The 144,179-nt window shown below is 32.2% G+C and overlaps 10 protein-coding genes and 1 pseudogene across 16 annotated transcripts; 4 read left to right on the forward strand and 7 right to left on the reverse strand.

The window, feature by feature from the left end:
* Window positions 1–8,283: 8,283 nt before the first annotated feature.
* On the forward strand, window positions 8,284–13,114 carry LOC134272341 (heat shock 70 kDa protein 12B-like). Its single transcript, XM_062754584.1, has 4 exons — window positions 8,284–8,658; window positions 9,827–10,048; window positions 10,721–10,856; window positions 11,580–13,114. The coding sequence occupies exons 1-4, from the start codon at window positions 8,362–8,364 to the stop codon at window positions 12,647–12,649; spliced, it is 1,725 nt and encodes a 574-aa protein (XP_062610568.1). The 5' UTR covers window positions 8,284–8,361; the 3' UTR covers window positions 12,650–13,114.
* A 488-nt stretch (window positions 13,115–13,602) lies between these two features.
* LOC134272346 (interferon-induced protein 44-like) lies at window positions 13,603–21,026 on the reverse strand. 4 transcript variants are annotated; one of them, XM_062754590.1, is made up of 7 exons: window positions 20,954–21,026; window positions 18,206–18,906; window positions 16,417–16,496; window positions 15,838–16,035; window positions 15,415–15,561; window positions 15,146–15,317; window positions 13,603–14,973 (listed from the first exon to the last, which is right to left on the reverse strand). In XM_062754590.1, the coding sequence occupies exons 2-7, from the start codon at window positions 18,879–18,881 to the stop codon at window positions 14,690–14,692; spliced, it is 1,557 nt and encodes a 518-aa protein (XP_062610574.1). In that variant the 5' UTR covers window positions 18,882–18,906; window positions 20,954–21,026; the 3' UTR covers window positions 13,603–14,689. The 4 variants fall into 4 exon arrangements, 3 of the variants coding, with proteins under 3 accessions (XP_062610574.1, XP_062610573.1, XP_062610576.1); XR_009993171.1 differs by lacking the exon at window positions 20,954–21,026 and having other exon boundaries at window positions 13,606–13,855; window positions 14,117–14,973; window positions 18,206–19,072; XM_062754589.1 differs by lacking the exon at window positions 20,954–21,026 and having other exon boundaries at window positions 18,206–19,072.
* Window positions 21,027–26,692: 5,666 nt separating this feature from the next.
* On the reverse strand, window positions 26,693–33,746 carry LOC134272350 (uncharacterized). Its single transcript, XM_062754595.1, has 7 exons — window positions 33,514–33,746; window positions 31,341–32,017; window positions 31,154–31,215; window positions 30,823–31,020; window positions 29,074–29,220; window positions 28,794–28,965; window positions 26,693–28,581 (listed from the first exon to the last, which is right to left on the reverse strand). Exons 1-7 carry the CDS (start codon window positions 33,519–33,521, stop codon window positions 28,274–28,276), a joined length of 1,572 nt encoding a protein of 523 aa, XP_062610579.1. The 5' UTR covers window positions 33,522–33,746; the 3' UTR covers window positions 26,693–28,273.
* Window positions 33,747–33,925: 179 nt separating this feature from the next.
* Window positions 33,926–38,063, reverse strand: LOC134272349 (interferon-induced protein 44-like; annotated as a pseudogene).
* LOC134272356 (uncharacterized protein DDB_G0280315-like) lies at window positions 38,026–41,840 on the reverse strand. The gene is given in 5 exon segments (XM_062754607.1): window positions 38,026–38,037; window positions 38,156–38,221; window positions 38,589–38,650; window positions 38,733–39,290; window positions 41,568–41,840. Coding segments are annotated over 4 exon segments (675 nt in total). The 5' UTR covers window positions 39,268–39,290; window positions 41,568–41,840.
* A 637-nt stretch (window positions 41,841–42,477) lies between these two features.
* Window positions 42,478–47,767, reverse strand: LOC134272348 (interferon-induced protein 44-like). Its single transcript, XM_062754594.1, has 6 exons — window positions 47,432–47,767; window positions 46,382–46,443; window positions 44,168–44,365; window positions 43,784–43,930; window positions 43,209–43,380; window positions 42,478–42,933 (listed from the first exon to the last, which is right to left on the reverse strand). Exons 1-6 carry the CDS (start codon window positions 47,436–47,438, stop codon window positions 42,605–42,607), a joined length of 915 nt encoding a protein of 304 aa, XP_062610578.1. The 5' UTR covers window positions 47,439–47,767; the 3' UTR covers window positions 42,478–42,604.
* Window positions 47,768–48,107: 340 nt separating this feature from the next.
* On the reverse strand, window positions 48,108–52,572 carry LOC134272347 (interferon-induced protein 44-like). Its single transcript, XM_062754593.1, has 7 exons — window positions 52,479–52,572; window positions 50,686–51,229; window positions 50,487–50,548; window positions 49,982–50,179; window positions 49,645–49,791; window positions 49,274–49,445; window positions 48,108–48,590 (listed from the first exon to the last, which is right to left on the reverse strand). Exons 2-7 carry the CDS (start codon window positions 51,215–51,217, stop codon window positions 48,283–48,285), a joined length of 1,419 nt encoding a protein of 472 aa, XP_062610577.1. The 5' UTR covers window positions 51,218–51,229; window positions 52,479–52,572; the 3' UTR covers window positions 48,108–48,282.
* A 4,312-nt stretch (window positions 52,573–56,884) lies between these two features.
* LOC134272351 (uncharacterized) lies at window positions 56,885–63,050 on the forward strand. Its single transcript, XM_062754596.1, has 6 exons — window positions 56,885–57,872; window positions 58,331–58,481; window positions 58,758–58,940; window positions 59,666–59,932; window positions 60,187–60,230; window positions 60,573–63,050. Exons 1-6 carry the CDS (start codon window positions 57,015–57,017, stop codon window positions 60,771–60,773), a joined length of 1,704 nt encoding a protein of 567 aa, XP_062610580.1. The 5' UTR covers window positions 56,885–57,014; the 3' UTR covers window positions 60,774–63,050.
* Window positions 63,051–71,435: 8,385 nt separating this feature from the next.
* On the forward strand, window positions 71,436–77,718 carry LOC134272342 (uncharacterized). Of its 2 annotated transcripts, XM_062754585.1 has the most exons (8): window positions 71,436–71,493; window positions 74,610–74,685; window positions 75,082–75,176; window positions 75,431–75,535; window positions 75,792–75,863; window positions 76,128–76,269; window positions 76,405–76,495; window positions 77,155–77,718. In XM_062754585.1, the coding sequence occupies exons 1-8, from the start codon at window positions 71,478–71,480 to the stop codon at window positions 77,224–77,226; spliced, it is 669 nt and encodes a 222-aa protein (XP_062610569.1). In that variant the 5' UTR covers window positions 71,436–71,477; the 3' UTR covers window positions 77,227–77,718. The 2 variants fall into 2 exon arrangements, with proteins under 2 accessions (XP_062610569.1, XP_062610570.1); XM_062754586.1 differs by lacking the exon at window positions 71,436–71,493 and having other exon boundaries at window positions 75,062–75,176.
* A 4,109-nt stretch (window positions 77,719–81,827) lies between these two features.
* Window positions 81,828–84,005, forward strand: LOC134272343 (uncharacterized). Its single transcript, XM_062754587.1, has one exon. It carries the CDS (start codon window positions 82,950–82,952, stop codon window positions 83,868–83,870), a length of 921 nt encoding a protein of 306 aa, XP_062610571.1. The 5' UTR covers window positions 81,828–82,949; the 3' UTR covers window positions 83,871–84,005.
* A 13,223-nt stretch (window positions 84,006–97,228) lies between these two features.
* On the reverse strand, window positions 97,229–124,009 carry LOC134272352 (protein Wnt-5b-like). 3 transcript variants are annotated; one of them, XM_062754598.1, is made up of 5 exons: window positions 123,686–124,009; window positions 112,730–112,859; window positions 111,568–111,830; window positions 107,509–107,801; window positions 97,229–99,227 (listed from the first exon to the last, which is right to left on the reverse strand). In XM_062754598.1, exons 2-5 carry the CDS (start codon window positions 112,825–112,827, stop codon window positions 98,766–98,768), a joined length of 1,116 nt encoding a protein of 371 aa, XP_062610582.1. In that variant the 5' UTR covers window positions 112,828–112,859; window positions 123,686–124,009; the 3' UTR covers window positions 97,229–98,765. The 3 variants fall into 3 exon arrangements, with proteins under 3 accessions (XP_062610582.1, XP_062610583.1, XP_062610581.1); XM_062754599.1 differs by lacking the exon at window positions 123,686–124,009 and adding an exon at window positions 117,464–117,507; XM_062754597.1 differs by lacking the exon at window positions 123,686–124,009 and adding an exon at window positions 114,014–114,800.
* Between the last annotated feature and the right edge of the window lie 20,170 nt (window positions 124,010–144,179).

Raw genomic sequence — 144,179 nt, forward strand, 5'->3', positions numbered from 1 at the left:
AACCTAGAAACCTTTCATTGTCTCTGTATACAATTAACTGTAAGATCCTATTGAGGGTTCTTCCTCTTTTTCTTCCTTCAACTACAGGACACGGCACTATCAGAGCTGTTAACGTAAAGTACATGTAGTTGAAAATAAGTACCAGACATTAAAAATTTAAAATATTCCTTCAACTTCATACAGGGATCCCTGATCTTTCAATTGCAGATATAACTTCAATTATATGATACATTATGTCGAAGATAAATCCATACGTCGGGCGAAATAAAAAGGACCTTGCCAGAATTGATTATGTATACCACAAATATATTGAAAAAAGTTGATAATAATAAGAAGACAGATCACGATTACTATATTGAAGGCGATAAAGAAATATGGAATATCTTATGAAGAGTGTGTTATGGATCCAGCACACGAAGCTTGTAACAATATCATGTTTTCGTTTTTATTTTATTTTTTAAGAAAAGTTTGGTTTGAATCATTTTTCGAGAAAGTGAGTATTTTAATGCCCTATCCTCCCTACATTTATATATGTTCCCTAATTTTCCTGGAAACTCATAAACAACGATATATCACTTTAATATCCTGAAAATCATTACAAAAAGATATTTTACCTGACCAAGATAATTGGTTTATCATTTTTCTATCGTAACACATAATATAGGGAAGAACATTTGGGCGCACTGTTTTACAGCATATTCTATAAATTGTCTAAAAATAATGTACATTATAAAAACAATGATTTTTTGACATTTGAAAATAACAGGATTTTGACAGGAAAGTAATAATTACGTTTGATTTTTTTCCTACAGTTCTTACAAACTTTTCTATGAAAAATTAATACATGTAACTGGGCTTATCGATATTCAAGACAACTGCTTTTTCAATAAACATTGTAGATAAATAATTTATTATAGTAGCATTTGGCATGCAAACAAGACATTTAATGTTAATTAACAATTGCACTCTGACAGTTGGATCTTTAAGTTATTTTATGCCTGCACGTACAAACAGACAAAAATTTGTAAATTAATTGCTTATGTGGACCGACGGTTTTTAAAGACTGTTATGATTTTTTTTATTTTGTTTTATTATATTGCATACATTTCTAAGCTACATTCACACGCGCATAGGAGCATTGAGAAAATGTTTACTAGGAAAATATTTTCACGTAACTTTTTTTTAATTTAAAATGAATACCGATTTCTTTTTTTTTTGTATATTTACATAATTTAGATATTCTAAACACAAGACTGTGAAATGCAATGGGTGCATTTATAACTGCAGATCAATCGGAAAATAAATTCAAAAAAATAAAAAGGTCTCCCAAGATATTTTTTTGTTGTTGTATGAAAAAGATGGAGACAACATATAGTATTCAAGATTCAAAGTCCATAAAGCAATACAAAACAGGGGCAGAGCAAACACAGACCTCTAAAACATCAGAAGTAGAATCAGTTGCGATGGAGGAGTGAGCATCCTTTGCCGGCCGGTCACACCAGCCGTGTGCACCTTGTCATGATCGGGAAATAACGGAAAAATATGTCGTTAAATCAGTGTGTAAATAATGGACTAACAATAAGTATAAAAAACGTCGGCGAGCATTTGACTCAATGATAAATTGTATGTGATGACAAGGTCATTATAAGGACTATAGAAATGATGACCTTAAACGAGACTACTGATATTCTTTCATACTTGTTTTTCAATAAAATATTATCGCATAAGCTCCTCTGGTCTCTGACCAGTAGAGCTAAAATCTTATTAACTTAGAGTGTTTGTTTTCCTCGGCTAAAATCCCATTGATTTTAGATAGGTATTAGCAAATGCTTGATAGAGATACACATTATTCATTGAAACACGTATACAAGTATAAAAATATTCCATCTTACTGTGGGCATTTCTTCATTTCAAATAAGAGGTCCAAGAACCTTAATGGTCACCTGAGTACAACAATTTAAAAGAGCAATTGAAGATTGAAGATGCTTACGCTGGACCAACGTTGGGCCAACATAGGAATTCCGACATGGTCAAGAAGGTTGATATAGTAACAATGGTCAATTGTTAATGGACAAACGTTGTTATATCCCAACGCCAGTTGAAAACCATACAACCTTTTACCTTTTACCAAAGTTGGCCCAACATAGTAATCTCGGAATTTACCTTGTTCTAGAAATTGTTTTACGCACATGTTGAGCATGCACTTACGTATCGAATTAATTGAGATATTAAACTCCGTCTGCATTTGATGAAGGTATATTGCTGCATAAGTAAGGGACTGGAAGTTGACAATTAAAAAGTTAAAGTGATCACCTTTATCATCGAGCTTAGATTACGATTAATACCTTTTTCAAGTAAAATATCCAAGCATGAAACAGATATGTCAGACTATGTGGTATCTATTATTTTAAGTTCCTCAGAATATTTCCTATCGACATAGGAAAGGAAATTACATTTGTTATTGGACAGTATGTCTGTGATAATCATAGACATACTGTCCAATAACAAATGTAATTTCCTTTCCTATGTCGATAGGAAATATTCTGAGGAACTTAATAGATATATCTAGATGTCGAGTTGAAAACCACAGCAAATGTGTACCTCTTTTCACGCATATGATATTGCACAAATGCTGCCTTATATGAATACAAAGATGGGTCTGCTAAAAAGTACGTAGGTTGTAGATCCTATATTTATTCAAATAACAATACACTTCAACTTTACAAATTTATGAAGGAGTAATAGACATTTATGTCTGTAATAATTATCTATCTTATCAATGTATCAATAAACCTTAAACAGCGAGCTACGACGACAAAGAAATTTGCTTCTGACGCCTATGACTAGAGGGGATAGTATTGAATTACATGTAATATATTCGAATTTAACAGGATCAGTAAAAGAAGAATAAAATATAGATCATATGAAGAAAGAAACAATTCAACTAAAGTTTGCTACATTTTGAGTGAGAAATTCAGAAAGACAGAAAAAATAATTCTTAATTAGCATGAAACATCAGAACACAATATATATATCTACAAAATTAAAACAACAGGGGATGCCTAATCTTCCAAGGTAACTAATTAGACCTGAGGAACTTACACATGAATTTTATTCTGTGTTCCTAGATTTGTACATCCTCACAATGTCAAGGGATTGTGATTTCTCGAACTCCACACAAACTAGATAGAAATCACAAACCCTTGACATTGTAAGGATGAGATTTGTATTGCCGGTAAATACATCAGAGAATTGACCCTGGAAAATTGACAAAATTGGAAATAATGGACATCAATTTTAACAGAAGTAAAAGCACAAAATCCGTGTAGAGGGCATTCCAGAGGTGGGATCGGGTGTACAGCAGGGGTAAGCATCTCCTGTTGACCGGTAACACCTGTATTGATCAGGTGCACAGCTGGAGTTAGCAAGGATATGGAGATAACGAACAGTATTCAATCTCAAATTCCATAACAATACAAAATAAGAGTTTCCTGTCGAGCGATCACACCTGTATTGATCAGGTAAACGAAACATTTCGTTGTTAAATTCAGTATAAATCAAAGGCTTCACATTTGGTATGAAATAAATCAGCAAATACATGTCCCAATTGTTGATATACTGTATTAGTGACGTAGGTTATTATAATGACCATAGAATCCACGAAAAACCGAGTTTAAACGAGTTCATTGAAATCCAAGTAGCATCAAGCTATCTGTCAGTAGCCTGCATTGATTTAAAAAGCTAACGTTATTTCACTTGTCCATTTATATTTTAGATAATATCTCATATTGTCTGGTCAGTAAACTACTAAAGTGGAACAAAATACAGATTTGATCTGTAACTCACATACCAAGAATCAGCTCAATATATACAAGCGTTTAGAAAAACAAGGTACGAAAAACCAGACAGACGGAGAGACAAAGTGACATATAGCCATGCAGTTCGACAGACACACATACAGCTAGACGGACGGACAAATGGGAAGCCTCTAGGCCTCTCCAGTTTCACCCTTGGAAGCTTTTTTCCTAAGCAATATGAATTAGTTATACTTGTCCAGAAAAAAAATTTCGAGGAATTTAATAGGCCCCGGAATATTTTTCATTACGTTTTTAATATTAACAAGTTTTCTCATAACTATCTGTACATAAAGAAGGGGATTTAAATTGCATTCTTAAAATTTTTATGTATTTTCTAGAAATTGTAGCTGGAAGTTCTCTTTGTTGACTATGGAATTTAGTCTTTCAGGAATTCTCTCGAAGGTACGGATTTCACATTTTAGAATCATAAATAAACTTGCATAATACCTTCAAACGGACAAGTTATGAACTATCTTTTTAATTCATACGTACATGTAACTATATATAAATGTTTAACTCTTAAACCCCTTAAAAAACTGAAATTAGTCTGCAAATGTTCCCATTATTTCTAAATTCAAAATAATATCTAATATAACATTATGGAAAAATAACTTTAAAATATATTGAATTTGGATATTTTTCAACAAAGAGTCACAAAAAATGCTCTGATACTGAATTCATTTTTTTTTACATTAAATGGTATTACCAACATTTTTATATGAATTGAAAACTATCCTTTTTATCTTCTTATATTCCTTTCACAAAGCATTATTTTATTTTGTGAAAACACCAGTTAAAAGTATTTGGAGAATTTAAAAAAAAGACAAAAATTATATAGTAAGTGAATTTCACAACGACCTTGCTTTATCAAGATTTAAGGACATTTTATCAAATGCACGAACAACCATCAAATTCACAGGTGTCGTCGATTGTTATAATGTAATTGAAGATGAGTTTTATGTACAAACGAGGATATTATTCGAGGGGTTTGCTGAAAGCTATCATTTTAATGAGATGAATAAAGTTTCTTTTATGAACCTGTCATGAATAGTGTTTTATAGCCAAATTTGAAGCTACTTAAGATTACACCGAGACTTTGATTTGGAGCATTTAACGTACTGGAATCGGGAAAGTATTGGCAAAGTATGCTTTTAAAAGTCTGAAAAACATCAATTTGGAAGTCTAAATTCTCCAAATGAGATAACTTATTTGCCTTCTTCATTTTTATATTAGGATTTTCATTTATTTATAAGGAATATGATTAGAAACTGTTTCCACATATTTCACTGATAAAATTTTTATGAACAAAAATAAGATGTTTGAGTTTGAGCGCTTCCTATTTTCAGTCATTTTATTTTTATTATTAATATAATAGCATTACAATAATGTCATTTAAGTGATGAATTTACGTCATATTTTGAGGCAGTATGTAATTTATGACTGACATTGAGCATAATTAACATTTTCACAATCAAAGTTCATTTTATAATGTTTTCAAAGGGGGTTGCAGATATCGTCACTATCGAAGATTTTTCTGAGACTGTGAATGATTGAATATACGTTAATTCCCTGCATCTTACAGACTAGATCTCCGAATTCGTCAATATCAAACATATTTCTTTGAATCTGCATATCTATAATATTTTGTGGAAACATTGCAACTGAATATTCGTTTCCATTTCCAAGAAGCACTTATATTACCTCTCCTTATATGGAAGCGCCAAAAATCTCAAAGGACAACTCAAGCACGAAAACACTTTACTTTAATCGTTTCGCAATATTTTAGCCGTACAAAAAAATTACAATGTGGCAGTTTTATTTATAACATAATGTAAAAAATTACAGATTTTTTTTCCATGTCGCTCTGATCCTTCAAAAAGTCATATGCAAATGTATAGCGTAATAATTCTTTTGATATATTTCATGTATTTTTTTCATTTTGTCGCTATTTTTTGTCTATTATTTAAATAGAAATAAATCAGTTGTTGTATTCATGTTGATAATAATGTATCATTTTCAATTTTTTTTTTGTGTTATACTTAGAGTTAAAGCACAAGATGTTCGTTCTGCGTTTGTTGTGATATTAACCATTTAAAAAGAAATACAACCAAAAGAGTCCCTTGAAATTTCTTTGTTTTCTTCAAGGCATGTTAAAATCCTCTCCTTAAGATCTAAAAAGTTTGTTCTTGGTACGTTTCTTAATCATTAGTTTGGGATAAGAAAGTCAACAAGGATATCTACTTTAAGGACAATCTCCCTAACTGGTATATGAAATACCCTTACATTTCTGTTATGATCTCTGAAAAAATAAAACCATAATGAATTGCTGTCAAGGAATTTGATGCACTCGATTTTTTTCAGAGATAACATTTTTTTCTGCAACACTCTTGTCATATCAAATTTAATACGTTTTCTATTTTTATAATAACATTCATCATTCCTGTGTGTCGAGTAGAGGGCGGCTTTAAATTGCATTCTCAGAAATCAGAAAGGAAGATAAAAAATGTGTCTTGGCGTTTATTTTGTTCATTTTGAATTTATATCTCGCAGGAATTCTATCAAAGGTACGAATTAAGCTTTTTAAAATAACTTAATAATACTACTTTCACATATATTAGATATGAATAATCTTTATAATATATGTAAGTAATGTTCTGAATGTTTATAACCAAAGTTGAAATTAGTTAATAAATGTTCCCATTATTTCTATATGCAGAATATCTTTAACATGGAAATATATTCAATTTTGTAATTTTTTTTTTACAAAGAGTCACATAAGATATTCTGCCGCTGAATTTTGCATTTCCAAACAAATAATATTGATAATGTATAAAAAGCTTTATCTGAGGTTAAAACTAATACTTTATTTGAGATATTGTACTTTCTTAGAGCATTTCACACCTAATGATATGGATAACATTAATATTTGTATCTGAAGTTAAAACTTTTATATTCAGGGTATTTCTGTGGCGGAGCATTTTGTTTTTTGAAAAGGCCCGTAATAAGAATCTGTCAATGAAAAGTTTTTAAAAGAAATAAAAACTATATATCAACCTTGCTTTATTAAAGATTTAAGGACATTAAATGCACAAACTGGTTTCAAATTCATAATTGTCGTAGATTGGTATAATGTAATAGTTGATACGCTTTATGCAAGAATTTAAAGGACAATAGTATTTGAGGGGCTTGCTGAAAGACATCATTTTAATGGGGTGAATAATACTTAAAATGAATAGTGTTCTATGTCATCATTACAGCGAGTTTAGATTACACCGAATGATTGAAGAGAAAAGTTAGATGACAAAATGACCATAGAGATACTCGATATGTATATGTTATACAAGATGTGTTTGTGAGACACTGATGCCAATGTATGGTAGCTTAATCATAGCAAAAGTTAAAATTTCTCAAACCCAAGTCAAACGCAAAGGTCAAGAGATAGAAACCATGTGCCAAAGAAAAAACTTGTCTAAATAGATATACATTTAAAACATGAAAGCCTAAGCACCAAAGAATCAAAAGTTTATTGCCAAGATTAGAATTAATTAAAAGTAGGGCAAACTCCAAGATCATTTGATCAAAACTATGACACTCAAGTGAAAGTCTTGCTACGAAAATAAACCTTTGAAATATAAACGTCCTAGTACTTATTTTGTACACAAGTTATGACCAAGCAAAAGGTAAAAGTTTTTTGAATGTTGGTCAAGATCAAAAGGTCAAAAGTCTTTTTACCCTTCAAAAAGGTCTAGTCTCAATAAAAACATGTGAAAATTTGAAGTATGAAAGCCCTAGCAATAACTTTTCAGAAGGTACAGTATGGTCAAGGTTAAAGTGTGGGAAAAGTTTGCAAGAGTCGGTCAAACTCGAAGATCAAGATCAAAAGGTCAATAATTTGGTGCTAAAAGAATGGTCTTGTGAAATGGAATACACATGCGAAACTTAAAAGAAATAGTTCCAACTAATCAAAAGTTAAGGGTAATGTTAAAGTTTTTAAAGATAAACAGGCAGACGGACGTAGTTGGACAAAAACTAGATCCCCCCAAATCTTTGATTTTGATCCTCATAACCATACAAATATTTTTTTAATCTTTTAAAATGTGCACAATTTAAAATAATGTAATATATATTTTTTTTAAAATAACAAAGTGCAGTATTTATTTTGCCAAAAAAAAAAGTGAATTTTTTTTTTTTTTTTGACTGTAGATTTTGCTCAGACACTTTTTCAAAATTTTTCAGTGTTGTAATATTTATGTACATTTTATCAAAATATGGAGTTTGATCAGACATGTGTTTTATTGTTATTTTCAAAGAGATTTTTTATTAAGTTATTAAGTTTTTTATTAAGTTATTAAATTGTATAAAGTTTTTATTAAGTTATCTGGCTCGGACTAATGTCTCCATACGTCGCTTTCCGCCCAAAATCCCTAAAACTATTTGCAATCAAACATTAGAAGTGTTTCTTGTTCATTTTCAAAAGAAAAATATGTGAACTTCATTTCAGGAAATGAATAATATCCTGGTTGCAGCAATTGATTTCGGAACAACATATTCAGGATATGCATACTCATTTGTACACGAATTTCAAAACGATCCTCTGAAAATTTATATGAATCAATGGTCCTCCGGTTCTGGTCGTTTACAGACTGAGAAAACGTCGACATGTGTACTCTTCAATCCAAAAGGAGAATTTCATTCCTTTGGATTCGAAGCTGAAGAGAAGTATAGTGAACTAGCCTTAGAAAGCAAGCACGAACCATGGTATTACTTCCGGCGATTCAAAATGGATCTTTATCATGGACAGGTGAAGTAGAAAAATAGCTCTACATCAAAAATTACGAATACACCATAGATTAACATGAATTAGCATTCTTTAATATTAAAAAAAAACTTGAATACAAAATAGCGCATTTGAAGTCAACCTTCAATAACCAATTTTTACAATCATATAATATAATTCTGTTTGTATTCTAGCCTCTGATTTGTTAATATCTAAAAGGGAACAGAAATTATTTCTGTATAACTTGTTTTGGTATGGGGACACAAACCCTGATAACAAGGTGAATCATCTGTTTCCATGCAATCCTCCTATTCTAGTCATCGGAATTCATGGAAAATTCCAGATTTAATAAATGAACCTTTCACTTCAAACAGTAGCTCGATCTTACAACATGCAAACAAACAACATATCTGCTAGGCCTATGTATCAGTTTCTACCTCCCCTCTTTTCTCATCACATCCGTTACTACAGTTGTATTATTGAGCGGCAAATTTGAACTCGTAAAAAGCAACGGAATTTTACACCTACACTATTAGATTTAAATTAAATTATAAGGAATCATAAGGAATATGTTAGACAATCCACGAAGCGGATTATACATGTAAAACAGCGTAAACTGACCCGAAGCAGGTCACCGTATTTATACTCACCTATAAGTCGGTATTTTGGGAGTTAAATTTTATTTCAAAACTCTATGTCCGACTTAGAGGGGAGTCATTAAGATATTTGTATTTTTCTGTAAAGTGAAATGTATCATTCCATATATATTTCAGATAATTAATACAGAAGAACAAAGTATATATATGTTTAATCGTTTATTCATTCAAAGATAATACATATAGTACAAGTATTAATTAATTGTAATGGTTTTATTTTTGCATTTATTATTTGTAAATGATTTAAAACTAAATAAAAATGGCGTTATTTTAAAAAAAATTTATATTAATTAAACAGCTAAAAACATCAGTGAATAGATTTGAAATGTCAGATGATTCTGGCAAAAAGTTATATCAACTTATAGTTGGTTCAATGGCAAATCCCTCCAAATTAATCTAAAAAATACAACGTTACCGACTTACAGGCGGACCGACTTATAGGCGGGTATATACGGTATCCTCGAATAATTTGGCCAAGAACTAGAGTCATTCCTAAAGAAGAAACATGTTCTTGGATCAATTTATTTCTTTTTAAGGCCATTTCGAAATCCATGGAGATTGAGGAAGAAGGCACGAAGAAAAAAATGGATGCACTTAAGGTTTTCAGTGCCTCCATAAAATACTTAAGGGATCATATGGTTTCTTCTTGCAAAAGTAAATTCCCAGAAATTGAAGAAGACGATATTCTTTGGATCCTAACAGTTCCAGCCATTTGGACTGACGCAGCAAAGCAGTTCATGAGAATGGCAGCAGAACAAGTAAGTACTAATTTCTACTGATAGAAAAAAAATAATTGTGCATCATTCATTATCAATACGCCAATTCTGACGGACAGCTAAGCAGACCGAAACCAGTCTCCAAGATGTCCCTCATCGGTCTGAGCAGTTCCAGAAGTGTCAGAGCTGTCATATAACGATGGTAAATCAGTCCAATCCAAGCAGTTCTAACATTCCCAGTGCAGCCCTATAGCAGCCTTACAGCGACGCCACAGGTCCACTTAAGTTGCCCCAGTGGGCAGGTATAACAGTTTCAGTGGGCGAAGCCGAGCTTTAGCCAAAAAAAAACACATTATAATAATAATCCCATTTTATGATAATTTATCTTTTTAAAAGTCAATGATGCACTTCTTCTTTATGAAGAGACTGTTTTTATTAAATAATGATGAACATGTAGCAGAATATCTCTTTTTTTTCTTCCGAAACTATAGGCATTTATAAAATTTCTATGAGAAATCCTCGTTGTTTTTTCTTTATTTAACATCTCGACTGAAAGTAAACAAAACTAAAAAAGAGAACCTGCAAATTCAAAATAATCAAGGGGTGCTATATTTTACGGTAAAGTATATATAGATATTGATAGATGTATATCTGAAACACACTGTAATACAGCAGTTTTGATGAATTTAAAGCTCAAAACCTTTTTTTTATCAGGCAGGGATTTCCACTGAACGGTTGAAAATAGCTCTGGAACCAGAGGCGGCTTCCATCTACTGTAAATATTTGCCAATGGGAAATAGAGGAAACACCTTCGAGCCTGGATCAAAGTACATGGTTATTGATGCAGGGGGTAAGTTTTGTGTTTCTGTCTTCTTTCTTTGAATTTCTTTTCCATTTTTACTTTTGGTGATATAAAATAGTTCCTTTTGATAAATACATGTATATGTGCCTTTATAAGAAAATGAACTTATGCCAAGTTGATAATAATATCATTATCAGTTTAAACTAGTTCTTGTATATTATAAACATGCAAAACTATTGAAAGAATGTTTTGTAAGATTTTCCAAGTCCACGGAAGACGAGGCATTTTTTGAATCGATCACCAATACAAGCGTTTTTACCGTATTTAAAGCAACTATTAATCATATTAACACCAATAATAAATGTGAGCATGGAGTGATGTCCGACTACAGAATTAAAAAGGATTTTATGTGCAAATTTCTTTCACTCTATATCTTGTTTGCTGATAACTTTTAATACCGTATAAGTAGAATTTTTTGCGAGGATTTAACATTGGCATTATTAGCGAGGGTGCCGAGATCGCTAAAATTCAATATCGCTAAAAATTAATTTCGTTATATTTGTAATAGCTTCTTTAATGTGTATTTTAAAATCGCTAATAAAAAAAACATATCGCTAAAAAAAATTACCAGTTTTTAAGGACAAATAGCTAAATTTGCGTCTCGCTAAAATTTCCACTTATACGGTAATTAAAACTTACAAATATCTTAACGTCGTTGATTACACGTATTTTCATCGTTACAAAGTTTGTGTATGTAATGTTTGTTAACAGGTGGGACCATTGATATAACTGTACATGAAGTACAAACGAACAATTCTTTGAAAGAACTCTATAGCGCAAATGGTGGACCTTGGGGTGGTACAAAAGTTGATGATGCCTTGCAGTGTCTATTAACAGATATTTTTGGAGAGGATGTAATGCAGGAGTTTTCGAAATCTCAAAAAATGGATCAATTAGATCTTTTCAGAGATTTTGAAATCAAAAAGAAAACTGTTAAACCAGAATTTAAGAAAGATGAGTTTATAACTTTGAGAGTCCCACATAGCCTGTCCAGTCTTTATTCTGTTTTAAAGGGAAGAGATATTTCTTTAAGCGTTCAGTCAAATGAAAAATATAAAGCAAAATTGAAATGGTTTGGAGAGAAATTGAGAATGGAACCCGGTATAACAAAAGAATTGTTCGACGAAAGTTGCAACCAAATCGTTAAACATGTGCAGTCTATTCTTTGCGAAAATGCGATGAGAGATGTCGGAACAATCTTATTGGTAGGTGGGTATGCAGAGTCTTTAATGTTGCAAAAGGCTATAAAAACAAACTTCAATCAACTTAAAGTCATTTCAACACCAGAAGCAGGTCTTTCTGTTTTGAAAGGATCAGTTATTTTCGGCCACGAACCAGATGCAATTTCATCTAGGGTGAGCAAATACACATATGGCATACGTACAAACGTAGATTTCAATCCAAGTGAACATCCTGAAGAAAAGAAAACATTAGTAAACGGAATTGAAAAATGCAAAGATATTTTCAATATTCATGTACGAGTTGGTGAAACAATGCACGTAGGTGAACCAACAACTTCGCAAACTTATTTCCCACAAATTCCCGATCAAAAAACTATAGGTTTCACAATATTCACGTCACCATGTAAAAATCCAAAATTTACCACTGACCCACGAAGTCGCTTTTTGGGCTATTTGCGATTACATATGCCAGAAACTTCGAAGAACATTAAAAAAGAAGTTGATGTCCAAATGACATTTAGTGGGACAGAAATAGAGGTATCTGCGATCGACAAAATCACCAAAAAAGCTGTCAAGACATCGGTAGATTTTTTGCATTAAGGTTGATACACAAAATTTTTGGTACATGGTTAATTTGTTGGGAAAAAAACATTTAATACTAAATTTCCGTATGAATTTCCGTATGAAGTACTCTAGATCAATTTACTCGGATCACGACAGAAGTGACTGGTCAACAGGTTAATCTTAATCCTCCTAGGACCTAACTTGTATCTCACTTATTGGGTACAAGTGGTCAATTTTTCTCCCAAGTTCACCATTTATTTAGTTTACTAAATCTATAAGATTGAACAAATTTCTATTGCCTTTACATTTCACATGGGTTTCATGAGCACAAAATCTACAAAATTCATTTACATAATTTATGTACGAGTAACCAGGAACAAGATAAATTTACGTTAATATTTAACCTTCATCAATTTTAGAGTAACTGCATGCATTTGAGTAAAGGTTTCATAAGAGTATGCAAAATTTGTTTAGTTTACTGTTACTGTATAATTACTTTATAAAACATAAGCATCTCCTTTAACTTGGCAAATGAATTAAAGTAAATGGTTAACACACTGATGTAAAAAAGGGATATACTCGTATTAAAAGTAAGCGGAATATACGTACGTATATCTTTGAGGCATTCATGTAACACTCCATTATATATCCATTTAAGGTCTTTATGCTGCTTCTTCTATTCAATGCTGATTGTAAAACTGCCTATTTCAGAAAATTTGCGATCATTTGTTTTGCAATAGTTTTTTTTAATGAAGCATACATGTAATATACACATGCATACCATAAATTGAGGCAACACGGGAGGCAAAATAAAAAAAATGAAAGACATACTGTGGTTTCATCAATATTCGTTGAGCACCAATTTTCGTGGATTTCGTTGTTGATGCCAACGAAAATTGATGAAACCACAGTAATCATCTTTCTTTATTGAAAGACACAATAATTACTCTTGGTACAGTGTTCATTACAAATTTAAAAGAAAATATCTGATTGAAACAAAAGTGTCAAAAGACCAAATTTCAGAGAATTTTTTTAACATCTAAAACAAATCAATGTATTAAAGGCTGTACTTTAAATTCTTCAAAAGAACCTCTTAAAAGGATAACATAATATTATATGAATTAAACTTATAATATCATCAAAAATATATATTATACGAGGTGAGTATTAATTATATCAATAGAAATCAGAGAAAAAATTATAATAGTGGAGTTGCAGACCGATTTCTCTTCAACAGAACGTCTGGAAAGGAAAAAGAAAGATTTTTTTTATTCTTAAAAATAGTTGTTCTGCAGAATCAATCGTTGCAATTTGAGAAGACGGAAATGCTTCTGTTAAGAATCATACATTACGATATACATTGCAAATTTGGTATTATCAATTTTTCCTTGATAATTTTTATTTCTATTTTTTTTTTCAAAGAGAAACAGAATTATATACACTTTATTGATGCAGAGATTTGCTTCATGTATTGCATTGAGTATTAAAACGTCTTAAATATACCTTTAGTGATGTTGTTTTCCTTTTCTCGATCTAAAACAAGACTGGGGGATCAAAAAGGGAGAAAGTGAATTTTAGATTGGAATTCAAATTTGAAATGTATTTATTTCTTATACATAGGCAATATATACACGTGGAAAAGGAATATAATTAAAAGGAAGGGATAAGATGCAACAACTTTGCATAAAAAAATTGACACATATTGTACGTAAAACCAATAAATTGCTATGTTAAATATTAAATGCGATCGTTTGATTTTATTTCTTACTTTCCATTTGAAAATGTTTCACTCATGTATAAAGCAACCACAAGGCACTTTAGATGAAGTTCAAAAAATTATATATATACTCAGGACAGCCGAGACAACGACGGATTGAGTCCATTATTATTATGCTTATTCCATTACAAGGAAGCTAATTGCTAAATCGTGTGTGTGTGACACAATCCACTAGTAACTACGTATACAATCACATCATTTAACAATATTGCCTTATATTTGTAAACATTTGATAGGTCTTTAAATATATTATACATTTGATATTTATCCCCCATTTAGCCACTTGGTAATACATGGAATCAGTACACATCACCAATTTCGTACTGATCTTCCAAGTAGTCGTCTGCGAACACAAGAGTTTGTCGGAGAGCTGTGAGAGCCAGGATGTTGATGGTCACGTGTAAACGGGTCTCCTTCTCGTAATTCTTCACGGGGAAAACATGTGACCTGGGTACTCCAATCATCTCAGCAACCTTATCCACGGCCTGTTTACATGTATTACTTAGGAAAAGCTTTGTCACATCTTGATCGACATCTGGACATATTTTATCCAGTTTCGTCATGTAAACTGTTTGTGGAATACCTAGTTGAATAATTTTTTTAAGATATAAGATACTGTAAAAACAAACATGGAGAAAATTTGAACAACAATTTTACAATGTATTTACTTTATAAAGTACCTGTCATAGAATTAAATTCATTTTTGCTAAAGAGTTTGAAGATATATCGTTATATGAATACAAAAAAGCATTTACCTCTCTCGACAATTATGTTTTGAACCTCTTTAATGTGATGAAGTACTGAGTCAGTGATGACGTCAATAGTACTTGCATCTATAACAAAAGTCACACAGTGGATTCTATCTTCAATCTTGGGATTTTTCAGAAAACCTTGTACTTTGGGTGTAGCGTTTGAAGCTGGATTAAACTGCAAACAGATGAAAATGTTATTAAAAAATTGAAATGCAAAACTTATTAGATTGAAACATGTCATATAAAAGTATCAAATGAGCATATTTTGTCACCTGATAATGTTCAGGAATATGTCCATCTAGAATATAGGCAATATCCTGGGTATGAACACCAAAACTCTCCTCCAGTCCCCGAGTGTCACACAGTTTTAAATTTAAATAGCGACCTGTACTTGGATTCCGAATTCTGTATTTTCTAAACTACTTAAATAAGACAAAAATAAAACAATGACTGATTATCTAATGTTCCACTAAATTTATGAGGACAGTTCATCCTCTGGAAGAAATAATATTCAAATTTTCCATTGCTTAAATTATTAGAATAAAGCCAAACATTTCTAATATCATTGGTAAATATATTGAGGATGAAACAACTTTATTATAAGTGAAGAAACTAAATTAAGAAGAACATGAACAATTAAGGGGAATTTAATGGAATAATCTAACAAAGTGTAACTGTTTTTTTAAAACACTCACCGTTTTTGTCAAGCTGTGATCAGAGCTTCCTGTACATGCGCGGGATGTTATTTCCCCTCTGAAAATTGAGTTAATTGTGTTGAAAAAACTAGATTTTCCAGCTCCAACTTGGCCAAGCAGCAGAATATTGACATCTTTCACATTTGAATCTTCAATCGGGTGGTAGCCTGTTACATAATCTTTTAAGGATTGAAAAGACTGAAAAATGAAAGGAAGTAAAATCAAATTGCAAATTTTAGTATTTTTCATCGCCAATCTGTTTAATTAATGTACATGTACACTATAGTGTTTAAATCCACATTTTTAGCGTACTACTAATTTTATATATTATGTTGAAGACAAATAAAGAGGTTTCTGGCTACTTGCATGTAATATGTAACTCAAAACTAGATGAACATATTTATCTTAGTTCTAAAACAAAATAAAAGAATTAGTAAAAATAAAAAAGCTTTTAGCTTTATAAAGGCTCGGGAATTTGTAAGGTCTCGAGAACTTGATTCAACAGGAATTATCATACAGATAAATTAATTTAGGATAATCTTTCATTTGAATCTGTCTTGGAGATCGAATTTAAGGTACCTGGACATTCCAGACTGGCATTTCTCTCCAAGGCTGCGAGCAGAAAGTTTCAACCTTTTTTGCCGCACTTTTTTCATCACCTGAAGCAGAACTCATACATTAAGCATTCTGTCCTCATAGAAATGTACATAATATATCAAGATTACATTTAGACAACAATATCTTTTTTAAAACATTGATACATGTAGTAGTTCATAGCAATGGGTTAAGAATCTCGAAGGCATGGTAAAGTTCAAGATTGAATATGTTATTAACCAGGTCTCGATACCAGAAAAATATGAAATATAAAACAATTCCCCATTGTCATATTTTAAAAAAGATAAGACTTTGATGGGTTTTTTTCTTGCTAGCGAAAGGACGTTTTTCTTTTTAATGAAAGAAAGTTCTTGTAACAAGATAGACACATGTTTAAGTATAAAGATTTTTTTCCAAATAAGGTGAAACTCAAAGGCAAAAACTATTGATATTATTGAAAAGGATTTGTTATAGAGAACACGACGTGTTAAGCATGAAAGCACAAGCATCAACATTTAAGATCGATGTCTTCAATAGTAGGAAAACATGTATCTCAATATCAATTTCAAAAGTTTAAACAAGAGGTTCATGGGCCACATCGCTCACCTGACAAGCTTTAACCATTCCGTTCTTTACCAGATTTCCCCCTTGTAATACATATTGTGACCCCACCCTACCCAACTGATCCTAAATTATACAATTTGAAATTAACACTACCAAAGGATTCTTTGTTTCCCCATTGTAAAACTTTGATTTCCCCTTGTGGCCTCGCCCTACCCAAGGGGATCATGATTAGAAGAATTTAGAATTTACACTACCACAGGACACTTCCACATAAGTTTCAACTTTTCTGGCCAAGGGGTTACTGAGAAGAAGGTTTTTAACGATTTTTCCTATATATTTCTTTGTAAAACTTTGATTCCCCATTGTGGCCCCGCCCGATCCCCGGGGATCATGATTTGTACAATTTAAAATTTACACTATCCCAGGATGCTTCCACATAAGTTTCAGTTTTTCTGGCCCAGTGGTTCTTGGGAAGAAGATTTTAACGATTTTTCCTATATATTTCTTTGTAAAACTTTGATTCCCAACTGTGGCCCTGTCTAACCCCTGGGGGTCATGATTTGAATAATTTAAAATTTATTTAAAATTTTATGATTTGAACAATTTAAAATTTACACTATCCCAGAATGCTTCCACAAAAGTTTCAGTTTTTCTGGCCCAGTGGTTCTTGAGAAGAAGATTTCCAAAGATTTGTCCTACATATTTTTATGTTAAACTTTGATTCCCCATTGTGGCTCCGCCCAACCCCGGGGGAGCATGATTTGAATAATATTTAATTTAATTTAATATCTTCACTACCCCAGAACGCTTCCAAAGAAGTTTCAGCTTTTCTGGCCTTGTGGTTCTTGAGAAGAAGATTTTTCAAGATTTTTCCTATACATGTAAATATCTATGTAAAAATTTGAATCCCCATTGTGGCCCCGCCCTATTTCCGGGGGTCATGATTTTAACAATTTAGAAATTACACTACCCAAAAATGCTTCCACATAAGTTTCAGCTTTTCTGGCCCAGTGGTTCTCTTGAGAAGAAAATTTTTTAATAAACCCCACCCTATCAAAACTGGCCCAGTGGTTCTTGGGAAGAAGTCGAAAATGTGAAAAGTTTACAGACGGACAGACAGCTAGACGGACGACGGACAAAATGTGATCAGAAAAGCTCCCTTGACCCTTCGGCTCAGGTGAGCTAAAAATAGAATTTTATGTAAGCATACCTTTGACAAGGTAAATCTCAAGATCTATAACATTGAAATCCCCCTCGGATAATTGACAAGTGTTGGATCCGAATGTTCCATAACTGTTTCCTAAATTTTCTTGTCCATTGAGGTTAATAAATTGCTGGTTTTTGTTTTGGGCAAATGCCCTTTGTCCACGATTAATACCTCCTTTAAACCCCCATTGAAATCCAACATTACTGTTATTATCAAAGAAAGTTCTTAGATCAAAGTCTTGATCTAAGTCAAACAGCTCTTTTTTAGTAAAATTCCAAGGTTCCTTACAATCTCGAGGATCTTCTGAACTTCCTCCAAAAGTTGGACCCCAGGACTGCACCCCACACGCAGCCGTTTCTGGTGTTTGAACATTTACTCTTTGTGTAGTTGTTACATAACGTCGTTGCAATTGGAAAAGAAAAGCATTGTCGTCCTTAATCATTGAATTGTTCGAGTTCCAACTACTAGAGAGATACCCCCCAAACACATTTCCGATGGAGTTTTGGAGAACAGTTACTGTAGGACCTTTGTTATCACACAATCTGTGAAATGTTTGCGCTGACAATCCATCCCGACTTGCTTTGTATAACAACTGAAATTGACACGGATTTCCTATCCACGATGACAGCTGATCTTCTTCTTTCTTACTAAGAATTAATTTTTGCTGGGACCATGCCATTATAATATAAGCTGAAATGCAAATACTGAAGAGGAAACATTATTTACAAGAAATGCCTGATTTCTTTTTTATGGAAACATAAATAAGATGGAAATACCTCTTTTATTCTGTGAACATTGTTAACTAGGTCATTTTTACTTTTTAGTTACATGTATTTTGCTTTAGTGTGGTATTTGTATAATAATTACATATTAATGTATATATAATTATTTATATTACTTTATTTAGGTTTTCTTATTCATTCTTTCTCTTGTAAAGTATACCACAAGTTATTTTCTTGCAATCTACCATATTAAAGCTGAACACGATTCGTAAAAGTATTGTGTCCGCCATTTTTGTTCTCGAGACTCGCTACTCTGCAGACCCCTATAAATAGGGCAAGAATAAGAGACTGTTCAGTTTAATCAGTCGACACCGGAGAAGACGGGCGTATGCTACACAGGACTTGGTAGCGAGAATAATAACGTTATACTTCGTCTAATGCAGGGAAGTAAGATACCAAATAAATTTACAATTATAGGTACATAAGTCTGTTCAGTATACAAACAACATAGATAAACGTAACTGCAATAAAATATAAACAAAGGTAATGCAAGATAACCAGCACGAACACGGGTCGCCATTCCACGCCGATACTCGTGACAATAAAGCAGTCAGGTGTAACGAATACGACCAGTATACCCTAGTATTGATGTATCGTAGATAATGCTATCAAAAATGGCGTAAGCCTATTTACGAGTCGTGTTCAGCTTTAAGTATCCTTCATTAGAACAAATCAAATAAATACGATCTATGTATGGATCGCGAAATAGGACAAAATTTTGCATGTGTTGTTCGGATTTTAGTAGCCATGTCAAGCACAGTGTGTTGTCGGTACACATCCATTAAAGATTAATTTGTCTACTAAGGAAAAGAAAGACCTCTAAAAAGACAACCACAGATTTAATCAACTTCTATGAAAGTTTTCTTTTCGTTAAATTCTTCACGCCTATAGAAAATAAGTTGCTCACAATTGCATCAGTAGTATATGTATTTAAGTCAGAGTGTTCTCATTTTTATTTTTACCAAAAAAAAAAATTGTACGAATTTGATTTAAATTTGACCTTGATCGTTAGACGCTGATAAACAATATCATTAATTGATGATCATGAACTACATGAACTAGATTTCCGTGAAAATCAATTAAACTTTCACACAAGGATTTATACGTTAAACGGGTCAAGAAATCGAACTAATGAGATAATTTTCGTTGTATATGCTGGTTTTTTTTAAAATAATTCTTAGTATTAGGAATTGAAAAGAATAATGAAGGAGTAAAAGTTTCCTACGAATTTTCAAACAAAACTGTATTTAATATAATTATATTTTTTTATATTATGTATCTATAGAGTAAAAATACTGAGGAGTGATGAGTCTCAAAAAATGAATAAAGTGCGAACGAGTATGCGTTATCAATTTGGTATCCTATATATACATTTAGCAGGCAGAACTTGCTTTAATTCTTATCATGTGGAAAACAGCATTAGAACTTTTTTCATGTGAATGGATTCTCTTCCGTTGAGTATTTAATGTGCTAGTAAAACAATAACGCGTAATGTTGTTAACATTAGATTTTTGGATGGTGTTTACATAATGCTTTGTTGATATTCTAATGCTCTTAACTGAATTTAGTATTGTCAATTATACGGCCCAATTATACAGCCTGTTATACATGTAGGCCTATATGTACTAATCATGCTAATGTCTTGATATCTTTTGATGGCTTCATAATAAATTTAGTCATAAAAACATCCTCTCAAATTTCAACCTTGCGCCACCTCCATTTAAGGTAATCATAAAAAATATTTCCAGATTGGCAGCCCACGATCGATTCATTTAAAATATTTGTATGCCGGGTTATTTGTCATTTAAAATATTTGTATGCCGGGTTATTTGTTTATCAGCCGTACCAGATCACAAGGTAATTCAAATGCAGAATGCTAAATGATGTCTAAAGTTGCCAAAATCAATTGAAATTGCGCCGTGCAAGTGACATAAAATCAAAAATACATTATCAAGCTGATATTGTTTACCTTTGTGAAAAATATTGAGTTTCCTGATATTATTCTTTGAATAACTGAATTTTCACTTTCGTTTTAGAAATACGGAAGCTCATTCAGGCTTGTATGGAGCAATAACGAAGTATGTAGGAATACTTAAGCCGTATAAAATTTACTGCGAAGTGATAAAAACAGTGGCATATATCACTTTCTGAAAATGTGTAGGCTTTTGTGAATTTAGTCACATATTTAACCTGAGGGGCAAAGTATGGGTAGACAAGGAGTTTCCTTTCGATAGGTACGGGAGATGTTCAAATGGGGCATATGGAGAAATGGCGTTCAGTTTATTCATGAGATTGCTCCCACGTGATTTTCAACTCATTAATATTCATGAGATCTTGCAAAAACTAAAAATATACCATTTCATTATTTTTTAACATTTAAACACTCAAATCTTGATTGTTTTTACTTCTGTAAGGCCAGTCATAATTATATTTGTAATTTTTGCGTGATTGACTGTTTAGAATTCGTGATACCGTTCTTTTGAATAATTAGTAGGTCATGCCGGTGCAAAAAATTACCGTTTTTAAATTAAAAAGGCGGTCGTAACTCATCATGAAACAGGTCTGGACGATTTCTAAATATGGAAGTCAAGAACGATAACCGAAAGTTGCTATAAATGTACATCAAGTACACGTAATTATTTTTCTGTCCAATCAGACAACAGCATTTTTACACACCCTAAAACATATTTTAAAAGAACAAAAAGATAACATGTGCTTTTGTTTTTTTCCTTAAAAAGATTTTTTTTAACAAAAAATCTGTAAAAGTAAGATGAAAACTTTTGAAGAATAAGGTATTCCCCACATTTTTACCGTGAACAACCTTGACATTTTATCTCGGTAAAGAAAAAAAATAATGCACAATAGAATGTAAGCGTTTACAGACGTATAGATCGCACCAGCAAGTTTTTATCAAGTTCAATTATAACATTTACCAGAATATATTATATGATGGTAAATATAATTTTGCTTTGCCGACCGATTTTCATCGATAATGCTTAAATTCCATGTGTATAGATCAACTCACACTGTAAGTGTTTATCGTATGGAGTATACACATATAGTTTTGCATTATCACGGGTTTCATGAGCGCCGAATACTTAGCTATGCAGACTTTAAATGGGCATAAGGAAAGGCGTTAAACGTGGAAAAAAGAGAATCCTGTAATTATACATGAATGCGTTTTATCCCAGTATCTTACCTCGCATATCAGACTACTAGTATTCTGTAATAAACATTCAAAAATAATAAAGACTGTTATCTTTTCGATAAGATTTTTTATGTCAGGCTCTAAAAACTGAAAATTTACCGTATTTATATCATTTTTTTAACGTAAGTAAACTTTTGGGATTGCTAACGCCTAGAGACAGATTTTTTTAATCCCACTTAAAACGTATTCCAAGCTTTCAAGTCGTATTTGTTCACGGTAGAATTGTCATAAATATTATATTATTCCCAAATATGCATACAGTTTACAAAAAGTTTGTTCTAAAAAAATCTTTTAAGCAAAAAACTTAAAAACCACGTGTTTTATTTATCCTCTCATGGGTTTGTCTAAATGCTGTTATCTGATTGGTTAGAAGGATTGGTGCCTTGTTTATTCTGTGTATTAATAGCAATTCACGGTTATCGTTCTTGACTTCCTTATTTAGAAATCGTCCAGACCTGTGAAATGTTAAATCATCTGTATTTTGTAAAAATAGACATTCGTTTGCACCTATTAATTTGCGGAAGAACTCTGTCATGTTGCAATAAACACTTACATTTTAACACCAAAAATGATAAAAACACTAATCATGTGCTCTTTCCTTCAATAAAACAATGTACTCTCGCTTCGAATTTTCAAATCAAAATGGCGGTCGCAACTTTCACTTTAGCATCAACATTATTGTTATTTCCGGTCGAAGATATAAAGAAAAAACAAAACATCGGCGGAAGAACTTTATCCGAAATAGTTAGTATATAAAATTCCAATATGGCCGATATGTAAATGAGCAGAATGAACACCATTTCTCCATATGGCATATTTTCAAACTCAGGCATCTACAATTTTAATTTGACCAGTGAAAATAATATTGTACATATATTACAGTTCATATCGTGATGTGAAGACCACATAACAAAACTGAAAACTTATCCTTTTACTCGATATCTGCTTAGAAAATATTGAAACTTCCTTACTGAATAATCGAGATTCGACCAAAATGTTGAATTTCCTACTAACAAATATAAATAAATGCAAGTTATCAATTTTGTTTCCTGCACATATTATGGGATCCTGTTGCTTTTGATTAAATTTTCTGATACAGACTTGATATAAATAACACTTGAACATTGCCTTAAAAATGTCAAGCTATAATAAGGCCAATAGTTTTGTCCTTAAATATAAAGCAAAACTGTAAACATATCGGATAGGCATATAAAAGTGCGAATTGCTAAGATTGTTTTTTTTCATTTCAAACAAAATAAATTAATAATTATATGATTTATTATGAAATCCCCACCCCTTTATTCAACCAATTTTTTTATTCTCGAGAAAATGATGTGTAGGCTACAGCCTTTTTGCCTACGTGGAATATACGCCACTGATAAATATCCGAAAATGTCATAAAATGTAGACTACTGAGTATAAATGTAGATAAATATTTATGACCTTTTTTATCTTTTGTTAAACAAATGTCTTTATTGCAGTAGAAAATGTATGTATACCAGTTCCATCTTGGTCTCGCAGCTTTGTTCATTTTTACATGCCAAATATACATAAGGAGGTTTTTGTCTGATTCCTGACTAGATAAAATACTTAAAATGTATTAACTTGTATGTCATATTATTTACATGTAAGACATTTCAAAGATCATATTTTACTCTCTTCATTACAATCGTACAACTTTAAATAGAAATAATAAACTCAATTTGAAACCTAATAGGGACTTTATTTTTTGCGGATGGCGGAATTTAAAAAGTTCTTTCTTCTTCTCAAAAGTACTATAACAGAAGGAGTTTAGTTATAATTTATACACAACCAATGACTTTAAGATTTTTTTATATAAGTAAAAATAATATGGCATTAAAAAGCAAGAGCCATTTGGACCTTATTGGCCCTGAGAATTTCTGAAAAAACAAAACCGCTCAGTTAATTTAGGTGACAAATGCAGTATTTATCTATTGGAGTGTTGGTGACACGAATCTATTAATCATGACGTAATTTTCCCTCAAATCAATGCGTTATGGGCTCATAAAATGCGTCATTTTCCTCATATCCAGAAAATTTTGGAAATAGCCTAAAGTCGAAGTAAAGAGCACAATCTCTGATACAAAATATGCAAATACATAATAAAAGATCAGTTTCTGGAGATTTAAAAAAAAACTTTTGGGGGGGGATCGTGGGCTGTGCTCATGATTTCATTCTTTGCTGAAGGTAGTCAAATAGGCATGTTTTCTGCAAATTTCAAAAACATTGCAATTTCTCAAAGCCTACTCTCTAATACTGTAAAACGATAAAAATTTGGCGTATACGTATTTTAGCATAAACGCAAGGGGGTGCATTGGCGCAAATAAATTTTAGCGCTTGTACTTGTCATTAAATAGATAGATATGATATTGTTTTTTATACACGCTCGTATTTGACTTTTTGGATAGTCAGACACGGAAACACAATAGTACCCCGTATATATAAGTAAACACTCGTCAACTTTACCGTGGTGTTGAAATCACATGGACGTGGCTCATGGCATAATGTCTATTCTATTTTTATTTTTTTTACATAAAAGAAAACGTGGAGTAAATATGCATTTTATTCATATAAAAACAATGCATGCATTGACAGGATATTACTTGGATAAGATCAGGTATGGTCTGCAAGCTCATACACTATGCTTGATTGCATTGTTTACCTCGAGGCGATAGATTATTAAAAATGAAAAGTTTACATTTTAAAAAACTAATATATCATGCTAAAACAAAATCAATTTAAAAATGAAAATATTTTGACAAGTTTTGGGCTTAGTTTAACAGATTACAAAAGTCTCTTAAGACTCCATCAGAGCTTTTGTGATAAAACTAATAAGATTTTTTTTTTATGTAAGTAAAAATAATATGGCATTAAAAAGCAAGAGCCACTTTGGAACTTATTGGCCCTGAGAATTTCTGAAAAATCAAAACGGCTCAGTTAATTTTGGTGACAAATGCAGTATTTATCTATTGGAGTGTTGGTGACACGAATCTTTTAATCATGACGTAATTTTCCCTCAAATCAATGCGTTATGGGCTCATAAAATGCGTCATTTTCCTCCTATCCTGTTTTTTTTTTGTAAATGGTCTAAAGTTGAAGAGCACAACCTCTGATACAAAATATCCAAATACATAATAAAAGATCAGTTTCTGGAGATTTAAAAAAAACTTTCTTTTTTTGGATCGTGGGCTGTGCTCATGATTTCATTCTTTGCTGAAGGTAGTCAAATAGGCATGTTTTCTGCAAATTTCAACAACATTGCAATTTCTCAAAGCCTACTCTCTAATACTGTAAAACGATAAAAAAAAAGAACGAGTGCACTTATGGGCCCCGGTAAAATATGAAAAAAATAAACATTCAAATTAAGCAAGATTTTTCAACTCAAATCATTAATTGATATCTAAACCATACGATTCAACAAATATTACCGCTGAAATCCACGAATAAACAAAGAACAAAACTAAACAATGAGGTAGGGGTCAGCCGACATTTGCCATTTTCTATAGTAAATCGAGAACGGTCAATAATTTCAAAGCTTTTGTTAACTATGAGCCTAACGTTGTGCAAACTTGTGCGAATGACAAAAGACACATAATACATTTATGAAACTTGTGTGAAAGTATGAAATTTGCACACGATTAGGCTCGTACTTAAAATATTAAAACTGTATAAAAAGTACAATGTTTTTCCTATAGCAAGTGAGAGCTATGTACCTGTATGACCCACATTGAACCCACGTGTGGAATAAATTATTTAAAATACTGATAGTCACGTGAGTTCTACCCAGGTAAACATTCCTCAAAGTCAAAAGTGCTCACTGTAAAACATAGGCAGGTTTTGTTTCAGTAAGTCTAAGTTGTGCCTCCTAGACATGCATGTTTGTATGTATTGTTTTTAGAACACGGGAGGGTAAAGAGAGCTTTGTGTCGTTCATAAAGTGTCGAGCATTTTTAACCTTCATGCAAAACAAAGAAACAGGTATTAAAAGCCACATATAACACTCCTTTTTAATTTCATATTCAATAAAACTATTATTGTAATTTTTCAATTGCAAGAGTACCAAATTCTTAGTCTAATTGTTTTAGCTACAGGCAACTACACAACTTCATTCAATATTTTTTAAAAACAGGTTTGGCGCAAACAAATATCATTCCGCAAACGCGCCCGACTATGATCCACCATCAGATTGTTCAATGTTTAAAAAGCATGGATATTTATTCCCCTTGATTTACATTAAAGAAACTAAAAGAAAGTTCGGTACGACTTTTCCGGATTTATAGGGTATCCATAGGCATTTAAAAATATTCTATTGTTTCAAATCCATGCTTTTTTAAGTGGTGCTTAACATGCTTTTAAATTAGAAATATCCACTAAGATCTAACTATTACCAATAGAGAACTTTTTTGTAATATATTTTGAAGTAAAATGGCACATAAAAAGGGCCCATTAAGTATTGCTCAAGTGCACTTGTCCTTTGGCGTATACGTATTTTAGCATAAACGCAAGGGGGTGCATTGGCGCAAATAAATTTTAGCGCTTGTACTTGTCATTTAATAGATAAATGGGATATTGTTTTCTTTTATCCACGCTCGTATTTGACTTTTTGGATAGTCAGACTCGGAAACACAATAGCACCCCCGTATATATAAGTAAACACTCGTCAACTTTACCGTGGTGTTGCAATCACATGGACATGGTACAAGGTACAAGGTCTTTTGTATTTAATTTTTTTTTTATAAAAGAAAACGTGGAGTAAATATGCATTTTATTCATATTAAAACAATGCATGCATTGACAGGATATTACTTGGATAAGATCAGGTATGGTCTGCAAGTTCATACACTATGCTTGATTGCATTGTTTACCTAGAGGCGATAGATTATTGACACGCCGAGAAGCCAACCTTTAAGGTGCTAATGATGAGGATGTCTTCTACTTATCCCCACTTTTTAAAAATCTCAATTCCACCTATTCCCACTTGCATAAAACAACAGATATTTAGATAGTTTAACGATAATTAGACTAATTACAACCCCTCTTAGATTTACCTATATTTTGTACATTAAACAGTAAATAATGAATGAAATTGTGAGAAATATTGAATTTATTTAAATCCTTAAAAGAATTGGGATTTGAACTTAATTTATTGAATTCTACCCAATTTGAGAGAGTAACAAAAAAGGTCTTACAAGAAAATGCACTTTAATAGCTTGATTTCATATAATAGAGATTTATCGAGGTAAGGCATTAAAATAGGTGGATTCTAGAATGAACATATTAATTAGGAAATATGATTTAATTCCCTGCAAAATATTTTTTCCCTTTCAAATATTGATGAAAATTCTGATTTATTATTTTAAAAAGCAAATGTACATGTCCTGACCTGTGCTCTAAGCCCTGGTGTTTTACAATGGGAATTCTGTATGTGCATGATGTGTGCACTTTGACCATTAAACCTACTACATGGATAGGCAATGTGAGCCCAACAAAGACATCTATAAAAACACTCAGATGATGTTTGTAGAAAAATTCAAATTGTGTCATGTAAGAATGAAATTTATGTGACTTCAACGTTGTCATAATTGATTTTGCTTGATAAATCATAAAACAGAAAAGAATGAGAATAAGCATAAAACTTTTTGAAACTTGTTAACATACATATATGTGTATGTTTATGTTAAATGTTTCAATATTTCACAAGCATTAACTACAGATCCTCTACAGATCCTCATGTCAGTGCACCCTATTTGGACAAAGTGGTGTAACAAGTAATTATTTCTTAGACAACTCTTCTCACTTGTCATAGAAGAAACAATACTCTCTTGTGACCCTTGATATACTTATCATTAAGTAAGGATAAATGGTATTCGATGAAAAAAGTGCAAAGAGAAAAAAGTTTGATTTTTTAAAATCCGCTATGATCAAATATTGAAGCACTTATTATCAAGAAAATATTCAGTTGGACAAGCCTAATCTGTAGATTGTTTTGTCATTGAAGTAGTTTACTAAATATCACTAACCATCCAAAAGTGCAGATCTGAAATCACAGTCTGTTTTTTTCTACAAATTTATCAGTTGCACTTGTTCCTCAGTTTGAGAGATTTCATACTGGTCCTCCAAGTAATCATCTGCATAAATAAGAGTTTGTCTTATCGCCGTCAACACTAGGATATTAATCGGCTTGTTCAGTTGAGTCTCCTTTTCGTAATTCTTTACCGGAAACACGTGACCCCTTGGAAGGCCTATGAGTTCTGCGGTTTTCTCGAGTGCTCTTTTACAGGCCTCGCTATAGAAGATCATACGCACATCTTTATCAGCTAAAGGGCAGATTTTGTCCAATTTTGTCAGATACACAACCTGTGGAATGCCTGGTCAATAAAAAAAGTCTTATTAAAGCTACATGAAAAAAAAAGTTTTGCAATACATCTGCAAGATCAACGTTTAATTAATCATTGATTTTTTCCCTTCAACTAAATGCTTATAGAATTTTGAATATAAAAATTGAAAATATCAAAAGGTTTGAAACGCAAAATTTCGAAAATTCAATTAACTTTAAAGGAAATTTGCATTTGTTTACTACCTCTCTCTACCATGAGAGATTGAAATTCCAACATTTTTCGTGGAACGGTTCCTTGCAATACATCAACAGAACTTCCGTCTATAATGAAAGCCGCACAATGAATTTTATCCTTAAATGAGGGTCTAGAATTAAATCCCGGATCCCTTTGGCAGGCCTGTGCCATAGGATTAAACTGCAAATTCAAATGTTATACAGATTTTATTTTGTTTTCATGTTCACAAATTAACAGACCTTGTTTGTAGAAGTAAAATTTCCGTGTAGCTGAAGATAGAATACCGACCTTGTACTGATCAGATAAATGTCCGTCAAGTAACAGTGCCATATCTTGGTGTTTAATGGACATTTCCTCTTCTATGCCACGGGTATCACAAAGCCGGAAATTAAGATAGCCACCTGTCTCATGATTCCTGACTCTGTATTTACGTAGCTTAAAAATAGAAATGAACACATTTAGTTTCATTCATAATATAAATAGTTCCAATCGTAAACAGGAATGTTTGTACGTATTTCTAACAACAGGTGGACGTTACATATACACACGTCCAATGTAGTTTATGTGAATCGAAGGAAGCACTAGCCGTGGCCTTCATCTCGACATTTAGATATATCGATGACGAATAGTTAATTCTTATGTCGATACGAAATATCCCGATGATCTTGATTTAAAAGAAACAAAGAAACCACAACCTCTCACACATCTGTTTCATGTTTAGACATTTTACTTAAATTAGTGGTTAATGGTCAATTTTTTCAATTGTCAACACCTCTTTCTAATACAGCCATATACTTCTCCCCTGCATACGGGGTTTATATATCTCACTTGATTCTATACGAAGGAGAACATATATACTCTACGTATGAGCAATTTCTAAAACGAAGAAATTATTGACAAACAAGTTACTGAAACACAAGTTTCAGCTGTCTCCTTCAAAGTCATCATTTCTAACGTTCTATGGTCGATCCAATGAACTCGTTAGCAAATGAAATTTATCATTTTAATAAATGATAAGGAATTTTGGTGCTCTCTGATTGGTCTAGACGCCATTTACTGGTGTGTACCTCAGAGTGAGTTCACCTCAATTGACGTTCTGGGAGGTTAATTCGGGTTTTCCCTCTCGACCAACCATAGATTTGCTTACAGCTTTTTCGACCAATCAGATAGCGTGTTTCAAAGCATGTGTCGGTGTGAATGTAAACATGTCAGACGCCATTACAAAGGAGATTAAGAACTTTTGAAAGTAAATGGTTGAGTATTTATTGTTTATTAATATTGTTTTTAACTTTTTTAACTAATAGTTGTTTAGCTGTTGAAGTATATCTATTTGTAAAAAGTGTAATTACACTTTACATTATGGGTGTTTATATTTGATGTAGATAAGAATGAAAGAGTCAGCAGTGTTGTAAAATTCCCTCATCATTTAATAAAACGGTTACTGACTTTTGAATTCGGTCTACTCGTGACTATACAGACCTGGTCAGGTATTGGTTAACCTCGGCCTTCGGCCTCGGTCAACCAATACCTGACCAGGTCTGTATAGTCACGAGTAGACCGAATTCAAAAGTCAATAATTGTATAAAGTTAAATGCTAACTGGCATTTTTTAAAACTGTTAATTCATTAGTTATACACTGAATTGATGAAAGTTTTTTCCGTTAGTTCCCGATCATGACAAAGAGCACATGGTGGTTGACCAGTTGGCAGGGGATGCTCACTCCATCATGACACCTGATCCCACCTCTAATGTATTTCGTGGATGCATAATTATTAATCATTTGTCTTTCAGAGATAAAAAGTTTAACTCGAAATGTTAATTCGTCTCGCAATGGAACTAATAGATATTTTGGATCTACTATGTAGATATATAACAAAATACTAAATCCCCCCCACCCACCCCCCGACCCCCCCCCCCAAAAAAAAAATCAATACAATACCATATAATAAAATTCAGCTGTTACAATGTACCTTTGACAGGTAAACTTTTCGGGATGAAATTTGTATTACAATGTAAATTGAATAGTCTCTAACTTACATTCGTAGTCACACTATGTGGGGAGTTTCCGGCGCACGCACGTGCAGTTATTTCACCGCGAAAAATAGAGTTGACTGTGTTGAAAAAACTGGATTTTCCAGAGCCTATCTGTCCTACTAGTAGAATATTAACCTCGGGAATGTTCATATCTTTCAACGGTTTGTAACTGGAGACAAAATGTTTCAAAGCTTGAAAATTCTGAAAAAAGAAAAAAAAGTGTATCATCATTAATGCATGAAATTACAACTAAGTGTTATATCAATTTTAGTTATTCAGCTTTGATTTTCAAAACATTCACATTTAATAATTAATGACTGAAAATAAAACTCGCATGTTCATCCCAGAGCGGCGGTTCCCTCCATGCCTTCAACGACATTTGTGAATGTGCGGGAACTACGGCGGGTCTCCTTGCTTAAAGAAAAGAATTTACATTTACCATTTACTAGCTAGCTTTTAGGTTTTAATGATTTTAAATCCATAGACTTGGTCTAAGTTTTATTCAAACGCTAAAAAAGAACAAAAGAGAACATGAAGGCTATGAAGGCTACATGTACCTTGCACTGAATAGACTTCTAGATCGAATACACACATGTGACCATTGTTGATTGCTTTCATATTCTCAGATGGCCTTTGGAATGCTGAACCGAATTCAGCTTGACCATTGAGTGTGAAGAAGCGCGTCTGACTTCCACGTTCAATAGATATGTTCACGTCATCATGAAACGTCATCATATCCGCTCTAGATCTCTCCCTCGTGGCGATTGCAGGGGAAAATGAAGTTACCTTTATTCCTTTCATTGGGTACATTTGATTGTTTTGAATTATCACAGACATATCAGCTTCGCCAAATGTTGGTCCTAATTTTTGATGTGCATAGGCAGCTAGATTTGCATTAGTTACGGCAAACTTCCTTGGTCTTTTGACACCGTTAAAGTATAAAGTAAACAGAAATGCATGGTCGTCTTTGATGTTACCACCAGTGGACCTCCAAGATTGCAAAAGGAAACCTCCATATGCACTGTTATCAGTGTTGTAAAGAACTGTAATTGTGGGACCTTTCTCATCACAGAGCTGATGAAACTTTGAAGCTGAGCATCCATCACGACTTATTTTGTACAGCAACTCAAAATGACACGTCTTACCAATCCACTGCGATAGCTGGTCCCTGTCGTCCGCTGTTAACAGTTCTGTTGTTCTAATAATGAAAGATAGTTATACATGTATATATTTAATGACACTTTTGCTTATTGTACATTCAGTTCATCCTTAACTTTATTTTAAAAAGAAAAACATGCATGTCTAGAAATTTTCTACAGGTAACGCATCCACTGTAGTTTGTTCGAAAATTCATTTTTTATTAATCATTTTAAGATGCAAATTTATTTACCACTGCAATGTGAACTTTTACCTTATTTCATTTTTCAACCAGAAGGAAAGGTATACATGTATTTTTAACAAGGAAATATACATGCTTATTTACAAGAAAGAAAACTGTTCTCGGGGGTAGTTAATCTTTAGTTTACTATCCTCATCCAGAATTGTATTCAATCTATCATTGCTTCCAAGAATTGTATTCAAACTACAGTGTATCTTTTCTTCAACTGCATTTGAAACAGAAATATCAGACATTTGTTTGCCTTTCTATAGTGATATGGTAGATGTCTTGTTCTGTTATTGAAAGGTCGTGTTCAAATTACGGCTGCTGGACTTTTACGAGAAGCACTGACTTCAACAGTGGACGGTTTACTTGAACATTTAAACTTGTATCATGTACAGAAGTACATGTACATAATTGAAAATACATAGGAAAACCTTTCTAGTGGTCATAGGTATGGTGTAAGGGTCACCTGAATGTGAAGGCTGGGAGGTGAGGGTAGGTTGGTTGTTGTTTTCTTTAAGGACAACTTATATGTGCATTGAAATAACCTATTATTTTCATTTGTTGAAGTCCTGAGCAAAATATTTACATCGTAATAGAGCTTCCTTACATTGTCCCAGTGCAAAGGTAAGCCGTAAACTGTAAAAGTCAACGCTCCTCGTAAAAGTCTATTACTGACCCATGTTGATAGAAAAAAAGTCAGTCATTGTTCTTCGTTCGACATTTCGGGGAAAATTTTGCGGGCCCTACGGATGAAACCTTAAAAACCCTAGTTTTAAAGTCACTGTTTACGTTGGCCCGATAAACAACCTCACTGCTCAATGCCCCTGAGTGCCAAGTAAAGGTTTAATTTAAAGCCCTCCACCGATATATGGTGACGTCTCTATATATGAAAAAGTTTGTGAACAGGACTTAAAACAACAAACAATCAATCAATATAGTGTCGTATCGAGACATCAACGGAAGATTTAGTCATGCCAGAATCTACCGTGGCACGGGTCCCAGGTTAAATTGGTCTCTCAGAAGGTCCGTATTCCATGTACCATATAAAGGAGGAACTTCTTACTCGGTGAGTCTTAACTAAGAGCAATAAATGACGAGTCATGATCATATTTCGGCAAATTGGAAAAGAAGAAGCAACGTAGTGAATTTTTATACACAAATTACAATGTGTATAATTTATAATTTTGATTAATTTCGCGAATGTTCATTTGTTCACAAACTTCGCACATGCCTTTATCCTACAAATAATTATTCATCTTAATCCATAAAAAGAAAACGGGAATCTATGTAATTATTAGAAATTGTCTCACCTGTCCATTTTGCATCTTGTTTTGCTTTGTTTTAAGTTTTGTTTTCTTTCCTTTCCAGGAACGGATATGCTCTTTCAAAGCCATCAGATTAAATGATGTTTTCAGAAAATCAAGGTTTGTATGACTTTTAAAAAATGGTTCGATATGATCGCTTTGTTGACAAAAGATTTAAATTGCTTTAGAGGCGTTCCTTATTTAAAAAGGGCAATAAATACGATACTACCTTCGGGACACTTATAGACCTAGGCTCAAGACCATAAACAGAGAATAGAGATATTTAATTTCATGTGGTGTACATGTACATGTATGTGTTTCAAATGACATTTTTATATAATTATTTTATTCGATCAAAAGCAATTTTAGAATTGTATTTTATCATCATTTTTTTATACCTTGTATACACTGTACGTTTTATCTATTCGTTTTTATCTAAGTTTGAATTAAGGCTTTTCTCAGTCACTGAATTTATTTTTTTTTTACATATATTGCAACCTTTCATCCAATCTGCCATGCATTGATGCCCACATACATACATATTACTCTTGAAATAAAATCAAGTACATGTATCGTATCCATGTATAGTATATGGTATGTTGTGTCCAAAAGTATCTATTACAATTAAGTATTTAGTAAGTGAATAATTAACATATCATCATCATTAAAAATTCATTGGATTTATCGATAATTAAAAATGATGGATAATAAACCAGACTTTACATGCTTATGAACAATAAAATGCGTTTGTGTTACACCAGTTATTTTGACATAAATCTTTTCTGCTGCACAATATTTAGTTTTTCAAAAAAAAAATCAAAAAGAATAATTTAAAACTACTTTCCCTAGCAACTATTTAATGACTAATCAAAGCATAACTTGGCAGTAACAAAATTTTACATCTCTCGTAGTTCAGAAATGTGTTTCTCTGATTTACAAGAAAGCAATAGTACCGTCAGTTTCTTCACAAGGGCATTACAATGCTGATTATTTTGATAATAATTATTCGTTTTATATCTGTAATTTCAATCATAAAGAACACATTGCCATTAAGACAGAGTACACATGTACCCAGTCTTTTCTCTTGTCCTTTTACCCTCGGCATCCATTTTATCAAGCTGCCCATCCATGAAATCATCCGCAAAATCAAGACACTGTTGTACAGCGTTCATCAAAAGAATACCGGCACCAATATTCAGTTTAGTCTCCTTTTCGAAGTTTTTTACCGGGAAAATGTGACCACGTGGAAGTCCCATAATCTCTCCAACTTTCCTAACAGCTTTAGCAATAGTTGTACTTGTAAACGTGTTTGAGATATCCTCCTCCACATCCGGGCATATATTGTCTAGTTTGGTCAGCAGGACGACTTGTGGCATGTCTATAATTATGAAATAAGACATCAACAATACATTTATGTCATTTAAAACATTCACTTTATATGTTATTAGTTTTGGCTCTGAAAAACTTTTAAAGTTTTAATTATATATGACATACGAAATCAGATGATATTTCTAGAAATATATTTACCTTTTTTTAACTTTAATTATTGATTTCATAAAAAAATTAAAAATGGCAGTTTTATATGAAACCTTAGACTTCTCTTATTTCTAAAATCATTCTAAAACATTTATCTTAGTCTGTTTCTTACTTCTCTGATTGAAGATGATTTGCAGATCTTTTATCTGTTTACGGACTTTTTCAGGCATGACGTCGATGGTGCTTCGATCTACCACAATGGCTACACAGTGAATTTTATCCTGCAGATTCGGGTCATTTATGAATTTAGGACTATCTGATGACATTGGAACCATGGGATTGAACTACAAATGATAAGTCTCATTTAAGCCACAGCAATTTGACAGTTGTCCCATTTTCTGTTACAATCAATGATCATGACATTTTTTTTTTTACAAAATGAGTACATTGAATATTGAGCAAGATATCCTTTATTTGGCAAAAAAGTGACCAAGAGAAAAAAACATTTTCTAATTAGATTAAAAGTAATGAACTGGTTTCAAATTTGAATATCTAAACTCTACCTCTGAAACAATACTTTAGACGAACATGTGTAATCGACCTTGAGATATGCACAAATGAAAACAAAATAATTTATCAGTACAACTTTTATCCACTGGTTACATTTTATTTAAGTTAAAATAGATGCAGGAGAAAGCAAACCTGGTACTGATCTGGAATATTACCATCCAGGATAAAAGCAATTTCTTGTACATCCATTTCAAATTCGTCCTCGAATCCTCTCGTGACACACAGACGAAAGTTAAGGAATTTCCCTGAGGTAAAGTCTTTGATTTTGTATTTTCTAAACTGAAAAAAGCATGTTGATGTTATATATTTTGCTCACAGAAAATGAAAACAATCGTAGGTTTTCATAACATTATCTGCATTGACACTCATTGCAAAGTAATCCCAATACCGAATGTCCTTGAAATAGATTAACACGAAAGTGTTGTTTAGAGAGATGTGATATACCTATCCCGTTTTTCCATCACCAGTAAAAGCTATTCTGATTTAAAACAAAATAAAAACCGTATATAGTAGACATACAGCTGTCGTCACACGGTGCTCAAAGCTCCCACTGGAAGTTTTACTGGTGATTTCCCACGGAAAATGGAGTTGACTGAGTTGAAAAAGCTGGACTTTCCTGCTCCAATTTGACCAACCAAAAGAATGTTTGCTGCGGACACATTTGTTCCTTGGAATGGTTTGTAGTCCACGAGCGATTTCTTTAGGTTACAATAAAACTTAAAGATAAACAATATATTTATTTCAAAAATCATTAATACTTCTAAAAATTTCTCATATTGATAACCTCATTATGTTATGTAGAATAGATGCAGAAAATTTGCAAAATCTTTCAGAAATTTCAAGAAATGTGTGCAAATACTTGAATTAGATATACGGAAAATAGCACAAAGTCGCACATATGAACACCAAATTTTGTGCACCATGTATCGATTTTGTGCAATTTATCTTTAAGCGTTTTTGCTTAAACCACACTTGGAATAAAGTTTGTTGCTATTGCAAAATAATTTGGATTAATCTTTGCTAAAATATTTAGCAGATTCATCAAGCAACCAAAATTTGAATAGATTTTTTATCATTGAGTCACATGTTTAAATATCGTAGTATCAAAGATAAATTATCTTTTAAGATAAAGATAAAACTAACAGACTTTTATCAATTTTAGAAAAAAAATTTCATTGTCAAGAAAAAGAAACTTTTAAAAAAAATGATATTTTAAAAAAGGTACCAAATTTTACTTTTGATTCGATTCAAGAGTTACATTTTCTTGGTGAATTTTACCAAATTGTCAATTTTCATGTTTCTAAACATAATCATATTTACTATCAATGAATAAATCAAGAAAAATGCATATAAATGCAATAGCAATAAATTTAATTACTGTCCAAAATCACATTCTTTGCTTGTCTTATCTCAAGCTTAAGGAAGTAAATTTAAAAAAAAAAAAAAGGCTTTCGATTATTATTTGTAAATAAATAAACCCATCCCCTTATAATAGGACTTGATCCTGAGCAGAAAGGGGATATAATTGTCAGTTGAGTAGTTTATTAAGTTTATTAAATGATTATACATGTATGCTGAAAATAATCATCGAAACATTTGCTAGACGATAAATTGCAGAAAGAAAATTTTCAAATATATTATTTATTATAGAGTTACTGTACTTTCAATAATTATGTATTCACATGTAAAGCAAACTTGGTTCTTGTCTCATCTGAAGGGTTCTTGTATAAAGCCTTAAAATTAACCTGAATGTAGACACAGTAGGGAGTGGTGCCTATTTGTGCAAACATTGCGTTTGTTTGATGAAAAATGTCAAAACAAAAAAAAATACTCCATCGCTCCATTCTGGTGGTTCTCTCCAAAGTTCGATACAATTCTTCCCTCTTCGTTCCTCTACAACAAAAATTAATAAACACTATTACTACATGTATATCACTTCAAATCTATCAATATTTAAATATTGCATGAATATTTTGTGGGGATATTTTGATTGGTGCTTTCTGGATTACTAAACAATAATAAAATTAATCTTGAATGCATTCATTACCTCTTCAACATGAAATGGAGGTCTCTTAATCTTAGATTATTGTCAGTTATATACTATATCTAGTAGTTAAAATGTAAATAGTATATGTAGTATAGTATAGCATTGTATATTATACTATGTGTAGTTAGAACTTTCCCAATTTTCAGTATCATGGGCAAAATTTCACAAGACATGGCGGTTTTTATGCATTAGGAGAAAAGGATACCCATCATTTTTTATATCAAAATTGACTTTTTTCATCAATAGCTCATCTTCATCATATCATATGAGTGAAAAATTCTCAAGAGGGACATTAAACAACATACAATCAATCAATCAATCAATCATCATATCAAATAAATAAATGAAATCCTCATAAAAGCAAGATATCTTATGAAATTGCACTAATCAAACGTCTAATCATGAAAAGCTTACCTGACATGGTTTCATTTCTTCTTCTCGGAAAATGTTTTTTTTTTAATATTAGCTATTTCTGAAAAAAAAAATTCTTCTATCGATTTTGTCTTGAGTTGTATGGCCTTCAATTTTGATAATAATTTTGCCATTTAAATTTACACTTTTCTTCTTTTCAGATTCAGTCAGATGACCTAGATTCAGAGATAGCCTCAGTTTCTCAGAAGTCTTTAAAAAATGTAATTATAATCTAATTAAACACGAGAATATGTTGTGTACTTTGAAATGTTTTGCAGCTCCTTTTTATTGCTTTGTGTTATCATTTAATATCATTTTTTGCACCCTAATCAGATAAAAGGTAGTTTTTATTTTAATTCTTTTTAAATTTTTTATTCTTTTATTTATTTTGGATGAAGATAAAGATATATTAGAAAAAGTGCCCTTAACAGATATTTTTAGAAATTACATATTAAGAATGGGATGAGTTTTTTTTTTCTTTTTTTTTTTTTTTTTTTGCAATTAATGGTTATCAATATTATTTAAAGTTTCCATGCGTAAAAAAGAACCCTTCAGATGAGATAAATAGTATTTTTACCTCTGTTTTCCATTCAGGAGGTTCTCTCCAAGGTTTATCAAAAACTTTTGGTCCTTGGCCATCTAATGTTAATATGGAAAAGATTTTTTTATATTTTTCAAGAAAAAAATTTCGAAACTCAAAAAAGAAAAAAAGAAACTGTACCTACGACAAGGTAGACCTCCAAATCTGTAACCCTCAGATTGTTGTTTGTCATAGAGTTGGTATTCTGCCCGCCGTAACTGAAGTTATTATTGTTATTCATATTCAGACAACCATTCAATGCAAACTCTTTTCCAGACTTTGAAATATTCCCTTTAAATGTCCGTAAATCACTATTGCATCCAAAGGATGGACCATGATCTTGATTCCCTAATCCAGCCTGATCATAATTGGAGCTATTGACAGGGGCTTTCAGTTGATTGGACGAACCATTATACTGCAGTCGGAACAGAAATGCCCTGGCATCACTGATTTAACTGTTATTGGAGTTCGAGCTCTGTGACAGGTACCCCCCAAATATCGTGTTGTTAGTGTTGTATAGAACCGTTACCGTAGGACCCTGACCGTCACACTTCTGATGGAAGGTTGTGTTTGAACATCCATCTCTGCTGATCTTGTACAACAACCGGAAGTGACATGTCTTTCCTATCCAGATGGTCAACTGCTCACGGTAATTTTGCTTCAAAAGTTCAGGCATGGTTTAAATTCTCCGTTTTACCACTGAAAAAAAAAATCATAAAATTTATCTTAACTTTTCAAACCAAGACTAAATGCAAGATCCATTTTGATGGCATAGTTGATTTAAGGAATCACTGTCTAGTTAGGAGGCTATGCCAGGGCATCAACAATAGTGGAAAAAATGGGATAATTTGCGTAACCGGCGAAGTCGTTTAAAATTATCCCATGTTTTCCACTATTGTTGATGTCCCTGGCATAGCCTCCTAACTAGACAGACATTCCTTATATTTCCATTTTACTTGAAACAACAATCTTAAAATAAATCGGAAAACCGTCTAATTAGTAGATTTGCAATGCACGAGGCATTCTATATTATTTTCTATTGACCCGCCCAATGACGTCAAATTTTACTAAATTAAATGATTATTTAGTTACTGTAGCAAAATATCAACATTTATAGAATGAATAACAAAAGAATTTTAAATTCAAAGCAATCTTGTTAACTTTAATTATAAACGTGACCTAGACTTGGGTTGTTGGTGGCACGAACACGTGTATAGGCCCTAGGTCGCTTCTCTGTCGCCATATTGAATGCAGTGTTGCAGTTGAAGAAACGGGAGTTTGTCAGCATCATGCTGCATGGTCAGTAAACATATTTATGTGGATGTTGAAATAACAGATGAAGTTAAGTTGCTTAAGAAGTCGGATAGTAATGACTGAGGGACGATGTCTGTATCAGATAATGAAGTGCAGATATATATGTATGTGGCGATGCTGATTTCCCCACGTGGTTCAGATGGACTGTTTACCATGTTTACGAAAGTGGAGTTCTCGGTCTCGCCAGGTTTCGGGGATTCGGACTTGTAACTTGCTTTCGATCCGGAGATAATTCATTATATTTATTTTGTTTGTAAAAAGATATATCATATCTAATTTTTTAGTAAACAATAAAAGAAGCATCTTTTTTTTCCCCAGTGTATTTATACGCCAGTCATTGTATGCAATTTGACATTTGACCTTTCAGTAGTATTTCAATAGAGAAACTTACTTGCCACAGGAATCACGGAGGAATTAACAAGATTGACTTTTGTTGTGTTTATCATAGGGAAAGCAATTGGAAATGGAAATGGAAATTTATTTTTCTCTACTTTACTGCTCTTAAAATTAATTTCATTTAAAAATCTGCATCGGTGACACAACACTACAGTGCTTTCTTGTCATCTTGGGGCAACATTCTGGTATGTCATCACCAAAGCCATGTGATATGATATACCAAGGTATGATGTAAAAAATAATATATGTAAAGTAGAACCCCATTTTTACAGCACTTTGATAGAAAATAAATATGCGTGTGTTAGGCTCTCTAGAAATGAACCTTCAAGCGTTCTCAAATTTATTTATCGTAAATAAGTCAATATTAAGGATTTGTGAAAGAAAATATACAAAAAAGCAATATTCCATCGAATAAATATGATTGTAGTATAGGTTTCTTGCACATGACAAAACAGATGTCCTGCTAATAATGAAGTAATACTATAGTGCTTCTTTCAGCACAGCTGACCTGATTATTTTTTGTCAATATACGCTTGAATAGCTTGGAGTACTTTAACTTCTGTTAGACTTTAAAAGTTCACGGTGTAAGCCGAAAGACCTTCATATATATATAATGTATTAAGTCGTGTGCTGACGATTTTTTTTTTGGCTTGTTAGACTTTTAGATGCATAATCACATTGTAATCGATTGTATCTCTTCTTAACTCTACCAACCGTGACGACAGTTGTTAATTGTTGTGTAGCAGCTTGCATCGACAAAAATGTAGAATGCGGTATATATGTTTAAAACAAGTAATCTCTTGCAGTATCGAATAATTTCATTTAATCTGAAAATTTATATTTAGTTATATTTATCTGCAGATGATTACATTTAAACAATAAATAACTTGTGAACATATTTGTGCATACATTTATTTCATTGTTTGCTTCATTCTGGGAGGTTTGTCATTTTTCTGGTTGATATTTGAAAACAACTTTGCTCCTTAATGTTTCGTAGACCAAAACCACATCTGACCCATTTTTACTCAGTACCAGAAACATTACCAAAAACTTACCACCCTTAAAAGAGAAAAAAAATATTTGTACATGATTATAAACGAACACTACACAGTCTACTGAACCTTCTTCACATCGATGGAATATTTTAGGAGGAATAAGGTTTGCATTCATCTTTCAAAGCTTCCTTCATTGACTTACTTACTTTCTCAGTAAATTAACTCAACTGTTAACAGTTCTTACCTTACAGCTCTTCACGAGATACCTTACCTAACATGCTTTCTCGATTCCCTTGAAATGGCTTTTTTAAATTTATTTCCTTCTTTCGTTTGCGTTACACTGTATGGTGAACCATGTCGATCATTTTGCATTTTAATATTAAGGGTGGGTCTCCATTTGTCAAACCTGCGTTCGCCGAATGCGTCACTTGACCTTTTATAACCCGGCTTTTTACTTCTTTGACCAGGGAAGGTTAGTGGCCGGGCTCGCCGATTTCTCAGGTCTTAACTATTCGGCACGGTAAGAGCCGGTGTAAAGACAAATAATTACCCCATAGAATAATGTCCGGTAGTCATTTTTCGCTACTCTCAAACTTTGCATACCTAACGTGAAGAAAAATGACCCCGTAGAACAATGCCCCCTTGCGGATAAAAGTTTAAATTTTTAGGGGGCAAGAAAATGAAACCTTCTGGCCAAAATGCTTACCTGAGCTTAATTGAGAATAAATTGGAGATATTTTTTTTTATTTCATTGCATTATACAATTCTTGCTATTTTAAGGTCAATACGATTATTCAGAATTTTGAGGAGGAGAAGAAGATTTATCTATACCAAAGGGCGAGGTGGAATTGATTTTCGATGGTGTGGAAAACCATCATATAACAGCAAGAACAGCAATGATTGTTTTATCAACAATCAAATTGATACATACTTAATAAGCATGCATGTCAAATTTGTTGTTTACAGTTGCCCAAGTCCTTGCCAATCATGGTGAGAGAATCGGAGTTAGCATAAGCATAACCAGTATCAGTTTTACATTTGCTATCTATTTTTGGTGCAATGAAGAATAAAATACTAGTAGCATCATAAGAGACAAAAGAAACAAGATATCATAGAAATATTTTTTATGAAATCCTCAAAATGAAGTAAGGAGAATTTCCATTTACTCTACTGGATCAAAATATTAGGACAACAAAACTTTATTACTCTGGTTTACAATAAAGCATGAGTATTCAAATGCTGATTTTTTCACAGTCACATTCTTCGTTATATATCTGAAGTTTTGATAAAAACACACATTGTCGATCCTTAAGACAAAGTACACGTGTACCCAGTCTTTTCTCTTGTCCTTTTACCCTCGGCATCCATTTTATCAAGCTGCCCATCCATGAAATCATCCGCAAAGTCAAGACACTGTTGTACAGCGTTCATCAAAAGAATACCGGTACCAATATTCAGTTTAGTCTCCTTTTCGAAGTTTTTTACCGGGAAAATGTGACCACGTGGAAGTCCCATAATTTCTCCCACTTTCTTCACAGCTTTAGCAATAGTTGTACTTGTAAACGTGTTTGAGATATCCTCCTCCACATCCGGGCATATGTTGTCTAATTTGGTCAACAGGACGACTTGTGGCATGTCTATATTTATAAAATGAGCCGTCAAAATGTAGTTTAAAACATTAATATCATGTGTTATTTATTTTGATTCGGATTCAGACGTTGTACATGTACACCTAAGTATGATATAGAGATGAGATATTCTCCTTTAAAAAATATTCTCTAAACTTTTATTATTATTCATAAGAATTACGAAAATGAAATGTCATTTAGAAACTTAGCTTGAGACTTATTCCTGCGATCATTCGATGACATTAATCTTACTTTGTTGAAATTAATTTTAGTTTGTTTCTTACTTCTCTGATTTAAAATGATTTGCAGATCTTTTATCTGTTTCCGGACTTTTTCAGGCATAACGTCGATGGTACTTCCATCTACCACAATGGCTACGCAGTGAATTTTATCCTGTAGATTCGGATCATTTATGAATTTAGGACTATCTGATGACATTGGAACCATGGGATTGAACTACAAATGATCAGTCTAAATTAGGCCACAGCAATCTGGCAGTTGTTTTTTCAATTTTTTTTAACAAAATGAGTACATTAAATATTGTGCATGATATCCTTTATTTGACATATCATGACTTTTCTCTCAAATATTAGAGCATAGAGTGTTGATTGAAATAAAAAGAAAAGATACAGAAAAATATTCTACATTTTCTAAATTAAATTAAAATCAAATGGTTTCAAATTTGAACATTTGTTAAATTCTACCGCCGAAACAATACTTGAGACCAACATCTAGATTTGTAATCGACCTTGAAATATGCACAAATGAAAACAAAATAATTTATCAATAAAAGATACATCAGATTTTACTGATGCATTTAAAACTTTTGAAGTTGATTTAGAAGCAAGAGAAAATAAACCTGGTACTGATCCGGTATATTACCGTCCAGAATAAAAGCAATTTCTTGTACATCCATTTCAAATTCGTCCTCAAATCCTCTTGTGTCACACAGACGAAAGTTAAGGAATTTTCCTGAGGTAAAGTCTTTGATTTTGTATTTTCTGAACTGAAAAAAGCATGTTGATCCTTATATATTATGCTTCCAGAAAATAGAAATCCTTGGTTTTCATTACATTACCACCATTGACACTCATTGCAAAGTAATCACCATACCGAATGTCCTCGAAATAAATTACATGAGAGTGTTGTTTTAAAAAAGGTATTATATCTATCCCTTTTTGCCATCACCAGTAAGAACTATTCTGATTTAAAGCATAAAAAAAACCGTATATAGTAGACATACTGCGGTCGTCACACTGTGCTCAAAGCTCCCACTGGAAGCTTTACTGGTAATTTTCCCGCGGAAAATGGAGTTGACCGAGTTGAAAAAGCTGGACTTTCCTGCTCCAATTTGACCAATCAGAAGAATGTTTGCTGCAGACACATTTGTCCCTGGCAGTGGTTTATAATCCACGAGCGATTTCTTCAGGTTGCAATAAGACTTAAAGATAAACAAAATCTTTATTTCAGAAATCATCAATACGTCTAAAAAGAAAATTCTCATATTGATAACTTAATTAATGTTATCTAAAATAGATGTAGAAAATTTGCAAAGTCTTTCAGAAATGTCAGGAAATGTGTGCAAATACTAGAATTGAGATTTACAGAAAATAGCACAAAGTCCGATTCTGAACACCAAACATTGTGCAACATTGATTTCGTGCATTTTATCTTTAGGCGTTTTTGCTGAAACCACATTTTGAATAAAGTTTGTTGCTATTTCAAAATCATTTGAATTAATCCTTACTACAATATTTAGCAGATTCATCAAGCAACCAGAATTTGAATAGATTTTTTATACCCCCCGCTTGAAAAGCGGGAGGGTATATAGTAATCGTTACGCTTTGGGGTACCCATCTCTTATCCGCAACTCCTCTCATACCACTGAATGAAATTTGATAAAACTTTCAGAGAATCATTTTTACATATTGCCATTGTGCACCTCCTATTTTACTTTTTGATCCGACACATATTTTGGGTTTCACGGCCACAGCAAAACATGGACTTTGCCATTATAACTATATGGAGGCGGGGGGTATCATTTAGTGAGGTCATCGCTCACAGTACCTCTAGTTTTTCATTGAGTTACATGTATATGTATCGTTGTATCAAAGATAAATTATCTATCAAGTCAATACAATTCTATTTTAAAGAGACTTTTATCTTTAAATATAAAACAAACGTGCATTTCTTTTTTCTGGATTCTTATCTTTCATTTAGAAAAAAAAAATTATTGTCAAGAAAAAATACATATTTTAAATATTTTGTCAAGTTACCAAATTTTACTTTTGATTCGATACAAAAGTTATATTTTCTTGGTGAAGTTTACCAAACTGTCAATTTTCATGTTCTAAACATATTCATATTCACTATCAATGAATAAATAAAGAAAAAATGTATATAAATGCAATAGCAATAAGAAGACGTTACGGTTTAAGCTTTATTGTGCACTAAAAATTTAAAATTCTCTTAAAAAGTTATTAAATTGGCTTTAACAATAGTTGAGTGGATGAATTTGATAAATCAAAGAATGTGGCATGAAGAAGAGCCTTTCTTGAAAATATGACGTCATTAATTTGGTACAATTTCAAGTTCAATGCAGAAAAGCTTCAAAATGACTCGTTTTTCTGCTAATTTTCCTTTAGAAAATAGCGTCTTCCACCGTCGCCCGCTTTAATTTTTGGATATATTATGCAAACAGCTATGAAAAAATCACATATCTCAAAATCTTCACAATCTTCCTCTACAGCGTTCTGGTTTAATCTGCGACGGTGGCAGAGTATGATTTCTGAAAGAAAAATTCCACTGAAAATTGAGGTTTTCTGCAACTTTTTAAGAAAATACGGGAAAATGCTCAAGTTAATGACGTCACAATTGGCATTTAGGAGGTCATTTGAGAAAAACCATTTGTGTATACTTACGGCAGAGAATTCCTATGATTCAGAAAGAATTAATTTTGATTTCTTATATCACTTTCATATTTCATAAAAATATAGGGCTTTATTTGTATTGAAACTGTACATTGTACCTTGAAGTTCTTTAATTATTGACCAAAATCACATTCTTTGCTTGCTTAGTGTCAAGAAAGTAAATTTTAAAAAGGTTTTCGATTATTATTTTTAAATAAATAAACCCATCCTTTTATAATAGGGCATATTTTTATTGATCCTGAGCAGAAAGGGCATATAATTGTCAGTTGAGTAGTTTATCAATTCATTAAGGACTATACATGTATGCTGAAAATAATCATCGAAACATTTGCTAGACGACAAAATCAGAAAAAAAAATTCAAAAAATGTTTCAGTTACTGTAATTTCAATATGTATTCACATGTGTAGCAAACTTAGTCCTTGTAAAAAGCCTTAATATTAACCTGAAATGAAGACAGTAGGGAGTGGTGTCTATTTATGCAAACATTGTGTTTGTTTAATGTAAATGTCAAAACAAAAAAAATTACTTCATCGCTCCACTCTGGTGGTTCTCTCCAAAGTTCCATACAATTTTTCACTCTCCGTTCCTCTACAACAAATAGTTAATATGCACTATTACATGTACTATATCACTTTAAATCAATTTAATATTTATATAATTATTGCATAAATATAGGAGGGGGGGAATTTTAATTGGTACTTTTTGGATTACTAAACAATAATAAAATTAATCTTGAATATATTCATTACCACTTCAATATGAAATGGAGGTCTCTTAATCTAAGATTCTTGAAAATTATATACGATATCCATTTACACTGTACTTTAGTTAATAAATTATGGATTTCCATCCCTAATAGGACCAAATTCCCTACCCTTAAATGTCCGTCAAGTGCATAATACTCTGATATTATATTAAAACATTTTATAATTATAGTGGAAAAGGACTTCCTACGAGAAAGTTGAAAAAATTCCATTAAACAGTAGTTAATTAACAAAGAATGCATTGAAGTCTATGGGGAAAAGCAGTTTTTTTTTTCAAAATAAAAATTCAAATAATTTGAATATCAATAAATCCTGCTGTGGAAAGATGCATTGAAACATGAAAAATACAATGACAATTGAAAACCATTTCTTTTTACTGGCTGAAATTTTTCAATTGATTTTTTTCATTAATTAAAAAGGGGGAGATAACTCTTACAAAAATTCAATTTCAGAAATTAGGATACATCCCACTGTACATACTGATAGTAATAAATGGGAAGTATGTCTAAATAAATTGAGTATTCAATACCTACAATCTTTTATGTATTCATGATTTTTTTTTTCCTTTTAGGGATTGAATTCCTATACAATATGCAGCAGTTAGAACTTGAACTTTCCTGATTTTCAGTATGGCAAATTTCACATGACATGGCAGCTTGAGAAAAAGATACCTATCATTTTTTTCTTAGTTGAAATTTATTTTTTAATCAATAGCTTATTTTCATTGTATCAAAAATAAACAACCTCCTCGTAAAATAAAGACAACTTATAAAATTGCCTTATAATCAAACGTCTAATCACGATAAACTTACCTGACATGGTTTCATTTCCTCTTCTCGGAAAATGGGTTTTTTAAAAAAGAATTATTAAGTATTTCTGAAAAAAGTCTTCTTTCGATTTTGTGTTGAATTGTATGGCCTGCCATTTTCATCATAATTTTGTATTTTGAATTTACACTTTTCTTCATTTCAGACTCAGTCAGATAATCTACTAGTAGTTCGTCTATTTAATATAACTCATCTAAACTCGGTGTAACATCTGTTTGTTATCTCTTTACATAATGAGTAGTTTTTTCCATACAAAACGATTACATTGCATTCCTTATAAAAATCTATTATGTTTGATTGTTATTTGGAGTAAGTGAAAGGCAACTGAAATTTATATTTGGAGGTACAGAATAACCTGTAGTTCCTAAATTGATAATAACAAAGCAGGCACGTAGCATCGTTTTTGAAAGGGGGGAGAGTTGTGGCCAACTTTTTTCAAGGCGAACTTCCTTTCACTTCCAATTTTTTCCCATATTTCCTTGCTATAAATATACTGTGGTCAAAAGTGGGGGGGGGGGCAACATTTTCTTCAATGGACATTTTCTATAGTAAAGGTAATGTTGGGGGGGAAAAGTGGGGGGCCAGGCCCCCCCCCCCCCCCCCCCTCCCGTTGCTACGTGCCTGCAATGTATAAAATGCACAGACCGTCTACTTTTTAAAAAAAAAAAATTGATCAAATGAAAAACTGCATAAGATTTGTGTGGCTATTGAATATATTTATTACAGAATTTCATTCTTAGTATTATACATTGTTTATGCAAAATTAAATTGGAAAGCCCTAGCGCTGAACCTCTTTTGCTCATTTATTACATCTAGCTGTAAATACAATGGCAGACTCAGTCTTTTTCTTTTTTCAACTTTCCATCTGTAGCCATTTTGTCAAGTTGTTCATCCATGAAATCGTCTGCAAAATCAAGACACTGTTGTAGCGCTTCCATCACAAGAATATCCACGCCTGTCTTCAGCTTGGTCTCACTTTCGTAGTTTTTCACCGGAAGCACGTGACCACGAGGAAGACCCATGATTTCTGCAACTCTTACAACAGCGTCAGAAACGGCAGAGCTCGAAAATGTGTTCTTGATGTCCTCTTCCACTTCAGGACATATTTTGTCTAATTTAGTCAGGAGAACAACTTGTGGCAAATCTGTATTTAATGATACATTGAATGATAACTACGTAATTCATTAGAGTTATATTTGCTCTTTTTTATTTACTTTTTTGATTTATTTGAGAAAGAATATATACATACATCCACATTTTTTTTTGTACAAGTGCAATGTACGGAAGCTCTTTTACGATATGAATATTTAGCTCAACATTTAATTAAACGAATATAGCAAGTTATTTCCCAGAACAAATAAGTACAATTGAAGAAATCGACAACCATCCTTCCATCAACTTCCGACCTTCGTGTGTTAGTGTCCCCTACATCATTTTTATGACCACTAAAAGGCTTTCTTCTCGATCATCAATTATGTACCTCCGTACATGATACAGGTTTTTATGTCTAAGTAAAACATCAACTGTAAAAGTCAGTGCTTCTCGCATAAGTCCATTACTTGGTAAGGGTTTAAAAAGCATTGTAAACCTTTTATAGATTTGTTCTAATTTACCTTCAAAGAACATTTTTCAAGTTACAGGGATTTGTAAATAAATTCACCAAGACTTAAGTCAAATTCTCTAAGAAGATTGGTAATATTAATGATTATACATGATTTCTTTTATGTAGAAATATTTATTTTTCATGTTTTTACTTATGATATTATTGTTGCATGTTGACATAATTTTTTTTTCATTTTGTGTGATCTTTTCCTAATATATTCTTACTTCTTTGATTCAGTTTGACTTGTAGATCTTTCATCTGCTTGCGAACTTTGTCGGGCATTACGTCTACAGTACTACTATCTACCACAAAAGCCACGCAGTGAATTTTATCCTGTAGATCCGGGTCTTTTATGTAGCCAGGGGTTTCTGATGTGAAAGGAACCATTGGATTAAACTACAAAAGAGTCAAACAGCCATTTATTTTATATATCTTTAAGAGTTTTGCGCAATCTTTCTCTGTAAAATAAAACGTCTAATATTCATAAGTTGTTTTTTTTTTCTTTTTTTACATACAAACGGATAGACATATGAAGGGCTTTTACTTAATACTCCTCTCTTCATCTCTCTGACCAGATCTTCTTATAAGTACAAACCTGGTATCGGTCCGGTATATTACCATCCAAAAGGAAGGAGATTTCCTGCACATCCATAGCAAATTCCTCCTCTAAACCTCTGGTGTCACAAAGGCGGAAATTAAGGAACTTTCCAGATGAAAAATCCTTGATTTTGTATTTTCTATACTAAAATGATGAGAAAAATAATTGAAAACGAAATGAAATATTGATTACTTTGCTCAATATCATTCATGCTGAAAAAAAAATAATCTATTGCAAAAATTAAATTGTTTGGATTATTTTTTTAAAAAAAGAATAAATATAATTAAAAATAATTTATCATTTAATAATGTCGAATTCGATTTTGTTTACATACAGCTGTTGTCACGCTGTGCTCAAAGTTTCCACTGGAAGCTTTACTGGTGATTTTCCCGCGGAAAATGGAGTTGACCGAGTTGAAAAAGCTGGACTTTCCCGCACCAATTTGACCAATCAGAAGGATGTTGCCTGTAGTAACATTTGTCTCTGTCATTGGTTTGTAGTCGATGAGAGATTGATTCAGCTTCTGACAGGTCTTTAAAAGATTTAGTATACAGGTTACGTATAGTGTTTAGGTCCGATGAAATATCATATACTAGTACTCAGTATTATGAGCAAAACTTAACCCTTTGATTTTTTTTCTCTATGCAATACCGGGGGTAGTAGATGACGAGATATAAAAAGATACTAGTAGTTTAAAGGGACAGCACACACACAAGCCCAAATGTTCAATAACTTTACGGTATCTATCTTTGTAAAAAGTGGGAGAGGGTAAAGGTAAGCCCCCACCTCATAGCCCCCGCCCCCGGTACTGACACCTTTGTTCATTTGTACAATTTTACCTCAGTGTTCCATTCAGGGGATTCTCTCCAAGGTTTGTCAGAAATCTTTGGTCCAGGTCCATCTACAATATTTATTTGAATTATATACTATACTACAATGTAGTTGACTATTTCTAATCTTTTAGCAATTACACTCATAATATAGAGGTTTGTTTTTTATGCCATTGGATGTCTATTGAATACTATAAAAATACTATACCTACAACAAGGTAGACTTCTAGGTCTGTCACCCTCAGATTACTATTTGTAATAGAGTTGGTATCATATCCATTGTAATTATAGTACCCGCTCGTCAGACTTACACTGCCATTCAGTACAAATTCTTTTCCAGACTTTGAAATATTCCCTTGAAAAGCCATGAGGTCGCTGTTGCCACCAAACGATGGACCATAATTACTAATGCCAGAGCCGGCATAATTATAATATGAAGCATTGACAGGAAGTTTAACTGGATTTGAAGAACCATTATACTGCAGCCGGAAAAGAAATGCATTCGCATCACTGATGTTGCCGCCACTGGAGTTCCAGTTCTGTGACAGATATCCCCCAAATATCGTGTTGTTGGTGTTATAAAGAACCGTTACTGTAGGTCCCTGATTGTCACACTGTTGGTGGAATGTTGTAGCTGAACATCCATCTCTGCTGATCTTGTATAATAACCGGAAGTGACAGGTCTTTCCTATCCAGGTGGCCAACTGCTCACGGTAAGTTCGTTTCAGAAGCTCAGGCATTGCTTATTTTCTCTGTTTAAAAGACAATTGAAATCAAAATCAATTCTTTTAAAGAAAACCTTGCCAAGACAGAAATTGAGGAAAATGGAAGATTCAACACTGTGAGAGGGTTTTCTACTATGTTTACATAATTATGTTAAAAGAGTAATTACCTCTAAGAACTAAAAGTGTGCATAATCTTCTACATCCCTTCGTGTCAAAATTTGCACAAGGAATAATAATAGAAATATTTTTTTTAATTGTTCAGAAATAATAGGAGACCTGAACATAATTTGTATTACTATGCAGATATATATATATAAACAATGCTTTAGATTAATACTTTCAATAATAAAGATTATTTTGATGATAGAGGAGGAATTTTCCTTTCTTACACAAATCCATTTTTTTACCTTTGAGCTTGACTACGTACTCTTTTAAAAAGTATAACCTTCACCATAAAATTAGAACAGTTGGTGCCCGCGATATATTTCAAATATTTCATATTTCAAAAATGTTTTCTATGTAACATTATAATTAGACCGTTCAATAAGTTTGACCTCACGACCTTGACACGTTGGAGTACTTGCATGACTATATTTTTGAAAAAAAAATCAGCTTTAGATACCAAGAATTCGACCTTGGCCTTTCTTTTATATTTTTAATGAAAAGTAAAATAACCCTTGTCAATTGAAAGGTTTTCAAAGGATAATGCTTAAATTTCATATTTGTGTGTATTCCTTGTGAAAAGATCTAGCTTAATCTATAGTAATCAACAGTATTTTACCTCAACCTCTCGTGTTCGACTTATGTTTCAAAAAATTAATATAGGCTTGGCCATTAGCTGGCATACAGTTGCATCGGTGTTTCACGATCACATTTTTTTTTAAACTAGCTTTAGATTTTGCTAAAACCTAGGTACAATATTTAGGCTTAAGTTAATATTTCACATGGTATACAGGTTTAACTGCGATAACACACAAGAACATTGTTATTAGAATATTTTATTAGAGTTTTTGCTAATTAAATAGTGGCCGATTGTGAGAAGCAAAGTGTTCCATGCAAACGAAGTGTCATGTTCGATCAAAATGCTAAATATCAAAAGTGGGCGTGTTCACCAAGTGTACTTACCAAGTTGCAAACGATGATAAAAAAAACTTTTATACACCTTGAAAGTGATCTGTTCAAGTTTTTTTTTTTATAAGAGAAGCAATTAAGTTTAATACGTTAAGAAGAACAAAGTATATATCTTGAGTTTTTTACTTGTCTCGGTCAAACTTACTTGGTCAGAATTTCATTTTAAACGGATTGTTACCCAATTCCGAACTTTTAAGCAACCGAACAATCCACTACTTCAGAACTAGACAGAAGCATGTACGATAACTACTTACCTTTCAGGTTCGCTTTAATGTAAAAATATTTATAATACATGTGCTCCGATTGCTTAGATTTTCTAAAAATGAAACGTACCGGTATTGAGTTCTCCTTTCGTTTTATCATTACTTTGTATGGTGTGCCATTTTGATCAATTCAACCTTTAGTCTATTTTTTTTTAAAACTACATGTGTACTGATATTTTTAGATTTGTTGATGACTCCTTGTATAATTATATTTATACAGTGTATGTATGACGTAAATTACAGTTTCCATAGAAAATTGTAAATATTGGATTTATTGTTGCTAATAATGTTTCCTATAAAGTAAACTAATATATAAATATATGATTGTCCATGTTGGCCTCATCCTACTCCTGGGAATGATAATTTGAACACACCTGAACCTACTCAATCCGGGGATGCTGCACTCAAATATGACTGACTTACATATACCATGACTTTGCTCTTCTAGAGACAGTTTTTAAAGGCGTTTTATGTATTCCTTTGTAAAACTTTGATCACTAATTGTAGCCAAATCCTACCCCTTTGGGGTCAGGGTCAGATCTTTTTATCATCATGAGACTCATCATATTGATTATAGGTATCAGGTTCAGAGTTATTTAATATTGATTATTGAAACAGTTCTGGTATGTTTAATTGTTTATTATTTTTTGTCCAATATTTCTGATTATTTCGTATCTGTGCTATCAGAACTGATTTTTTTTTTAATTATAAGTTTTGGGGTATATTATATATGTGTCCATTATCTCTCATTTTTTCATTGATCAGTTAAATTTCTTTTAATACATGTATATGGTTGTGTTAAAAAGTGCCTGGGGAAATGAGATCCTTACCCCCTTTTTTTTATTAGTTCAATAAAATAATTCTGAAATGATAAGTGAAATGCATGGGTAAAATATTTTAAAAACTTGCTTTAAACTTAGTATTAATTTTTGTTATTATATTTCAATTTCATTATCATTTCTCATCATATAATTGATAATTTATGGCTATATAAAAATATTTATACAGTGTATGTATGTACCCTGCATGGGAGTGTGTAAGATATGTAAGGAAATCATGGTCATGATAATAATGACCTAAAGTAAAAGGGCAATATATAAAAGTTGAAAAATGTTTCAACTAGTAAAAATTGTTTTGATTATGCTCTACAGCTGCAAATGACATAAAGATTTTTTTTTACATTTTGCACCGCGGCTTGCAGCATAACATACTTCATAGAAACCATGGGCATTATCACGTGACCAAGAGCCAGGGTATCAGCACGTGGTTCATATTCATTTTGATAACAATAAATTCTTATTGATCACTCATCAATGATCATTGACCTTTTTTTTAATCGATGAATCTATATAATATGATTATAGGTGTAACCGTTCAGAGTTATTTAACATTGATTATTAAAAATTGCTACCTTTTATTTTTTAATGACAAATCAATTAAATTCTGAAATTGTATGTCAGTGTCAGAGAATCATAACAAAGAACTCATTTTTTTAAAAAAAAACTTTTTTCAAATACATGTATATATAAGAATTATCTGAGATATTTCATCATTATATATATAAATTGATTTATTTTGAGCACTAAACGTATGATTTTTAGTTCTGTTTTGCAGCGGCATGTATTTTATTGTTAAGGGTTACAACGTACCGATTGTACACTTCAAGTTTATCCTTTTTTTTAATCTTTCTAAAGTATTTTACAACTTTAAAATTAACAGTAAATTCTTTAAATATATCCTACAAAAAAAATCATAAACTTTTTAATCATTTCTTTGTCAAAAAATACTTTTAATTCATATGCTTATTTTTTGCATTGATTGGAAACTTCTTATTTTTATTCAACTGTTATTACTCCCATTTACATTATCATATTTATGACATCTCTACGAGAGATGACAATATTGTCAAGTTTGATTTCGGATGTGAGGTCCCAGATGTAAAGCCATAAAAATGGTCTACTTCCTGGATGATTACTCATCATCAGGGCAAATTTGACTGTGTTACTATCACGAAGGTTGAAAATATAACAGCATCACAACTTTTATGATGAAAAAAAATTTTCTAAATATAGAGCGGTAAACAATTAGGTCCCTGTTGTGATATATCTTTTTAAAGTTTCTTCTTAAAAATTTCTTTATTTTAATTAATTGGTAACACACAATTTAATTATTATGATTGTTTTCATGGTGTTCGAAAAATATATTTCACTTTTCATTTAATCATCTACATGTTTACACGTAGGCTACTGCGTAAATGATGTTGTTAAAACAAATGGAATATTTAAATAGTCTTTTGAATCACAAATTTCTAAATCAAACAAACACATATCAAAGTTGAAAACATTTACTTTTTAATTACTATAAACTGTTATGAAATTAAAAGTAATTTTTATGGTTGTCATTCTATAATCTATTGCCATTTTTCAAAAACAAAATTGTATGGGGATAAGAACTTCTGAGAAGAATATATTTGAATATTTAACTTTATTGATGAAAACAAAAATTATGAATATTTGCTTCATGTTTTTAAAAGTTTTAAAGCACATTTATTAATCATATACTTGATGGTTATAATAAAAGAACTTGCAACATTTTTCATATAATTTTCAATTGTATTAATAGCATTTAAAAAGTAATCAAATCACCTTTTCTATTTTATTGAAATGAAGCCAAAATTAAAATATATTCCAATTTTAAACTTTACAGTATATATTCAGGGTTGGCAAAAAAATTTTTTCTATAATTTTTAAAATTCATATATATTTTAAGATTTTTATATTTTACTATCGTATTGCGCTAAGTGGAATTTTTTTCAGCTGTTGAAAAACTTCATAAAATGAAATGTGTTTTTAAATAAATTAACAAATACAAATGCATCTGCTAAATATTATATATTAGTTATAATAATATTATGTGATTTTTAAAAAAAATTTAAAAAAATATGAATTCCACACATTGATTCTATCTGAATAGATTTTCACAGGGTATTAAATTTTGAATGGCCATTTTTTCTTTCCTTTATGATTAACTATATTTTAAATTGACATCCAAATTTTCTTTTAAAAATGTAATTATTCCAAATTTTAGATAACAAATATATGAAAATTATAATCCTTTCACATACTAAATAAAGAATACGTTTCTCCTCAAACGTGCAAAACAGCGAGTTTTAGGATTTTCCATATAAAAGATCAAACACGATTTATATATAGTTCAGTTTGAAATGCTATAAGCATAAATCTATATTGTCTAAATAGAAAATTTCAGAAAATTATATTTTCTAAAAAGCCATTACTACTAATTATCCTTGGCCCTTAAACCTTTCACTGTTGTAAATGCATGTTCACTGCAAGTCATCTCCATTATCCATACTTTTTTTTACAGTATAGCCATGTCTCCTCCAAATAAATGGTTTTTGAAAAAATCATATATTTTAAACCTTTCTTTTATTTTTACAACATACGTGTTTTGGAGTTTGAAAGCTACCCCTTTTCCTGTTCAATATCTAATTACCATTCCCCTAAAAATAATAATAAAAATATTCTGTCATTAATAGAAAAATGTAAAATTCCACTGTTTATTTTTTGAACAATTCTTCAAAAGTATTTAGTTTGCTTTGGAAAGCCAAACTAAAAATGATTTATTTATTTCACTTTTTAAAGTAAGGCTTATCATGAATTAGTCGTTTTCCTTGCATGGACGCTTTTTAAATTGTGACCAGCAGAGAGTTTTAAAGAATGCTAAATTTTGTCAGAGGGCGCTATCTTGTTTTCATTTTAAAATTCCTTTTTATATAAATTATATTATTTTGCTTGATTGTTACTTTGTATTTTTAAACTTCAGTTTAGAAATAACAGTATTTTATTGTTTAGATGTTACAACAAAGGTATCGATTGTACACTTCAAGTTTATCCTTTTTTTTAATCTTTCTAAAGTATTTTACAACTTTAAAATTAATTCAGAATTCTTTACAATATCTTACAAAAAAATTATGAAATACTTTAATTTTACAATGCAAAAAACATTTCTAACGGTTTTAACTTTTAAACATATAACTTTTACATTTTTATTTATTTTTCTGCTGATTTATCATGTATTTGTTTAAATCTTGAAGGTGTGTTCTTTTCAGCCAATCAAAAACTTTACCAGAATTTATTTATTCATCGCTTTCATTCATTCGATATCATTCATTCATTCATTCATTTAGTTCGACTTTTTAAGGTAAGCCTTACTCGTGAATTCGTGACGTTTGATAAGTCGCGATGACTTCCGAATGAATGGAAAAATGAAAGTAACATTACGTCAAAAGTTATCAAATTTCAAAAGAGACATGATTTGTTGTAACATGCGCTCGTAAAATCGAACTCTTACAACCGTTTTGAGGAAAAACTTATTTTTACAGCTCTGGTGTATACACAATGTTATGGATTCTTGAGCTGCTGTTTCTGTTTTTGTCAGTGAGTTGTGGCGTCGGGTTCAACGAGGTTGACAAGACCCGATACGAAGAGGGGAGAACGCAGTACGAAGTTCTACAGAGACGTTCAGAGAACCCACAGTACGGTAAATGTTGGACCAGCACCGTGGCCATGATACAGGAGGGCTGTAGACATCTTACAGACGTGACTCAGAGCAGGCTAGCGCTGGCCTATCTGAACTGCTTCTTAGAAGTGCAGGGGAGGTCCCCGTACCATTGTGATGAGACTATGAGCGTGAAAGAGTGCTTACTGGATGTTACGGAGTCAGACAGAACATCTCTGACGAATTTCTTCACGCACACCCACAGCATATGTTATTTTCTGCAGTCTCAGATCTGGCACGAAAATACACAGAATACGATCACCAGACTTAGCCAGGCATCAGATGAAGTGGCAGAGAATCTGGCAGCAACAACAGACTTACAGAGAGAGGCTCTCAAAAACCAGGAAATCATCATCCAACAGTCAACAAACCTCAGCAATATTATCAACTCATCGTCCGAAAATCTTCCAGCGGTTATGTCAGATTTTCAGAAGACAACAGATAAACAACGAATTCTCATTAACGATATATTTGACAAGATCGTCCACCTTCAGAAGACTATGTTGGGAGAGTTTTCTGGGTTTTACTCTATTGTGTATTACACTGTGTCTATAGTGTTATCTTATCTGTTAACATCGACTCCCCGCACTGCGGCAGCTAGATTCTGGATGTTTGGTATCGTGACTCTCAATATCATAATGGAGAGGATCATTATTTCCATGTTCACCAGTGGTTACGTAGAGGATGGAAATATTGAGGTAATGTTAACAGGGCTTAAAATCATATGTCTGGTGCATGCTGTATGATAAAAGAACTTTTGGATTCAAAGTCTTGGACTATAAATGTTATCAAATGCACTGTACAAGTACAAATTGGACCATGTTGTGACGTGCATTATTTAGTGATTTACATGAGTACACTATACAGTAATCTGTATATTCTATTGTGGAACAGTAAAATCATACTTCCATTACTGTAGTGTAACTGTAACAACCCAAAAACTTGATCCATTTAAACTGATCAAATTCATGGACATTTAACTTAGACAAGTGCTTGCACTGATATACACTAATACATTATGCATGGATGTGCATCATAAGTAATAACATTAAATAAATAGAAAAAAATTAATAAAAAAATTAAAACAAAATTGTATTATTTAACATTGTTTAACAAATGTTTAAGGAAATGTTAATGTTTCATAATTTTCACATAGGAGTCTGCCTACAGCTGGCACGTTTTCTGTCGTAAAGTCAGTGGATCTCTAGCGGTGGTCATACTGGTGATTCATGCCGCTCGATACCGGGACCTTAATGTCGTCAACAATCAACTCCTCATGGACATCAAATCAGAGCTGAGACTTCTACGTAATTCTGAATTTTATTGTTTACATTTTATATTTATTATTATGTCTATTGATCAATAAGCATAATTAAGTGTAATTGCTAAGCTTATAAATCTTAAACTTTGCAGGGTGTTAAACTTTCTAAAGAATTTTATAATTCCTAGTAAATTGATAAGGACAATATAGATGCTGAAAAAAATTATTTTAAAAAAAGCAATTAAATTCAATTTTCTGACTGAGGGAGTTTTTTAAAACATTTACTTTTTTTAATTTTCTTGTTTATTATAAAATCTTCTAGGTTACAAAGAAAGGGGACACAATTCAGATGAGGTTGATCACATCCTTCCAGGTGTACAGGAAGCAGCCCTCACCGGCCCAGGGCGGGTGTCGACACCCCCTCTCCACCACACCCACACCACCGGCCCAGGGCGGGCGTCGACACCCCCTCTCCACCACACCCACACATCAGCTGCTGCAGACAGTAAGATAGCTTCATACTCTAAAAGTTTGTCATTGAAATATATAACTACTTATTGCGCATAGGTCATCTGAGTCCTTCAAAAGAGACTCAATCCCATCGAATTTCATCTCTTGTATCGTCTTTTAATTATGATATGCAAGGAAAACACATATGTTTAATAGACCCTTTTCCTGTGACATGTTTTGCCTAGGAGTTATTCTCCTTAGCCGCCATCTTGTAGGGCAAAGTAGTGAATTTACCTCTTCTAGTAACCAATTTTATATAAACATGCATTCAAGAAATATATGGGGCAAAATATTCACAATCTTATAATCATAAATTAATAGATGCTTTAACAAATGTATATTCATAAGAAAAATATCATTATCTTTACCTCAGTAACCAGAATAACAAATTGAACTTGGTTGAATAATTCTGGGAACTCAAAATGGCGGCAGGGAAATAACTTGACAAAATATGTCATAGGAAAAGGGTCTACTTAATTCACTCAAAATCAGATGTGGCCAAAGTTTACCAAACTTGCGATGTGTAAAACTGGGTGCTTTGCAGATTTAGTTTTGTACAAACCATGGCTGACAAAAGAGGAATGGTGAATTTACATAAATAAAATTTAAAGTCCAAGAACTACAATTGCTGGGCCTCTTCCTATTTTTCAATTCTACATTTAATCTTGGCAATTGACCTTAGAAAAAAAAATTGAGAGTGACATTCTGTCTGATATACAGGTACTGAAGGATATGAATCAGATTCCGCTTGGAGCAGTTCATCCGACTTATCCGAGGAGTCCTCCTACACCGACGTCAGTTACCATCCACATCCCACAGACTTTGTCAGGGGAGATCACTCTAACGCCTCCACCAGTAACTGTGGATCATCACACATCGGTGAGGGGGAATTGGAATTCCTGAGAAATTCCACCCCAATCCGAGAAGGAAGCTTCCAGAGAATTGAGGAATGGAGGAAAACTGGTTACTATACTACACCAAATGGAGGTAGGTGGATGTAGACGGATAATTAATATACTGAAGAACCTTTTTTTCAATGAACATAAAAAGATTTTTTCCCATTCCTTGTTTTTTGTTCATAAAGGTATAGTGCTTTTTTAAATTAGAAATATTTTATAACATGACAATTTCTTAGCACTCAATGATTTGAATTTTTTTCCTAATGAAATTGTTTATTTTATCATGTCTAAAGATTTAAAGAGCAAGAAAAAAGACTTAATAATCTGGTTCTCTTATTGTAGATGCCAGTTCCCATCCCTCTCCTTCCACTTCTGGTGATTCTAAGGTCAGTTAAGAGTTGTTACTATATGTAATTGTTAGGTTGTATTGATTTTGAAAAAGGTGATACAATACATGAACCTATAATAATAAGCATTTTGCAGTATATTGAAGTCTTAAGTCCATTCTATGATACATGTATCATTTGATGCTCATGATATATGTATAATATATTATAATTTATGAGGACTGAGTATTTATTAATATCCATGTGACCGTTCTTGTTTTACTACCATATTAGAAAATATTTTTTGTTTAAAAAGTTAGCATTTGTAAAATCAACATATTAAAGTAAAGTATTGGTAGCCTTTGTATATTTGATGTATTTATTTCTTTTCGTCTTACACAGAGTGCATCATCCAAGTACAATCTGAGAAAGAGGACACCAACCCAGATAAATAATCCCGCTTTGAGAGTTGAGTCTCCACGAGTATTCCAAAATAAAATCAAAAACCTGGAGCGTCTGGCCTTACTTAATAGCTCCACACTACGAGAGAGGCTGCATGACGTCATCTCAGATTCTGTCTATAGGATCGAGGAAAGAAACTAGGCAGGAAAAGCTGTTATGAATATAACCATGATAATTTATCTTTGTTTATGTCACAAGATTGTTTGTTCGATTAGTTTTGGTAAAAAGAGCTGTATCAAAGAATACTTGCCAGATTTTACCATATGAAAAAAAAATTAAATTTTTTTATTATTTCGTGTATATAAAACTTTCATTGCCTTTGTTACTAGATTGTTTTTTAGTGTATAGAAGTAAGTTCTACTAGTAGTTGACCTTTCTTTTTTATTATTTACATGAAACCCTGCTCTGTGAATTGTCAGATGTTGATTATTTTGTTTGTTTTGATTGTTTACAGGCATCAAGACTGTATATGAAAATTTATTATTTATTTTCAGTTGAATTGTGATAGTTTACTTATTTCAATTTCCCTGTTTTTTGTTTTTTTTGTTTTTTGGTAGTGCTATAAACTGATGCATGGTAAATTCAACATCATTTTTCTATCTAAGATATTTGACAAATGTTTATATTTATTTTATTCATTAAGGCCAAAAGAAATGTGTTTTACAAAGTATGTCAATTAAGAAGTAGTTTAAAGCCCAAACTCTAGTTAAAATTTTGAATGATTTGTAAAAATGTGGGATGGCATTATTTTATTAATAACCCTATTGGTACTACTTGCATGTAGCAAATATTTTAAAAGTTTAAGCAAAAAATTAAAAGACATTTATTGATTCTTTTAATACATGTATGTCATAAAGTATACAAATCTCAGGTTTATCCATAAGTGTTCAAAACTAATAATGTGTTCAATAGCATGTTTAAATTATAGTGACTAAAGATATTTTTATTAAATAAAGTGAACAAGATCAGGGTGATGTAAATAAAGGGACATTGAACCAAAATTTGTATTAGAAAAAAGTTTTTTAAAGTGAAAAATGATATCTCTTGATTGATCTTGAATTTTTTTTTTTTTTGTGTGTTGTTTTTGTTTTAGTTTTTATTGTGATTGATGGTTTTTTTATGTAATAGAAACAAGACTTTTTTGAAAAAGAATTTTAATTTTTTTATTGAATTTTTCACTTTTCTTCCTTGGCAGTCTGTCACAATATACCAGTAATTTAGATAATGCTGTACATGTGTGTCCATGTTTGAAAATATGGGGCAGTTGATTTTGTGGTTGCTAGTTAAGTGATTGGTTGTTCAGTTGATTTTCTGTTTAGAAAGTCAAAAGTCTCTTCCATACCCACATATAATATTCTCTGAATAATAACTGAAAAATTCTTTGCTTGATAGTTATACACATGTATATAGAATTTATATAAGTTTGGATACCTATGGATATATTTTAATGAAAATATTAATATCACTGAATTTTCTGCTACATTGTATATTATTCATAGTTATACACTAGTTATTGAGAAGCTCATTACTAAGGAATTCTTGTAGATGATCATCCTTCCATATGATGTCAATTTGACTGTGATGATGTCATGATCCTGAGCAATAATCAGGTCAAAGGTCAGTTTGATATTTTTTGAGAGAAACTGACTAACTACATGTAGCAAATATTAATGGAAACTTGGTGTTGTAAGAACATAAAGGTTGAATTATTTGAATTTTTACCAAGGTACTATATTTGTATTTGATGCATGTTTATTTTTTTAATGAATGATTATGCATAGTTTATAAACCATATATTCCTGCATTGTTTTGAAGTTTTTTTTTTTTTCTGTTTTCATAATAATACTTTTAGTTATTACTTTGGTTCTATATTCATAGACCAATTGATAACGGCATTTTTCTTAAAATTGTGAAACATGTTTGTAACAAATTAGATTGATAATGCATCTTTTGAATTGTTTTAAAATTTGCTTTTGATTATTTTTTATACACTGCATGAGTATTATACAGTGTATTTGATATTTTCCGGGTTCTTAGACATATGAGCCAAAAACTCAAGTGAACTTCTCTTCTGTTAAGTTTGCAAACTTTTTATTTGTTTTTTTTTTTTTAGAATCTTTTTGATAATTTTGCCAAAACCTGCCACAAAGACTTTTTAGAGTGAGGACTGTAGAAATAATTAAACATTCTTCTCCAGGTAGAGAAAATTAAGAGGTTAATGCCAACTCAAACTTTTCTAAATCATGGCCTCATAGGATGTGGCAATTATGATTGATATTTTTTGTTTACATTTTTAACATGTATACATGTAACAAGATGTTCCGTACTATATGAAAAAAAACATCTGTCTCAAGAGCAGCAAGAACATATTATTATAGTTATGGGTAAATGTTATGCACATCCATCTTTTGTAAATCTGAATTTTTTTTTTTTTTTTTTAATTATCCATTGTATTACATACAGAATCAAATTAGAATAACAGCAAAATTACAATGGATATTTAGCACTCACACACCCATCCATACATCCATTTATATTTTAAATGAATATGAAGGTTGCTTTATAATAATCAGTTGTCTCTAACATGCAAACTAATTTAAACAAATATCTAACATATACATGTGTAATCTTACATTTGTTCAAAAATATTTTTCCAAAAAATCCATTGTTCTTCAAAATACTGTAGATTTGAATTGTTGATAGATATGCATCTTTCAATATTATATTTCATTTTCAAATAGCTTAGTAAACCAAGAAGTGAAGGTAATTTTGGTTGCAATAAACATGAAAAAATATATTGTTTTGTGTATAATATCATGAAGTTTTCAATTCTATTATCATTTGTAAATGGTAATTCACCTATTAGATAATATTTTTAACATTAAATGCAATTCTTTTTGAAATTTTTCTGTATATATGTAAACTCAAGTTCCTCCATAAAAATATAATATGGTCACAATGAAGAAATACATGCAGTACAGTTTCATTTTTTGGGTACAAAACTTACAAACATCAGTAGTTTTTATATTGATTTTCTTAAGATAAGAATCTACAGGGAAGATCCTATGTAAAATTCTATATTGTAACCACTGTACAGAAGAATCAGAAGTAGTCTTAAAACAAACTTTAAAAACATCTTTTATACAAATATCTGACACTCCAAAGGGAGATAAGTCTTGATTCCACTTCGGAATTGCTGTAGGAATTATATCACTTTTATTTATGTAGTAGAGTGCGCCGGAACATATTTTTCCGTCAGTCCGGGCTTTAATTTTAGGCATTGTAAAAGAGTTCCCCTCACATGGCAGGTGTTGTCAGATGTTCCTTACTGCCGATTTAGCCACATGTTAGGTAGGTTCTACTTGATGATTTATATCTTAGTATGTTCTAGACTAAAGTAGTTATGTATATCCTCTGTTTGATTAGCTGTCTTAGTTTATAACATAGAAATAGGTTGCATAGTTAGTCTTTGTTTACAGTGTCAGTTTGTATTCCCGCCATTATGAATTCTTTTGTTTGGTTGTTACATTATATGTATTAAACTAGTCCCAGATAGGTTTTAATGTTATTTGAATAATACTCATTTATAATTCTAAATACCTTGTTGTGATTGGTAGCTCGATTGTGTTATTTAGCAATTATTGCATGTCCTGTACAATCCGGAATGGTCAATTCTAATGTACAATCAGACCATGTTATGTATATCCGGAAAGGCGCAATATTTGAGATCACTCGTCGCCACTCTCTCAAAAGTCATCGTAAGTTATCAATGAGAAATGTTTGTACTTGTGGATTTCTAGTCAAAGGTCTTGCTAGTCATAGTTACATGGATGATGTACTGTGTTTTTATTATTAATTAATAATATTTTGTTAGGAATCAAAACACTTAGGGCTGTACTATACTTTAACTAACATAACAGTAAGCTGAAGTAGCATATGTATTTATGTAGATTTACTTATACTTATCTTAAGGATATGTAAGTTAAGTCTGTTTATATACCAAATTAATTATAGATCATATGCACCATAGTACATGTGCCATCTAGGGTAGAGCCCCCTATAATATTTCTTATTTGTATCTTACATGACACCACTATTTGTTCACTCCATTGTTCTCTGCATGTTATTTTATGATTAAGTGCAGTCATATGTGTACAACTTGCTGTTCTTTCTGTTGCAGGTTTCCATGTACACTGCCACCTTTTTTTTGCATTAATAAAATTATGAAATCTGAACCAACTCGTCCACAAATGGCGTCGCCGGTAATTTTCTAAAGGTGGTGGTGGAGAGAAAGCAGCATCAAGATGAACAAAAAGGAAGTCAAGGCCCAGCTGGAGGCCCTGAGGGCTGAACAAGGGACACTGATGTTTGGTTGAAGAAGAATAGTCGTGTGGCTCTAGTGTCTGAATGCGACGTTGACACAGCACCTCGAGCTAAAGCGGAGTTTCTGTCTACAGGAGTAAGGGAGGAAACGGTTGTACTGCATGATGACATAACTGGAGATTCACCAGCTTTTGATGCATCCTCACTTGTCCCAGAGAACATGGAATGCACTTCAGAAGAAAGACAGAAGATTTTAGATCTATTCTCAAGGAATTCTGACGTATTTGTGAAGAATGACCTGGACGTGGGATGCGCTGAGACTGTTAGGCACCGCATTAATTTAACAGATGGAGAGTCTATAAGCATGCCTTACAGAAGAATACCACCAAATCAGTATCAAGAAGTTAAAAACCACATACAAAAACTTCTGGAGAAGGACATAATCCAGCCGAGCAAGAGCCCTTATGCTGCGCCCATAGTCATTGCACGCAAGAAGGACAATACCATTAGACTATGTGTGGACTACAGGAAGTTAAACCACCGCACGATTCGTGACGCCTTCCCTCTCCCACGCATTGAGGAGTCTCTTGATGCCCTTCATGGATCTACACTGTTTAGCACCATGGATTTGGCAAGTGGCTTCCACCAGATAGCAATGCATCCAGAAGACCAACACAAAACTGCTTTCTCGACTCCTTTCGGTTTATACGAATATCGACGCATGCCATTTGGCCTATGCAATTCACCAGCAAGCTTTCAAAGACTAATGCAGCAGATTTTCAGCGACACAGTTTTCCAGATTTTACTGGTTTATCTTGATGATATAGTGGTATACTCTAGGACCTTAGATGAACATCTACAGAGGTTAGACCTGGTGTTTGCTAAGCTACGGGAACATGGCCTTAAACTCAATCCACGCAAATGCCACTTTTTTCAACAGGAAGTGCAGTATCTAGGCTACACAGTCTCCAAGGAGGGGATTTCTGCATCCGAGGACAAAGTAAAAGTTGTAAAGGATTGGCCACTTCCTAAGACACTTAAGGAACTGAGAGGATTTTTGGGATTCTCAAGCTACTATCGTAGATTTGTATCGAAATATGCTCATACTGCAAAGCCATTGTATGGACTGATAGCCACTTTCAACAGGAATAATCCTCAAAAGACTAATGGACAACTGAAACATTTATGGACACCAGAGTGTTCCACTGCATTCAACACGCTGAAAGATAAGCTGACATCCACAGATGTGTTGGGGTTTGCAGATTACTCCAAACCATTCGTCCTGGAGACAGATGCAAGTTTGAATGGGTTGGGTGCTGTTCTGATGCAGGAGCAGGAAGGAAAACGTCGTGTCATCGCCTATGCTAGTCGCACACTCCGTCCTACAGAGCGCAACGACTCTAACTATAGCTCTGCTAAACTTGAACTGCTTGCAGTTAAATGGGCTGTGACTGAAAAGTTTAAGGATTATCTATGGGGATCAACATTTGAAATCCTGACAGACAATAACCCCATAAGTTATCTCCAAACAAGCGCAAAACTGGGAGCTACTGAACAACGTTGGGCCATGCAACTAGCACAATATAACTTTACCATCAAGTACCGACCTGGAAAAGAAAACACTGCGGCTGATGCCTTGTCTAGAATTTCCAGATGTGATTCCATTTCATCCATTGTGCCAAATACATGCAGTGCACTTACCTGTGAGATTAGAGTTAAGGCCCTTGCATCAGCAATCGAGGGATGTGAAGACCGTGCTATGACACTACATCCGACAGCAGTATGTTCTAGTGTGTTTTCGTTCCCCAGTTATGACCTAGAAGATATCATCAAAATGCAGAGCCAGGACCCCGTTATCTCAAGTTTCATGAAGTATTTCCTTATTGGACAAAAGCCGTCTAAGAAAGAAAGGGAGGGAGAAACACGAATTGTTATTGACATGCTACGACAATGGGAGAGGATGGTCTTAAGACAAGGTCACCTATATCGCAGAGTAAACGACCCCCAACAAGGCCAGTTGCAACAGCTTGTGTTACCTAAGTGTTTACAAGACCAAATTATGACCCAACTCCATAAGCAGTCAGGACATCAGGGTGTAGACAGGACAGTCAGTCTAGTGAGATCTAGATTTTACTGGACTGGAATGTACGCTGACATCAGCGAGTACTGCAAGTCATGCGAAAGGTGCAATTCAGCAAAATTACCACACTTGCGAATGCGGTTACCTATGAACCATCTTCTAGCCACGAAACCAAATGAGATCGTAGCCATGGATTTCACTCTTCTAGAAAAGTCGTCAGATGGCAGGGAAAATGTTCTAGTTCTAACTGATGTTTTCTCCAAATTTTCTATCGCAATCCCGACTAGGGACCAGACAGCAGTAACAACAGCCAAGGTTCTCATGAGAGAATGGTTCATGAAGTATGGAGTGCCAGAGCGCATACATTCTGATCAGGGCAGAAACTTTGAGGGATCTCTGATAGCTGAGCTTTGTAAGATGTACAAGGTGAAGAAGACTCGCACAACGCCTTATTACCCCCAGGGTAACGGACAATGTGAACGGTTCAACCGAACGCTGCATGATCTTTTGCGCTCATTAACTCCACGTGAAAAAAGACATTGGCCAGACCAGTTACCAGAACTGCTGTTTGTATACAATTCCACAGTACACTCTTCAACAGGTTTCACACCTTTTTACCTGTTTCTGGGAAGAAATCCACGGTTACCTGTTGACTCCATGCTTCTTTTTGAGGAGGAAGGGGAAGAGGATGAAGTTAACCTTCATGAATTTGTGGAACAGCATGCCCAGCGATTGAAGACCGCATACGAAAAAGCAGGGGAGAAACTTCGGGCAAAGGCAAAAGACCGTGAAGGTGACAGAGAGGAAATGGCAACACATGATCTTCCTATTGGTACTATTGTCCTCTTAAGAAACCGTGTTCTAGGACGCAACAAGATACAGGATGCTTGGGGATCAAAGGAATATATGGTTGTAAAACGAGTAGACCCAGACCGTTATGTTTATCAAGTGGAGCCAAGAGATGGGACAGCAGACACACGCATAGTAAACCGCGTGAACATCAATCCTAAAACAGGGCCATCGAACATTGATCAGAAGCCAAAGGCGCCCCAAGAGAACGAAACAACAGTTAGAAAAGAATCGGACGAAAGGTCGTTGGATGAAGACTCATCAGACGAGGATTACGAGATTGTAATGAAAGGGTCATCGCCACTTCGCAGATCTGGTCGTTCTACAGCCGGACAACACACAAATCCCAACAGGCTGCCACGTTCAGTGATTAGAACCTAATTTTGTGTACAAGTCATTTTCGAGATGTATACTGACTGTATTTTTTAGTTATCTAGAGTTTGTTTATTTTTTGATTAGTAAGACAATTACAGTTAATTGTTAGGTTGTGATGTTTAAGATTGTATTTTTCATAAGTTTTTCTGTTACAACATACATTTAAAATAACTGCCAATGTTTCTATGCTCGTATTAATATGTGGTGTATTTTTTACAAATTCTTGTTTATATAAGGCCGTTTTTCCTGTAACAAGGGCCGTTACATGGTTAAGCAGGGGAGAATGTAGTAGAGTGCGCCGGAACATATTTTTCCGTCAGTCCGGGCTTTAATTTTAGGCATTGTAAAAGAGTTCCCCTCACATGGCAGGTGTTGTCAGATGTTCCTTACTGCCGATTTAGCCACATGTTAGGTAGGTTCTACTTGATGATTTATATCTTAGTATGTTCTAGACTAAAGTAGTTATGTATATCCTCTGTTTGATTAGCTGTCTTAGTTTATAACATAGAAATAGGTTGCATAGTTAGTCTTTGTTTACAGTGTCAGTTTGTATTCCCGCCATTATGAATTCTTTTGTTTGGTTGTTACATTATATGTATTAAACTAGTCCCAGATAGGTTTTAATGTTATTTGAATAATACTCATTTATAATTCTAAATACCTTGTTGTGATTGGTAGCTCGATTGTGTTATTTAGCAATTATTGCATGTCCTGTACAATCCGGAATGGTCAATTCTAATGTATAATCAGACCATGTTAGGTATATCCGGAAAGGCGCAATATTTGAGATCACTCGTAGCCACTCTCTCAAAAGTCATCGTAAGTTATCAATGAGAAATGTTTGTACTTGTGGATTTCTAGTCAAAGGTCTTGCTAGTCATAGTTACATGGATGATGTACTGTGTTTTTATTATTAATTAATAATATTTTGTTAGGAATCAAAACACTTAGGGCTGTACTATACTTTAACTAACATAACAGTAAGCTGAAGTAGCATATGTATTTATGTAGATTTACTTATACTTATCTTAAGGATATGTAAGTTAAGTCTGTTTATATACCAAATTAATTATAGATCATATGCACCATAGTACATGTGCCATCTAGGGTAGAGCCCCCTATAATATTTCTTATTTGTATCTTACATGACACCACTATTTGTTCACTCCATTGTTCTCTGCATGTTATTTTATGATTAAGTGCAGTCATATGTGTACAACTTGCTGTTCTTTCTGTTGCAGGTTTCCATGTACACTGCCACCTTTTTTTTTGCATTAATAAAATTATGAAACCTGAACCAACTCGTCCACATTTATATAGTTGTAAATTCTCTTTGTGCATTTTTCATAGTGAAAAATATTTTCAAAATAAAACGGTAAATTAGGCTGACAATGTTTTCTCAAGTTCATTCTATCTATTGACATATTCTTTAAAAATTTAGAAATAGCAGAAATAGTACTATTATACTGCATTACGCATACATTGGAAATGTGTAAATCTGAATTTGATTAAGTTGTGATCATAGCCCTCTGGACAAGGGTTGGACCATGATATTGTGTCAACATTTTACATAGGAATATTAGTATTTTTGGGGAAAATCTTTCAAACATTTTCTTTTCTAAAGAACAAAAAAGGACTGTACTCAGATAACTGTGGCCCATGGTCCTCCGGTACTCTTACTCAATATATCTATTTTTCTAGCATAATTTTGTGATGTGATAATCTATTTTCTGCTGAATCAATTAATCATAATTATAGATACCAGTATTTGATTTACAGAGATTGAGAAATTACCTAGTTTGTAAAGATTATATTTAAAGATGATGCTGTTAAGAATTAATGGACAAAGATATTTTGTTCTTGTTTATTTCACTATTTGTTTTGTGCTAGTGCTTGTTGATTTCCTTTATTCTTTGTAAATTTTTGGACTAGAAAAATACAGTACATGAAATTACTTGTGAAGTTTTCTATGGCTAAATTTTAATTTTTTTAGATCATCTGAGTTACCCAGGTGTCGTTTTGCTATCATTTGTTGTCTATCGTTGTATATTTTATAAACTTCATGGTTTGTAAACGTTTTAACATTTTCAAATGCTTTTCTTGAACCTCGAAGGGTTTAAGGATTAAGCATATAAAGTGCTTTTTGCTGATGAGCAAGTGTCCCTCTCAAAAATTTTGAGTTTCATGACCTGTGGGTTAGGAGTTCTGTTGTTTGGAGAACACACTACAGATCTAGATCAGAAACTAAATATGTGTAATTTTTTTATAGATCTTCTCAGCCCAGGTTATTTAGCATGCAGACAAGGTTTGGTAATTGCGTGGTTAAGACGCAGTTTCCAAAAATATGAAATTCATAGCTCCTGCGTCAAGGTTTTGCTGTTATGCGGGTTTTGTTTAACAAATTGTAGAAATGACTGAATTCTTTCAAAATGTTGTCTGCTAAAGGGTACTTAAGAAACATATTAAGTGCATGGTACAAATTGACTCCTGAAACACGTGAACATTTTGTCTGCAGAATCTGTTGAAAAATGATAATTTATTTATACCCATGGGTACATCATCGTCGCGAACCACTGTTTTTGACTCCGCAAGCTTCCTAGTGATGATAGAGAGAATCGATGTGAATCACCCTTATTAGGTTACCCACGATGTAGGTACATGTTCTTGAAAGTTCTCAAAAAACAAACAAACTACATCAATTTGTCTTTCCAAACCTTTATGACTTGGAGAAATTATTACATGAGTACAGAAATGTCTGAATATAAATTCAGTTCGTGAAGTTGACTTCTAGTTCTATGTATTTTTTTTTTACTTTGTTTACCTTGTTAATCCCTATTATTTTCAGAATAACGTTTGCACCTTAAAACTAAGAAATACGTCAAAATTTCTTCGTGTAGTAGGTCGATTGTTTATAAATAGGAGTTCAGCCCTTTCTCCTCTTTCAGATTGTAAGCCACAATTTTCATGCCAGAGGCTATTTTGCATCTCTGCATCGGAGAGACAGCGTACCCCTAAAATATTTAAAGCATAATTTATTTGTCCTTTAAATATTATATAAAAATTCATTGATATACAGGGAGCAATGACAATGTATTTAAAAATTCACAAGCCAATAGAGCACTTTAATCTTCCTTATGTAGGAAGTAAATAAATACAAAACACAATGAATCAGTTATCTTAAGTGTTGTTGATATATGGTTACTGTATTATAGTGTAATATGGAAAGTATCTGGGGTAAGGACGTCAATCTTCTTTTCTTATTTATTGCAATAGTACAATGTATGATAATATAGGCCCCCTATTAGTTATAATTATATGAATATTCACTTAATTGCAATCCTCGGTTTATAGAATTTGATACAATGTTCTGCTGTAAATGTACTGTATAAAAAGATAAGGATTGTATCAAATTCGTTAACCGGCCTGGCCCCTCCTTCAACAACATCCCTCAACTCAATACTCGGATAATCCTCAGTCCGTTTGGTGAAGGTTGATTGAGGACGTTTTCAGTTAAGGAAACCGCAAGGGGTTTGAGGTGAATATTAAGACTGAGGTAGTGGAATTTTAGTAACACGGAACCAGGGTGGTCGCTACGTGATCGGGAGGTCCGGGTTACATTATTGGGTCTTTCAAATGAGACTTTAAAAGCTAAGGTCCAGTGTCGCGGTACATTTAGGTTATGGGAGGATTAAGAACCCTCACAGTCCAATAGAGTCTAGTAAAGGGCTAAATGAAGCTCTTCACCCGAATATGGTGACGACTCTATATGACTAAAAATTCTCAAACTCATATGAAGCAAAATTCATCCAAAATCTTGTTCGCGAAAAGAAGAAAACACTTGCTGTGGCCTTCAACTTAAACTTTACGATCGTCAACTTCCCTTACTTGTGCAGTAATATACCTTCATCACCTACATACAGAGTTTATATATCTCAGTTGATTCGATTCGCAAGAGCATACTCTAGGAATGAACAATTTCTAAAACGCGGTAAATTATTGACAGACAAGTTGACGAAACAAGAATATCAGCAGTCTCGTTTAAAGTCATCATTTCGTGAGTTCTGTGGTCGATACAATAACATTGTCAGCAAACAGAAATACAAGATTTTACAAAAATCAAAAGCTTAAAAACTTCATGCTTTTTGATATCATTGACAGTTGCTTTTTCAATATAAATGGAACTCGTAGTTGTTAAAATACATTCTGATTGCACACACAAGTACTCTGAAGTTTACATTAAAAAGATGCTTGAGTTTTTGATTGACAATATCTATGTGGTACATGTATTTGGAGACCAGGCCTTCCAACAATCTCTTTGATTCCTATGGGTAATAATTGCGCTTCGTTATTAGCAGACCTATTTTTGTATCCATTTGAAGCAGAATTTGTGCAAAATCTTATGCTTGAAAAGAAGAAAACACTTGCTGAGGCCTTCAACTCGACATTTAGATATATCTACGACGTATTGTCAATTAACAATGGTAATTTCCATTCCTATGCCGATACGATATACCAAGTATCCTGGTGAGCTTGAGATAAAAGATACTACAGAGTCTGACAAATCTGTTTTCTACTTGGATATCTTACCGGAAAAAATACATTAATGGTAATTTAACAACGTTAACCAAGCTGTATGATAAACGTGATAACTTTAAATTTTCTATCGTCAACTTCCCTTACTTATGCAGCAATATACTTTGAATTCATGATTTGCACACGGAGTTTATACATCCCAGTTGATTTGATACGCATGAGCATGCTCTACGTATGAAAAATTTCGAAAACGCTGTAAATGATTAACAAGTTGATGGAACAAGAATATCAGCAGACTCGTTTAAAGTCATCATTTCGTCAAGTTCTAAGAGTCCGTCGGATGGGACGTTAAATGGTGCCCGTGTCAAGGATAAGAACCCCCTTGGCACGAAAAAGATCGTTTCTCTGGTTTTCGAAAAAGAGTAGGCTCGCTGGGGGCCGCCAGAGAAACCCAAAAATTTAAAAAATGATCATACTTAATTTAATCGCCGAAATATGGCGTAAAACAATAATAATCAATCAATCGTTAAGTTCTATGGTCTATACAATAACCTTGTCAGCAAGTACAATTTATCATTGAAGCAAATGCTGACTGACGTTTTTTCATACTAATTGTTAGTCTATTGTTTTTACAATGAATTGACGACGGATTTTCCCGTTATTTCCAGATCATGACAAGGAGCACACGGCTGGTGTGACCAGTCGGCAGAGGTTGCTCACTCCTCCCTGAAACCTGATCCCACCTCTGATGTTTTAGAGGTTCTTGTTTGCTCTGCTCCTATTTTGAATTGTTTTATGGACTTTTGATCTTGAATGCTGTTACCTATCTCCTTATGTTTCATAATTGAATGAAATGCTGATTGACGTTTTTCATACTAATTGTTAGTCCATTTTTATACAGTTAATTGACGACGGATTTTCCCTTTATTTCCCGATAATGACAAGGAACACGCGGCATGTCTCACCAGTTTACAGGGGATGCTCACTTTTTCTTGAAACCTGATCTGATCCCATCTCTGATGTTTTGGAGGTCCGTGTTTGCTCCATCTGCTCCTATTTCGTATTGTCTTATGGACTTAAATGTTCTTGAATACTATTCGTTATATCCATATTATTAACGTAAAACAACATATAACTAAATAATTTTACATTTTGTACAGTATTGTAAAAATTAGAAAAAAAAAAACAAATTAGCGCCTTTCGGAATCCAAGAACTTATCAATGCCGAACTTTAGCAACTTTTAAATATTAACGTAAGAGAAACTGAATGTAGAATCCAAACTATTATTCATGAATGTTACCTTGCAAATGCCCAAAAATAATAATAATTTGGAATTTTACAATATTCATTTTAATTGAAAAAACGTTTGTTTTCAATATCAGGAAGCCTATCATTTCATCTACCGTGAGATTAAAAAGCGTGAAAATTTTTAATAGGACAATTCTGATTGTTTGCGATAGGAAAATATACGTGTTCTTCAACGTTAACGTGAACATGTCTCATCAAGAAATTATGAAATTTGGCATGCTAAATCTACAGTTTAGGTTTCCTGTCCAAGAGCCGTATTTTGTTTAAAATCGATATCAAGCGGATCGAAATGAAACTTAAATGCTCTTTAACTTATCATGGTTGTCTTACATACCAAAAATGAGTTCATTTTCTGCAAGCATATAGGAAAATAAGCTGAAAAGCTTATACAAATACAGAAACAAGAAGAATAACACTGTCCTTTGGTTTCTTGAGGACTATTAAATTGTCTTTATGTAAACTTTTTTATAATATGAAGCAAAATGTTTTTTCTTCAATTTTCCAATAGCTGGCCTTCTGACAAAACTGATGCTGATACGATATATTATAACAGAATGTACGGGGTCCAATGAACTGAAAATTAAGTAAGATTTTGTGTCTTTGTGTAACACAATCAAGGAATACATATGTATTTTTCATATTTTTGAGATTTTTTTTATTAATAAAAATAATGGAACTAGTTGAAAATTCAAAGTTATTCGGTACTTTATGGATTTTTAGAGAAAATTTTCGTTCAATTATAACTTAACACCATTGGTTGAACAAATCATCATGTTTTTCCTCTACAAAATTAAATGAAAATATCAAAAAAATAAAAATAAAATAAAAAGGAGTGATACATAATTCACAGGGATTTCACACAAATTAAATAAAGTTAGCATGGAATCCCTCATCAAATTGTTTATTTACTACGAAATCTAATTAATTAAACTGTTTTACTGAAGTGTTTTTTGCTTAAAGATGAGGCTTTCCTGTTGCAGCTTTTGTCAAAACAGTTTAACCAGTGCAACGTCATGTCCCTCCAAATCCGTTGTAAAGTGCTTTGTAGAAACAGAAACAATTGCTAAAGACACAGGTTTTTATGTATATTATTGAAACTTCTAGTGTTGCTTATAATTGCATGCCTTTTTAAAAATATATTTATACATGACAAACTTCAAACTCAAACGTGTTTTTATTACAGGTTTTCAGTGATCAAATACATTTTGAATATATTTGAATAAATTCATTGAAAATTTTACAAAATTTAACTATTAAGTCTCGGTAAAAAAAGAATTCCTTGTTTTAAAATTTAATGATGTGTTATTGTTCTTAATTATATATAAACAGATGTTGACGTTTTGTTCAGTAATCTACAAAACCGACTAGAACAAACACAATGCAGATTGAAGACTCAGAGTAATGGAAGTAGGATCATGGATTGCTTCACACTCAGTAATATACTAGTATTTTGGATTTGATTTCAAGTATGAAATGAAACTTACAGTTAATTCGCACTGAGACTTTTCAAAATCTGATTTTTAAAAAGATAAAAAAAAAATCAAATGATTCACTGAAACATTTTCAGAAAAATGAAGTGTTAAATTATTTTTTAAATATGTTTTTCATGAATAAAATTTGCAGTGATATGTTATATGAGACTTGTTTTCCTGGAAATGTGGCACTTTTTATTTCTTCATGTTCTCTTTAGATGTTCTCTCTATGTCAACTGCAGCTTCCCCACCAAATTGTATTGAAAGTTCAACACCACAGATACAAAATGGTAAAGATTGATGATTTTTCACCACGCATTGAAAATATCGAGGAGCTTTTGGCACAAGACACGCAAAATTTTCATGAAGGAGTTGATATATTTTTCTTGCTATTTTCATCTTTCATTATTTTAATTACCCATCATTGTTCTTAAGATAAATTGTTGAGAATATTTATTTTATTTCAATTTTATTGCATGCAACTTATCAAAGAAGTCTTAAGAGAAAAACTGGATAAGAGTTTTTAAAAAATGAAAATAAATACTCCATTTTAGAGAACAGAGAAGAGAAGAAGTCCACAGAGATGTATCGTATTTCTATAGCTCTGGCAGGCTTTGGTGGTATTGTGTTTGGTGCTGCTGCTGCTATATTTACCATGTCTGCTGTAGCTAAGAGGAAGCAAATCAGAAAGAGAAGGTAGTTATACAGATGCATATATTTTCTTTAACTTTTCACAGTACAAAGCATAATCAGTAAGTTCTAATTTTTTTTGTGACGAAATATACTTACAATATATATTTACTAGTTTAATAGTAATATATTTTTTGACAGGAAGGGGGCCACCTTTATAAATGCTACATACGAACACAATGATATTGTAATTCCCTCTAAAGCATCAGGGGAATTAAATACAGAACTAAGCGTGAGTATATAAAGGCATACATATCCTTCATATTTCCATATCTATATGTTTTATTTACTGTAAACAACAAGGTTTGACTGACAACTAAGTTTTATGACAAACAAGATGATTACAGCCTGTCCTTTGTTAGTTTTCCTTATCTATGTGGTATTGTTACATAACAATCAACATATGTTATTTGTCCCTTAATTTTTTCGATATTCAAGATAATGCTAATATGCATGTAGGTAACTGAGCAATAAGTTGATATTTTTGCATCCTGACAACCATGTTTAAAGTCAGAATTTCGTAAACCACATGATTGTTGTACAATGATCTTATTGACAGATATAGCCAATTATTGTATACATGCATTTTGACTAATATAAATCATACCAATATTGGTAAGCTTTTTAAAAAATGAATTTGACTACGATTATTTCCTTAACTTATCTAAACATGGATTTTACGGATGGTGCGCTAATCATAAGTGAATGCTTATTCCTGTGCAATACTAATAATAATTAGAAATCAGCTGTAAATTTTGAATTTACTACGTGACAGATTATACAAAATTTACAATACAACATAGTTTTATTTTCCTTTTCTTGCCTTTCCTCTGAAATAATAATTTTTTTTAAAAATATTACTGAACTTTTCTTGATGTACACTTTTGTCAGCCTTCTGACTTAGGAAAAGATACTGAGCCAACAAACAGACATGGAAGTCATCTTCCCGCAGTACAACAATAAGGTATACCTTACACAACAAGCCAACAAATTCATCCTTCAAGTTAATGCAACTTACATGGGACGCAGAGTCTATATGCAAGAAAAGATGGAGGAAGAATTAAAATAGGAGAAAGCCTTAGAGGTGGCTCCTATAGGGAAAAAATAAATTGAAAAAGGAAGAAAATCAAAAACACTTCGTTTTACAGTATCTTTCTTTATTTCTAAACATTGTGGGGTAAACATTTTGAAATAAGTGAAATAAGTATCAATGTTTTTACATCAATATTTTGTACATCTATTTTAAGAGAAATACTTTTCTGAAATGAGCAGGTGACATTTCTTTTTCTCTTTTTCTTTAAATCTTAATGATTTGACTATTTTACATAGGGTTATTTGCATCGTGAATAGACTGTAACAAGAATTACGTTAACTTTGTTGTCAAGAAAAGAAATGTTTATTTAACTGGGTGAAGGGAATTATTTTTTCTCTAGAATATTATTAAATGAAATAAAAGTAATTAATACAGTATTAACATACATGAACTCAAAAGCTATTGCGCGCGTTATGATTTAACACGACTATATATATTATATTTTTGTAATATACATGATTCCATTATAAGCTTAATGAAATCAACATATAATCTTAAACGCAAATAAAGTGCAAAAACACTTTTTGACATAAATTGTACAAATCAAACATTTTTCATGCGCACATTTGCGGAGAATTTCTCAACTTTCCAGCATTGATCAATTAAATAAATTCCTCTCCCTAATTTTAGAATATAATATATAAATTGTATTGTTTATTTACCTCTTAACCCGTATAATCGTCTATACGGACAAAGAACTCCCATTTTCTTGTCGGATGGCAGAACATTCAAAAGAAGCAAGTTAATTGGTCTGTTGAGAGGACAGTACTTTTAAAGGAATAAGGAGGTGGAAAAACTATAATAGGTTGGTAATAGGAAACTGTTAATAAAATTGTATTTGTGGGAAGTTATGAAAACGCTGAAATAATATTGAAGCGTAAATTACTACCTAGTATTCCATAAGATATACATAGCAGTTAGCACAATTTTTGTAAATTCTGTCTTACTTATGAAGAGTAAAGAGTAAATGTCTTTCTCGCAAAAATTTAGTGCTCTACAGTATATCTTAAATTAGTGAATGGCAGATATACTTGATTGGCTAATGTTGGAAAGTAGAGATATACCCCTAAATGTGCGCAGAATATTTTACATTTGCATTGCGAAATCTGTAACGTTGTAGCAAAAGACCAAAATAAAACAAACGCGCTTCGTGCAAGATAGTATTTATATTAAGATAGGATTCTTCTCTGGTTTCTGACTAGATGAAATATTCAAAGTATATTTGCTTTCATATCTTATAAATTTAGGTGTAAGAGATTTAAACGACAATATTTTTCTTTCCTCGACACAATTGTAAATAAAAACATTGAATAGAAATGGTAAATTGCTATTAAAAACTAGCAGGAACTATATTTTTGGCGGAGTGCATGGTTGCGTATGAAAATATCTTCTTTTCTGCTTCTCAAAATTATTATAGTACAATGAATTTAGTTATGATTTTTACACAGTCAAAGACTTGCAGAGATTTTTTTTATTTAAATTAATAATAAGAGACTAAAGTTTCAAAATATATCAAATAAATATTATTTTTCAAACAAATTAGAACGGTATTAGCTTTTTAAAAACTTTGAATTTCAATCTAAGTACATATTTGAGCTGTAAATCCCTAAATAGTATTTTTTTCTCTCTCTTAGTAAACGTTCAAAACCTTTTGTTCTTGTATAAATTTGAATCTTTATGTGACAACTTTACCATATATGAGAATAAAAAAAAATTAGATACAGGAAGCATATAGAAATAACATATATATCCTAAAAATTTAAGAAAAGTAAAGAAAATTGGGATTAGCCAATATCCATTTTAGCGCCCTCGGGTGACAACCCTACTTAGTCTTGATAACAAATGATCTCTCCCTTCTAAACAGTCCATAATTGTATATTGTCAAATACCGGCAAAAGAAAAATCATTTTCTAAAATCAAATGAAAGTTAAATAACATATTTTTATGTCAATTATTTTTTTTTAATAATATATAAACATATAACTACTAGTATAAGATGTCCCCATTTTCAAGGAAATTAATGTTTGGTTTCCTTTTCGCAACCGACTGTCTAACAATGGCCCAAAACCAAAAAAAGACGGCAAACTGCACAGTGGAAGCAACTAGTACATGTAAAATGTGCATTTTGTGTTATTTTATGTATATACACAAATGTGTGTAAAGCCGTATTGAAAATTCAGCATGGATGTTGAAGTTCTCGGAAATGAAAAACTCATTTTTATACCCCCGCTTGAAAAGTTGGAATGTATAGTAATTGGGGTGTCCGTGTCGCGTCCGTCCGATTGTTCGTCCATCTGTCAGCACGTCCTTGCGTTATACTATTAAATTACTGAGACTTTTACAGAATCTTTGGTACATGATGTGATATTCTGCTCCTCCAATCTTTTTGATCTGACACATTTATTAGATTTCAAATAGCAAAACACAGGCACTGCCATTCTTTCTCTAATTTTAACAGCTACCATTTTCTTATCATCACGTTCTCCTATGCTACTAAATAAAATTTAATGAAACTTTCAAGACATTTTATCTTATTAGAGTGCCACTGTGACCTCCTATTTTAGTTTTTGATTTGACACTTATTTCAGATCCCCCATGTTCACCAAAACTTTCTCACCATAATCATATGGGAGCCCGGGGGTCATTTTGTGGGGTCAGTGCTCATAGTACCTTTAGTATATTCTGAGACGAGAGAAGATAAACAAACATTGTTTTAATTGTGGACAAACTTTTTGAAATGTTTGCCAGGTGTAAGCATTGTAATTTTTAAAATTTTTAATGATGAAAAATTGTAACTAAACATTACATTGTATAAAATACCACAAAGTTCTACACTAGTATCTGAACATCAAAGAAATTGCATGATAACTTGATATTTTACCCTTATTTTTTAAATATTTTTTTCAAAATTAGTCACAACACAATTACATCAATTCATGCAACATTTTTTATGTCCTATAGAAGTCGTATAAAATTTCGGAATGGTACAAAAACACATCGGGGTGAAACGTATACACGTTTGTTCTGAGTTTCTTAAATTAAGAATAGTACACTGTACTTAAGTGTATAGGTAAAAGGAAAAACAAGAGGGACAAACGGATAGACAACAAAAGAACCAGTTGTACATACCAGGATGAAAAATATAGTCTCTTCTGGTTTCTTCTAAAAGGGTATAAAAAATTAAAATAATAGCTCATTTGAATAAATGAAAGTCTTTATGAGATAATAATCCTCAATATAATCAGATAGTATAATTTTTTTCAAGTCCTTATTCAAACTTTAAACAGTAAACAATACTCATCATCATTGCAATTAAACATCGTGCTACCTCATAAGTTCACGGCGCGCGCGCGCACACACACCCCCACACACACACACAATGTTTTTGTTCTTAAATTGAATTTACTCTTATGTATATAGAATAAATATGAAGATAAAAGTAAATGTATACATTTCTTACATTAATAATCTATTACTTTACTCACAATAGAAGCAGTGAAAATTAACAATTTTTCGTGAGAAATTAGACTGGTGTATAGCTCAAAATATTCAATACAATGGGTAATGTGATTAATTGATTTAAGGTCTAGGATTAGCCATTTTATTATATGGCAATCCTGAGACCGTGGCCTCATTCGCCAATAATAATAAATAAATCTTATTCCAGTTTTCACTAGCCTTATGATTTACAATAAGTACATTATACTGAAAAAGCGAAAATGAATAATCCTTTTTTAAAATCTTTATTCTTAATCATTATGAAAATGGTTTACAAGGCTTACGATGTTTTTACTTTCCGAATGGGAATTTAATTATTGAATTTTCGAAATGCAGCCATGTTTAAGACATAATTACATGTCGACGCATTAACTTTACTAGTGAATGTTTGCTGAACATTGTATAAAATTATTGCAACACATTGAACAATTTGTTATAGATCAAGTGTATACATAAAATAACACAAATATTTAAGAACCTTCAACCAGCGTCTTTATAATGTGTTTAAAAATCAATACCTAAAAATCAATAATCGGGTCTTCCTTTCTAGATATTTCTTAACCCCTTTAAATTTGCTGAGAGAGAATGTTTTTTACGGTTTATGAATAAGAATACATGAGTATTTATTGTTTGTAGATTGTACATATGTTACCTATTGGATTTACATGTACTTAAATCTGGATTATAGGAGAGAGGTATATGTATTGTTTCTTTACCTTTATAAAGAAAAAAATTGAATTTTTTTTTACTTTCATATTTGGATATTTAAAGTTAAAGATTTATTTATAGAAAGATATTGTTCAAACATGAATAAAAAAAGAAACGTAGAATTGATCCCGATTAATAGGAAAATTATTTTCTTATTATTATTCATCTTATTATTGGTACCTTTCTCTAACAATTTCCTTATTTAATGATGATTGTATTTCTTAACAACGCTTATATGAGTAGATCTGTTTTCTTGTTTCCGTTTACAGCAATGACAATACTTTTCATATGTATGATATCAGTTTTATGTGGAAACAAGATTTATCTTATACCAGTTTATGCTATCGAATATGTTATTTTTCATGATTGTATAGCTAACACAAAATCTATCTTCTATGCAACTGGAATATGGTACAAAATATCATATTGCATATTATGTTTTTTGAGTATTCCTAAAATTTTTGCAGAATATTTCATTTATTTTGTAAAAAAAAATTAAGATTTTGTCTAAAGTATATAACATGTTTTTCTATATGGTGTTTCTTGCTTTGTGTCATTGGGAGCCAATATATTGACAAGTTTGTTTCAACATTCTCTTATAACGAACCAGGAAATAGAGTAGAAAATACACCCTTACATCATGGATCTTCACTGGTGAACAAAGAATGTACAAAATTAGAAACACTTGACATATCGGCTTTAGAAACAGAAAACGTTTTGAAATACAAAAAGGAAACTGAGATATGTCATTGCACTACAGCTGTTGATAAAACGAGGAAGGAAAATGTAAGCATTCATTATAAGTGTCAGGGGGAATATGTGATTTTTTATAGTTTCCTTGCACTACCAATTGTTACATCCCCGAAGGATATCAAAGTCGAGTGGAAGAGAAATAACAGAAAAATAAAAGCTGATAATTACAAAATCAAAATAAATACTATATTTGAAAAATATACCCATGAAATGGCTGTTATGAGTTCCTTAAATATTTCATTTATTGAAGAAGAAGATTATGGACGATACATATGTGAAGTTCATAAGACAACATTCTCAGGACTTTGTGTGATAAACGGTATTTTTACGGTAAAACAAAGAAGGCACACTGTCACTTATACAAACCTTTTCAGTCACCATACATTGCAAAAATGCAAGGGGATAAGAGACGTTATTTTCGTTCCCTTGGGAAATAAATTCCAAATCATATGGCACCCTATGAGCTTAGGATATGATGGAACTAATATTACACAAACATATTTCATAAATGGAGAAGATGCAGCAACGGTAGCAAAGGGCAGAAATAGATGTAGTGGTTGTTCTTCATTGACGGTTCTTTTTTCCATTTGTTTTCGCCCGCACTACAATTTTATCCCTAGGGGATGTCCAAAAAATGACAGAATTTATAACATTGATTCTGAGTTTACATTTTCATTTTTTTTCAAAGTGTGCCGACTTGTCTGTTTATGGTATGCATACAATCGAATACATGCGCCTAAAATATGACAAGGATAGAAGGACATCAGTTTACATGAGAGTCAAACATCCTGATACTGTTATAGTGCTTCCTGACACTGAACGATTTAAACATTTAACCAATTTAACTCTTGTGAAAGAAATGGACAAATATATGTCATCAGAAAGTTTAATGAAAGAAATTTATCGGGATGTCAATGTAAACACTATCTTCAAACGATTTCTATTGGAAGTATTTATCATATTTGTTATTCCACTAGTAATAATTTTCATTAACCTGAAAGGAAGTATATCTTCTCTCCCACTTTGGATTTTCCGTTTTACACTTGAAATCAGTAGGAAAAAGTACAGATATACCTGCTATATATTTTGCTGTGAAGACTATCAAGAGGAAGCAAAACAATTGTATGATAAACTACTGAACGACAACATTAAAGTTGGTATAATACTAAACGAATGTGACCTTAATAGATCCGGAAGAAAAAATTCTGAAATAACAGCTGATATAGTAAAGAACTCAGCGTGTATTATTTTTTTTATTTCACCTGAGTACTTAAAAGACAATCATTGTAATATGTATCATTTCGATCCAATCATAGAAAACATAAAAAGCAATGTCATTTCTAAAAGCAATGTGCTTCTCCTAATGCATCCAAATGCAGCTCTTCCGGAGGATGTTGATTTTAACTTGCCAAACATTCCTAAATTAGAATGGAGGACGTATAGCATGGAAGCATACAGACGTGTGAAGAATTGGCTTCCAAAAAAAGTATTTTGGTTTCCGGGTATTGGAGGTATCCAAGAACGTTTTCTGATAAAAAGAGTTGCAATTAGATAAATGTTGAGAAAAATTCATGATTAACCAAAAATGTAATTTTTATATTTTGTCTTTGCTTGATGTGTGTTAAAATCTTTTAAAGAAATGATAGAGATTTGATATGACAAAAAAATTAAACCACGTTTTGAATGCTATGTAGGACTGTAATAAATGTTTGAAATATTCTTCTTTTTTTCATAAATTACCAGAAACTACAAAAATAGGTATATTTTTTCTCCTACTCCAGAAATGAGAAGGGACGGTTTGAACGGTTGTGTCCTTAAAAGCTATGGTATAAGCTTAAATATTACTTGAGTATAAGAATATGATAAATCATAAAAGAATAAAGAATATGGCACTAATGAAGACCATTCTGAAAATATAACGTCATTAATTTGGAACAAGTTTTAAACAGGAAAGGCTAAAATTGACTCATTTTAGAGAAAATTTGTGTTTACAGCCGTCGTCAATTCAATTTGTTATGTGAAAAAACTTTGATAAACCACATTTTTTTTTAAATCATTATGAGTGATATTTCTACTCTACACTGGAAAAGATCCACTGAAAATTGATTTTCTTTTCTTCAACTTATAAAGAAAATACGGGAAAATGAACAAGTTCATGACATCCCAATTAGTTTAGGGTGTCATATGCTCTAGGTGTCGAAGTGAGGAGTTGATCCTTACGTCGTAGGTTCGAATCCCGAACCCCGTGGGGATCCGGGTTAGAATAGATCCTCAGTACCCCCTTGCCTGTCGTAAAAGTCGACTAAATGGGGCGGTCCTTGTTGTTCTTTGAAAGAGCGCTTTTTAGCGTCCATGTAAGGAAAATAAATCTACACAGTTTCTTAAAGAGGAGAAGATTCTCTTTCGATCTATTATTGTAACACATATATTAATGCAACCGGTTCGTCAAACGAGTGAAAAAACCCTCCGAAAAATGCTTACATTTGAATATCCATAATCATAGCAATATACGAATCTGGCTAATCGTGTTTGGTATCATTATATACAGAATGATCAGCTATATCTACCACTGTACAAAGAAATCTGAATATATCCTCTGTTGTCCAATAAACAGCGGAATAAAAGAATGCGTTTTTTACGACGCGCTAAAATCGTGACGTTTTATTTCAGAACATGCTTGAACATTTGAAAGGAATTAAAACAAAATACAGCGATAACAAATTATAAAAGTATAATTTTTAGATTGTTTAACAATTTATCTTTACAGTTCAATCAGATTTTATGAAGTTAGAGACACGAAAATGTGTTAAATACGCTTTTTAAAATTGGTAGTTTTGTATACTGTCACATAACGTTATAAATACCGTAAAATGACTTGTGGATGCTACTTATAGTCTTAGAAATAGAAGAATACGGATTTCGGCATAAAATGAGTACTGCAATGCATGATTGTGGTAAAAAAGGAACAAAAGATTGCTTGACTTGCAACGATCAAACTACCATGACACTCCTTTTATACATCTGGACATTGTTTGAATTTAATCAGTTTTTAATATTAGATTAAAGATTTATCATTGAATCATTTCTGGTTCAGATAATTTGTTTTTATTTTTAGAAAATGGATATGCTCAGCCGGTAGTGTGGTCATTTAAATTCTCACCCAGAGATATCATCTAGCTACATTTTAGTGTTAGGTTCAACTTGTACGTTCGAGAATGCTTATCATGAAATTTATGAAGATAACGAAAAGTATTCAAGCTCAAAATTCCTTAATCAATACATAATTGGAGCAGAGCAAACGCAGGCCTCAAAAACATCAGTGAGAGGTGGAATTAAGAGCCATGGAGGAGTAAGCATCCCTTGCTGACCGGTCACCCCGCCGTGTGCTTTTTGTTATCGGGAAATAACGGAAAACTCATGTGTATATAATGGCTTAACAATAAGTACGAGAAAAATGGAAAAAAAAACTCAGTTAACATTTGACTATAAATGATAAATTGTATTTGGTGAAAAGGTCATTGTATCAACCATAGAACTTTCGAAAAATTATGACTTTAAATGAGACTGCTGATATTTTTGTGTTAGCAACTTGTTTTAGTAACTAACCTCGTTTTAGAAATCGGTCATAAATGTAGCATACTCTTGCGTGGCGAATCAACTCAGAGATATAAAACCCGTATGCAGATGATGAAGGTGCATTGCTGTATAAGTAAGGGAAGTTGACGATTGCAAAGGTAAAGTCATCACGTTTATCATACAGCTTGATTGTAGCATTGCCATTAACATCTTCTTCAAAACACGTGTGTCAGATTCTGTGGTATCCTCAAGTCAAGGCTCAAGTTCATTAAGATATTAATTTATCGTGAGGAATGGTTGTATAAAACCCTGAGAAGTTAAAACGTTTTATGTTGTTGGTTTTTGTATAATTTTGTGATAACAAACTTTCCTTAGGTTCCCTGAATTATTATTACATGTATATGTAATTTCATAGTGTCCAAAAGTTCCTTGGAATTTTTAAGTATCCACGTCTGACTAACACCACTTCTCAATAAATATAGAGTTGAAAAATATATTGTAAGCCAAAACTTGGAAATGCAAAAGTTTGATAATACCTGGGAAAACAGGAAATGTTTATTTGATAATTTCATTAAGGTATTGTCTGTGACATTTTTTTTAGTCATATTGATATGTATATACATTTTATGTTTATACATAAGAACAAATAAGCGCCACTTACCAAAAAGAATGCGTGTGAGTGAGAAGGTGAGAGTGAAAGGCATGTAAAAACAATACTTTATATTGCTCTAATATGTTTGTAATAAGATGAAAAAACTAATAAATAATACAAAAACCACTTCTCGAATATTTTGTTGCACAGCTCTCCTATACTTTCTCCTTAATTTCTGTTACTACATGTATTTCAGTGAGGAGTAACGAAAGAGGCTTGATAGAACATTTACTGAAACTCAATATATATCATCATTTGTAAGAATTTTTTATGAAGTTTAGGAATCCAATATAGATTTGCTAATTGAAATTTGTGTTTGGTTGTTGGGAATATTTAAAAAAAAAAAAAAAAAAAGCAGACCCACGACAATGACAATGACAATGTGATCGAAAATTCACTTAGAAAAACTAAAAGAATACATCTGCTGTTTTTATACTAGTAAATCGTACATTTATAACATTATATTAATACAAATGTGCTAAAACATGTCTTTATTAAAAAAATATTAAAATATAAAAAGATATTCAAGTGAGGGTTCTTAAAAAGAAAATAAATGTTTTGTATTAAAAATAAAATAAATCTTGCTAAAATTATGTTTACTGTAAAATGCAATGAATAGTTCGTAGCGAACAAACAATATAGAATCGTGTTATTGTTATTTTTATAACTAATTGTATGAATACAAATAAGCCGATTTCACTCCTTTGGCAAATATAGAAATAAATGTTTATAAACACTACATGAAAACTTGTTTACTGGCATATCAATTAATCCTCATAATTATTTGTTGGTTTTGGCCAGTACATGTAGCCTGTGGTGAATAACCCATTTAATTTGATGACAAAATTTTAGTAGGAGTGATGGCTCTTTGGTGTGTGTTTGTTATATTTGATGAATATTTCCTAACTTAAAATGCTTCAAGCATAGATTTACCTCTTTTTTATTTCAAGTGTCTCCTTGAACATTGAAGAGATTATTCATCATTACTACACATCGAATTATTTTGTTAAGTTAGAAATAATTTAAAAGCAGATACAATATCAAATGGGGGTGGCCGGTGCTATTACCACTCACCCCACCCAACTTTTAACCAAAATACAGTTATTTCATCGAAATTTGATGCAAAAAAAGAAAGTATGAACGCCCTCCTACTTTTTATTGCATCATAGTCAAATACATAATTGGTTACGTATCTAAATATATTTCTTTGAAAAACGGTTTGCTTTAATCCCCGCCCTCTGTCCACCTCACGAGTAGTTTTTTGTGTGTGTGATGGAAAGTTTTTCTTATTCATATATTTATGAAATTAAGTCTACTTCGGGAACTAAAGGAAATTAAACAAATGTGCAATTTAATAATAAAACAAAAATATGCAAACGTTTATTAATGTCTTGAAATCTAGGCTATTAGGATAGATTTGTACCAAAAAAAAGATTGCATCAACCTTTGACAAGCTACATTCTTAGCAATACCTCTGTAAAATAAACATTTTGTCCAAAACCGAAGTAACTGTCAGAAGAAATGTATAATGTTTCATTCATAATTTATGATATTTAATTAAATTCTGACACCTGTTTAATCCGGCGTAGTTCTTCTCTAACAGTGCAGAATTTAACTTCAATTGTGAATATTTCTGCTCTGTCTATCTTCAATTGTGCAGAAGATTTATGAACTCAGGACTATGAAAGCATACATGATCAATTATCCATTTTAAACAACCTTACATACAATGAACACTTTATGAAGCTATAATAGTCCATAACTCTGTATACATATATTAACCTGAATTAATAACTCCACGTCATACGGTACCCGTAAATAAGAGGGACGTGGTTTAGACTTTATTGCCCGTGGACAAATAAACACAATGAAATTGAAAATATACCCTGGGTTCTATCTCAGTAAATCATAATTTTGGCTTTTTATGGATATTATTTTTCTTCCGAATCTTCAGCTTTACATTGCAGTTACAATTGATATCTAGGTAAAACTAAATAATATGTTTCCTGCACTTATATATTATCCTAAATATTTTATAATAATGGCTATTAATAGTTTTCTGGTTTAGAAATATTTTATCACTTATATAATCTGACCTTATTTTTGACTGTTCTCCCTGATTTCACTTCCCTTGAGAGCTAACTAGGCCCTGTATAAAGGCATTTTTTTGTACTTTTGAATTTAAGTAATCAGGATTTTCTTTTTATTTTATCCCCCAAAAGCCATGGATTTTCTATGTCGAAAAATATATCCCTAGCAGTGAATTTAAACAGAGTCTGATACAAATGTTTTATATAGAAATAAAAATAATTTGATAAAAAGTATTTTACTTGAAAAAGACGTCAATAGTAAAATCGTACAACCAAGCTTTATTAAAACGTGATGATTTTAACTTATCTTATAATTGTCAACTTTGCTTATTTATGCAGCATATACAAGTACCTTCATCACCTGCATACGATGTTTATATCTCTAAGTTGATTCGATACGCAAGAGCATGTTCTACGAATGAACAATTTCTAAAACAAGGCAGATCATTGGCAGTTGACGAAACAAAAATATCGGCAGTCTCGTTCAAAATCAATTTTGCAACTTCTATGATCAATATAATGACTTCGTCGGCAAAAGCAATTTTTCAATAAATCAAATGAAGACTCCCGTTTTAATTGTCAGAAATGGTAGACAAATTTTTACAGCACACGGCGGGTATAACTGGTCGACAGGAGAAACTTTCGTCCCCATAACACCACCTCTGATGTTTTGGAGGTCCGTGTTTGCTCTGCGAAAAAAAATATTTAATGATATTTTGAATTTGAATTTTGTTTGTTATCTTCATTTTTTTTTTACATTTCCTTTCCTTTTGAATTCCTTCCAAAATTATGAAAATAGTTTTCCCAATAAACAACACATGTAAAAAGGTTGGCAGTATATTACTACTAGTTATAACACCAATAACGAATGAGATCATATCAAGTTGTCATTAGAATAGTTATAATTTAATTTCACTTGTATCAAGCAATTTCATTGGCTGAATCATTCTGAGGAACATATAATAATTTGTATAACATAACTTACCTACGTCACAATGAATTACGTCTAAAAGGTATCACTCCGCTTGACGTTACTTTTAAAATATGCTATATTTAACATGTAATTGAAGCCTTTTTCCGGTGTGAAAATGAAAATTGTCTCATTGTCTACACTGAAATTAAATTATAATGAATGAAGCTTATTTCAACTTATGTTATACAATATAACATAACTTGGGGCAGTTTACGCTTTTTTTATAAACCGCTTCGCCCCAAGTTATGTTACATGTATATCGTATAACATAAGTTGAAATAAGCTTCATTTCTTAAATAGTAAGATATAACTTTTATAAAGCAAAAGTTTGTAAAACGTGTGTATTTTTTAAGGCTAATCGGGGTTTTTTAATCAAACCTATATTTACATATAATTTCCCCAATATGTCTATATGACGTTAATTATCATGAAACAATGGCAAATGTATACATCATCTTTGATTGAAAGAATTCATCGTAAGGAAACAAATCATTATACAGTGTATGCGATTCTCTCTCACGTCCATGAAACAATTATTTAACTCATCGCTAGGCCCACAAAAAAGTCATATACGTTATTTTTTTTATATGTGAATACATGTACATCTTATTTTTTTCTAAAATATGCCCCCACCCCACCCCAATAAATTGATAATGGAATACTACTTTTTTGCTTAAAGATACAAAAATATAAAAACTTAATGTGTGTTACACTGTAGGTGTATTCGAAAATAAATATGTTGTTATAATTTTTCCAAATACTTGTACAATCTTTTTTCTCTTATTGATATGTTAAATTCTTTCTTGATCGTTCTATTCAGGTCTATTTGTATTTTGTAATCTTCATTAAACTATAAACAGATAATATGGTATGACTTCATTGCCTGAAGACAACGGTACCACAAAAGAGAGATCAACAGCCATCTTTACCGGAAGTCATATACCACCCATGTTTATGCAGAAAACATTTTCAGATGGTCCCCGATAAAGAACAGATAAAGACGGGTGGGCAGTGTATTCCCGTAAGTTGTTACACCAAGTCAAGTCAGATCAAAGAAAGAGTATGCTGTTCTGTCATACATCGAGATTTGTTACCTTGTTCATGATTCTTAGAAGGAAACAGAACGTTCTATTCCTTGAAAAATTATCCAATAAGGATTGCGTAGGAGACATATTTCTTTTTTGTTTCTTTTCATGTTAAGAGGTACCGTAGAACACTTCAATCAATTCATTCCATCTAATTATATGTATTAACACATGAAATATTTTAATGTCTATTTCTATATATCAATAAATCAAAAATTAATTGTAAACAGTGTATTTATGTGCATGTAATGACTTTATTTTTTATATTTTTAGGCCAGATAAGCTTTATACTATGTGATTTATTTTCTCAAATTATATCCTCATTCTCAATGTAAAACATAGACAATTGATTATTTAAATTACACTTGAAATATTTAATGTCTGTTTCAATGTATCAATAAATCAAAAATTAATTGTAAACAACGTATTTATGTGCATCTAATGATTTTATGTTTATTTTTAGGTCAGATAATTTTTATACCATTTGATTCATTTCCTTAAAAAAATATCATTTATTGTTTGATAGTATCAGCATTCTCTATTCAAAGATAGACAATTAATTATTAAAACTACAAAATCAATATCTAAAACAGTGCTTATTTTTATACACACGAGTACATTGAAGCTGGTATTTAAAGACATGCTTGAGCTCTATCTCTCTTTAAATAAAAGAAGAGTTTGCTCTTGGAATTCCAATTATACTAACCTTTTTCATAAGACGGTGACGTTTTTTATCAATCAATGTTATGTTTATTTTCATTTGTTGTTTTCAAACTGAACTCGACAACAGATACAGTGTTACTCACCTTCGTTTAATTTTTGGTTATTAAATTTAAAAATAAATTTAATTATGACAGACTAAAAGGTATACTTATTAAAAAAGTTATGTGTACAACTTTTCTAAAGCATGTTTTCCTTTTATATAATTACAGGGTATTCTTCAGGAAAACCGCTTATGTCTCCTAGTTACAGTAGTATGAAAGAATATATGTTGATTTTGGATAAAAATATTTTTAAACGAAGGTAATTCTTATAGACAAAGAAGATGATCATGATTATCAATATTCCATTTAAAAAAAATATGGAATATACTCCTTTACCAAAGTAAAATTATTGCAGCAATATTGCTGCTATATTGCGGCAACATTGCGGCAACACATTTTTGTCACCAGACAGAAGCTTTTTGGGTTAGTGAAATATATCACCGCTAGCGGCAACAACTTCTGGTGACATTCTGGCAATACTGCCAGAAAAAAATGAAATATCAACGCTAGCTGCAACAACTTCCGGTGAGATTCTGACAATACTGCCAGAAAAAAACTTTCTGGCAACATCTAGGATTACCCATGAGCCATTTGTTGAGCATGCTCAGTCATTTACTTCCTCTTTTTAAATAAAGAGGAGGGAATTCAAAGGCAAACATGTTTTGCTTCATTACTGACTTGTATCAAGTTCATTAGAGTTGTTAATTGTGTACAGTGGGATAAGTCAAGATGAGTAGTAAGACTGCATAGTGTGGAATGACTAGGAAAAAGAATTAAAGCAGAATTATAGGAATGTGTACTCTGTTTCCATATCATCAGACTTGGTGAGTCAAAACCAATATTCTTTTTGAGATGAATGATTCAATGGAGATAAAACTGGAAAAATTATATGTGTTTCAATTAGTGCTTGTGATGCATGCATACTAGACTTGTATGTCTATATATCCTAGAGTAGCAGGAAAAGATGAATTAAAGCATGTTATTTGAAAATTAATGCAGAGTTGCTGGACATTTTCACTGTGGCATATTAATATTGTTTCTATATCGTCCGTCTCGTATAGATCGGGGGTACATATTGTTTTTGTCCTGTCTGTTTATTTGTAAACTTTAACCTTCACCATTACTTTTAAACCAATGAGAGGTAAAGATTTCATATTTGGTATGTCTACTCCACTAATTAAGTTCTTTCAAATGACATCAAGGTCAATGACCTTGTGACCTTGACTGTGACCTATATGCTAAAAATAGCTTTTTCAAATATTCATCATAACTCAAAATCAATGAAAGATAGAGACTTTATACTTAGTATGCATAATTCACTAATTTAGCTTTTTCAAAAGACACCTGAAGGTCAATGACCTTGAGACCTTGGCTGTGACCCATAGCTTTAAAATAGATTTTATGAATCTTGGACATAAATCTTGAGCCATAAAAGATAGAAAACTTGTATTACGTATGCACCCTTCATTAATTAAGCTCTTTCAAATAACACCAAGGTCAATGACCTTGGGACCTTGACTGTGACCATATACTTCAAATAGATTTTTTGAAACTTCAACATAACTTTTGTGTCATAAAAGATGGAGAATTCATATTTGGTATGCACCCTTCACTAATTAAACTCTTTCAAGTAACACCAAGGTCAATGACAATTTGACCTTTACTGTGACCCATATGCTAAAAATAGCCATTTTGATCCTCTGCCATAAATTTTGAACTATAAGAAATAGAGACTTCATATTTAGTATGCATACTCCACTAATTAAGTTCTTTCAAATTACACCAAAAAAAAAATTACACCAAGATCAATGACCTTGTAACCTTGACTGTGACCCATATGCTATAAATAGCTTTTTCAAACTTTATTGCCACCAGGCGCACAGTGTTTCACTAACATATCTTGATTTTCATTATGGTGATCAACATAATTTTCTATCTGTTCAAAGAATAGCAGAAGTAGCTATTTCTTATTGACCCTGTGGCGTGCTATTGTTTGTTATATTCCTCAGCACAGTTTGTTAATTGTTAGATTGATAGATTATTATTTTTATTAAATACCAATTTATATCTAACTTACATACGAAAAACGATATTGCCGCAATATTGCGGCAATAATGCCGGAAGATGTTGCCAGAAGATCAATATTTTGGTCATGATTTGCAGTAATATTGCCGCAACCCCTTTTTCTGGCAATATTGCCGCAAAACTAATTTACATACAAAAAAAACAATATAGCCGAAATATTGCGGCAATGTATTGCCAGAATGTTGCTGCAATATTGCGGCAATAAAGCCAGAGGATGTTGCCAGAAGGTCTAAATTTCGTAAGGGCTTGGACAAGAAATGTGGTTTTGTGAACAGATAAACCTCTTCAGCAAACTCTGATTATTCTGCAGCATTGTCTCTGCATGGAATTCATATCCTCCATGTAAAACTTCACTTGATCTATCTCAAGGAAGCATTCTCTTGCATACTCCTACGCCCTGGTTATGATCACCCCCTCAAACCTTAAGATATGCAATTCTTAACTTCTAAGTACATAAAAATATTACTCTTACTCATTATAATAATTAAGAGAAAACATTATGCCATTTACCATGTCGACGGAAACCATTTTCAAACACTCAGTTTGATTCCTTTTTTCAAGGACACAATAATCTAGTCTTTAGATACCATCTTTCTGATAATGTCTGTAAATAGCTACATTATTGAACTTTATCTCCTTCAAATATTTTTTTCCATAGAAAAATATTTAATAGGAATAGAAATAACGTACAGTTATGAAGCTCAAAAATCCACTGAAGCCATACATATCAGGAGCAGTGCAAAAACGGACATCCAAGTATATCAGAGGTGGGATCAGGAGTATGCATGAAGCTTTCCTTTTCGACCCACTGTTTGCTCCTTCCGATTGAAACATATGCATTTTCTCAAAAAAAGAGATCAACATAATTTTAAAACTAACTGGATTATCAATCGCAAACAAAAGTCAACAACATTTAACTTTAAATTTTCATCCGAGTAAAGCGATGAATTAAGACAAATTTATATATCTTAACATTTGAAAAACATATTTTACGACTGAATTTCTGATTAGATTCGTATTTCGAAATTGTACGTTTGTGAAAGAAAATATATTTCATGGCTGTAAACCACAGCATAGTTGACATTCAAAACTCATGCAGTTTATGGAGATTATCAATTTCAAATACAGTTTATGAGAACAAGAAATATTGAATAGATTTTTACGTCAAAAAACTATTATTTATACATGTGCCAGGAATCGGTAGTTCATAGTTAATAATGATTTACAAAACCTATCATTATAATTATTCCTACAAATTAATATAAACTTTCTTGGCTTGCATAAGTTATCGACTTAGAAATATTTAATGTAATTAACAGATACAAGTCATTTTACAAATCGTTCAGTATGAGTGAGTATACATTTAGCTATAAATAGTTGCAGCTGATTACCATTCATGTAGTTTTGCAGCTGTAATACCATGTTTAGCTCATTTTCGTGAAATTGGTGTGTCATATATTCCTAGACATTTTCTATTATATAACCTTTGGGTGTTAGGCTCAAATATGATGGTGTTCGACTGTCTTTAATCACTTAGTCTATGTGAGTCATCTCATATCGGGACACGTTAATGTAATTAAATAGTAGAATGAAATAGGCCAGTGGTCTAGTTTCAAAGACTGAGTTTCTGACTCATGAAAACCAATTCATATCTTCACGGCTACAGCAAGGGGAAGATGTCATCCGAATCGATAAAAAAAAAAGAAGCCTCGCAGAAAAACGGGAATCAAGAAATTAAATCGGCTATGGATTTTTTTTTGGTAATAAAAAGTATAATACAATATGAAACAGTAGAAAAAAATATATCAGTCTTTTAATGTTATATCTTGCATGCATTGACTTCAGTAAAGGTGCAGAGTTTCTTGAATATCTGTCATCTTGGTACTGGGGTTGTCTCAATATACAGTTATAATGAAATATGGAAAACGAATGTAGTACTTAAGCTCAAAGATCTACCGAAACAACACTTAACAACACACTCGGAAACAGAGCAAACATGAGCCTATAAAGACATATAAGGTTGGATAGGGAGCCATGGAGTAGTGAGCATCCCCAGCCAATCGGTCACACTCGCTGTGTCCTTTTATGCTTGGAAGAAGCAGAAATTTCGTAAATTATTGTGTAATTAATCACTTAACAATTGATATAATTATATACATCAGTCTGCAATTAACTTCACGATAGATTAAATTTGACGACAAAATAAGTAATCGACCATAGAACTTGCAAAACGACGAATTATAACAAAACTGTTGATGTTCTTGTTTCATCAACATACTTATCAATAGCTTGCCTAGTTATAGATATTGTTTGTACTAAGAACATACGCCTTGCTCTTGCATATCGAACCAAATTGAAGGCAAAACTCCGTATGGAGGTGAGACTACAGAGTTAAGGAAAGTTGACGATTGAAAAGTTAGAGTCATCAGGTTTATCATTAAGCTTCAGTTGGTTTTAAGATAACAATTAACGTCTTTTTAAAGCAGAAATATTTGAATCTAATAGAGTACAGGAATACATGTTCAAATTGTAGATTCAACTATGTTTTTGATTTTTTTCATAATTATTTCTAGTGTGTAAAAACTTATGCAAGAATATATTTTTGTTCTTTAAATCCACTGGCAAGCAAATTGACTTAAACAATTGGTCATTTTTTTTATTTCAGATTTTTTAAACAATAAAATGCTTTCTTTGTTTGTTGTTACTGGAATGAACGGAAGCAGCTGTTGCAGAAAAAATACATATTACTATGTAATTTTTTTCTGCAATAGCTGCGACCATTCATTCCAGTAACAACAAACAAAGAAAGCATTTTATTGTTTATATTTATATCTGTTTAAATAATCAATTAAAGTAGGATTAAAAAGATTAATTATTGTATTAATGATGCGAACGTCTTTATACGTTTCATTGATGGAACAGCCACTGATTAAGAAATCTGTACAGGCGACCTGCCTACTGTAGTTTATGCAGTGATGAACGCAATGGGGTTTCTTAAGAAATAAAGGAGAAAATATTCAGTGGATATAAATATTAACATGTTCTTTTTTAACAGTCTTTGAAAAGGAACACTTAATAATATGTACATGTAAAAATTTAATATAAATAACAGCAGAAAGTCCTTGTAACAAATGTGAAAAACATTTATTTCCAATTTTATATCAAAAAATACCCTGTATGTTTAACTTACAGTGCTTGTACAAATAGGTTATGATGATAATTCGTGCGCATAAAGATGTTTAATTAAAACAAAGATTTGTTCATGAATGATAATGAAATACAAACATAAAAAACAAAATTGACAATTCTAAGGAATAGAAAAATATATCTACATGTTATAATTTAAGAAATGGAAAAATGTTAAATACATTTTTCGTAATGTTAGCACTGAGGGGTGCAGACAAATTCAGTCTAATTATGACCGCTTCTTAAATTTTAGATAAAATTTGAAAGGCATATTATTTTATAATAGAATATTACTATTTAAAATTACTTTCAAGGAAAACTGAAAAAATTTTTTTAACACATTAATTTTACAAACTATTGATGCTTTCATATTTTGTTTTGGGGAAAGTAAGAAGGACCAGTCTAAACATTTACATATATTCCATTCAATAAAAAGATTAAGCTCGTGTTGTAACAAAGCCTGGACAATATCAAATTTACATTTTTTTTTTTAAATATCTGTATCCTTTTGTACATAAATGTCAGGTTTCTTAAAATCAAGTCATTCTTGTAAACATAAAAATTGCGAAAGAAGGTTATCATGTACAGATCTAGTACCTGTTAGACACTTGATATGTTTATATTTTTCTAAATCTTCAAAATCTTGTCTTTTAAAAGTCATCATTGGGAGACGATTAAACATAACAGTACGAAATATTTTATGTACAAACTGATTAGATTTAAGTCGATTAAACACGTCAGTAGGACATATTATATGTACAATTTGATTAGATTAAAGTCGATTTTCTACTTATGTTAAAACTAAAGTTCGATGACCTTTCTTTGAACTTTATATCTGATATTTAAATGAAATAAATCATCGTTATTCATTTGAATTATGGCAAAATTATTGACATATATTATAAAAAAATAAATCAGGAAAATTAAGAATCTTAGGAATTTTTTAAAAGGGGGAAGTTGAACATATTTTCAGGATTCTTCAATGTAAAAAAAGTTATTATTTAACATTTTTATAATAACTAGCTTTCCTGTCAATGCATTATCATATTTCATCATTTCAAAAAAAAAAATTCTTTATAAATGTCACTTTTCTTTAAACAGAAAACGATCATCAATTATATTTAAATGAATAAATTAAGTATTCATGAGTGATGATTGCCATAAGTTAAGAGCACAATAAGAGAGAAAAAACAGGTGTTTGAATTTATACACTTAACATTTTATAAAACGAAAGAAAGAACAGGGCATATGACATAACAGCTGATAGAAAATAAGTGTTGCCCTGAATCTATTGCTATGTGCAATGCTTCAGAATGAATACATGTAATTATGAATTTTCAACACAGTTGCGTATTCAAATAAATAAATGTGTGTGTGCTGTACATACAATGTACTTGTATTCACATGGACATATTTTATAAGCATAAATGTCATAAAACTATCCTTACTTTCCTTTATTTAACCAAAGCTAGTATGAATTTATAATTTTTTGTAACATTATCCCCTCTCTCTCTGTTAAGTTCAATATAACATCTTTTTTGTCTTCTCCAATTCGAAAAGGATAGTGCAATATTTTCCGAGACATATTATCTAATATCTGTACAAACATGGTTTATGATGAAATGATATGAATAACATTCTATTTTAGTAAAATAAATCAACAAATACTTGCAATAAACACAAGTGTTTATGACAAAGTCAATACAATGAAGAGACGATCAGTCATTGGTCAACTACAGCAGTAACAATTTTCTGGCAGCCAATCGAAGTGCTCGTCACATTTTTCAAATGCGCGAAACAGTTTGCACTATGAACCACGATTCAGTGATTTTTCTCCTCTGTTTCACAATATATCCCATCACATCTCATTGATAAAGTCGTATTAGCACTTTATAAATGGGCGGAATAAAAAAGTTTTTTCTTCACAGAGAAGTTTCTGTCTCCGTTATGGGATGGCAAGTTTTACTTTCGCAAGGTCTGGCCTCACTTAACGACAAAGAAGATTTATCCCACTTCCGAGAAATAAAATAGTCGCTCGTTCACTTGCAGATATACACATCTTCAATTCGTTCACAAGTCTGACACTCGACATAACAACACCACTTAAATTTACACTTGCACCGTTCCACCACTTTCCGTTTAAAAGTGTTATATCCGCGCCCACAGCACAGAAGATTACACCCGTCCATTCCGCTGGACGTTTTACTACACTCCCTTCCTACTGTACCACGTGACCCTGTTTCTGGGTTGGCGTTACAATAGTCAGGGGAGTTCTCAAAGTACACTAGGTCTTCTGAAGTGGGTTTATTGAATTTCTTGTTCCTACGAATGAGTTTTGTTCCCCGTTTGTTGAACCTGACCTCTACCGCGCCATCATATCGTTCTTTAAGCCTATCTCCCACGTCTCTAAAGGCGGGTAACTGCTGCCAACACGTTCTCAAACTGCACGATCCTGAAACTCCATGACACTTACAGGCCACCATAGCGTAATTGTACACCGCCTGTAAAAGAGAAGAATGATTTATATATGTTGTTTAGAATTTCGGTTAAATTAGTTCACCCCCACTTAGAAAGATAGAATAAGAGATTGTGAGTATCATAACCCAGACCTTCCCTCTTTTATTTGGATTTTATTGTCATTTCAAAAATTATAGGAACGTCCTCGGTAGAAGTTACATTGACTTTGTATTGAATATACCTTGTTCATATTTTTCAATATACATTTAGCTACACTGCATTACTGTCAGATTATATATATAAAAAGAATAAAGCAAACTATTGCAGCTCATAAAATAGACGCATGAAATCTTTTCGGAGCAATGGCTGGAAAGGAAGGTGAAATGACAGCCCAGAGATATAATGTTTTCTTGCACAAAATTGTCACGAGGCATTGTACAAATATTTAACTCGTGTCTACCAAACGAAAACGTTTCCAACTGGATTTGATACCTGTTTTACTCTCGATTGTTTTAGCAAACAGTCGTTCCTCGAAGGTAATGCATAAGAAAATACGGAGAGAGAAAAATCTCAACTATGTGTTTATAATCAAATAAACATGTCATTCCCTTATCGCATACATTTCATAATTCTATATTTTTTTGACATCCGTGTAAATATATCTATATGATAGACATTTATAACTTCCGCTTATTTTTGGAAATTTTACAAGCAAGGTTATGGGATATTCCTGAGTTTGTAATAAATTCAATAGGCAGCTTTGTTTCACAGTTTCGCTACAAACTTCACTGTTTGCAATAATAGAAGATTGGTTTTCTCCGATACGGTCTAATTTCGAAAGTACATAATAAATACACCTCTTCGTTTTTTAATAAGTATTACCAAATGATTTTGGGTGTGAGTATCAAACTTAACGAAATGATTATGCATCATGTATCCTTTTTCTATAGCTTAATTCAAGTAGAAAAGTACCCTTAAAATCTCGCTGTTTACAGAAAAAAGGAAAAGACAGTTTCTTAACCAAAAAACTGTTCTAAATGACCTTGCATTGCTAATCTCTATTATTTAATGCAATTCTCAAATCATGTACTTCACACAAAACTTGCACTTAAAATTCTTTGGGGGAAAAAGTTCAGAGAATTTTTTTCTAGCGATGAATGACGTATTGCCCGTTATTTGTCTCGACACCCTTCCAGTCGAATAGCAGAAACCCTATCATTCATCTTCATAAAAATTATTGTTTTTGTTGATGATTTTTTTTTCTTTGTCTTTCTTTTCTTTATATTTTAGTTTGAAAATAAGTACAGGAGTCGGTTTGCATGTACCGGTATGTAAAAAAAATAATTAATAATTATTTTAACAAACAAATCCAACAATCACATTAAATACTTTTCTTTGATTAAAAAGAAAATTACGAGAAATATGAGAATGTCTAAATAATTCGACCTATGGCAGAACTTGACACACGTAGTGTCAGACAAAACCATAATTCCTGTAGCAATCACAAAAGCATCGATCTTCACAGTCGACATGATTTATTGCCGAATTTCCTCCTAAATCTCCGATATGACAACTCTCCATCAAAAAGCACAGATCGAATACATTACATACTCAGCATTTAGCAAGGTAAACGCTGATTAACTGATAACTTTCTGTCTTTGGCTAACACCTGTGTTCAGGGATTTCAATGTTTTTTTTAATGTTTAAGTGAAAGCGATTCGTCAAATTTGACAAATCTTTCAAGAATCTTAAAAGTCTCGTGTTTAAAACTGCCTTTTGATTATCATTCCGTCGGTTGGTATTTTTCGCCCTCGGCATTTTATTTCTCAAGGACTCTTTCAATGTAAATTCAACTGACGTGTGAGAGAGTTTCTCTTAGTTTAGGATGAAATTCGAATAATTGAGGATTGCCTGTCGGATTTTAGATTTCTTCCAAAGATGAAATTGTATATCGGTACATTTCTAATTTGTTAAGTTAATAAATATAAGGATCTACCCGGACTCCTATTCTTTATGATACATATTTAAGTTTTAAAAAATCTGTATTTTATTACCCTATTTTGTTTTTTATGTAGTGTAATTGATTTCAAGTATTCATGTACAATTTCGGGACTGTTTCTTCACACGAATAGCTTGGTCTATTGCTTCCAATAATTAGATGGGTCGGCATTTTCAACTTTTATGACATTCTCCAATTATAAACTTAAAACGATCACATTCATATATTTAATGAATGATCAAAGTTCTGCTTTTCTTTGACTTTCATCTCATCGCCGATTAACTTTCCCTATTCAGTTTAAAAGCTTAGAAACTGGGTACCATAACTATTTTCTCAGATTAAAATAAGGCTCAGAAATACATGTATGCTGAAAAGCTTTTGGAAATATAAATGCGCCATTCAGTTTTATTTTGACTAAAGTCTTTGAAGTTTGTTTTTAATAATCAATCAATAAAAAAGATAAATACATTCGCTAGAATACGAATTCTTAATTACTGGTTATTAAAAAAAATAAGTCAGTGTTTTTTATAAATGTAGTTGGCAGGTGATGCGGTTATGATTAAATTTTGGTAGAAGAGAGAGAATATTTGAACTATGAAAATAAAACAAGAGTTAAAAATACTAAGTATAGGACGTCTACCGAGATCTGTAAAAGGCTAATGTCAAAAAACTGCATTATGTTATTCAATTTTGTGAACACACATAACCCTTTAACTTGATTAATTTAAACTTGTAATGTACCTAGGTACTTTCTAAATTTCGTATAATATCTTCACAGTGGTCGAGTGGGGACATGCTATACTTTTTTGAAACACTTTTAAAAACATACATTCATGTTCAATGTACAATGAAACATTCTGATTAATATGTATTGTTTAACATCAAGTTTTCGTAACGAGTTCATTATCGTAACGCGTTCCATTTCAATTTAAGCAGAATCTCTCTTTAAAGTATTAACCATATTTTGTCCGTAGCCTCAAATTTCAGTTTCTAAGTCACACTTACTTACAGAATCTCAACACAACACTAGCGAAATTTGAGCGATCATTGCTTTTCCCGTGTGTGCTAGTAAACACTTTTTTGCATTTTTATCTCTTCGTTGATCTGAAACCTTAAAATGACAGCGATGTCTGACAGTATATCTTAACTTATCATCTCAAAATTAATCGCTGTCATCGGCCGGAACCTTGCCTGACAATGACTACCGCTAATACCCCGTATCCCACGTCTGTCCTATAACCACGCAACGAAGAGCAATCCCCATATTGCAATATACATGATATAGTCCCGCAGTAAATAACGCACTATGCCAACACACTCCGCAGTAAATGAAATTTTGTATATTTTATGTTCGACGCACGTTTTCTTTCCTAAACTGAATGCCAATCTGTTTTTAAGTATTTCCGTGTGTTTAAATGTACATTAAGGATTCAATGTTTCTCGAAAAAATAAGAAGTTTTCATTAAAATGTCGTTTGGATTCGAAATAGTTCTATCTATTTCCTCGCTTTCCGCCCCGATCGGAAAATTTATTTGCTCTAGTTAAAGATATTAACAGTGAAATGAATCTTGACATATATTCCATAAGGCATAAAAGGAACAAATGTTATTGGCATGAAGAACTCATAATAAACTAATCTACTGTGCAAATAACTTTGCTTTGGATGATTCATAAGATTAACAAGTTTGAGATGGGTATCATTTTAATCATTTAGAAATGTAATCTCCAAAGAATAAAAAGTGAATCATAGCATATGCATGTGTAAATTAACAAATTAAAATCCATTCAAACTGAATCCTCAAATACGTCATTCTATTCTTACATTGTCAATCAAGTTCTTATTCCAGGTGACAAGTCGAACATATAGTGTCACGTGACGAAAAAACTAATCACTTTATGTCATAAATGTTATCTGCAAACGGAACTAGCATCTATAATTCAAGGGCTTAAGGACAAAAAATACAAAAGGGAGAAATATATAGATATGAAAGGAATCTTGTGACTGTTAGAGGTTCATGCAGATTTTTGATAAGCATGGATGCAATGAATGGAATATGTATAAAAAGTTATCATTATGAATGCGGTAGACAGAGTATATGCTGTAGATTGTCGATTTAATGAATGCTTAAGGAGATCAGACGGATTTATTTTTTAAAAATAGGACAAATTGTGTTCGTGACAAAAAAGATTTTAAAAAGAGGAAACTATATATGCCTATGTCTGTTAACAATGGGAAAAAAATTATGTGTTCTAAGTTTATGTCTATAAGAAGGATTCCCTGATACTTGTAGTCCTTATGCACATACAAAAAATTGATTGTTTTTACTAAGAAGACATAACAATTAATAATTGGCTTGGTTTCTTGGAGGATCTAAAATGCAGGTGTTGTAATCTTTTAATAATTTGACATTGAAAACGAATTAAGTTGTCATCGGGTAGGGCTTTCGTTGGAAAAGTAAATACCCACGCCAGGATCCGCGACCACAGTGTAAAAAATGTGATCTTCCGAACTGTTCCGAGCGCTCAGCAAACACGACATCCGGTGACCCGCCACTTACGGCAGTCGTATCGGCTGGGTGAGCCACCTTAACAACCTGACTATGTAGACTGATTAGGAAGCCTCATCAAAAACAATGTCCCCGGCGGTTTACATGAATTATGAGAATGGTGAACTTTCTATATAACCACAAGCCTTAATCTCACTTAAGCTCTTTAAGGTACCACCCCTTTTGAAGGAACTTGATAAAGTGAGTGCCAAAAAAGTTTGAAAATTATTTCCACTGCATTGTTTTAATCTATAAACTTATGAACATCAATAGGAATCCCGTGTAAAATTCGGCCACAGACTTAATACCGAGAAGCTAAACTTAAGTTTACACGCACTGCGCAGAAATTAACATCAAATTTCGTCTCAGACGATTGGTCGATTGGACAATTTTTTCAGCTTCGCAGAAAATCTAAGGCAAGTGACCCTATTGACAAATACCCTCACTCTCTGAACTCGGTGAAAATGCCATCATTACTTTGTGGACAATAGCCTTTGTCTTCCAATCTATTAAGGAAGTGTTTTATAAGAGCTGTAGACATAGCAGAGCGTAAATATTCAAAAAAGGATAGCAGGTGCGTGAAATCTCAGTTAATGGAATCAACAAGTGGAAGGATTAGCCTAAATCCCGGCTAGACCCCGCCTGATATGAACAATCATTATTTTAGTCACGGGCAATGTTAATCCTTTAATGTGTATTGTCTTTCTTAAAAAAAGATCACAAAAGTTTTGAAATTTTAAAACTTCCTTTTTTTCCTTTCATTATTTCCATGTTACAAACAAGATAGCCATTGATATACGGTGTTCGGTGACAACAATAAAGCTGTTGGTGTTATATTTAGGCACGGGTTGAAAAATGAACATGCATTTACCCTGTCATAAAACCTCAAATTTAGAAAGCGGTGTGTGGTTGTTTTCCAACAGGAGTAATCGGGCGTATATTCGGAATAAATCACTTATTATGAAAATTCTGGGATGCAACACGACGCCACCCGAATAGATGTAGGGAATGTAAAACCATCTTCATTCCGGCCGGGAACATAAATTACCTCATATTTGAGATATTTTCGATGATTTGTTAAACCATCAAAATAAAGCAGTCAGTCAGGCTGCAATAATTGTTTTATCTTAGTTAATGTGTTTTGTTTTATTCGAAGAATAAAATTTAGAGGAGATAATCTTCGCGAAGCGAATTTGATGAATGAATCGAACTATTCTTAGACGTCACGCTCAGTTGGCATGTAAAATATATATACAGTAATGCAGGATTACCTTAAATTAAAGTATAACAATAATTTAATTTAAATATCGCATTCAGTAGAATACAATAGTAGATTTACCCACAAAAAGCACCCCTCTCTTATTATAAAGGGTTAATGAATCGAGGTTCCGAAAATTCATTGACTTCACCCTTCATTCCATTTTATCATGAATCAAAAGTCTTATCTACGGTTATATCTATTCATGGGAGTTCATTAAAATTTAAAAATACTGTATACTATCTACATTGTACTTTATTATGATAAAATTCAGTTGTTAACTCATCCATCCAATCTTAGATAGTTATCAAATATTTTTACTCCAGATATTGAATTTATTAATTTCTCGGTGAATAATTTTACGGCTTTCTTCTTTTAAAATTTTTAGTTGTCAAGTTTACAATAGAAAATTGATTAATGATTTGTTCAAGAATTTTTAATTCAAGAACATATCAAATTTCAAACATATTTTGTTCTATAAATATCCTGACATTTATTTTTTTTCTTGCTTGTGCATTCATCTTACTATTCACGACTGCCGTACATGTAGGTGGGACTCGCAAAATTTAAGTTACGACGACCAAAAATTACTCGAAATAAATCTGTTTCTTTTTAATTAATAGATTTATTTCCTATCTTTATTTTATACAGCTAATGCCGCTTTGACACGAAAAACATTAGAATTCCGTAAGTTGCAAGAAAAATTTTGACACATCTATTTTGCAGTCCATTAAACTGTAAGACGTCAAGGTTCATTACGAGAAAAAGACAATGATAATTAACGTAATTAGTTTTTGTAAACTTTAAAATGATTTTAAGAGCTTTTTTGACCTGGATTTCTGCTACATTTGACCAGAGTTTGAATTTGAGTCAAATCGGTCCCTTCGCTATATTAATCAAATGTATGCCGAGCGACACTGTGAGTGGAAAATTCGCACCGAGAAAAACTACTCACATTTTTTTTAACATCATGAAGAATATTAAAAATGAGCAAAATTAGAATAAAGCCAAGTCTGATGGCAAAATTTCCATACATTTCAAAATATCGTTTGCGTGCTTTCAAGCATCCGAGGTAACAGTAGAACGAAGTTCCAACCCTAACTCTAAACAGAGCACACATATATTGCTCTTAGACAAGTTTACAGCATTTCAAACGTAGACCGTTATAGGTAAAAACACGGCGTTGCTGGCGTGAAGTCTTATATGAGTTTGCTCAGAGATTGGCAGGCTTGTACTGTTGAAGATAACATAATGTGACTTCGTTAGCATAGCACTGTCTTGCTAATCGTTATATCGGTAATATAACTTCTCAGCGAAGTTAGAACCCAGAAGCCTGTCACTCAAACTAATAGTAAAGCCGGCTAGTGTGGAAGTATGTTCTTACAACCTAGCTTATACATATATAAAAAAAAATGTAAGGTCGTCGGGGGACAAAATAATTTACAATTTAAGGTATAATTATACAATCTTAAAAGTTGGAAACAGTATCTGATGAAAACTTTATAACAAAATAACTATTTAGCTTTGATACTTTCATCTTATAAAATGTATTTTTGTATTTTCCTCACATTCTGTTTATATGTGTCTATTCAATTTGATTTTGAAATATGGTTTCTTCGAATTTTTATTGCAGTGAATGAATGTTGTCTTTTTTGAGGCAGTTATCTTAAAACGAGATTTTAGTTAAAAAAAAAACATTTTCTTAACTCGGTTTTTGCAATAGAGAAGCACTCTTTGACCTGCCTCTTATGTCACTTATCTGAAATGTCTTTTAAATGTATACAAATTGTTTACATTAACATTATTTGAAACTCTACATGACATCTGTATGCTGAAATTTTTCTTTTAACCAACAGTTGTAAACCAAAAGATTGTCTACTATAAACACGTGAAATGTTTACAGATTACAAAGATAAATTTCCATGTAGCAAATTCTTTGTTAAAGAATTGCTCAACTTCAAAACCTTTTATCAAACTTCAAGAGACAAGGTAATCAGAGGAAAAGGGGTTCTAAAGCTCTAAATCGTCAGCTGTTGTTGAAATATGCAGCATATTACAATACCCTTGTCATACGCAGACTTCAAAATGGCGCCAAATGCAGGACCTTTCGATGATTTACCAAGATTCTTTTTGCACAGGAAGCAGTTGCATGTTCCAAACTAAGTTACCACGGAGCTGTTTATTTCAGTGCAAAGTTTATTGCACAAACAGACGGGACATTAAATGCTAATTTTCAAAGATTCATCACAAGTGCACGTGGTAGAATTGCGGATTCTTTGGAATATCGCTCGGGGGATGCCGTTTCCAAACGTTTCCTTCATGTTGGAATTAAGTGATCAAAGGACTTGTTACGTCAAACAGAACTACCCGCCGCAGGGGGTATAATTTGGATTAAAAGAACATCATCAGTGGTCGTGATTATGTAACGTAAAACACCCACAGCATCATGGACAATTTGCTTAGATTGCACATTTTCCAAATTCATCAGATAAATTTTGAATTTCCCACCAAAATGTACTCACCCGAAGTCCTGCTTCGTTGTTATGGAGATTCATTAACATTCGCCCAAGTTCCCTGGAGCCTCTCCTATGGTTTTTATCTCTTTCACGTGTATCTACGAAGTATTTGGCGAATCTGTACCCGTACTCTATATTATCCCCACATCCACCCCAGATCCAGTCCCGGGCCATGTCTTTTGGTCGCCCGGCTTTGCTACACCCACATTTGCTCAGTTCGCCTTCCTTACACGAGCGACTGACGGAATGGATGACACCAGCAGATGATATTGCATGAGTAAAAGCAGCCTCTCTGCTTGCTGAAAAAAAATATACAATAGGAAAATGTTAAAGCAAGTGGTACCTTGTAGCACAAAATCAATGTTGCCCTGAAATAGTTAGAGCTTTGAAATATCAGAAAAATATTTTAAAATTAAACTTGAATTTTCGTAATGCATCTCAAAACAATATTATATCCCCTCTTTTACTAAACTTTGAATATGTATATAAGAATCCATCTAAGATTATTTATTTATGTTTCTCAAACTGATGCAGAGCCTCAGCACATACAGATGAATCTATCTCCCTTAAGGCTTCCAAACGGTCTAATTTGCTTGGAGGTACTCAATAAAAAAAATTTTACTTGTCTATACTCTCGACATAATGTAAATCATAAGTACATATAATTTAAAGAAGTGAGGCTTGGAAGATATTTCTTCGTATACACTACCGATGATGGTATATGTAAATGATAGCTGTAACATAAAGTAATGCGTGTCATTTTATTTTGTATGCATACATTGATTATAAACTTTATTATTTTTATATTTTATTGAATAAATAGTAAGGTTCTTTTTAAATATGAGATTCGTTTATATATTTTTGCATCGACCCTATATTTTAACTTAAACGATATTCCGTTAATTTAGCGGACTCAATGGGTGGGCTCAAGGATCCCTTTAAGGCTGAAAAATACCCTTATGATTATAACACAAGACTGGCCAATTATTGGACTTGAAATGGTTATCGTAAGTACATGGGATCAAAAAAGAGAGACAGGCTAAGTCTGTTCACAGACACCACACGAGATAAAGGCTTATAAAATATTTGTAGTCAATGTTTTTGGGGTCGCTGAATCCGGAATTATCCGCAGGCAGCGGATTAGCATATTCTGGACAGTATCAATGGCGGACTGTCAGAGTGCGATCGTGTCTGTCAAGATTCAGTCAGACGGATTGATTTTTTTCTAATACCTGAATGACAGGACTATGATCCTATTAATCATGGCTATTTGCTCTCTAAATCTATTTTTTTAATACAAAATGTACACAATATTCATCGAGATTAGTCTGATTAGGTTAAATCTATTTTCATTTTGATTAAATTGCAATTAAAACATTTTTCTTATGTCCTATTTTCTAAAGGCGGCGGAAAGGTTTATCTCTTGAGCATTACAAACACCTTCTCCCATTTCTAGATTGAATTCTAACTAATATCGTTTTTGTACTGACGTCTGGAAGGTGAGAGAAAGTACATGTATTTTCACTAAGCGTATTAACATTTAATAAAATTGGGTCGAAGTGTTTTGAGACACGGGTATCAAAATTAGCTTCAGCGACACTTTAAATGTTATTTCAAGCAAATTTAGAAAAATTCCAAACATGTTTTAACATTCCTGAAAGCTCATAACTCATTCTGCAGCATTATGTCTCTTGTTTTTGTTCTTTAATTAGCAAACACAGCGATAAGGGTGGAGCATCGACAACGGTTTGTTTACTCACTTGATTAGCTAACACCAACGACTTGTCATAGTTTTTACATACAATTTAAATGCTTAATTAATTGTTCTCTGACCGAAAACTTCCTAAATGTGTCTTCTGAATGGAGGAATTGTCACATCGAACAAACGCAGTTATCAGCTTGTTTGAACACGGGTAACCTTACCAGATCGTCCTGTCAGTTCTTTGTGTTTGTTTAATTTGACTGAGACAGTTGTAACAAAACTGAACAAAATCTTACAAAACAGTGTTGACGTTACATAACAAACACACTCAATTAAAATAAATATACACACGTATTATATACTTCAAAGTCGTGACTTTATGTGACATATCTATTTGAAATATCTCCAAATTGTTGGGTTAAATACCATATGAGATAGTGGGAATATGTAATACTTATATATAAACCTGTCTCCATAAAATAAAACAAAAAGATCTCGTTAACTTTTAAGTAAACACTTATCCCTTTGTTTGCTTATCTTCATTGCAAAACTGTATATAATGTTGAAAGCATCATCGACCCTGGCGCAGTATGGGGCCTATGTTTTCCCTCGACAATTAGCTCGCCATAGCTTTTTTTGCTAATTAGCACCGAGATAAATGGTATGGTTCTTACATATTCTATCTACACCAGCCATTTGGTTTTCTCGTCAGATGGTTTTCCCGTTAATTTTTATGGTTAGAAAACTTTCAGCTAATGCTTCTACCCCTCAATTCTCATTAATACACAGAGTATTTCTTTAATTTTCTCCAATTTTCAACATTATCTATCTTGCGTAAGATAGTTTGTCATTAATAATGGACTTTACTAGCTATTCTAAATATACATACATTTACATCTAAATATTTGCTACAGATGATTAAGACATATAAATACCTTCCAGAGAAAAAAAATTATTTTGAATTCTCATTTCTGATGGGTTTTCACTACCCATATCATGTATATATTGTAGAATACTGTAATTAACTCCTATTTTTTTCAATGTTTAGAGCCGAAGGGTAAACTTAAGGTAGAAATAGAATCACACATAAATAAACCCATTAAGTGAGTATTTTTGTTGAAAATTTAAAATTTATTAGACGAGGTAAATATAAAATATTTTACATCTCATTAACTAGTGATCATAAGTAAATATATCATGTTTATGATGTTTATAACATGGAAATGCGTAAAATGTTTTAATTGATAGATTGCGTTTACAGGTATAGTAAATGTTATTAAGTGCAAAAACAAATTTAATTTGATTATTTATCATATAACAGAATTCCGTAAATATCCGATTGATCATTTTAGGGACTCGGATCATTGGAATTCGAATGTGCGAATCAGATTGAAACTAATGCACATTTTATTGGCAATTTTATTTTCGGAATATCACCGTTTCAAAATAAAAAGGAAAAAATAGGTCGTTATGTCCTGCGGTAAAATATGCAAGATAAGTATGATTGGGTGCAAATATAAAAAAAATGTGCTTGGAAGTTATAGCGCGTTGAAAATGTGTCAAACGTATCAATATATACCACAAAATCGTCAGGTGAAGTGTCGACAGATATACGTTCGTGTCTGAAATCATTTATACAAAAAACGGAAGATCCCTTCCAGCACTGAACAGGGCCGTTTTGCCTTAATTACCAAACTATGTGACTTTATCATAGAAATCTCTCTATGGAGTCATGTTCAACCGAATGTTATGTGACACGACCTTCATATAAGAAACATTAAATTCAAAAATATTTTTTGTTTATGCCCCGTATCAGCTTTCCTGCCAAACTTGTGCAAGGTGTTATCCATGTAATAAGATCGGGTTTCAGGAGTGCTTTAGTTGCATCTCTTTGCTAGAGGAGGAAAATGTCATGTTGTAAAACAAGAGATTCTAATCCACACAAGGTTACCGAACCCGATGCTTACAACAGCTTTCCTCTGTCATCATTTGTATCAAAACATACTGCGATCACTAATCATAACATGAAAAGATTTTTGAGTTTTGTATGTACATTCATTTGTTATTCTTTACCAAATTATCTAATTCTCATTGCAGTAGCTATACATAATTAACAAGCGATGTATTTATGTTATCTGAACAGAAAAAATACGAATATCTTTCGAAAACCAAAAAGAAATAGCAAAAGCCATCACTGACGCAACTAACTTGAACTCCGATGATATCTGCACCCTGCTCTGCTAATCATCTAACGATTATGTTGGTTTTCTGTTGAAAACAGATTTGTTTTACAGTTGTTCTGTTTCCTGTAACAATTGTTATGGGTGTCCAAACCATCAGACTGTGATTTCTTTCGTACTTACCAACATTTAAGACTGGACCAAACACTGAAGAATCACCCTCTATCGTAGAACAGTTCCACCGTCTGTTCGCGAACTGATGCTGACATTCTAAGATTCCGAGCTGCGCCCCTCGACCCACGGCGGGCATGTGGTCCGTGAACAGCTGACACAGGCGCACTTGGCCGGGGGATAGTCCTTTTAACTGGGTACACATTGGTTGAGTACCAATCAAGTATAAATTAGGGTTCCTGAATACATTAAGTCTCGGCGATAATCCTAAGCTCCTGAAAAATAAAGGGAAATAGAAAATATATAAAATATTTCTTGTCCTTGTACGAGCTGAGAATTTCATAATGATATTTAATTCAAGTGTCGTATTAGAAATCTTGCTTCATGGAGAACGGAACAAGTCTTAGGGTTATAAAATTGGGTGTCTTTGAAGAAACGTGAAACAAACCTTAGTGAAATGATACAATTATATGTTCAACTGTAGTAAATCTTGAAATAACAACCGTATATACACACTGTACAGTAAAACTCAGTTCATAATTTAACAAAAATCTATGTCAAATCAGTGGTGGGCTTTTTCTCCCTTGCAGTGTTAATAATGAGTCCCGACACCCACATTTTAAAAGTATTTGCTTAGCTAATCTGAACACGAACAGAGAATTTTTCATTTTCATAAAGACATTAAAATGATCTTCAGAATCGCCCGAGAATTTGTCAATACCCAGTGGATATAAACCGTGCGTATTGATAACAGCAGGTGATAGTTTGTTTGCGCATTTCACTCGCGCTAGGATTCTAACAGAGAGGTGAAAAGTCATCTATTACTTATCGCTGACAGAAAACATGTCAATGTCTTTTAAGTGCATCCTTTTAAGACATCGCATTACCAGGTTCATTGAAAATGCAGGACAAATGAAAATAGCAAAAATGTTAAAAGGGAAAATAGATACCGACCATCGTAGCATTGTTTAATGCTTGCTATTTGTAAATTCAGATACGCATGAACATAAAAATCTGAAGAGCTGAGTTGGTCTGAAATTATGATTGGAATTCTCCTACTCACATTGGATTAAAAAGGTAGTATATTACACGAGATTCGAATAATATTGATGAAGAAAAGGTTTATTTAAGAATTTTTATTTTTAAATTTAGAGAAGTTTATTCCAACACTTACCACCATATGTCACCTATCCCAGACACAAGAAGAGGAAATAGAACTATATGTAGGAATATCCGAACTGTTAGTGTCCATAATACACATTTTCGCGCCATTTTCGCATATCACATGGATTTCTCCTGCACCTCTAAGAAAAGAAATAAAGACCGCATATTTCATATCACTTAATAACACACACATCCATGTATAGGATGCACATCACAAATCAAAGGCACTGTGGGGCTTAATAATGTTCCCCTCTTCCTTAATATTGACGGATTAATTTCTCCTACATGACAATGGCAGAATCTTTGATGAAATTATATTAACTAGTGACCAAATGTAAACGTATCATATGCATGTATAACGATTCCCGATTCCTTTCATTACGTTAAAAAACCTTGATTGATAGGCGCAAAAGATAGCTGGATGCAGACGACCGAATCGCACGCGCCGATTGGCTCTTCCGTATACAAACTCTTCAACTCGATTCTTGTCTCATAGCGCATGCAGGTTATTATTTGAACGAACGTTTTGTTTGTAGAATAAAGATATTAAAAAACTTGAGGTTGTAATCGTTTTAAGAGCTATCGAACTGAATGAAGTGGTATGAAAGAAAATAAGCTGAGGATTTCATTAAGAATAGATAGCTGTGCATAGCTGTGCATAGCGAGAGAGCAGCGCTTGACATTTCTTTGACTGGAATAAGTTAAATTTTACTTAATGACTTTTAACAAGTAAATTTTTCTTTCAATGGAAATGTAAACTAAAATATTTTCATTTTTCTAAAAACGTGGTATCCAATGCACAATGTTGTGTTTTTGATTGTCGTAAAGTTCGATCCCAAAGATCTGTTGACCATCGGTACGCTGCGCATAATTTCTTCTTCAATTATTTTTGGTCATTTGGTCGAATGATAGAATTATTTCAGGCTATAGATATGTGGAAACTAAACACAGGGTGACATTGTGTTAGATCTGTATATCATTTCTGCCTTCTGCTTGGTGCACGTGGCGGAAACGTTTTCATGCCAAACTTTGCAAGATAATCACGAAAACAATCGTAATTCTTGACGTTCAGCGACATCTAGGATATTATACAAACTAGCAACCTTAATAAAAATCCACAGGAAAAAGTCTGTCGGAACAGATACAAATTTGATTTACTAATGAACATTTGCGTTTTGTTTCGGGTATTTTCTTGTTTTTACATTCACACAGGCATTTAAAAATTAGTACATGTTTTAGAGATAAATAAGATGGACATTTAATGAAGAAAAGTCAAACACAAAATAAAGCTTACCAGAGGTGAGATAAACATAAATTTTCTAAAGAACAATTTTTCCCCTTATTCCTACTGAAGAAAACTGATTCCGGATAGATCTCTTCATATGCACATATTTAAAAAAAAAACAGAAGAACTTCAGTAACAATTGCTGTCTTGTGTCATATATATCTTTTTACTTGATCCTTTTAAGAACAGATAATCGGAACTTTACCGATTCCTTTAACAGGGAAATTTATCACACAATCCACCTACTCTCACACGGCATGTCGCAAAAATCACGGATACGTTCTCGCCAAACAGTTAATCCTGGCGTTAATCTGTTGATAATCTTGTTAAGCCAACGATATCCTTCAATCGGTCTTCAGGTAATGTCATAATATTTCGACAATGCATGAAAACATACACCCATTGTGTTTCAATCATTTCAAAACCTCGTCAAGTGTTCTTGATTGAAGCACCATTAATCAACCACTTAATAACCCTGCTAATCCGCGATAATCCGCAAAGAGCAGTGCAGTGGGGAAAACACCCGAACGCTCTATGAATTTGTCAAGTTTTCTTCCCTTTCATTTTTATCGCTAAAAAATAAATGTTTCCTCCACAGTATGATCGTAGACTAATTCCCTAAGCAGGTGACTTTTCCCTTTAGCCGAGATAATCCGACCGAACTGAAATTGTAAGGCCCAGCCTAGCGCTAAAGGAACACTATATTACTGGCTACACCGCTCAACCGTGTGTTCGGTGTACCCCAGTGATCACGTCTACTTCTCTCCCCGTAAACAGAAAGGAGAGAAAAAAACCTCCCCAAAGCTCAGAGCGCCCCTCTTTCCTCTAGGAGGTGTAATCAAAATGGTTATTGAAGAGGGGAGTCTCCCACGATAGCTTGGTATTTCATTGAGAATTTCTCATTGCTTTGTTTGCTAGCCCTTTTACGTTATGTCACTGGAGAGCTGTTTTTTATCTCTCTGCGTTAGAAAAACGCTTTCTCAGCGATCGTATATTTAAAATTCAATTTCAGGAGTAAATTCTTACATTATACCAGTTAAAAAATTAATTTTCGATAAAATGACTGAGATAGTACAAATGTTTATGGCCGACTCGGGTATCATGTATTGTGTGACCGCGAGGCTTGATTGTTCAACAGCCAGTGCGCGCAGCATGATTTTTAAATATGGTGACATTATTTCATTAATAGAAGAAGCATCAACGAATAATTTACACACTTAATTTACGATTTTGCACTCCTCAAAATCGTTGGCAAAGCCCAGGAACAAGATTAACATCGTCCTAAATTAGACCATAAAAATTTAATAAACAATTAATTTGAACCACCCCATAGAAAGTTGTACACCTATGTCCAGGGAGAACAAACTTTTTACTGAACCATTGATGTTCAAAGCATATTTTGTTGATATAAAACATCCATACAATGTAATTGAAGAAGGCAGTACAAGGGAGATCACCAAGATGTCTACCGAGGTTCTCAGAAGTCATTTTCTGAATGATCATGCATGTACAGATAGCTATACTCACATTTTTCTCATGTGTGGGAAATTTTCATCAAATTTTCTTTTATCGATATTAATATTTAATTAACAGTAAATGAAATGTATTTTTAAAAAATCGATGCAAATGCCATGCATAGAAAGGACTTATTCTACCAACAAAATCGCAAAAGCACGCGTTCCATGAAAAAAATTATAAATTCAAAGTATTAATTTCATTTTTAATGTCATATCGCATGTCTATTATTTCTTGAAGTAAAAGAGGATGTCTAAAACATTGTGACTCTTAAAAACTGAAAAATTATTGCATATTTGTACCTCTAATACAAAAGAGTGCATCAACTTTCATTTTAAGCGGTGTATAAATGTGCAGTGCAAGTTGCGTAAGTAACCTTTATTAGATATTTTCCAAAAAAATGTTCGCCTCTTCCGAAAAATAATGATATATGTCATATTTACATTTAATTCTAATAATCCCCCACACAACAAAGAACGCTATAGACCTGTGGGGCGCGAGGAATCAATGTCGACCCTGGCGGTTCACAATGGATCGAGACGGCGTCAATTTCCCCTATGTAATGTATATGAAATTATAACCCATATACAAAATTTCTTCTCACGGTATGAAAAGAAGCATCCATGTTCATTATGAAATGAACTCCTCTCAATGTAAAAAGCGATGATTGGGTTTTTGAATGTTGAACACGATGGCATATGACAGCCATTATGAGGAGCTATTTGGGAAATCTTGTTTAAGTCCATGTGTAATATGGCGACAGGGTTAAAGTTTGGGTAACAGTAGACGAAAGTGTCAAAGATAATCGTATCAAAAACGATAAATAAGATCTATTTAAAAGCCACTCATTTATCGGAAACTTTAAAATCAGCACAGATACGTTGGATGAACTACCGAAATCTTATTAATATCATTATGTTATATCCATGAACATTTTTGTAAGAGATATGAAGAATTTTCAATACGATTTTATCTGCTCGTTCAAAAATATCTTCTTGTGAAATTCAACCCTATATCAACAAAAAATGTAATATTGTTCATTTGGTATTATGTTATGCAATTGAAAATTGAACCATTCCCAAATAATGATGAAAAGTGATGAAAAAAATATAAAAAAAAAATACAGTTTCTCGATAAAAGATTGCAAAATGTAAATTGTTTAATTCTTTGTTTAAAAGGAAACTGAACCTACTTTTACCGCGGTAAAACCAATTGGGCAAATCTATTTTTACCTAAATCTGAATGACATGATTGCAGTATGAGAGTGCGAAGCGAAAATCCAAAATGACCTAATTTTGCTATGGGGAAGGGGAGGGGGGGTCAAGGGAGGTCAGTAGATGTATGGTGGATTGTAAATATCTAACTCAGAATTTCCGACTGAAGATAAAATTCCAGGAACTCCGGGGCTATATATAGCTGATAAAATACCAGAGTTCCTTCTGGAACAAAATAATTTCCATTTTACTGCTGAAGAAAGCGACTGAAAAAATTACGAATAAAGGACAAAATAACATGGAAGATATAAATTTGACTGACGGTTAATCATCGGCTTCTTAGAAAGGTAATCTATAGACGTATGTAACGATGTTAGAAATTATGACAACTGTTATACAATAAACACTTAAAAAATTCATTGTTGGTTTCTCTTGCACTTTTAAGTGGTAAACTTGGGTGGTCAAAATATTTAAAATCTGACAGAAATAAAAGTATTATTTCTAGAATGGTTTACCAATTAAAATACCAATCAAAGCGAGTGACACAAAGTGGCCCGGTGACGTCATAATCGGTGCGTTCGAAGTGAACACCAGAATTCATGACACATTGAGAATGATGATCACTTGAGATAAATGAAGTTTGATGGTGAAAGGCCAAAAGTTATGCTTAGAAATTATTACCCTGAATTTGACAAGCAATATAAACACTTCATAGCTGTAAACCACTTACACGAAACCATTTTTCCTTATGTAATATTTGGAATCTAAGTGTATATGCCAGAAATTCTCTCCTTATACCCACAAGAGCTCGCACGATCCGTCTGCGGAGAGTCAATTATCGCATTATCACGGGATAAACTGTCCAAACACTCGTATTATCCTTTATAAATCGTCTTCACATATTGTTTATAATCACTTTAGTTCGATTTTTACAACTTGCATAAATTAGGTACCAGGATCCACTTCATAATATTTTGTAGACAAAGTATATCAGCAACTACACTGTCCTAATTTCATTCAATAAGTTCTGTCTCTTAAGTTCATATAGCACCCAAAGATTGATACGAAATATTCCCTAATACCTTTGAATACCATCACAGAAGAGTTACAAATTATAAGAACTTCCGTCATCCATGATTTGTAATCAAATTTTAAATAAAAAAAATATCAAGAGAGATCTAGATAGCACTGGGCTTATGGCCCAGGGTGGTGTGAATTCTTTGGGCGCGTTTTTAACCTTCAGAATAAGATATAAATATCAGATACATATTAAATATTTCACCCTGTTGACAATGACACTTGTTCCTATTTCATTGAACGCACACAATTATTAGACCACTTTAAAGGCCACTATAAGATGTAGTGATACGACTTGAAACGACAAAGGCGAGAAAACAAATTTTTATTAATTCATTAAGACCAATTCCATGTATTAATAATTTCAACACTTCGCTGCCTGCCTTTTAACACTGGAGATATGTATCGGATTTCATGTAAAAGTTAACCCGAGCGAGGCATAGTGCATTTAGTTAATGTTGTGAGCAGGGACCAGGTGCAAATCTACAGGTGTGGATTTCTGATCGAATCTCTAAAATAAGTACACGCTTGGATGGAATTATCAGAAACCTATTCAAATTAACTTGTATATCGCACCGACACCCCATTAGATTTGTCATAACTTTATCGCCTTTAAGGTTTTTTTGATAAATTAGGTACAGTTACATTGCAAAAAAAATAAACTTTGAATTATTTCAAAATTGAGCTTAACTAATAGGGTTCGCCTATCATTATATTGCAGAATTGAGAGTACATAATGCAATTGAACACATGGGGAAAATTACTCTTCAGAATGTCTTGACTTGAGAAAAATCTCAGAAATCTAGACTTCATAGATTTTCCTTTTAATTAAGGAAAAAATGCCCATATATTATATTCGATATGTTTATTAATTTATAACATGTATAGATCATGGTTACCGAATAAATATGTTGCAACTTATATTATTTTATAGGTCACAACTGAGTCCAACAAATTTTTACCCCCCCCCCCCCCCCACAGTTTGTAATACGGTTTTCAGAAATAAAAAAAAAAGAGAACTCTTGAAAATTCGACGCCGTACTAAACATCAACAAACCTCTTCTCCTTTTAATTCATCCGATCTTCCCTCTGTTTTGATAACTCATGTTCGAATTTTTTTTAAACTTGTACAGCATCTGCTCAATTAATCTAATATTTCTGGGGTCTTTTAGAACATGAACTATTTTTTCTCTTCTAAGGTCAGCTAGAGAAATTTTTGCGTCACTCCGACATCATAACATCAAGCCCTACTGAGTCTAAATGAGCCCCGAATGTTTTACTACAGCAGGGCTGAGTATATGTACCGTATCGTAACCGTGACCTTGACGTTTATTTAACGTAAACAAAATGAAATAAACTCCGATACAATATCAAAATTGCGGATTCTTTCCTAGCGAGGAGTGAGCGTTAAAGATGCGTCATAATTGAAAGGTGCGTGCAGCGTTTTCACCTATAAATGGGTTACATGTAAACTTACGTTTTCTCGTAAGCCAGCATTGAGCAATGTTCGAAATCTGAACGATCGGTAAAATTGTTCTTACATGTAAATGATGATTGGATTGTAATTTCGATTTGGATTTGCAGGTTTTTGTACCTGTCATTAAATTGATGATTATACTATTTAATTTAATCTTAATTTCATTCAATACGATCTATCATACAGACAGATTTATATATATCGACGAATAAAATGTTAAATATTCGCCAGGGAATGCACAGAACTTTGCTTTGATGATAGATTTTTATATCCTTCTATTGAAAGAAAAAAAATAATTGGAATTGGTTATGTTTTTTAACTCTTGAATTAATAAACGCATTGACCTGTCGTTTTGATCGTTCATTAATTTGTACACGTTATTGATCGCTGCCAGGGTTTTTTGAAAGACATTAAACGGCCCTGAGCTTATTTACTGATGAAGTTCCACAGGAAAAAAAATAAGAATAAAGTAAATCTTTGACTGGTTGCACACAGGTTTTCAAAGCACTCTTTTTTCTCTGCAGCTGTAACAGTCGTAGGACGTTTTTCAAAGTAATTTTCAAAGAGCATCGTTCAAAAGTCCCATACGGTTAATAAAAAAAAAATTAGAGCAATCGTTCTATGTCAAACAAAATCAATCTTTTTTTCAAAGTTACTGAAAATTCTTTGACCCAAGCAAATAACTTCTAAAGATAAAGGAAACGAAACAGATATAATTCAAGCGAACTACGCATGCGTAGTTTTAAACAAAAGAAAGTCATCGAAGAGCTAAAGTTCAAAGAAAATAATTGAAGATGCTAGAAAACTCGGTAGGCCGAGTCGACGTGTTTCGGCTAACCGATTTGTTCGTCTTAGCTTTGCACCAGGAACTTTGCCATAGTAGAGAGATAGTATCTTATCGGGGGGTTGTGAACATTACGGACGACTTGTGAGGAATCTTTGCTGCCGATGTGACCCTAACATGCAATGTTAACGCACACAGATAACCATCAATTTAATCTTCAAGGCCAATCTTAATATGATAAAATAAGAGGAGGACAACGCGACAAAAAAAAAAACTTAGATCAATCGAAATTAAATTTTTCTGCGCCCTTAATTATAGAAAAAGTCTTATGCATTGCCCTGGCTATATACGTGTAGATGTCCTATATGTTTTCAGAATTGATGCTAGTTGTTACCTATCCTGAAATGAAATGCTGTCAAATCTGGCTTTTTTTGTGTCAGGCAAAACTATTTAGTACTTATGTAAAGTAGAGTCGTTTCATTTGTTGGCACGCGAAAATAACGTTTCTGACACTGATGAAAACAAGTTGTAAGGTCGATTTATTGCCAGATAAGGAACGCAATCAAATAATTCGGCCTCCGGGCACTGCATTCAGTACTCCAGAATCTACCAACTTGAACTCATTTTCCACGGCGTAAACCAAATGGATCATTGGAAGGTCTATTATCCAGACGAATGGGAATCAGGACGGCCATTAAATGCGGTTATAGTCCAGATATGCTTTTTATATGTTTATCTTTGAAAATTTACACCGTGCCTGAAACTCTCTAGTCTTAGTTTTAAATGATAACACGCGTGATACACATTTGTCCCCCGGGAGTGTTCGATAGAGCTGATTGTAATAAGTTGTTCGATTAATAAATTTTGACAGTCTTTGTCCCCTGGGCGCTTTGGCGTTCATGACGACAATGTGTTTTGTTTATGTTGACCATTTTTAAGTGTCAAGCTTCTCGCCTAAGATTTATCTGTACTGCTATCGGGTACGGAGTAAAAGTTTCATGAGAACATACAGACACATGCCCTGCAACAAAAGTGTCAACGATTAGACAGAAATCGCCAAATTCTCACCGAAAGTGATAATAAAGGCCGATAGGGCGCTGTATAGCCTCGTTCTGAGAGAAATGTCTGGACCTTTGTGCGCAAACCTCCGCTTTAATCCCGGTGTTTGGATGTCAACAATGAAGATAACAGGAAAATGTTCGAACATTTGCCTCAACATTCGAAGGTGCAATGCAGACAAAAACAGTTCATGAATGCGATAATTTTTTTTGTTTCTGTGTAAAAATGTAGTCTGCATTTCATTCTTCTTAAGAACTTTATGAAACAGCGACATGGACGGAGAAATATTTCTAGCATTGATGTCCACGGCTTAAGAGTGCACCCTTCTCTTTCTTGCTTGAGTCTTTTCTTTCTCTTTATTCTTTTTTGGTGAATGGAATTTCAAAGCAACAGGTATCAATAAAACGGATAACACATTAAAGATTTAAAACATTAGAATAAAACACTCGACACTTATATAAAGTGTTTAAATCTCTAGCCCGCGGTAGCGGGGTTGGTTGTGGGCGGGTGGTCTGAAGCATATTACGGTAACTTGTCACTACGGTTAAATTGTTAGCATTTCTGTCAACAAGCGCCCTGTCAAGGCTATGTTAATTAGTTTGTATAAAATAGAAGGTGATTCTGTCCAGGTTTTATTCTTTCAGATATTTTTTTTAGGTATTTAACTCGGAAATTGCTGACGCCATAAATTAAGCAGACTTATTACCTTCATCCCCCTAAACATTTTGAAGTTTAATAACTAAGGGTGTGATTGATTATGATATTGGAATGATGCTTTGAATTATCTTCAACCTGAATTTCCCAGATCGGTTAATCACTCGCAAATTCCTTATAATAAATTAATAATTTCCGCACCTTTTTCATTCATTAGTCCTGCCTATTTTTGACTCCTTTGTCTTTATTTGCCAAATATTAAACAGATTATTTTGTAAAGTCGCTGTTTTACTTTTAACCAAATACCCAAGCACTCGGACGTAAATTCTTTAAATCTTTATATATTTGTACTTGTCTTTAAAGGGATTGTGCATTTCCTCAACTTAATTAATTTTATTATACACTGACTCACAATCACACAGACAAACTCTCTCTAACGTCCTTCCCCCTCTCTCTCTCTCACCCTTCCTCCCACTTTTCCTCCCTCTCCCACCCCCTCTCTCTCTCTCTTTCTCTCTCTCTTTCGTCACTTCCTTCCTATGCTTTCACTTTCACGCGGTTTCTTAGATTTATGACCAAAAACCATAAGGTTTTTTGTCATCCTACCACATAATAAACCTCTCCTATTCATACTTGTTTACCGCGAAAAAGAATTACAAGTGCAATATATCGAAACTTCCATCGTTTATAGAAATAACTTAAGAGTTTAGGTTTGACGAAGTACATGTATATGACTTTAAGAAATGAATCAGAAAAATTTCAAATATCTAATATTGGAATGGTTGATCCGGTGTAAGCCCTGACCAATCCCTGAACAGTTTATAACGCATTCATAATGCAATGGTCAACAACCAATGGACAAAAGCTACAATAAATAAAGCACTATTTCGTCTCTCCAGGAATGTGTTAAGTGGTTGTGAATTTATAAGGCTCTAATACTCGCCAAAACACCCCAAACAATGCTGGTATCATTAGAAGAAAATACATCTCATGAATTTAACACCCTCTTTTAATGTCAAATCTTGCTTATTATTTACCAAAGCTTTCCCTATCAGGGTCTTTTATTGTGCGGAGGAAGATTTAGTGGTCGAACGCGATAACGGCTGCATCCTGTAACCTCGTATAATACCCCGTCCTCTGACGTTCGGCGTTTCTTGGACTTCTTCTTTAATTGTCGAGGACATTGGAATTCGGGTGAATATGTCATATAAAGACGAAATGTATTGTCTATCGTTTGAGACTTGAAAGGGGAATCTTATCCATTCCTAATCCCGATCTCTTGTTTGAAATGACGAGGAACAAGGGTAGTTTACTGGTAGCAGTGAAACACAGAAACGAACCTGGAACTACAAAAAAGCCGGGCGATATTGTGTGATTGCTTCGCGTCTCGCGAGGTGGGAATCTAGCCTGTCAAACACACAATTAAAATTGATATCACTTTCTTCTCTTTAATTTAAAAGATTTAAGTATTTGATTCAGAGCTATTTAAACCTTGCTCTCGACGTACATGCAGGAAAGAATTTCCTCCGACTTATCTACTAAAACCATAGCATATACTTTCATTTATGCCTTTTTCCATATTACTTGACATTAAATTTCCAAAAATATATATCTGTCTATGGTAGGCATCAATTGGAACCTATTACAGCTATATTTCTATGAGAAGTGCAATTTTAATTTTTTTTTGTTGGAGCTTTTGAAGTATGTATAAGCCCTAGAGTTATGGTTTTGATGTGACTGTATATGATTTTAATTCAACCGATTTCGTTTGTACGATAATTTTGCATATAATTAGAAATTAAAAAAAACTGTTTTAGCATCCTTTGCACTAATAAAGTATCTTCCTATTTCATAACAGGAAGGTAGTGCCGTGAAATGGTGTTTAAACTTTATATACCTACCTGAATAAGCTTTTCGTAATGTTGGAATATAATTGTCTTCTTAATGTATTCACACTACCAGATATAAAATCACAATAATAGAGAGAAAATCCAGTTATGTTAATAATCCAAACATATTAAATAAATTCCTCGTCATAATCAAACACGAGAATCCACCATCCACGAGTCATGTAACAGAAGTCATAGTTCTAAGGGTTGAGGTGAGAGCACATTGCTGAACCTGGCGAATTAATTGTTTTAAGTTGACACCACGGATCAGAGGTCCTGATCGCAGCAAACCTATGTCATGCAACCTCGCGACTTGACGCGATTCTACCAAATATGATTGACACTTTTCCTCGTAGTATGGTTGGCTGCAAACACGGTGACACGGTCGGCTGGTTTCCCAGATCGCTTCAAAGGCCTCTATGCGGTGCTGAATGTTCGATAAAATACTTTTTTTCATTATGATATAAATTGCACTTGCTGACAGAACACTTTGTAATACATACATCTTGTTTGTTTTCACGCTGCTGGGGGTTTTTAACACAGAATCGGATGGGCGAATTCCTCTGAAAATGTTTTCTTTTAACCATAAAAAGATTGTTTTTCTCCATTTTCAATTCATAGAATTAATTCAGTTTTTTTAATGTCGCAAGAATATGTTGTTCGTCTTCCTTGAACCTTCTATAAAAATTCCCTACAGGTGTTGCGCGTATCTTGTGTGCCAAACATAAAAAAAATTGACTCCTCTTTCCTAAATTAGCCGCTAATTCACTTTTAATTTACCGCATGTATAATTGTAAATAAGATCTAATTAAAGTAATTGTCATTTTGGCCCATCACTTCATTAAAATTCTAATTTCAAAGATAATTCATTATTCGTCGCAGTCTGTTATGTTCTACACTATGAGCTCATTTCTTATTGGAAGAAACTAGATGTGTAGAAACCCTGGGAAGGAACATTGTTTTGTGTTAATTTGGCCGCATTGTCTTGGAATCAAATGGAACTGAGTGATGTTATAGGGTTATCTTCCCCATCGCAATTCCAGCTGAATTACTCCTACGCTGACCTTAGTTGACCTTGCTGCTTCACATTATTTAATCATGCTTTCATTTACAAGTTCCTTATCTTGATCGCTCCAAATCAAAAACAAATTGTTTCTTGCTCTGTAAAATTGTAAATTTCTAGATTAGAAAATAATTGACAGATACCAGGTTCTAATTTTCATACTTCTATATAAGGTTGAGAATAGCTTTTTACATATGTGTAGATAATAACGGTATTGTTTTGTCTTTTATTTTAGATTCTTGCCACGTGTCGGCGGTCTTGACCAGGTAAATATTCCTAACAGTGCCATGTTTATTTCTCTGTAATCACCAAAGATCCAGCGAGCTGTTAGTGTCGCCATCAAACCTGTCACATCTCACCTGGTGCATTATATACATAAACACAGACACAGGGATTATTCACTTAGAAGGTAAATACAAGACGAAAAGTTCCTTATTCTATTATCAATACATTTCACCTTTTAAAATGCAATCAAGCAGACCAAAATGCTAGACAAATGTTAGTAAAAATTTTGTTTGAAATGATGCTGTAATGTAAATTATTAATGTTAAATAATCGCATCTTGCGCCTTCAGAATGATATATAATAATATGTTTTGAATATCATTAATTAAAGAGGGTACATCTTTGATTCCCATTTCAATGACCAGCTTAAATCATTTTATTTATATCTTAATATTAAAAGTAACACGAGAAATGATGGTCTATCAGGACGACTAATTTTTTTTTCAACACGAATGAGATTTTTCAAGACAACTGGTGTAACATTGTAAGTATTACATTTTTGGAATGTTTGATAACATTTTGTACTCAGGATAGCGTATTGGTAAATAAGTAGCCATCGCTTTCTTTTGGTCTAAATCTTTTGAGAGTTTTCAACTTTTTCTCCAGAACCATCGGACCCAATGGCAATTCATTTCTATTAAAAAGATAATTGAAGAAATATTATGTCTCATATTTTGTGATATATTTCTCAGCAGTGGAATGCATCTTTTAATACTATTTTAATTTTCTCTGATGCTTCTGGCTTCCGATTTTAGTTTCACCAGTAACAGAGATATACCTGTCTTGGATCTTAAATAGGTATGTATCACCGATATCTTTGGTTCAAATGCCAAAGTGTGAACTCTTTTTCTTGAATATTTGAAATCTTGTTTGATAAGTAAGAATTCCTTTATATAGGTTAATATAGCTTAATCTGTAAAAATTTACAATCCTTTTGAAAGTGATGATAAAAAAGTTTAACCTGTCTCAAAGGTATTATGAGATTCCGTGTGGTGGGTTGTCAAGTAAAACTAAGTCAATACGATTTACAGCTCTATTTAAAGTACATCAACAGAGTATGCTACCCAAACATAATACAAAAAAGTTAAATGTTGTTTTGTACAATTTTCATTCCGAAACACAATCTTGTTCATTCATTCATTTCATTTATTCTCTCAAAAAACCATATACATGGTACAAGAGGTACATATATACATATTTACAATAATTATGGACGAGCAGAAATTACAGGATGACAGACAGTGTCAAAAATTTTTGCAATAAATTTACACAATTTTCGTAAGAATGCTGGATCTGTACTTGTCATCAAATTACAGAATTTTATTATATTTGGATGTACGTAGTATTTCTGCAACAAAAAATCTTTTCGGATACTATATAATGCATTACGTTCCAGTAAACAATGGAATTCGTCTCCTATCTGATTATTAAATTGCACACTCTTTCATTTCCTTCAACATCATTCCATCTTGGAAATATCAAGATTCGGTTAGCCCAGCAGTGTTTTTACTGTATTATGACTCACAGTCATCATTTGGGTAGTGTAAAGGCAACGTTAACGTTTTGATAAATGAAACTTTGCAATCTAATTCCAAGAAATTATTAATTATATTTTGATACAAACACATTTTAAAAACATTCATATGGAAACATTTCAACCATAAGCACTAATATTTGTTTTTAATAACGTGTATATATGCAAATCTATGTGCATACAATTTCTACTTCAGAACATTATTTTCTCATTGAGGAAATATAATTCATATTGAGTTTATTAGTTTATGTCTTTGAACAAAAATTATTATAGTAAAGTGTTCGATTTTCATGCATTTCTAAATTTCTCCATTGATAACAATAGAATAGAAGTTTGTATTACATACAAATATATGTATAGAGTATTCTCTATAATTATGTGTTTTGTGTGGATTTGTACAGTATAATAATAGTATTTGTTAAATGTGTATATTGAATCTAGACATTATTAAGAGATATATATGCATACGAATTATCTGCTGGAAATACAGAAGTACACATTGTATACTATTTATTTCATTCTGTTTTGTACATCATAATGAAATCTTTCATAAATGTGTTTCACAAATTTTATGTGAATTTAATTTTAAAAGTTTGGATTTTATAAGATTTTAAATAAAATTCACATATCACATATGGTTTGTTATTTATGGGGCAGTACATAGTTTTAATGTAGATTTAAGATTTAGAAAAAAAGTAAATTAATTGATTATTCAATTAATTTATTTTAATAATGAATAATTTATCTCTCTGACTGGCTGAGATCCAACTATGTTAGAAAAATATTACGTTGTATTGACCTGCACGTGACGTTCCAGTTCAATACAAGGATTTATTTCCTATACATTTATCTAAAAATAGTTTGGGAAATTCCAAATTTATACAAATTGTTTTAGAAAGCTATTTAAACGACTATGATTTTTATTTTCATGTGAACAAAACAAAATATATATTTTAGGTGACCCCCCCTCCAACACTTTTACTGAACAACAATTTTTTTTTTACTTTTTTACTTTTTGGCAGTTACTGCAGTAGTTTTCCTTGATAATACTCCTTCCCTTCAAAATCTATCCTATGAAAAAGATTGACATTATATACTTTTTTTCATAGCAACTAAAATTGATTAAAAAAAAAAACATTTCAAATTGATACGACTGGTAAGGTTTATTCACATTTTAATTCTGCTTCTCTCTTGTATTTGGCTAGGGCTTAATAAAATAAGCTGTATCATTTTATCAGTGAATCATATAATAAAACAATTATTGCTGGTTTTTGAGGTCAATACAATGATTTAGCCATTATTATTCACCAAGCCAAATTAACTCGAAGATGGTTAAATCATTGTATTGACTTCAAAAACCAGCAATAATTGTACAATAATAGTTTGTTTAGAGAAGGTAACCCGAATAGTAAAATGTACAATTTTTACCCGGGGACTTCTGCAATTTCAAAAATATAATTAAATGGTACATCAATTAAGCAAATACAATGTGCATGGAATAATTAAGCTCATTATTTACCTAAAAATCATATGTTACATGTAGGTATACAAGTCAATGAAAATATAGGACCATAAATAAAGAAGGACAATAAATATACATAATTTAGAAGTAGTAACAACAAAGACATAGTCAAAAAAGCTATATGATAATAATAAAAATTTTGAACGTTTGCAAATTATATTTTTTTCTTCAAAATTTCTAAAAGCAGATAAAGATGGTGATAATTTAGCATGTAACGTTAGGCTATTCCATAAATATACTCCTGAATACTGCAGAGAGTTTGTAATATTGGATTATTCAATGTTTTGGTATTAATAGAGTGAATGGATAGCGTTTACAATACGTAATAGCAAATATAATATAAACATAAATAATATGAAATAACACATGCAGTTACTGGACATTGTATATAGACGTTCGTATTACAGAAGGGACTTAAACTTTCAATTCCATATGGTAATGAATACTCTACATACATTCATGTACATAAATACATATTACTTTGTGTACTAATGTTCCTTTCATATAAATTTTTTAGGTGTATAATCATTGATACAATAATTTAACTTTCCCTGTGGAATAAAGAAATTCCCATCCGCTTCAAATCACTGTTCAAAAGAAGCAATCTCTTTGATTCATGTCACCCGATCCCCCTCTAATGTTTTGGAGGTCCGAGTTGCTCCGCTCCTATTTTGTAATGTTTAATGATGAACGTTTGAGGTTGAATACATTATTTATCTCCATAGATATCATTCTGTGTGATTCTCATGACACATTTTTTTTAAGAAAACGTACATCCTATGATACAGAAGAAAAAAAAGAAATTCAAAATGAAATTTTACCAGAAAAAATACGGTATGTTATTCTGTTGTAAAGAAACTGGGAAAAAAAACCAGAACGAGTTAAATCTCTACATTTTCTATGTAACCGATGAAATCCAGGCTACTTTAACGACGCGTCAAAAACTTTTTTACTTTATAAATGCCGACAAACAAAAGTACATAAAGTTTGTAAGCATAACGGCAAATTAATAGGTTTTACCTGAAACGGTTTTAAGTGTTTATTTTGGCAATAAACTAGAGGAATCTAAACATCGTGCAAATTTTGAACTATTTTGTATACAATTAGTTAATTTTATTGCAAAAGCGTATTTTCCCGATCTATTTTGTTGTGCGTATGATTGACGAGAGGTAATGAGTTTTTTTTATTCCGGAAAAAAGTGTTCTTTTTATTGCCATTAGATAGGATTCCTTTCTTTTCTATTATTAGATCCTTTAAAAAAACAAATAACAATCCTTGAGAATGCATGTTAAGTAAGTTTTTTTTAGAGCATTCGACGATTATTTCGAATAACTTATCTTTTATTAACCCTTTTAATTTAAAATTTGATTAAATTAAGTGATATATTTTATAAATTTTTAAATTATAACTAAAATGATACTTTTGCCAGTCTGGAAATAGAAATTGAACGCTATGACCATAAAGATGCTAAAATTCACAACTTTGAAAAGTTTTAAAAGAGTGAAATGCATATTTTTTTTAATTATACATATAATTTTTATTGCTTTCTTTGAAAGTTTTACATGAGATTGATCCTGAAAATAAAACGTCTTAGTGAATGCAAGATGAATTTATCGGAGTTGCTTTCCTCTCCTTTTTCATTACATATTGAAAATTCTGTTAAGTACAGACATTTTATTCTAATCCTGCACATGTCTTTGGTTTTAACTGAGTAATAGAAGCAATAAAGTCATCGGATAAATCATCTCACCTGATACATTGACCCACAACAAATAGACGGGAACTCATTAATCATCCAGTCATTTGTCAATGGCAAATAATATTATCATTTCAATTTTGATGGAGTTTTAAAAGTCAGAATAAATGCCTTTATCATGAGCAAGTCTGTTACATAGTCCTCTTGATTTTTACAAGGCAGGTTGATACGATGAACAAAAGGGAGTGACCTTATAGACGCTTCTAATAATTAAGTAAAACGTAATGAGAATTTAATTACGGGAAAAATGGCAAAAACTTGGAACTAGAAATTAAGACGAGAAGTTATTGCAATGCATGATTTTGAAAATGTATGTGGCATAATTGACGTTAAATATATGATAGTATCTTCGTTTTAATTTTTGAATTTGACGATCGTTATCGATGTGGATAGAACAAGTGTCAAAATTTATTGAAATCTATTCCTTGCATATACCGGTATGTAAATAGATAATGTTTAAAGGCATGTTCGTGCGTAAAGGAATAGATCAATCAGGGTTAATTTATATGCACTTTTTGCATTTAACAAACCTCTAAGTTGCTGATTATTAATTCTTTGGCTTTAAATGATGTGGTCATGTAAAATTGGATATTATTGTAAACATATTTGGATGCAGTCATAAATGAGACTTTACTTCTAACGAGTCATTTGACTCACAACTGCTATACCAACCAACTGTTCGTCCTTTTGTAAAGTACATCTTTGCCACTTTGAAGCTTATTTGACTAACTTCATTAAATATGGACACGAAATAATTCAACTTTGCATAGCAAATTACAATGTTTAAATGTAATGAAAAGTCCATTGATAATTGCGATTTACAAAACGTTGTATCTTTGCACTTTTCCCTTACATGATTGAATGATTATGTGTCTTAAACTTGTACTTTCTTTCTCTGTGTAAGGCGATAACATTGAAAAAATATTCATATCTAATAAGTGATCTGCAACCTGTGTAAATTCGAAAATTGTCATTGCTCTGTAATGGATTTCGAGATCTGAACTACTTAATTATATGATTAAAAAACCCAGAAGAGTTAACATTTTCAAAGTTTGATTTTTTTTTTTTGGTTCTATAATTTTTCATCCGTTGTTAAATTTCCACAAGGAATATGATGCTGGAGTATAAACTGTCCAGGAATTCAATTTATGACGCAAAAATTCAATTGTGTAATTTCTTTAATTCGTACCTTTCGTATTTTTGTCATAATTATATGTCTCTGCATGTAATATAAAGAAATATTGAATTACTGAAAGTAACTAAGTGTATTTATTGCAAAACAAAATTTTATAGCATTTTAAGACTCTGCTTATTTAGGAGAATAATTGCACGTTAAATTAATATGTCTTCCAGACAAAATGAATTTAAAAATGATAGGTGAAAATATATAAATTACCCGGTATTTTTTGCTTGCAGACTTTAGCCCTGCTGGGTGTTACATCTTTTAATCACGTGTTTTGACAGATGAGGGTTTTATTGCTATAATTTTGCTGTTTATGATGTCTCATGACCCGATCAAGGTTGGTTTGCAGTCAAAACATAATTTTACAAATCAATTTACTGAAATGGTCAGGACGATCTCAAACTTTAAATAAAATCATTTCAAATCCCACCATTCCTTTGTGATATTTTACCATTTATATAAATGTACTCTGAATAAAAAAATACTTTTAAAGTACCATTCTATTTTTTAAAAAAAATTGTTCGTTAAACGTTTATCAATTCTTTTCATAAAACCCAGTCAGGTTGAACAAGCAAAAAGATTGAATTTTTAAGACATACGATGGGTGATTTAAAAGTTCGCGAACTATCTCTATATTTACAAAACCATAATTTAGATCAGAATGAAATTTGGCACACATAAAGTTATACACATGTTCTATAAATAGCATATGTAAAATTTCGTGTTAGTGACGTCACAATGTGAAAATGATTTTCATGTGAAAAAAAAACACATCAATGGGTAAAAAGTAAAGTTAAACGTATATCTTGGAAATTTATAATAATTTGTATACGGTTTATGGAGACAAAAGACTTGCCAGAATTTTTGTCATTAATTGGATTGATTAGTTCCATATATGATGTTTGCTCTGTAGTGAAAGCAAATGGAGAGAGACCTATCCTTTGTTAAGCAATTTGATATAAAAGATCGCCACCTTACATTTAGAAAAATAAATGAATATCTTTACAATTATATAATTATCAAATCCCTAAAATATCGTTTACTTAAGACTTTAAACATATCAGATATGATAAAGTGAACTTTATCCACATAAATATACACTCAAAAGACAGAGGACTTTGGTTTTTTTAATTAAAATTTTGCTTAATATTTCAGAGATTGACAATTAGACTGGTTTTGTCGGAAAAAATAACTTGCATAGTTTGAAATGTAAAAGTCAGAAAAAATTTTAAGCTTCTTTGACAGAACGCTAAGGAGCATATCACGTGACCGCCTATATCACGTGATCCGCGCATGGGCAGAATGGTTGCAGATGAGTATTAAAATCGGAGAGGACTACTTTGAAACATTTTCAACTCTGAACCCTATGTCATTTCTTTTTTGGAAGTTATTCAATTAGTTCGCGAACATTTTGATCACCCCTCGAAACTTCTTAAAGTCCAAGTTTACCTAAATTGCTGGAAAATGTCTTTTATCGTAATTTTTATAAAACACAACAATGGGTAAAAATGTAAATAAACTGAAATTTGAAGGCACATGCATTGTTTCTTATAATCTTATCTATTACTTATTTGATATTTACAAGATGGAAAAACCACACCCGCTTAATAATTGTTTTGTGTAAACGATGAATTATTGAACTCGAAATAAAATCTTATGTTTCAAATTTTCAAAATTTTGCTTTTGTCATGTAGCAATATATCATTATAACATGCACTAGGGGGTTTACACTAGTATTTCCCAGGTGATCTGATACTCAATAGCATGCTCTACTTACGACAAATCCTTATTTTTACATTGAGACATTTATTGCAAATTTTATGGTTATATTGTTTACAAGTACCATCTTTGCTGTTTTGAATGTTGATTAACGTCTTTCGTTCGAAATGTTAGGCTATCTTTCCTCTGAATTTTCAAAGTGTTTTTTTACATTTGGTTTGACTGGTCTATACGAGGGTTTTCTGTTTTTCTTTGGTGCTCACAAATTTTATTTTTTCCCTTAGAAATTTGTGCTAACGATCTACACATTTTATGATTCAGAAATAGAAATTGCTTACAAAAGGTACAGAGTTTTAATTATAAGAGCCCTAAAAAGGGTGAGGATAACGTACAGTACCTGTAATAGATTTCATGAAAGCTAAAACAATACAATTCTGTGAACAGGGCGTACATGTACATGTATACATATAGACACATCCCTGGATTTCAAAGGTGAGATAAGGAGCCCAGGAGAAGTAAGCATCCTTTTATTAAAAACATCTGCTTTGAATCCTATATTTTGATCATAAAGACGGGACATTCTATAGTCCAAATAAGTAAAATTACAAAAGCCTCACAATTTGTATGAAACCTATGGAATTATCTATTACATAGAATTGATAAAACTTTGGCGACATACTAAAATCCTATGGTCGAGTGGAAGCAAGTGTTTTCTTCTCATGGAAGAGTTTTTAAATAATTTCTGCCTTATAGAAATACAAAGGCATAAGTATATGCAGAAGCATTTTGCACGTATATAAATAGAATAAAATGAATATGGAGTACATGTTTTTTTTTTTACCGAAAATCACATTCTTAACAACTTTAATTATTAATTGGCACTTCGTTTTCTATTTTGATTTTCTTTTAATGAATTGAACTGATAAAATTGCATCATTCTACTGTTAAAAATTTAATTTCTCTGCATTACTTTACAACTTAAATGACAGCAGTGTTTATCAGTTGCATTCTGTTTGAAGGCAGCTATATAGTTTATTGATAAAATTTAATTGTACTCCTGTATTATTTGCTTTTCTTTGGAGAATAATTAATTTAAAAACTTACAGAGGAAGAGTTTTTAATGGACCCTCACGTGTCATTTCTATGATGTTTTATCAATTATCAATCGTTATTTTCAGTTGTAAATTATGTACATCCAAGCAACAAGAAAGATTTGACTTCAAAGGATTTTTTTTTTTACATTTGATATATGTTTCGATGTCCTATTACTAACTAAACATTTTAATGACCAACTAGCTCTTCACTTTGATACACGTCACACTTTTATCTTTTCAACGGCTAATTTCTATTAATGAAGTAATTTTTCATATCATTCTTATATCATATATAACATTTATATTAATTATTTCCTGTATGTGTGCGATAAAATTCTATGCTAAAGCAGACTAATGACATATAAGTTGATGCTAGAAGTCTCTCAACAATTTCCTTGAAAGGTAATACTAGTATTTCACTATTTGATTCTATTGTTATAATAACATTGTTTGTAATCTATCTTTAAGTCATAACTGACATTTTTTTTCTTATAAATTGCATTTGATTGAGAAAGTAATTCATTTATGAAATAATTTTTCAAAGTTTATCATTCAGTTCAAAAAGGAGAGTAAAGTGCGCAAATAAGAAATGATAGAATCTATAAGTTTATGAAATGAAAACTCATAATTGTTGGCTTTTATATCATTGATTTGGCTGGTATGAAAGCACGCAATGACTAAGGAATTTTTCGTCAAATCCTTAACAACGAGATACAGACGTAAATCATTTATCATTTCTTCTCAATTTTTTGTGCAATTAAATAAAATGTTCGTGTTAATAATGCAAAATATTTCACACACTATTAACAAAAAATGCATTTATCCTTTAAATCGAATTATAAGATTAACTAAGATAGATGCTCCATTAAAAAAGTAGGGATCTATAAGTTAAATATATGTAAATGATTTCTAATTGTCAACTTCAAATTTGCATGGTTCATTGATGTTTTTATTCTGTGAATTTTCCCCCCTCATTTTTGCCCCCAAAAATCATTATCCGAATTTTAAGGTTATCTTCTTGAACTAAAAATAAACATGCATATTTCAATAAATTAAATGTCTTTAAAATTTTAAGTTCTGTGTGAATTTTATTTGTCTTTGAAATAAGCGAATAGGGCACAGTATTGGGCAGTGAAATAATTGCATTTTTGTATTTTAAAAAAATATCTATCAAAACACTATTAAAAGGAGTTTTCTTAGGAGTGCAGTCTGAAAATATAGATTTTGTGAGGGAGTTGACTAAAAACATGTACATGTATCTAACATTCAATTTAAAATATATGTGGGTGTATTAGGTTCAAACAGGTGTTGAGATGTAACCATCAATGTCCTATGCTTTATGTCTTTTATGGCTAAAATACCTCAAATTTTATTTTTATTAAAAAGACATGAATCATCGATTATGTTTCCATGGTCATTACACTGTATGAATATTTATGCCTTACAATCAGAAAATATGTCTGTTTATTTTATGATATTTTTTTTCTAACCGCATTTTCCATTTTAACTGTAATCTGTCTTTATTTACAAAAACTGATCTGTTTGGAATAAATATCATAACGAACAATATAGCATGATTACACTTCTGTTGAACCGAGGAAAGAACATGGTACATTACTTCATAATTTGGCACATGTGCAGAAAATTGAATCTGAAAGATATAGGGAGAAAAAGAGTAAGCATTTAGCACATTAATAGCAGGTGGTTCGTATAATTTAATCAAAGGCCTGTAGAGCTCCGCAGCTGGTACGCACTCTTGTGTCTTTCGATTCCATTTGATGAGTGGCACAAGTAATAGGTGGGAGAATATAGACATAGTTAGCTGGGATGTTATGGCATATCAGAATTAATGATAAGCTAATTCCCTATGATAAAGTAATATCAAAAAGTATTTTGGGGAGGAAAGATGCGATCAAAATAAAGAATTCTTGGCCATAAAATTCTAAAAGTATTTGATCAATTTTGAAAGGTATTTGTCGGATCTGTATTCACTTCATGAAAAATATATCAACCCATATCTAGTATTTAGCGATTATGTTTTAACCTGTATTGAAACGCAACATACACAATTTGCCATAAGTATTGGTGTATGATTGGTAAATCTAATGATAAATATTTATTTTGCAATTGTAGCATGTCAAAACACGTCAAAAGTGTGCAGAATGTAAAGCTTTTGTTCTTATAAAAGCAGTTCATATTAAATGTTCCCAGGTTCAAAAACAAAGTCTGAATTGCATTATATATACTAGTAAATGGAAAATTTGAAATAACTTTAAACAATATCTGAATTGCATTAATGTATGGAAGTAACTAACGGTTTTCAAGCTCTCTTTCTCTCCTTATTTTGATCTGATACTAATCAAGCACACAAGCAAAGATTTGGGAAAACTGAAATGAAATAACAAACTGAAAAACACAACAAGTTTGCAGACAAACTAACTTTTTCTCTTACTTCATTCTGAAGATTTGTAAGTGCTTTTGATTCAAAGGGGCCAAAAACCTCATTAAAAATTACCTTTCAGTTTACCGAATTAAATCTTAGTGGGGGGTTATTACGATTGCATAAAAGTAAACTTGATTGAAATTTTCAGTAATTAAAAGAAGACGGGATTATTTATTCAGTAAATGTTATTTAACAAAATCATCACTTTCAAAGCTGCTAAAATGCTTTCATGCTAATTGAAATACTGCAGCAATGTGGTCCAAGATTTAAACACAGCTATTGAAGAGAGCAAATTTTCATTCTCCAACAATAAAAGTGTTGATAAAGTACTTAACGAAAAAAAGAAATCACCATTAACCATCAAAGGTCCTTTCTGATGAAAAATAAAAATATTCTAAGTATTCACTCACGAAAGATTTACAAGCAGAAAAATTATTATTGCTGTTTTGAATAAAGATGAGAAGAATGTATTGATAATAACTGCTATATCATGCAAGGATTGGATACACGTTTGATTATTTTATTATGTTTCTCTTGACGTTGATTGAATGGGAAAATGCACCAGTAATGTCTCGCTTGATTACCTCGGTGTATTTTTAAAGAACCTTGTCGATGGGATGGAAATCGAGATATTACAATAATTTGATTTTAATGTCATAAAAATTCTCTTTTTATTTCTCTGACATACTCTTAAGATCGTCATAACTCTCAGTTTTTGGTTAAGTACGAGTTTTAACCTTCGTCAATTGATGTCTCCCTCGGAGAATGCATTAAGAAATCGCACTGACGAAGCTGTAAGCGGCAGTTCGTATTGCTCTCTGTCGTAATAGGTCTATAAACATGTTACACGGGGTTACCTAAGAAGTCTGTCCCCATTAAGCCTGTGTCTCGAGTTTGGCTTTAGTTCTAATTGTCAAGAACGTTGGCAAAGGTATGGCAGTAAATGCTGCCTCTGGTCTTTAAGCACGCTTTCCATTCCGCATCAGACACGAGATCGTTTAGAAATAGCAAACAGAAGGGAAGATCCATCACTACTGACAAGACTCGCGGAGGAATATCACCCAGGTGTGCCGACAGTTTTACTTTCAGACATTCATTGCATAAGACACGTTTCTGAAATAGCTGGTTTATTGTTGTAGAATACTAGTAACTGCAACAATTGAGAGAACTGTAATTCTTGTATTTTGTTTCATTAAGAGACTTGGTTGTAAATCTAAATGTATTCGAAATAATCAGCAGTCTTGAATATCCGGATTTGAACCTTAAAACATCTTTTTGCTATAGTTAAAACAGGAAAGGCTACTAAAGAATGTTAATATAAGTTATAAGCATGATAGACAAGAGTATGTCTTTAAACGGAGTGTTCAGTTTTATAACAGGGCAAAATATCCAACTCATAAGAGGCATTTTGTGGACTATTGAAAATAATGATCATACTTCCAATAAATGTTTTATTACATGTCCATTATGCCGAAATGAACATGTTGATAACACATTTTAATTCCCAGATCAGATTTAGTCAGTTTTTCACAAAAACAATCATCAAAAACCTATAAAAACTACTAGGGATTACATTGTTAATCATTTAAGAAATAACGTAATGCAGGTACATGTTAAATGTAATTTGTACAGACAATTTTTTTTTCAATTTCTTTTTAGATAAAGAAATACTTTTTGGTACACCAATTCAATGCTACATGTTATATTCAATTATAAATAAAAGAAACTAATTATTGTCTATAACCAAAGCTAGAAGGCTGTATTTTTTAAGGAGAAAATTAACGTTACTTTTAACAATGAAGCCGTGTGCTTAAATTTTAAGAATTGTCACAGATATTGGTGCTTTTATCTTTTTTATTAGTCCTCTAGATTCATTCTTATTTATCTCCAGTGACATTTAAAATATGTCATATTTTTTAAATTCTTCATAGAAATTTATAAAAATTATATTGATTAATTTTAAGATATTCAGAACTCGATTCATTTATTACATAATTCATTATTGTGGTATCAGTGACAGCATCAACTTTATTAAGGACGTTTTTGTCAATTAAAATCCCTCTGATAAATTGTAATAAGGTATATTTTCGTCGAAAATCACGAATTAGCAACATACTGATCGAATAGACTTTGAGAAATGATATAGAGCATCCATTTAAATTTAGCTGCAGGAGATAATTTGCATAAAGATGGCATATTCTATCTGGTGCATTTGATAATGTGCACCTAAGCTTCTTTTGAATAATGTAGTCCTTGATTGTATCGGTGCTCTAAATTCGTTATATAGTTACATGTATCAATGAAGAAAAAGTCATTAATTTTACAAGTTCATGAATCCTTTCTGAGAAAATTTCTTCAGAGGTCGCCAGATCTCTGGGTGAGTTCCTAACTTGACAAATCTGTAAGTAAGAAAGGAATTATGGACATATTCAATTGTTTTTGAATTGGCGAATCATGTTTTGGTCAAATTTAAGACTTTGAAAATATGTTCTAATGTATCTTAAATCTATTCATGATGTTCTCAAAGAAACAAATCGCCATTGGTTTGACCATATTGACCATATTGATAAAACTCTGAAATTATTATTAAATTTTAAAAGTGTGGTCTTCAAAATTCATAATGAAAGTGTATATAATTTTAAATAATGTAAATTTATTACATGATAAAGTATTGAAATTTAGAACCATGATAACGTTTTAAAACCACCCATTGATTTCAAGTACATAATAATTTTCATTCTATCCAACGGAAATTGCAGGATAAAAAATATGTTGGTTGGAGAATTTCTTTGTACTTTTTTAGTTCACTCTAACCAGATAAAAAGTGAGAACATGAATGAAAACCGCATGAACTTGTATCGTAGTCAGCCGTCAAGTGGAGTCATCATATTTACATTTCAAAAGATGGAATTGATTAACTGTCTCAATTAATTTGCATAATTTGGCATCTCATAATGTATACATTATTAGATAACTTTAACTGCAACATAGGGGAAAGACGTTCAAATGCTTATGAATAAATTTCGTCTTTTGATTTTTTATTGCTGAAGCAAATCAAAGGTTGGGCAAACGCTGTTCCAATGTTAAAGATCGATTTACTGGCTTCTCCCACGACCTGTACATCTAATAAATCAAAAACTTATTGTCGAACAAATATCAAAAGTTTTAATTTATTAAAACGAATTGCTCTCTAATAAATTAAAAAGTAATGAATCAGAACTTTTAGAGTTGAAAATCTTCACTACAGTAAAGACAACATTTTGTTTTGCTTAGTCAGATATAAGAACTTAATGTGTAATTATGGAAAAGGAAAAAGGTTCAGATCTCAAGGGAAAATATTGATATCTTTTTACCTCTGAATCCTTTTATTTAGTTAACAAAGACAAGGCATCCCTTCGACTCATATGAACGTCATATCAAGAGACAAATTGATGCAAAAATAAAAAAAACACACACAAAATAGATGATTTCAAACAAGAGACATATTAATATAAAAGAAATGTCTTTTTTTTTTTATTTCAACCCCGCTTAAAATGCAGAGAGGTATGTGGTGATCGAAATGTCCGTCCGTCTGTTACACTTTGGGGTGCCCATCTCCTGTCCGCAACTCCTCTTATACCACTGATTAAAATTAAATGAGACTTTCACAGAATCTTTGTTACATGTTGTAATTGTGACCCCCTATTTTACGTTTTGATCGAACGCATATTTCGGGTTTCCCAGGCAAAACATGGATATTGCCATTCTTTATGTAATATTGAGGGGCATCCATATCTTATCCGCTACTCCTCCAATACCTCTAATAAAATTTAATGACACTTTCACAATTTTTTTTTATATTCTATAATGCAATTGTGCACCTCTTATTCAATTTTTTGATCTGAAACTTATTTCGGGTCTCCCATAGCAAAAAATGGATTTTGCCACATTAATCATATGGAAGGCGGGAGTACAATTTGGTGAGCTCATTGATCACAGTACCTGTAGTTTGTGTCAGAAATTGTCATCAGTGTTTGAGTTAATTATCAGAAAGTTGAGATAGGAGAGCAAACACAATCTTCATATATTATGAAAGTTATCTTTTCTTTCTCTTGAGAGAGCATTCTTTTTTCTTAAAATACAGTTATTTAGCAAGAAAATAAGACGTGAAACAACAAACAAGCAATCAATTTTATTCTGATGGAATTCTGTTAAAAAAAGAAGCTTTTCATCTGAAAAACAGAGAGAATAAGGATGATTCATGCCTACATATACATTAATAATGTTATATAAATTTGATTTTATTACATTTTTTCTGAACAGAATGTGCTTTGAAATTACTGAATAAAATAAAATTAAATAAAAGGGGAAAAATAGCATAGTTCTGAGCTTCTTATACTTATGTGTGTTTCCAGTCTATATAACTGCAATGAGGTCCCATGTCACGTGTTGTGTAGGTGCTGGCACAAAAGACCCCTTACTGTTAAAAAATACTAAGTGTCGAATACAGCTTTTAATAAGTAGCCCACCAGCGCAAATGTATCTCCGTGTGGGTGAAAATTTCCCGATGGAACATTAACAAAACTAACCAAAAATAACTTATCAACATATACTCGTACATTATAAATGTAAATCACAAGAAACATTTATACAACGATACTGCATCCAACACCATAGCAAAATGAGTCAAAATTTTAGCACCAAATACTGAATAACGAACAACACTTTTTAAAAAAAACTTATCTGATTGAAAATTCGTTTTCTGACCCCGAATTTGTAATGTCCCAAGGACATAAACTTTATGAACCTATCGCAGGCATATCTATCAACCCTTATGTTAAATTCTGCACTTGACTATATCTAATGTAAATCTCCTAATTAAAATGTGAATTTTCTCTATTGAAATGTACACATGGAGATTTGTGATGCAATTTTATGATAAGTTCTACATTAACAGGGATTAAGGACGGATCCATTTGAACATTTTTATCATTCGATGCATTAAATTAATGCACATATTTGAATGGGTTCTTGGTTAATGGCTTAATAACAGATGGTATTTATTTGTATAGAAATGCAACACAGGTATACCGATTTTAAAATTAAATTTTCGTAGAAATGGATATTTAATCTGATGCATGAATAGTTTTTAATCAGTAATATGTTATGTTTAATTTAATGAAGATCTTTTTTTCTATTTTCATAATGAAGTTAGTATGCAATTATTCTTGTTTTTCATAGTTATTATAAAGCGTTTCTGTTCAATAGCTGTTTCTAAGCAATCGTAAAAAACAAAGAAAAAAAAATTGCTTTTAATTTTTAATTAAGTTTATTGCAATCTATATCGAAAATACAGGGATAATAAAAGTCCATATACTGGTAGGCTCTACTTATCAGATTAAAGATATTTCTTGATCCTTCCTGAATAAATAAATTACTTAGTTGAGAAATAAAAACATTCATTTCAATTTCAAACACATTCCCAGTGTATGGTTAATTGGTTAAGAATCGGAGGTGAAAGTTGTTTGTTTTTATACGTCGTGTAGCCTCCATTCACATACCGTTCATTGACCAAGTATGGCTTAAAGGAAATATTACACATCATACGATCGAAGCTCTTCGATAAAAAAAAAAAAAAAAAAAATTAACAACATATAATACGTTATTAGAGGGTGTTCACATATGTGTATTCAAATCTGTAAAAAGAAAATCTTATAAAATATATGACTGTTCATCTAACAGACAGAAATAAAAATAGATATACATTGTAAAATCAATATTTGGGGTGGGAGGGTGAAGGGGAATCTTCTTATACAGAATTTAATATAATAAAGTTAACACAGGGGCGGATGTTGGTATTTGCTTTTTTCTCTTCAAATACTTAATCTGCCCATTGGAGATAATGTAATTATTTCTTTATCTATTTATCTCAGATCAATATAGGGACCAAAAAAAATCCTTCTTGATCTTTATGCAGAAGAATTTTAAGTATAATGGGCAATAGTAATTAAACCTTTCATATCTTCACTCAAGAATGATTCATCAGTTTAGTATATAAAATGTGGACAAGGTAAACATGTTTACAGCATCGATTATAATAATATTTTATCTCTATCGAAGCACCAAAAAATTGGATAATCTGATGATTAAACTGTGTGTAAGGAGTATCATATAAACAGTTCATTACATATGAACTATGGCTGCACTTCTGCAATTGTCTAAGCTGTAGACTATAGTATGCTATTTTCTAATTTGTAACATGGATACACACTGCTTCAATGTCAACTCACTGACTCTTAACATCGATAACTTTAAATTTTCATTTCCACTGCAAAATTTTAAGGCATGTGCAAAAAATGTCGGGAAATGGTTCTTTAACACTTAACCTTCATCTCAGCTGGAAATTTTATCCTGTGTGTTAACAAGTCTTACCAGCATCTCATCCGAGACAACTCTATATCTAAAGACTCATACAGTAGTACTAAGTATCAAAATGGAAAATTGGGCAGATGTGGACTAGAGAAGATGGTGACAAGGTTCTTTGATAATTTAAATAAATTAATACAAAGCAATAAAAATGTATTTGGTGGTTTACATTCAAGTTTTTTAGAACAATTATAATGCTTTGTGGTGATTTAGCTGCATAATTGAAAACCTTTTTCAACAATTTTCCAAGTTCAAATTTTGTTCATACACTCGATTGAAGACACCGTTTAAAAAGATGCATGTGCGTATGGTTTTGTGTAATACATAATATCTATTAATGTTATACATGATATTGGTGTACAATGTGTGTGCATATTGAGTTTTGCAATGCCACTGAACATTTTTAACTCAAAGGTGTAAAGTACCAGTGAGTTTTCGCGTTCACAAGAAACATTGCAAAATAACTGCCAAGGTCGGCCATCGTGATTATGTTATTTTATCAAGATCTAGAGTTCTTGCGATTACTTTTTCAATATTAGTCAATCTTTATCGAAAACTTCTTCTAAACATCATACACTTATTCAAGGATGTTGAAAGCTGTTTGTTATTACAGTATAATATCTTTGAGTCTGAGAGAGTTTTCAAATGAATCCAACCGCATGTACCTCAAAGATATGTACAAATATATAAACAGTTTCTCCATCTGTAGCAAGCATGTTAATTAAAAGGCTCGTTCAAAAAAGGGGTCGATTGTTTCCGAATAAAGTACACTTTCATTGATGAAAAGATATGGAAATTGGAATTTCGTCGATAACGGGAGCCATGTTTACCCTCAAATGTTCTCTGGCCGGATGTGACATTACTATCTCTGACAAGAGCAACCGATGTTGAAATTAGGTTTTTGTTTCATTTTTTCGTTTATATCACTTTCAGCTTAAACGCGTGTCTATATCATACAGTGTCTATTACGTTGATTTTGATATCAATCATTTCCCGTTTTTATTTCTTTTTTATCAGCAGGAACTCGGATTCTCCTTAATGCAGAGTGACACGGGAAAATCAAACTTCTATCACCGCGGGAGGTGTTATTTAATTCAAGTACCTTCAGATATAAAGACGCAATCAGACAGAACTTTCAATTGCTCTTACATTATATACATCATAAAATTCCAGGTTCTCATTTCATAATCTAAGCCTCACAGATATTGGGGCTGTATATGAATCTATGTACTAATTATATATATCTAACCATTACTAATCGAGGTGGGCTTATGAGGGATAGGAGTTCTTTTACTTCACTGTCATCGCTCCCCGTGCCCTTGCCTGACTTCTGAGTCTAAATAACTGTACCGATTGACCCCTCTGACAATTCTTCCAGCCCTCGAGAAATTTCTCACCCGAATTTTCCTTGATTGACGATGCTGAAATATCAAAGTTTATGAATTATTTTTTTTAATTAAATGCAAATCGTTATCCCATGACGTGTTTCATTTATCGATCAGC

The sequence above is a fragment of the Saccostrea cucullata genome, unplaced genomic scaffold (genome assembly GCF_032062105.1).
Source record: "Saccostrea cucullata isolate Sc308-1 unplaced genomic scaffold, CSIRO_AGI_Scuc_v1 ctg619, whole genome shotgun sequence".
NCBI lineage: Eukaryota > Metazoa > Mollusca > Bivalvia > Ostreida > Ostreidae > Saccostrea > Saccostrea cuccullata.

Coding starts and splice junctions, on each gene's coding strand:
- LOC134272341 (XM_062754584.1), top strand. CDS start 8,362: ATGAATAATATCCTGGTTGCAGCAATTGATTTCGGAACAACATATTCA. Junction 8,659..9,826: donor TGGATCTTTATCATGGACAG/GTGAAGTAGAAA, acceptor TTTCTTTTTAAG/GCCATTTCGAAATCCATGGA. Junction 10,049..10,720: donor TGAGAATGGCAGCAGAACAA/GTAAGTACTAAT, acceptor TTTTTTTATCAG/GCAGGGATTTCCACTGAACG.
- LOC134272346 (XM_062754590.1), bottom strand. CDS start 18,881: ATGGCATGGTCCCAGCAAAAATTAATTCTTAGTAAGAAAGAAGAAGAT. Junction 16,497..18,205: donor TGAGATTTACCTTGTCAAAG/GTATGCTTACAT, acceptor GTTCTGCTTCAG/GTGATGAAAAAAGTGCGGCA. Junction 14,974..15,145: donor AAACATAATTGTCGAGAGAG/GTAAATGCTTTT, acceptor TTATTCAACTAG/GTATTCCACAAACAGTTTAC.
- LOC134272350 (XM_062754595.1), bottom strand. Junction 29,221..30,822: donor CACATAGTGTGACTACGAAT/GTAAGTTAGAGA, acceptor TCTATTTTTAAG/CTACGTAAATACAGAGTCAG. Junction 28,582..28,793: donor ATCTCTCATGGTAGAGAGAG/GTAGTAAACAAA, acceptor TTTATTGACCAG/GCATTCCACAGGTTGTGTAT.
- LOC134272348 (XM_062754594.1), bottom strand. Junction 44,366..46,381: donor CACCAGAGTGGAGCGATGAA/GTAATTTTTTTT, acceptor TTTATCTTTAAG/TCTTATTGCAACCTGAAGAA. Junction 42,934..43,208: donor AATCATTTTAAATCAGAGAA/GTAAGAAACAAA, acceptor TTATAAATATAG/ACATGCCACAAGTCGTCCTG.
- LOC134272347 (XM_062754593.1), bottom strand. CDS start 51,217: ATGCCTGAGCTTCTGAAACGAACTTACCGTGAGCAGTTGGCCACCTGG. Junction 50,549..50,685: donor AGAAGTCTACCTTGTTGTAG/GTATAGTATTTT, acceptor TAAATATTGTAG/ATGGACCTGGACCAAAGATT. Junction 48,591..49,273: donor AGTCAAACTGAATCAAAGAA/GTAAGAATATAT, acceptor CATTAAATACAG/ATTTGCCACAAGTTGTTCTC.
- LOC134272351 (XM_062754596.1), top strand. CDS start 57,015: ATGTTATGGATTCTTGAGCTGCTGTTTCTGTTTTTGTCAGTGAGTTGT. Junction 57,873..58,330: donor TAGAGGATGGAAATATTGAG/GTAATGTTAACA, acceptor ATTTTCACATAG/GAGTCTGCCTACAGCTGGCA. Junction 58,482..58,757: donor ATCAGAGCTGAGACTTCTAC/GTAATTCTGAAT, acceptor AAAATCTTCTAG/GTTACAAAGAAAGGGGACAC.
- LOC134272342 (XM_062754585.1), top strand. Junction 74,686..75,081: donor TCCAATGAACTGAAAATTAA/GTAAGATTTTGT, acceptor TTCCTGTTGCAG/CTTTTGTCAAAACAGTTTAA. Junction 75,864..76,127: donor AACACCACAGATACAAAATG/GTAAAGATTGAT, acceptor ACTCCATTTTAG/AGAACAGAGAAGAGAAGAAG.
- LOC134272343 (XM_062754587.1), top strand. CDS start 82,950: ATGACAGAATTTATAACATTGATTCTGAGTTTACATTTTCATTTTTTT.
- LOC134272352 (XM_062754598.1), bottom strand. CDS start 112,827: ATGGCGCGAAAATGTGTATTATGGACACTAACAGTTCGGATATTCCTA. Junction 111,831..112,729: donor GGGATAGGTGACATATGGTG/GTAAGTGTTGGA, acceptor TTTATTTTTCAG/GAGCTTAGGATTATCGCCGA. Junction 99,228..107,508: donor ACAACGAAGCAGGACTTCGG/GTGAGTACATTT, acceptor TCTCTTTTACAG/GCGGTGTACAATTACGCTAT.